General features: G+C 42.3%; 3 protein-coding genes and 1 non-coding gene across 8 annotated transcripts; 3 read left to right on the top strand and 1 right to left on the bottom strand.

Annotated features, from left to right (window-relative positions):
• Positions 1 to 10,733: 10,733 nt before the first annotated feature.
• Positions 10,734 to 25,526, top strand: ACTR10 (actin related protein 10). 2 transcript variants are annotated; one of them, XM_075427012.1, is made up of 13 exons: positions 10,734 to 10,882; positions 13,578 to 13,650; positions 14,200 to 14,282; positions 15,338 to 15,446; positions 17,094 to 17,201; positions 17,558 to 17,625; positions 19,349 to 19,428; positions 19,740 to 19,775; positions 21,283 to 21,362; positions 21,453 to 21,526; positions 21,986 to 22,067; positions 23,542 to 23,743; positions 25,032 to 25,526. In XM_075427012.1, the coding sequence occupies exons 1-13, from the start codon at positions 10,806 to 10,808 to the stop codon at positions 25,211 to 25,213; spliced, it is 1,254 nt and encodes a 417-aa protein (XP_075283127.1). In that variant the 5' UTR covers positions 10,734 to 10,805; the 3' UTR covers positions 25,214 to 25,526. The 2 variants fall into 2 exon arrangements, with proteins under 2 accessions (XP_075283127.1, XP_075283128.1); XM_075427013.1 differs by having other exon boundaries at positions 10,782 to 10,866.
• A 5,190-nt stretch (positions 25,527 to 30,716) lies between these two features.
• TRNAK-CUU (transfer RNA lysine (anticodon CUU)) lies at positions 30,717 to 30,789 on the bottom strand. The gene has a single exon. It is a non-coding gene; the product is annotated as a tRNA-Lys (tRNA).
• A 142-nt stretch (positions 30,790 to 30,931) lies between these two features.
• Positions 30,932 to 43,480, top strand: PSMA3 (proteasome 20S subunit alpha 3). The gene is made up of 11 exons (XM_075427005.1): positions 30,932 to 31,043; positions 32,298 to 32,380; positions 33,510 to 33,633; positions 34,452 to 34,553; positions 34,689 to 34,762; positions 35,345 to 35,417; positions 36,375 to 36,440; positions 40,033 to 40,079; positions 42,449 to 42,516; positions 42,661 to 42,725; positions 43,292 to 43,480. Exons 1-11 carry the CDS (start codon positions 31,023 to 31,025, stop codon positions 43,334 to 43,336), a joined length of 768 nt encoding a protein of 255 aa, XP_075283120.1. The 5' UTR covers positions 30,932 to 31,022; the 3' UTR covers positions 43,337 to 43,480.
• A 13,228-nt stretch (positions 43,481 to 56,708) lies between these two features.
• Positions 56,709 to 107,536, top strand: ARID4A (AT-rich interaction domain 4A). 4 transcript variants are annotated; one of them, XM_075427003.1, is made up of 25 exons: positions 56,709 to 56,798; positions 57,494 to 57,565; positions 58,836 to 58,946; positions 61,432 to 61,497; positions 62,445 to 62,535; positions 74,986 to 75,065; positions 75,173 to 75,267; positions 75,876 to 76,008; positions 77,931 to 78,010; positions 79,730 to 79,806; positions 81,642 to 81,808; positions 90,242 to 90,314; positions 92,831 to 92,925; positions 93,078 to 93,175; positions 94,674 to 94,902; positions 96,782 to 97,032; positions 98,873 to 99,070; positions 100,300 to 100,384; positions 100,570 to 100,702; positions 100,980 to 101,042; positions 102,128 to 103,258; positions 103,450 to 103,554; positions 104,745 to 104,960; positions 105,187 to 105,333; positions 105,827 to 107,536. In XM_075427003.1, exons 2-25 carry the CDS (start codon positions 57,560 to 57,562, stop codon positions 105,928 to 105,930), a joined length of 3,834 nt encoding a protein of 1,277 aa, XP_075283118.1. In that variant the 5' UTR covers positions 56,709 to 56,798; positions 57,494 to 57,559; the 3' UTR covers positions 105,931 to 107,536. The 4 variants fall into 4 exon arrangements, with proteins under 4 accessions (XP_075283118.1, XP_075283115.1, XP_075283119.1 ...); XM_075427000.1 differs by having other exon boundaries at positions 100,570 to 100,771; XM_075427004.1 differs by lacking the exon at positions 100,980 to 101,042.
• The last annotated feature ends 1,397 nt before the right edge of the window (positions 107,537 to 108,933 follow it).

Here is a 108,933-nt window from a genome sequence, read left to right as displayed (position 1 = left end):
TGGGCCGTGACTCGCTCAGAGCAGGTGCAAAGCGTTGGGCAGGGACAGGTGAGAAGAGGGCAAAAATAATGATCTTGCAAAGGAGGGAATGGCTGGGGTGGGGAGATTCGCAGGGGGATTGCTAGGAGGGAATAGGGGGAATGATATAGGAGAGGAGACTCAAATCTTGGCTGTGCTACGAATCTGCTCTACCACATGAAACCAGTCGGTGAATCCCTCTGCACTTCCAGCCATAATAACAACCAATAAAATGAGGCTCCTTTTTTTTCTTTTTCAGATAAAGCAAGATTTAACCTGCCGATCTGTCTCGAACACTCACCTCTTTACATAAACAACATAACTGATTGAAGAAAATGGATATGTTCCTTATCAAGAAATCATTCGTTATTTGTTTCTATTTGTTGTGCTACTGGAAATAACGTTGATATTAGTGGTTGGGTCTCTTTGCTAGACTCGCCCCAATGTTTTACCTGTCTAATTTTAGAGAAATACAGTGTTTTCTACTGGATTTCAATCAAACTGGAACCAGCCCAATTCATTTTGGTAGCATTCTGCATCCAATATTTAAACCTTTAAAAGACAGATTTATTGTAGGTCAGGGCAATTTCTTTCAGGGTAATATTGCATAAGTTGAAAATAACGTGTAAAAATGCCTGTATTAGCAATAAAAACAGTCATTGGCAAAAGACTTCAGAAAGAACTTCAGAGTTGTTGGGCTTGGTGGAGCAAACAGTCAGACACACTGATGGGAACAGTCCCTTCTGGCTTTGCATCTATGAATTGTAAAATCTGAGAAATTATTTGTGAATCAATATTTCTAGTGCTGCAGTACCTTTCTAAAAGAAAAGTCCGAATACGCGAACAGAAAGGATGTTTACTCTCTCCTGTAAGCAGACAGAGGGGAAAGAGGGAAGAGCTAAGAGCTGCAGTTTTGTGGCCGTTTTAAACACCATTAATTCCCCGATCAGGGACCCAAAGCTCTCCGCAGGTTCATCTTCTGTTCCGCTTGTTTCGCTTTGGCCGAGGGCTCTGGCTGAGGAGAGGGGATGGCTCAGCCGTGGAGGAGGTGCCACCGAAATGCGGTGAGACACGGTTAACCTCTGGAGTTAACGGGGTACCCAGCTTTCACAGCAAACCGAAATCAATGAGGGCTTGTTTTCCAGTGCAGGGCTGCACGCTGTGGCGGGTCAGGGATTGATTCCCAAGCCGCTCGGTCATCCGTGTGCGGGGAGAGGGGCAGGACAAGAGGCCCCCACGACCCCTGCCACCCCCGCCAGAAATCAGAGCCACCGGCAATGAGTCCGCCAGGCTCAAGCAGGGGCTTGGCTTCGGTGGCTACAAAATTCACTCCTAACAGTTGGCCTGGGATTCCAAATGAGGGATATTGTTTTCAACCCCTTTTCTTTAAAACTATCGGGAAAGTTATTTAAAATGTAAAGCATGTGTAACTGATGCTCTGCTGTTCTCGAAGATGTGCAGAGCACTTAATAGGGTGGAGAGGTTTTCCCTTCCCCTTTGTCATTGACTGACTCTGAACCCAGATCGGCACTGCATACTCTCAAGGTTAAATATTTCACTGATAATCACTGTAACCGAAATAGCCGGTTATCTATGGTTTTTTTCCCTGTCTGAAATTGCAAATTCCCCCTACACTGCAAGTTTCTCTGTCCCGCATAGCCTGCCAAAACCACGGGCTTCTGCGTTATCAACAAAAAAAATCTGCAGACTGAAAACTGATAGAAGGAGGTGTGATGAAAGAGGCAGAAATCAGAAATCACCAGGGAGTGCTGTTTTGTTTTTCATTTCTATGGTTTCTTTATTGAAAAATACTAATTTTTAACAGTTCAGTATGCTGCAGAGCAAATGCAGAACCAAGCAAAACGAGCGCCACTTCCACAGCAAGTTAAGAAACATCCATTGCTTTCCCTTCTTACCGGTGCTCTGGTTCAAGACATTTCAGTGCAGTCCTGCACTGCCCTCGTCCTTCAAAGACTTCCCACCCCCTCAGGTGAAATTCAGAGATTAACTTCAGATGTGAGCTGGTTTCTTCTTCCATGCGGGTAGCGTAGCTGATGAAAAGAGCGTGGGACTCGGGTCCCATTTCCACCTCTGATTTGTTAGATGACTTCCAAAATTGAACTTCACCGCTCTCTGCCTTCATTTCCCCTTCTGTAAAATGCAAATTGCAATACCTGATTTTTGTCGGAGTCCCTTACAAGAGCTGTGTATTATTATAACAGCCGACTCTGTTGTGTAAAGTAATAATGTGATATGCTGGATTTGTTTGAAAGGGGATATTCACAAACCAAAAAAGTACAAATAACGTGTCCTAATTAAGAGACTAGGTCTCTTAAAAATTTACATAAATACACATTTTGTATGCATAAAATGAAATACGAAATCCTTGTCCTAACATCAGAATACTGCATCTTACGATGCAACCCCTGGCACTGGTGACGGGATGATACCGGCTTTCCTAAGTATGTCAGGACATGCCGCAGAAGGTAAAGGCAATTTTAAAATAGTTAACATCAATTTTGCTGCTGAATGACTTTCCCGGACTGAATATCTGGGCCATCCAGCACATAAAGCAGTGCACAGCTCCATCTGTATTTTCACTTTACAATTCACCTTTACGTCAGCCGGTAGCACCTGTTTCCAGGGGGGGCTGCTCTTCCCATCAAGCAGCAGTCGTTGGAACGGAGCAGCCATCAGTCCGGCCCAGGGCAGGGGAGAACATTACGGAGGGGGAAGCATGGTTAAAACAACTCCACTTTGAAAAAGGTGTCAGGAAGTTTATGGCCAATGAATTATTTCCAACGTAATCGCGTTACAGATGAACAGATTTCTTTTTCCTCCAACTGCAAAGCCTGTAAATGCCATCTGCAATTAAAACTCAAGAGAATCATCTTGGATTCCTTTCTTCCGTGTTCCTCACCGCTGGCACCAACAGAAAAGCTGCGCGAGGCCAAGCGATGCCAGTGCAGCCCCGCTGCTGGCTGTGATTTATAGTAATTAGTCCTAAAAGGAGGCACAGGATCCAGCTTCTTCTTTCACAGCTCTTGTGCTTTTGCAGTGGTCACAGAGCAGGAAAGCTGTAAAAACTTATTTTTGTCGCTAAGTCAGCGGATGTGACTTGGAGAGCGCGCAGCGCCCAGATCTGCTGAGTAGGAAAGTGCCATTTTTACACAGTCACTTTTCAGAGTTGAACCAAGCTTTTGCTGACTCGTCCAAGGTCACGGGAATCGGTTGCAGTTGCTCTGGGAATACAGCCCAGGAGGACCAACGTTCATCTCCATAACCGAATCACGGTACAGCCCTCGCTCTTCTTCATATCCTTTAACAAAATCAATGCAGTTAATACCAAAGTACACTGCATATTACAGTTTTCCCAGAAATAAAGTGCTGAGGAAGCCATCCCCGTGCATATTGGAGTCTCAGCTGAAACGTGAACCATCTGTCAATTCCCTGCAGCGCTTGGATATTTTTTCCCCCCGTCCTACATACTCCACTACAAAATTAGGCTGGCAATAAAAAAAGCACTTGACACACCACCCCGAAGCAAGCTAACCCTAAGCACCGTTCTGACCTTAAACCCTCAGTTTCTCCATCACCTTAAATACAGTCATTCAGCTAATACCCAGCGGGACTTGGAAAACTTCAGCTTTCTTTTTCTTCTCAAAGCTCGAGGTTAACCCAAACCCCTGAAGGCACAGTTTTTAAAGAAGTGCAGTTTCGGTACTGCCACTCCATCCCTCGCAGCGCAGCCCCTCACTGCTAACGCAGAGGGGCTGAAAGACCCCAACCACAGGGACGAGGGGGGCTTTGCCGTGGGTCACACGCAGCATCAGGACACCTGGGTGGGAGGCAGCCTACGTTCCAGTGTGAAACAGCGATGCTCTGCACCCACACACCACCAGTGTTTTCATTATTCCCCTCGGGGTGGGGGTGGGGGGGATTTTTAGGGCAGTACAGACAACTTTTTGGAGGGTTATGAGGAGAGAAACACACCTTTTTCTGTCGGAAAGATTCAAATCAATGAAGCTGAAGTCCTACAGCAGGAACTAGGTCCAGCTGTTGACAGAACCCCAAGCAGCAGAAAGACCATGGGCTTTCCTCCTCTTTCTCCTGCTGGAGAGCTGATAAGTGGATCCTCTTGAATCTGCATGTGGGTAAATGGTGAGGAGACACTCTGTGAGCTCCAGAAGCTATGGCAGATCTCTGAGCAACTGCTTTTTTATTGTGTCTAAAGCTAAAGTATGCAACTGTTTGATTTTATAAGAAAAAGTGAGTACGTGCCTCAGTTAGCCGGTACGTAGGGATTAAGGAGGCTTAAAAGCGAGTACACAGACAAAGCCATCCAATGTAGGGACACAAAAGACTGTTTGTTTTATGACCAAGAAAAAGTAATAATGCTTGACTGTTGAAATATGCATCGGGCTCAGCTGAAATCCAGGTCTCTGCAGGGGTCCAGGTAGGCATTTCGGCGTTAAAGGGAGCAGAATATTAGCCAGGCGTGACGCCTCCTCGCCGTGCCCAGCCGGGCCTGCAGTGTTTATGCTGCAGTTCACACTCTTTTATGTTCTCAGTGTTCTCAAGTGCACTGCGGGGATTAATTCAACAGAGAGCTGCCGTATTTCAGGACTCGTACAGAAAAAGTTGTTTTCTTTATGAAAAATGTTCCCTTTTAGCCCTCTGGGATAGTTCTGCAGCTGCCAGCTCGAGGCACCAGCATCGCTTTCACCAGCGCTCCGTGCAGGGCAGCGCACGGTGCTGCTCTGTAACGCGTCTGCGTGAGATTCGAAAAGATTTTTTTGCTGCCAGTGGCTTGAATACCAACAGGGTCTTGGAAAAAAAATAATTAAAAAATTAAAAAAGGACTGCATTAGCCAAAGAAACTGTCCTACAAATTTGATACAAATCAGAGTTTTGACTGATTTCAATGGGCTACAGTTAATTTCTTGTATTTTTATATACTTATGCGACCTCTTCCTTGCTTGTCAGAGGATACCACCGCTCCCAAGAGTTGCAGGAACTTGCTGCATTCAGGGAATAATTTTTTTACAGAGTTAGGGAGATGCTGCTTTTCACTCCCCTCGACCTTCTGCTTAGTAGCTGGCTTAATTGTCCTTCCATCTCCTTAGACTGTGAATAATTATCTTCATTTACATTGTTATCTTGAATGTATTTATACTCCGATTCTTACGAGTTAGCATCACCATCTGCTTCTTCAACAGTTGCATATTTGGGAGAGCGCGAGTGATTTTTCACATTATGCAAGCAGCTTCCATGCTTAAACCAGCACGGCGTGGATGGATTTTGTTACGAAACCCTGGCACATTTCTAAGTCTCTGGCTGCTGTTATCAATAACTGCTAGGCTCTGGAAAGACCATCCATTAAATTAAGCCGCTTTTAAGCTGCAGCTTGCATTTCAGAACTCATGTTAACTGTGATTGATTAACGTAATTTAAGAAAAGATTTCCAATGGACTATAAAGACGGTGATGTGATTAGCAGTAAACTCTGATCTTTCCTAACCCAGCGATAATACGTTTAGGAGGAAGCGACCGGCTATGGATTTCAAGCAGGGCCCGTGATTTTTGTAAAACCTATCTAAGTCATTATTTTTACATAAAACATTGAATTTAAAACATAAGCGTAGTTTTGTAAACATGCAATTATGGCACAGTAAGATAGCGTAAACAGGTGAGATTTGGGGATGAAACAGGTGATGAAAACACCACGCTTAGACTTCATATTAATCATGTATTATCTTAAATTTACTCCAATTTTCACACTTCAAGTATTTCAAAAACATTAAGTACATTGTATTATGTCTTTATAAGAGCCCTGTCACAGAGATATTCAGGAGCATTTTACAGAATTTAAAAGAATGAGAATTCACATGCCAGCGAGAGCGTATTCTCACCAGGCGCAGTTCCCAGACGGCTTTCCTCCTGCTGCCCTTGGAAGAACCGGTGATGGCAGAGAGCACGGCAGGTAGCAACCTGGGGAATTCCGGGATCGTTTTCCTGACAGAAAGCCCAAACAGAGCAAAGCTTCTTTAATATAATTCCCTCAGCTCAGTCAGGCGTAATCCTAACCGAGCGTGTATTCTTGGTACGCTGAGGTACTGCTCAAACACGGCAGAGTTAAGGCTCTGTTGTGAGGATGACATTTAAACATATTTTTGGGCACCGTTGTTTTTATATGCTTTAAAGTTCAGCTGCATTTCCATATTCTGGAAGGGCATAAAATACTAACCATAAAAAAAATTTAAAACCTCATTAAAAACGTAAAACCACACAAAAACATAAGGAAATTTGAACTCTGTGTCAGAGTGTTTCATTGCTAGAGCCTTTTGTTTGTTGATTTTTTCACGTGTCGGCATCCTCCGCTGCCGCCTTGGCAAGGATTCCTCCTCCTCCAGAACCCACTGGCTGCGTGCCGGTCCCGTCACTGTTCCCGCATCTCACACCACCACTACAGTTTTGTTCTTGCACCTCAGTTTTCATCTCCAAAGAGAGGTAGCTGACAGGATGGGCAGCTGGCGACGGGTCATACGAACAGTGCGTGGGCTCGTATGGAGTCCTGGGATAGTATCTGCAGGAGAGATGGGAGGGCTCTATGAGGGATGGAAGCGCTTTGCGAGGAGCCTCCCCTGCGTTTGTCACTGCAGAGTTCCCCTTCTTCACACCCCTCTCACGTTCCCTCTGCACTACCAGGACTCACAGAACGGTAGGGGTTGGAAGGGACCTCTGGGGGTCACCCAGTCCAACCCCCTGCCGAAGCAGGGTCACCTACAGCAGGCTGCACAGGACCGCGTCCAGGCGGGTCTTGAATATCTCCAGAGAAGGAGACTCCACAGCCTCCCTGGGCAGCCTGTTTCAGTGCTCCATCACGCTCAGAGGGAAGAAGTTCTTCCTCATGTTCAGCTGGAACTTCCTCTGCTTCAGTTTGTGCCCATTGCCCCTTGTCCTGTCGCTGGGCACCACTGAAAAGAGCTTGGCCCCATCCTCCTGGCACCCACCCTGAAGATATTTGTAAGCATTTATAAGGTCCCCTGTCAGCCTTCTCTTCTTCAGGCTGAACAAGCCCAGCTCCCTCAGCCTCCCCTCGTAGGGCAGATGTTCCAGTCCCCTCACCATCCTTGTAGCCCTCCGCTGGACTCTCTCCAGTAGCTCTTCATCTTTCTTGAACTGGGGAGCCCAGAACTGGATGCAGGACTCCAGATGAGGCCTCACTAGGGCTAAGTAGAGCGGAAGGAGAACCTCCCTCGTCCTGCTGGCCACACTCTTCTTGATGCACCCCAGGATCCCATTGGCTTTCTTGGCAGCCAGGGCACACTGCTGGCCCATGGTTAACCTGTCGTCCACCAGGACACCCAGGTCCCTCTCCGCAGAGCTGCTCTCCAGCAGGTCCACCCCAAGCCTCTACTGGTGCATGGGGTTGTTCCTCCCCAGGTGCAGGACCCTGCACTTGCCCTTGTTGAACCTCATCAGATTCCTCTCTGCCCAACATTCCAGCCTGTCCAGGTCACGCTGAATGGCAGCACAGCCTTCCTTGCCTGCCCTCCAGATACACAGAGCCCTTGCAGGACACCCTGTCCGCTTCAGCTCCTCCAGTCTCCACTCCTGCCCCGCACACACGTGGACCTTCTCTTCTCAACTCTGTGCTCTTGACCCCACTCTGTGACCCAGGAGGCTTTAGGGAGCCCAGACAGGGGGAAGGTGACACGGCTGTGATGAGGGCAGCAGAGGAAGCGGTCACACAGAGCCGCCAGTCCAGTGACGGGCCAGTGCAGAGGTTTGCTCAGGCGGCAGAGCAGACGGCGGCACCGACAGCGTTTGGTCTCACATCACTCCCGCTCATCATCTGACTCTCCCACACACCTCCACCTTCGCAGGTCTTAAATAGAAAGCGTGGATGTGGGACAAACAGCACTGCTGCAGAGTACGTGAGAAGCGTAGCGTCTACGAACGGCTGCAGCGGGTCACAGCGCCAGGAGTCTGGGTTCAGCGGCGTGAGGACAGCCTGCCTGGGAATCCTCCTGCTTCCTTAGCGCCCTTGTCCTGCTGCGCGTATGCACTCGGGCTCTTCGGCTTCCCCGTCTGGCGGTGAGCAAACGTCCAGACCCAAGTCACCAGTTCAGAGCTTTTCCGATATTGATTTTGCTTCCCTGAAGAAGAAATGGGTCCTGCGCACGGAGCTGATAGAAATGCCCTGTGAGGGATCTTCTGGGGACATGTTCTATGATTCTACGATTCTACAATTCTATGATCAGGGCTGTAGTCACACTCCTCGGCATGCATACAAAGTGCCTGAAGAGCAGCTGATTTTACAGGTGTGGTTATCGTGGGGAGAGGAGAAGGGGAAGATTGGCAGGGGAAAGGAGGTGGTTGTTGGGGGTGGGATAAGCACTACCTCAGGAATCTCTTTCTCAAGTGACCCCAAATTTCCATTACACAAGCCAACATCTGTTATAAACCTCCTTTCCCCAGCTAGGGGATCAAGTCACAGGGAGACACATATCATCAACAATATTCATTACAACACCTTTTATTGATTAAGCTCTCACTATTAATGGAGTCCAGCTGTTATTATTAATAGCAGATAACTAATTACACACTTCTCTCATGCACACATGCTCTCTTACAGTCTCCCAGCTGGAGCAACAGTCAAAAAGCCAGCCCCAGCCGTTTACCCATACTGATGCGCCAACGGCTTCTAGGCGGGCACTCACAAAGTCCCTCAGAGCGCCTTGCTGCGTCAGGTGTACAGATTGTCCTCTCGTCTCCCTCACCATACAGCAGCCACCGCCTCTGCAGATGCAGCCGGAGTCAGACAACCCACTGCTGATGCTGGAGGCCTTGCACAGCTTCAGAAAACTCTCGGTGTTCTGAGTTTATTTCTGGCCAGTTCAGCAGGATTGCTAGCCCGTGGGGCGATTAATTGCCGGGCGACTTTCACATGCTGCCTTTCAGCATGTACTTTTCCTCTCTTCAGTCTGTTTTTGGGTAACTCTCTCCACCCACACCAGGAGGTACCTGCAGAACCCATTCCCACAAACTCACGCCAAGGGCTTTCATGACACGGCTGTTACAGACCAGAGATGTCAATAGATGGAAGCAAGGCTGTGCATTTCAGACACTTTCAATAACTTACTTGTAAACAAGCGGTGACTGAGCTCACCTGTAGCAGAGCTGGCATTTACCTGTAGTGCAGAGATGAAGATTATTCAGAAACTTAACGTTTTCCAACCTTGATGGGGTTAAAACTGCAGCACTGACTCAAAGTCTTTCATTGTAATATGCAGGCACATACACGCTTGCACACACAGTTTTTTCTTTGCTCCAAAACGGAGTTAAGATCTTGGTTTTCACAGAATCACAGAATGGTCAGGGTTGGGAGGGACCTCTGTGGGTCACCAAGCCCAACCCCCTGCCGAACCAGGGTCACCCACAGCAGCCTGCACAGGACCTTGTCCAGGCGGGTCTTGAATATCTCCAGAGAAGGAGACTCCACAGCCTCCCCAGGCAGCCTGTGCCAGGGCTCCGTCACCCTCAGAGGGAAGAAGTTCTTCCTCATCTTCAGACGGAACTTCCTGTGCCTCAGTTTGTGCCCATTGCCCCTTGTCCTGTCACTGGGTACCACTGAAAAGAGTCTGGCCCCATCCTCCTGACACCCACCCTGCAGATATTTATACGCATTTATAAGGTCCCCTTGCAGCCTTCTCTTCTTCAGGCTGAACAAGCCCAGCTCCCTCAGCTTCTCCTCATAGGAGAGATGCTCCAGTCCCCTCATCATCCTCATAGTCCTCCGCTGGACTCTCTCCAGTAGCTCCTCATCTTTCTTGAAGTGGGGAGCCCAGGGACACAGCACTGCAGATGAGGCCTCACCAGGGCAGAGTAGAGGGGAAGGAGAACCTCCCTCGACCTGCTGGCCACACTCCTCCTAATGCACCCCAGGATCCCATTGGCCTTCTTGGCAGCCAGGGCACACTGCTGGCTCATGGTCAACCTGTCGTCCACCAGGACACCCAGGTGCCTCTCCACAGAGCTGCTCTCCAGCAGGTCCACCCCAAGCCTGTACTGGTGCCTGGGGTTGTTCCTCCCCAGGTGCAGGACCCTGCATTTGCCTTTGTTGAACCTCATCAGGTTCCTCTCTGCCCAACTCTCCAGCCTGTCCAGGTCACGCTGAATGGCAGCACAGCCTTCTGGTGTATCTACCACACCTCCCAGTTTGGTGTCATCAGCAAACTTGCGGAGGGGACACTCTAACTCTTCATCCAGGTCATTTATTTATTATTCCTACCCTCACTGTCTCTGCAATCTTCATCACCGTTCTGTGGGGCCGTGAGAAGATCGGGATTTTTTTTTTTTTCCCCACCGAGACATTTTCTCTCAGTTCGAGAGGACAGATACCGTACCCGGAGGCACCCACGGAGCTGGCACCACCACCCACCCGCGCACCGCCGCCATTTCGCCCCTCCCAGGCTGCGTCTCGGGGGCCTCCCCCCGCCCTTCTCCCTCGCGGGGGCCCTGCTCGCCGCCGGTGCGGACCTAAGGGGAGGCCGCAGGGCACCGCGCTCAACCCCGCCGCCTCAGCGCTCCCGGTCCTTCTGGAAGCGCTGCGGAGCGGGCGGCGGGTGACGGCGGGGCGCGGGGAGGGCGGCGGGGCGGCGGGCGTGCGGACAGGCGCCGCGGACAGCCCGTCGCGCCGGGGAGGAGGAAGGCCCCGTTACGCCGCGCCGGGGAGGAGGAAGGCCCCCGTCGCGGCGCTGGCTGAGGTGAAGGGAGGCCGCGATGCCGCTGTACGAGGTTCTGGGTAGCGGCGGGGAGAAGACCGCCGTGGTGATAGACCTGGGTGAGGCCTTCACCAAGTGAGTGGCGCCGCGCTCCCCGCGTGTCTGTCGCGACAGGCCTCGCCGTGGAGCCAGCGGGGCGGCTGCGGGGCGGGCCTGCCCTGCCGTCAGGGTGGTTAGTTGCGCGGGGTTTTTTTCCCTCACCCCTTTTCTGCCGTGATTCGCGCGGTGCAAAGCCCCCCGTACCAGCCTTGTTCTTTAATCTCGTTGTTTAGCTAAGAAACCTCGGCCTAACTGGAAGCCGAAGGAGAAATCACAGAATCACAGAATGTTCGGGGTTGGCAGGGACCTCTGTGGGTCACCCAGTCCAACCCCGCTGCCAAAGCAGGGTCACCCAGAGCAGGCCGCACAGTACTGCGTCCAGGCGGGGCTGAAATATCTCCAGAGAAGGAGACTCCACAGCCTCCCTGGGCAGCCTGTGCCAGGGCTCTGTCACCCTCAAGAGTGAAGAAGTTCTTCCTCATGTTCAGCTGGAGCTTCCTCTGCTTCAGTTTGTGCCCATTGCCCCCTGTCCTGTCGCTGGGCACCACTGAAAAGAGTCTGGCCCCGTCCTCCTGACACCCACCCTTCAGATATTTGTAAGCATTTATAAGGTCCCCTCTCAGCCTTCTCTTCTTCAGGCTGAACAAGCCCAGCTCCCTCAGCCTCTCCTCGTAGGAGAGATGCTCCAGTCCCCTCATCATCTTCATAGCCCTCCGCTGGACTCTCTCCAGTAGCTCCTCATCTTTCTTGAAGTGGGGAGCCCAGAACTGGATGCAGTACTCTAAATGCTCAGTGTTTAGTGTTTATGTCATGGGCCAAAAACGTAGCCGTGCTGCTGCCCCCCATGTCACAATACCCCATTGTGTCAGAAACCCCCGACTCCCCTCCCTGTGTTTGTGTCCCAGGTATGTGCAGCCCTCGCAAGAAAGGGGCAATTTAGTTGTGCTTCAGCAATCCGGCCCCACACCCGGGGTTGCAGTACTCTGGCAGCACTCCCTGGGTTTCTGGGGCCTGTTTGGAGAGATGGCCTGCACACAGCAAAATACAAATATCTTGCAACAAAAGCATCTCTTCAGATACTTGTCACTCTTACTAGGCTGGGCCCATGGCTGTGGCCATGGGGGCATCCAAAGCCCTGAGGGTGTCTCTGCTTCTCAGACAAGGCAGGAGTCGCAGGAGAAGGGTTTCTTGCCCAAACTTGTTTTTGTATGAAGTTGTATGCATTTTTTTTCAAGTGACTGTGTAATTGCAGACTAGCAGGCAGGCTTCGTTACCTGGAAATCACTGCAGTGTTGTTATGGAGAGGATTTGACAAAAGCCTTCACAGATGGAAACAAGTGATTCCACCAGTGGCTTTTTGTGGATTCATGTTGTGTCCCTGATTGCAGGGTTTTCCCAAATTTGGGGAGGTTGTGAGGTTTTATCCTATGGTGCTATTTGTCTAAGGAAATGCTCCTATGGAAAAGCATTTCCCCTGAATAGCGTGGTTTTAGGTCTGTTTCCAACCTTCATGCTTGTAGAAGAAATGGCAACTTAATGATGTGAGAGATGTCTGTCCTTTCCCAAATCAGACTGAAATTAACCAAAAGTTCAGAAGCTGTCAGGAGGACAGGCAGGGACAACTGCGTGTACGCACTGGGACCACACAAGGCTTTGTTTGGGAGGCCAAAGGGAAAAATTTAATTCTGAATTATGTCTATTTTAAGATTTTTTTTCTGAAATTATTTGAAGAAACACGATGACAGTTGCCAAATAGCAAAATAAAGTATTAATTGACCTTTTGCATTAAAAGTGCTCGAAGCCCAGTGGCTTTATAGTTTTCTACTAGTGTTTTCTACCATAGTTTTCTCCTGATGTTTGTACTTAATGGGGGTGGCAGCGGTGAAAGAAATGTTGGGGACTGAGTTTCTTAAAATCATATCCTGAATTTCTTCTGTTTTTAATTTGCCTTCTTCAGTCTGTGGTTCTTGTGTCTTTTAAGGTGCAATCGCTCTGTGAAAACCAGATGGGTTTCCAAAGGTTTGTTTCGGGTTTTCTGGTATTCTTAGTAAGTTGCATCCAAGCTGGATGCAGAAACCCTCATGTTTTGTCAGAGGAGTCCTGGAGTTCTTCATCTTGAGGCAGTACTACCTTAAATCAGCCAGGATGCTGTGAAGGGAGTGCATTTCAAAGTACTAAACAAGCTGGAAAGAGGAAAAAAGTGTCAATGGAATGGTGCTGGTCAGCAGTGAAATAGGCCACAGGATTTGCATGATCGTGGTCATTAAGTGTCTTTTATTTCTTCTAAATAAATGTCACAGAAAATGAGGGTTTAAAGAGGACATGACAGTTTAATCTTGCCTGTATTTTCTGGGAGCTTCGGTAAAACTGTGGGCCTGTGTGGAGGACACAGGAGGGCATTTCTTTGGAGGTTTAGTAGGCAGTAGGGAAGGCTGCAGGTGGGTGACTGTAAACAGAGAACTTATCAGTGGAAAGCAGGAGGCACGTCACAGTCAAGGATTACCGTCCTGACAGAAATGAAGATAACTTGGTTTGTTTAATGCACCTGAGAGGGAGTCAATAAAAAGATAGAAAATCTTTCTCATTAAAAATCGCTAGGTAGAAAAGCTGTATACGAAACACCTCTTTGCAGTCGCAGAAATATGCCTAATTAATTACTCTTTGATGATTCCTAGGCCCGGTACATTAAATAGTGACTTCAAATAACAAGGTTTTCAACGTTTTCTTCTAGGTGTGGTTTTGCAGGAGAAACAGGACCAAGATGCATTATTCCTAGTGAAATAAAGAAACCCGATGTCGCAAAGGTAATCTAGTTTACCTGAACTGTTTTACCTTTACAATGATTGGTATCTTATGGTATAGAAAGAATTTGCAGATACTTTTTCTGCCCGTCATAAGTGATTTTCATTATCTTTTAACTCCTGCTATTAAAAGACTGTAACTAGATACAAGTAAGTGTTATACCAGTGCTGATGTTGTTTGTACTCCTCACCCATGCAGCTTGTGTTTGGAGTATTTATTGAGAAATTTCTTTGCCTAGCTATGGCGCTTTTTTTTTTGTTTGGTTTTTTTTTTCAGTAGGAAATGGCAGCTTTGGAAAACTAATGTTGATATAAGTTACCAGTACAAAAAATTAGCATAAATAAATTCTGAGGTTTAGTTATAGGTGGGTTTATGAGATGCATTGTTAAGGACATAGAGCAAATCAGGTAAGAGTGAGGATTTATTTATATATGTCAGATGATATATGTTCAAATACAATCTATTATTATATATGTATCTCATATATGCATTTCTTTATAAAGAATCACTGCCTAGTATTTAGGCTGACTGTGGATATTTTTACTTTGCAGCCTGTCAAAGTTGTTCAGTATAATATTAATACAGAAGAGCTTTATTCATATCTGAAGGAATTTATCCATATGCTGTATTTCAGGTAAGAGATACGCGGATGTTAGTTAGTCAAGCCTCCTGCAGCTCTTTCCTGAGTACATCGAGGTGTTGGAGGTGTGACTGGAGGCTGCTCGCTAGTCGAGTAAGAAAACGGAAACAAGATTTCGCAGGTGCCTGCCTGGCTGTGTTCTTGCAGGAGAAATTCAGTGGTGCTGAGATTCAGGGTATATTACACAGAGTCAGTGTCCTGCAGCATCAGTTGCTCTCTATAAGTAAAAGTATTTGATAAGTTGCTTGTTAACTGTGGCACTCAGAAAGGACTTGGTAGGGGAAAGTCATTGTACTGATTTTGGTAGGGCTGAAGCTCATCTTCTGTTGGTGCAGAGCTCTCTCCACATGACAGTGTTTTGCAAGGAGGAAGCTTAACCTGTGGAATATTTTTACCTCACTAATACATCTTTTTATTGTGCTTTTATTATAATGTAATATTAAATTGTTATTATATATTACTGTTTTATACCATTAGTGAATAATGAAGTTGGACTTAGTAATTTCTCTCTTTACTTCCAGTCCTTATTTTTAGACAGTAAAAATCGTCACTTGACACAGGGAAACAAGTACTTAGTTTCTGTGCCGCAGATCTTCTGCTGTGAGTTGTGGGGTTTTTTCCTGTCCTTGATCATCGATTTGTAATTGAAATCAGGACAATTCCAACCTCTTCCACTGAAATCGAAACATCTGTATCATCGTTATTACTCTTTCGCAGACACACTGTACAAGAGTGGACAAGCCATTAATGGCAATTATGCGTGCCTATTTTTGCACTTCATTATATTGATTTAGAAATGTATAACAGATATTCAGAACTGCAGCCTGATAGCAGATAGCTCGGTAACTTGTTTTCTGTAACTCAGTTTCCTAACTTTATTTTAGGAAAGTGGTGGGTTTTTTTAAATTAGGGAAAAAGATTTTGGGATCTGCTGTAAAAAGTGCTATCTATACGCAAATTTTTAGGAGAGTGGAATATGAAAATAAAATAGGTCTCATAAGACGTGCTTGAACTTACCAGTTTTGCTTTACACATCTTGCCTTTTTTAGACATCTGCTGGTGAATCCCAGAGACCGCCGTGTTGTGATCATAGAATCTGTCTTGTGCCCTTCACACTTCAGAGACACGCTCACGAGAGTCCTTTTCAAGCATTTTGAGGTACGTGTTTTACAGAACCACTGTGGGTGCTCAGCATAGCACTTGCTGGTAGAAATTGTACTTACAGTCACTACCAGATGTGGACAAAGGAATGAAAATAATGCCAAAAGAATGAGAGAGGCATAAAGAAGATGAAAAAAAACTGATGGTCACCTGGGGAAGTGGGGCTTGGAGGTTGGAGTAAAGGCCATTTCTGTTCCATTCTAACTCTATATGAGGCCGCAAAACAGGAGCTATTAACAAGAATCTGAAAGGTTTCTCTGGCTTCTACAAAAATACAGCTCACGTGGCACTGTTCCAGACAGATCCAATAATCCCCATTGAGCACTGCCTGAAGCCAGAATTTATATTTAAACACTTGTTAGTGCTCTGTCAGCAAATCTCCTGACTTCTACCAGAGTCGATATCTTTGCCTGGCACGTGATCTAACCTCCGGCTGTGCTCATTTAGATAAGAGCTTACCTGAAATGTATTATCTTCTCTGCTTAATCAGTCTTTCTGAAGAAGTCTGAACCTAATTCTTGCTTACTTCTAACAAAATGTTTTGGAAGGCGATTCCATACTTCTTCAATTCAAATAGAACAAAGGTTGGGGTTCTGCTATAAAAAGTGAAGAAACTAGTTTGTCTGCAGTACTTCTTCACTGTGCTTCCACAGCACAGTTTGCCAACTAATCTTAAACTTCTGCGTAAGTCCTTCCTACTATTGATAAAATTTTCTGATGAATGGAAATTGCTGAAAGCTTTGAGTGATTTGGGTTTGTTTTTTTTCCTAATCCCCTTACAGGAAAAACACATGTCTCAGATAAAGCACTCCCATGCAAAATTGATTGTCAAAAATGACTTGTGACTTGGAAAATTGTATTTTGATGGAGAGGCTTTGTAGCTTCTTAAGAAGCCAGCTAATTCTGCTGTGAGGTTAATTCTCTCTGGCTCGTGTTTCCATTTGGTACAAAGAATAAGAGTGGCATATTGATACAGGGTAATATTATAACTTGTGTCTCTGGGCTAAGTATCAGTTAATGTTGCCCTTAAATGCAGGATTGGATGAAATTGCTTGTTTAATTCACACTTCAAGGCCTTCCATTAAAGGAACTGTTGCTATCTAGGCAACTTGATTTATGACTTACTGGGAGGAAGAAGTCATTCTCGTGTAATTTTGACTTGAGTTTACACAATGCTTTGGGGAGGTGTTTTAACTGGCATCTGCTGTGAGGTTGTGTGCAACAGCGTGTTGTCATAAGGCACAGTTTTATGGGTTTTCTGGCACCTTTGTTCACATCTTGAAGTCTTTATACAACATTTTCAGTAGCTATGCTTTAATTTCTTTAATTTCTTTCCAGTGACAAAAAGAAACCTGATCTATGACTTTAGATGAGTTCTATAGTTAACACTGGCTTGTCTTACAAGCCCATTCCAAGATTCATTATTATTGAAGTCACTGGTATGTACCACGAATAAGGTGAACGCAGAACTGAGAATTCTGTTGTATTTTGTTCATTACTACACTACCTTAAAAATTAAGTTAAAAATGGATACCTCAAGATGGGTTTTGCTTTTAATATGTCATTCGGGGAGAGCGTCAGTGCTTTGGGTGGTTTGTTTCTTTTCGCCCCCTTCTGTCAATTGTCCATTTGGTTTCCCTGTAGGTACCTTCTGTTTTGTTTGCTCCGAGTCATCTAATGTCTCTGCTGACACTTGGGATCAATTCTGCCATGGTGCTAGACTGTGGATATGCAGAAAGCTTGGTGCTGCCTGTATCCTTTAACAATACAGAAACCAGCTTCTCAGCAACAAGGGTGTCGTGATGAGATGAGATTTTTATAGACTTCAAGCGTGCTAAAAAGTAATAGGAGCAGATGAGCCAGTCTGGCATTTGACTGTAAGATATCATCACTTGGGGAATCTCCTCACAGCTGACACGCTAAGTCTGCGTTCCCTTGGAACTTGGGAAGGGTGGTTCATAACTTCAGCCTTTATATACTAGAAATTAGTTTTGGAGAAAAGTTTGAACGTGTTTCCGATAGCTAATGCAAGCTAATGAAAGACCATTTAGTTCCAAAAAGACTGAAAATTCATAACAAAAAGAGCGAATTTCCTGATCTTCGTGTAGATATATGAGGGAATTCCAATTCTGAGCTGCTGGGGTTCCCTTCCTCTGGGAGGAAAGGCTATCCACAAGTAAGTCACAGTTACACGTTCCGGGTTACCAATGATTCATTTGTGAAAGTTCGTCTTTGACTTCGCATGGCTGAGTCGACACCTGCTGGTCAAGCTAAGGGCAAGAGGGAACTGCACAGGCAGTGGAAGCAGGGACAGGTATTTCGGGAAGAGTACAGGGATGCTGCCCGGTTGTGTAGGGATGAGGTCAGGAGGGCCAAGGCACAGCTGGAGCTGAACTTGGCAAGGGATGCTAGGAATAACAAGAAGGGCTTCGACAGGCATGTCAGCCAGAAAAGAAGAGTTAAAGAAAGTGTACCCCCCCAGTCAGTAAGAATACAACCTCGTATCAACAGGTGAGGAGAAGGCTGAGATACTCAGCAACTCTTGCCTCAGTCTTCACGGGCAGCCTCTCTCCTCACCCCTTCCCAGTTGATGGACTGCAAGATGGGGACCAGAGGGGCAAAGCCCTTCTAACTGTAATGGAGGACCAGGTTTGGGACCACCTGAGGAACCTGAATGTACAGAATTCTATGGGACCTGATGAGATGCGTCCCAGAGTCCTGAGGGAATTGGCTGATGTCATTGCCACGCCACTCTCCATGATATTTGAAAGGTCACGGCAGTCAGGCGAAGTCCCTGGGCACTGGAGGAAGGGAAATGCTGTGCCCATTTTTAAAAAGGGTGGGAAGGAGGACCCTGGGAACTACTGACCAGTCAGCCTCACCTCTGTGACTGGGAAGATCATGGCACAGATCCTCCTAGAAGCTCTGATAAGGCACATGGAGGCCAGGGAGGTGATTGGAGACAGCCAGCATGGCTTCACCAAGGGCAAGTCCTGCCTCACCAACCTAACGGCCTTCTGTGATGGCATGACTAGATCAGTGGACAAGGGAAGAGCTACAGATGTCATCTGTCTGCACTTCTGTAAAGCCTTCGACAGCGTCCCTCACAACATCCTTCTCTCTACATTGGAGAGAGAGGGATTTGATGGGTGGACTGTGTGGTGGATAAGGAATTGGTTGGAAGGTCACAGCCAGAGGGTAGTGGTCAACGGCTCGATGTCCAAATGGACGCCAGTTAGTGTCCCTCAGGGGTCTGTACTGTGATGGGTGCTGTTTAACATTTTCATCAATGACTTAGTGAGATCAAGTGCACCCTTTGCAAGTTTGCAGACGACACCAAGCTGAGTGGTGCAGTTGACACACCAGAAGGATGGGATGCTGTCCAGAGGGACCTGGACAAGCTTGAGAAGTGGGTCTATGTGAAACTCATGAGGTTCAGCAAGGTGAAGTGCAATGTCCTGCATCTGGGTCGGGGCAACCCCCGCTATCAGTACAGGCTGGGGGATGGAGGGTAGTCGAGGCCCCATTCCTGGAAGCATTCAAGGCCAAGTTGGACGGGGCTCTGAGCAACCTGGTCTGGTTGAAGATGTCCCTGCTCACTGCAGGGAGGTTGGGCTCCATGACCTGTAAGGGTGCCTTCCAACCCAAAGCATTCTATGATTCTATGAGCAGTGACAAGATATTCCTATTGAACATGACTCGTGCTGTGACAGCATCTGAATGCTGAAGTTACCGCTGTTTGGCTTTTGATGTAGTTACAGCTGTGGCAATCAGCTCTGCTTCAGTTTATATTTAGAAGAAAGTCAGTAAAGGGAACAAATGCTGTCCCTGAAGCGCAACATAGAGAATCAGCCTGAGTTAACAGCTGTCTTTGACTAACTTAATGTCTGATATTTTAGGGAGCTGGCGTATCAGTTGTTGGAGCAGTGCACAGTTGATACAGGATTAGCCAAAGGACAAAGCCTGCCGTCTGTGATGGGTAAGGTCTGTTCCATGCGGCGTATGTGCAGTGAACTCACACTGGGGAAAGTGAATAAAATGTGTTCAGTGTTCACCGCATCTTATGTCAGCTACTGGCATGATTTCTTTCTCAGTGTTAAACAGGAATATGATTTTTACGATAAGCCACTCATAACAACCTTTTTTTCCTGTTCTTAATATCCTTTCTTAGAAATCTTTAAAAGCTGTTGTCAAAATTTTAAAATACTAGATGTAGTTCAAACTTACTTTCATTCTTAAATTCTCTTTCTACTTAAGAAGCTTTTGTTCTGAGGTATTTTTTTATTTCAGGCTCAGTTCCGGAAGACGTGGTGGAGGATATAAAAGGTAAAATTTTCTGCTTCACAAAACTCTAGTTTATTAAATTGTGCAGTAGAGGAGAGTATGATAATAACAACTGTGCAATACTGTATGTTTAGGAATTTTTTTTATCTTCTCTGTTTATCATATTTCTTACCTACTGGAAGAACTTGCAGTGTTCATCCTCTTTGAAAGCAAAACTGAAACCATGTTGAGTTCCGCTGTCAGGTTTAGCCTTGGTGCTGTCAAGACGTAGCCCATAGAAACCTGTGGTCAGCCAGCGCGGTACAACTGTTCTGCCTGTTGTAGATGTCCTGCGGTCAGCAGGTCACGTTATCTGGGTATTACATTTCTCAACTACTGACATTGTGTTTGCGGTGTGTGAATAGGTACAGTGTGTGCAGCACATCTAATGTTCAAACCCTGTTATCATAGATGCGCTGTGGTAGCAAACGCAGCATGTAAGCGGTCTTAACATCATCACATAACAATTTTTTAAATTAATTTTGTTTATAAATGGACTAGGAAGGCTCAATTTGCCTTAAAGTCATTTTTGTGAAAAAAATGAAGTGTGTATAAAAGACATTTTGGTGTATTAATCAGGTAGGCAAGATGAGTCAAGGACTACATTTACACCAGAAAAAAATAGAGGTGGTCTTTCAGGAGAACTTGGATGAATTCCTGTGTAATATTTCATGTGCAATGGATATAAAAAATATATAATTGTAGAAAATAGCAGCTAGTATGTACCTCTTGGGCCAGATTAGGAAGAAATCCATCAGTCAAATGCAAAATAACTTAAATGCAGCTGCTGCTTTTTCAAATGGAAGTTGCTTTTCTAATTCCTGGACTTGAACACAATTTTCTGATCAGTTCTGGTTTTTATGGAGTCTTTTGGAACCAGGTAGAATGTGCTAGGGTTGAAATTATGATTGCCTGTGTACTGAAGGGTTGTTTCTTTGTGACAGCCATTTGTGAAGAAGATAACTCTTTTGTGCCAGCCAAATAAGTATATAACAACACTGACAGCTGGGATACAAATTAAATTGTGCTCTGTCAGTGTTGCCTGGAGAAACAAAAACCCTCTGGAATTCTTAGGGTGCTGAAGAGTAGCACTGGGGAAAATATGGCATGATTACAGCTTGTTTAGAAAATGAACAATGCCTCGTTTGAAGCCGTGGTGCAAGACCCGCAATGCTGTGTTTGACAGCGGAATACAACCGCTGGCACCTTGTGGTAACCGAAGGCATGATCAGCAACATCTTTGAATCTCAAGTAGCTTGTCTCAGAAAGACACCTTGCCTGTCCTAGCGTAGTTTCAGTGTCAGCTTCATTGAAAGTCATGATCTAGATAGCATCTGGACTTTGCTGAAGTGTAGACACCGTTTTTCTCTGCATTTGTTTGATAACACCTTGGACCAGTAAGGGCCCAAAGTGTGTGTTCTTCTCTAAATTAAGCAAAATTATTTTTTTTATTGGTGATGAAAGGATCCAGCAAAGTTTCTGTTCTGCCCCTTTCTTTTCTTTTATGAAGTCCGCACTTGTTTCGTGAGTGATCTCCAACGTGGACTGAAAATCCAAGCAGCCAAGTTCAACATTGATGGCAGTGCTGAGGTGGGTGGCGAGTGAAGCTTACCCTAGCCTTCTGATGTGGATGTAGCCTTTTTAGCCACTAAAATAATGTGCGTGTGTTTGTATTTCTAGCGTCCTTCACCACCTCCAGATGTGGACTATCCTTTAGATGGAGAAAAGATTCTCCATGTAGTTGGCCCCATCAGGTGAGAAATACCATAGCAGAGTATTTATCTTTAGGAGGACATATTTTTGATTCTAAAAGCACATAACTTTTCATAAAATTGAATTGTAATGAAACACTTGCATATGCTTTTAATGTCTCTTAAATTAAGGCTTTGCACTGGGCACAGTGCAAGCCCAGAATAAGAGGCATCAGCCGCTGTGGAGAGCTCACAGTCGAAGATGAGAGCGAACAGATTGGAGGGATGGGAGAAACAGAAAAGCAGTACTAGTGCATGGTGATGAAACGGGTTTAGCGAAGCGAACGGGCGTTGTCTCCTCCCCGTTGGCACGGCCTGGTGCACGGCTGTATGGCAGAAGAAGTCGCGATGACGTGTTGTCAGCAGGAAGTCTGTAGCTATTTCCAGCCCTGCTGTTCCGGAGTGTGAGCTCATAGAGCAGCGTTGCTGCTCATTAACACTCATGTCCTGTCGTTTCAACAGAGACTCCGTTGTGGAAATACTGTTTGAACAGGATAACGAAGAGACATCCGTTGCCACTTTGATCTTAGATTCACTCATTCAGGTATCTTTATATTACAAACCATTTATGGAATGCCTCCAGCCTTAGAGAACCTGCTGTTACGAATGACTCTTTCTAGAGTAACGCCCTTCTGACCACAGGTTGCGGCTGGTTCAGCACAGCGTGACTCCTAGGGTTCTGCCACGTGATGGATTACTGGGGGGTAGTAAGTCACCGTGTGTCATCTGTTCTGTGATGGTTTTCTTACTCAGTGGTCTACTGCAGCGCGTCTAGGACAGTTTTCTAAGAAATGCGGTGCTCGCCCCTCAGCTGAGGTAATGAACTAGCTCACGTTTATTTGGGAGTGAGGCTCTACGGATGTAATGGTGAAGGAGCAGCTAATACTTGCTGTTGTAGGAATTACACTGCTTACACTGAAACGACACAGGTGTTCTGTTTCTTCTTTTTTCAAGGTGTTTGGCTAAGAGATAAACTTTGAGTCCTGCAGGCTGCTGGTTTACCTAAGGTGGAATAAAATTAATTTGGACATCTCTATTACAGGCAGTATGTTAGGTATATTATGGAAAATTTTCTTGGTGTATACAAATGATTCGTTTCTTATTATATTTACGAAAGAGTGGATTAGAAAACCACTATAAATGGAAATTTGCATAAAGTGGTGGTATATGTACGTTAATTGAAGTTGACTTCCTGTAGTTATTGATGCCATTTCAATTGGTTTGCTGAGGCGCAATTTATTGGAGAGCCATAGGCTTGGACGACATGACAAATATTTCAATTAGAAATCCTTATGAAAACAACTTGTTTAACAAGATCTGTGCCTGGACCCCTCACTTCTGTACGTTGAGGCATTTACCTTGCATCGCTCTTTGGCCAAAGGAAAGACAAATGTTAAATTTACAAGTGTTAAATAGCATCCAGTTACTTCTGCTGAACAAGAGGACCACAGCAACCAGGAATTCTTTTCAAAGGGATAGCATGGATCTGTTTGTGAGGGGCAGAACTGACAAAGCTTGGTTTTCTCATGCCTGTGTGTCTTCTACATAGATTGTCCGATGCGCAAGGCAAGATCCAGCAGAAACCTTTTCTGCCGCTGAGACTTCTGTAGCACCTTTCTCCCACACGGAGCTAAAAAGAGTCAATCTCATACGTAACAGTTTTTGCTCTCAGAGAGCACTGGTGGAGGCTTGACCTCTCTCTGGCACATCTTCTCCTGGAACTCACGGCAATTACTGTCACCGATACCTCTGTCCGCTGTCATCTCGGCCTGTCTCAGCTGAAGAGCTGCACAGGGACTCACAACGTGCCCATAAAAGCCTCAACTGAGCAGTTCCTTAAGCCTGATTTTCTTGGGAAGTCTGGGGGGAAAATGGTGTTTGTTATGTTTCAGCTAAGTATGAGAAAACAGCAGCTGAAAGGCACGGAAAGACTGACTGAATTTCCAACAGACCTTTGAATGCTTGTTCATGCAACTTCAGTTAAAGTGTTTGGGTTTTTTTATTCCTGTTTGCATTAGTGTCCGATAGACACCAGGAAGCAGCTGGCAGAGAACTTGGTTGTTATTGGTGGCACCGCTATGTTGCCAGGATTCCTTCACAGGCTCATGGCTGAAATCAGATACCTGGTGGAGAAACCGAAATACAAAGAAGCGCTCGCCACTAAAACCTTCAGAATTCACACTCCCCCTGCCAAACCCAACTGCGTGGCCTGGCTGGGAGGTAAGCATGAGAACAGCTGCTAAGCGAAGGTACAAAGTGGAAAACCAGACCTTCCAGGTGGGATTTGTAATGAATAAATAGCAGGAGAACGTAGATGAACCATTGAAATCGAGCTGCACTGGAGCTCTGTGGAGTTGTTGTGCCCTCCTGGAAGGAATCTTGCAGAGTGAAGCTCGCTCGGGGACGTTTGGAGGGCAGAGGGGCACTGCGGGTTGTGGGAGCTGTGAACTGGTGCGATTTGCAGTTCCAGTGCAGGACGGAGCTACCGCCATATGGTGGCACCAGCAGAGCGAGCAGGCAGAGCAGAGACCTGCTGCAGGCAGGAGGATCTGCTCGTGGAAAGAACAAGATTAATTACCGGCTGAGGAGCAGTGAGCTGCGGAGAGGCCGGAGGCTGCTGACTCCCTGTGCTGTTCCCAGGTGCCAAGAACAAACACAGCAACTCTGCAGTGGGTTTTGGCTGTTGTATTGGCAGGTTAGGGAAAAAGGGAGGGCCCTCTGATGCTAGCAGCTGTTTCCAGGAAGGCTCTGTGGATGGTAAGAATTCATGCTTTTTTAAGCTGTTGGTGTATAAGTGGAGCCCGTCTGGTATGTGTGAGGAACTAATTTGAACTGTAAAGGTGCAAAACACGTGTAGATGTGGCACTGGGGGACATGGTTTAGCAGGCATGGTGGTGTCCGGGTGACGGTTGGACTTGGTGATCTTAGAGGTCTTTTCCAACCTGAACGATTCTAGGATTTTATTTCCGTAGGCTTTGAAATGTAAATGGTTGTCAAATTTTAGTTTTAAAACCTTTTGAGTCTACTTTCAGGGTTAGCAAACAACAATTTCTGTGCACCCAGTTCTCTGATAGTTTTCTTCACTGGCAATGCTACTCAGCTGCTGCAGCCTGAGTCTGCTCGCAGCTGGTGTAAGCTTCTCACGGGTGCTGTGTGACACCCTTCCTGGGGAGAAGGAGTCTCCTTAAACATGAGGTCGTTTGTCTGAAGTGCTTAAAATCAAAACTTCTAGGAAACTGTCATAAGGAGCAGGCCAGCTAGGGCAGTTTTGTTCTCTGCAGAGACTCGATGATTCTTCGCTTTCAGTTGCTTTCAAGGGGCATAAACGGAGGGAATATGGGACTAGCCGGGCTACTGAAGAGCCGGCTAGATCCTTTCATTCCTTTAATTTTTGAGACAAAGCTGAAAAAGAACAGTTGAGGTTCTAGATGGCGAGAAGTAGAAAAAGAAATTCAGTACATAAATTAATGCAATTTTTTTTTGTTTCCCCCCCCCCCCGATAACGTAGGAGCGATTTTCGGAGCACTTCAGGACATTCTCGGGAGCCGGTCTGTGTCCAAAGAATATTACAGCCAGACGGGCCGCATACCTGACTGGTGCTGTCTCAACAGTCCTCCCCTGGAGATGATGTTTGATGTCGGAAAAGCACCCCCGCCGCTGATGAAGAGGGCTTTTTCTACTGAGAAATAGGCACCTATATGCTACACAAGGATTCCGCTCATCTGTTTCAAGTAGATACATATGCATTGGCTTCTTTTTTTGTTATTTTATTAAGTAATTTGTGTGTAACACTATTAAACATGAACAATGTGGATGTTTTGGGGGAGTATGGTGGTAGGTACTAACGCTATTTAAAACCACGTCCAATTATCGTTTAAAAACTTACCTCTGACAACCGCTATGCTGTTTTGTCCTCTTCTGAAGAAATTCTGTACCGTCACGAGTTGTAGCCTACTGAATTGTTTGTTATTTATCTGTACAGTAAATGATGTTGTTGAGAGAATGTGTTTGAAGATATTTTCATTTTAAATATGCTTAGAAGAATGAAGGACAGTCTACTATGGGAGACATCTGTGGAAGTTTTTCTGCCGAATTCTGTATTAAAATATTCCAGCCTTGATTGACATGTGAGGAGATCGTTTGGGGCTGTTCCGCAGAGGTGCTGGAGCAGTATTTCCCCAGGACACAGACCTGTTTCGAGAATTTTATCAGAGAACTCTTCTGCCTATAATTCTTAAATAGCGCTGAGCTAATAACTCCCCCGGTATCTCTCCTCCGAGAAAGATTTCAACCATGTAAGAATTACGAACAGGGGCGCGGGGAGATCTTGAATCTCTTGTTGAAATGTCAAGTTCAGAAGTCATTTCTTTGCCCTCCTTCCCACCATCTGAACTGCATTGTCCTGCAGCAATATGTATTCAATGAAGACGCGATACAAAGTTCATTGCTTAGGGAAAAAAATGCAGATTTGGATATTAGTGCTATTTTTAGGAACTGTTGGCTACTTACCAACCTCTTAGCAATGCTGTAGCTTTTCATACTGAAGGAGAAGGAGCGCTCCCGTGGGAAAACACACACACACGCTTCCGTTCTGCTGCTGGTGCTGCTGGTGTGGGTTTGTCGTGATTCTCGCTGTCCTTCCGTGGCACTGCTGCCAAGTCGCTGCGCACGCAGAGCCGCGGCTCCCGGGGAGCGCCCCGGCAGTGCCGCTGCGTCCCGGCGGCATCGCGGCGTGGGCGAGGCGTTTCCCGGCGTCAGATGCCGCTGAGCTTGCCGCCAGCATGCCGAGCCGGACTCGCTGACGGAATGGCAACCCTGCTGGCACCTGCTGGCTGGGGAGGTTCAGGTCCTACTCGGAGGAGTTTGTTCAGCTCAAATTTAGGGATATACATAGGTATGACATTACTTGGGGGCAGGGGTGGTGGAGTCTTTTATTTCCACAACCGTGCCTTTTGTGGCTGTGCTGCCTGCTGGCTACCTGCTGTGGTTCCCGACGCGTGCGTCTTGAAGCGAAGCGTGTATTTAAAGAAACGTTCTTGTGGTGAAACAACACGGGGCGGCGTGCTCTGGCATTTGAGTAAGCTTCTACACGACTTTATCATTCTGTTTCGTATATGCTTTACTTCAACATACGGTGTTACCTGGCACATGGCAGGAGAGACTCCTTTATATCAATAATTTTCAAATTAAAAAAAACTACGAAAAACAGGAATCACTGCTTAAAGTGTTCAGAGTCTGTCACAGGTGAGATTTGCTGGTTGGTAACAGGGGGCTGATAGTCTCGACACGGATGACTTCTCGTCGGTGCTGTTGGCAGGTGTCTTTTTCAGTTGCCTTCTTCCTATGTCAGATGAGCTGCGTGGCTGTTACACAGAAGGTGTAGAAAAATAGAGAGGCGTAGCTGTGAGTGGTTGTTAATGGTGGTTTGATAGTCCTGGGATGAGGCTCGTCTTCTAGAGATCATTTCTTAGTCCTCAAAGCATGACGGCGCCTGGCCAGCACCTCTTTGCGCTGATGTGAGAGTCTCTAGTCCAAACACTTTCTGGGTTTCCGGGTTGAACGGGTTGTAGTTACCATCCACCACAGTTTCTCTGCAGCAGCCTGAGGATGAGAATGCCGTGCCGTGACATACAACCAGGTTCTTCAAAACTGCTGTGTGTTGTGTTTGGTCAGGCCTGGACTTGGAAAAATCACAGAATCATAGAACGGCCAGGGTTGGAAGGGACCTGGCCTTGAACACTGCCAGGGAGGGGGCAGCCACAGCTTCTCTGGGCAACCTGGGCCAGGGCCTCACCACCCTCATGGGGAAGATTTTCTCCCTTATATCTAATCTAAATCTGCCGTCTTTCAGTTTAGAGCCGTTCCCCCTTGTCCTATCACTACACACCCTGGTGAAGAGCCCCTCTCCATCCTTCCTGTCGGCCCCTCCAGGCACTGGCAGCTGCTCTAAGGTCACCCCGCAGCCTTCTCTTCTCCAGGCTGAACAGCCCCAGCTCCCTCAGCCTGTCCTCGTAGCAGAGGTGCTCCAGCCCTCGGATCATCTCCGTGGCCTCCTCTGGCCCCGCTCCAACACATCCATGTCCTTCCTATGTTGGGGGCTCCAGAGCTGGATGCAGGATTCCAGGTGGGGTCTGACGAGAGTAGAGCAAAGCGGCAGAATCCTCTCCCTCGCCCTGCTGGCCACGCTTCTCGATGCGGCCCAGGATACGGTTGGATTTCTGGGCTGCAAGCGCACGTTGCCAGCTCATGTTGAGCTTAAAAAATGGACAAAACGCTATAGCTAGATACGCGTAGTCCTGTTGTGTCTGGTATTTCGCATTCTTTTAGTTCTTTGGGTTCTTGCTCGCTTGCTTCTGCCAGCCTGCAGTCCTTGAATGGTTTGGTTTCCTTGGGGATGTTCATTCCCCAGCAGATTCCTCAAATACCAGCATTCCCCTTGTTTTCTTGAGCGTTTGGGACCCTCACTCTGACTGCGCTTGTTTCCCGTTACCAAACCCTTTGTATCTCCCCCGCAGCGAGGCCGAGGACTACGGGGTTGGGTGCACATCCGACACGCTGCTCCCCGCCCTGCCCCACCACAGCCCTGCTCCCAGGGTGAACCACCGGGCTGGAGGCTCCGGGATCGGCCGCTTCAGGCGAGAAACCCTGCGGGTGAGGTCTGCTGCTCCGTACGGGGCTGGGCAGCCGAGGAGCGGTGGAGTCTGGTACTCCGAGCGGGAGGTTGGCCCGTCTGGAGCAGTCCTGGGCAAGGGTCTGGGATATCGGTAGGTTTCCGAGTGACTTCAGACTGTGTAGGATTGCGACAGTGATGCTTAATAAAGCAAAATGGATAAAGGCGCAGTTTTTGGAGACCAAGCCCGCTACGTCCCAGAGAAGCTGTGGCTGCCCCCTCCCTGGCAGTGCTCAAGGCCAGGTTGGATGGAGCTCTGAGCACCCTGGTCTGGTGGAAGATGTCCCTGCTGATGGCAGGGGGGTTGGAACCAGATGAGCTTTGAGGTCCCTTCCAACCCAAACCATTCTATGATTCTGTGATCCCTCTTCTTAACTTAGAAATTGATTTTAACTTAGAAATTGTTCTGTGATGCGGTGACAAGCTTGCCGTGTAAACGCTGCTTCATTGCGAGGCGCGGAGCCGTCCTTAGGCGCGAGTAAAGAACGTTCAGACCCAAGCTCTGCTGCTCATTTGCATTGATAATTTGAATAATTGGGATGCAGCCCCGTGACCCAGCTTGTGTCTTGCCTTGGTGAGAACTGAGCCAGAGCCTACCGAGGCTTGCTCCTGAAAGGGGAGGTTGGCGTCGGCACGAGCCCCGTGGAGCCGGGGGGGATTACTCGCGCCCGTCCGCAGTTCTCGGCGGGACGGACGCTCAGGGGAGGCTGAACTGCGGAGCCCGTGTCCGTGGTGGTGCAGCGATGTCATTTTCCTGAACTGCAGCAGGCTGCAGCTGAGGGAACGGAGAATATTCCCGACCCTTCCGTTTTGGGGGTATTTCTGTGCTGCTGTGCTGCTGTGCTGTGGGCCTGTGCCCTGGGACAAGCCCGGCGTGTGCTGCCACCTCGCCTGCGTTCTGCCCGCTCTTCTCTGCTCCCGTGGGGTTTCTGCGTCACTGAACAGCGTCACCAGCTGCTGTTTCACCCTGCACGACCAGAAATGCTGAACGTTACCGGCAGGCTGAAGCGCAGAGTCCTGTGACCTGTTAAGGACAGAAACAGGATTCTTCTTCCATCAAAGCGGTGAGGAAAGGCTGTCACCTGCTTTTCGGAACAGCTAGCCCTGGAAAGCCCTTGGAGATCACACCTGAAATGTGTTATCGTGGAGAAAGGATTTTGACTTATTTTTTTTGAGCCTGAATGTAGTTCTTCGCTGCCTGGCATGGCAGGGATCCGTGGATCCTCGCCACAGACAAACCATTGAACTCCAGCGTTCAGCAATGGACACAAACCCCCGCAGTACCTGGAGGATTTCCCCCTGAAGCCCCCGGCTCCGGCCTGGGTGCCGTGCCTGGAGGTTGGTGTCAGCCAGGCAAACAGCTCCAGCCGAGCCAAGCCCCGCTGCCAGGAGGAATATTCTGGAATATTCACGAGCGTGGCCCGTTGCAGTCTGCCTGGTGTCCATGCTGCGTCCGTGGGAGCTGGTCGCAGGGGGAAGGGGCTTTAACTTGTTCCCTTCATTTCCCTTTTTGTAGAATCGTGGAATATCTTAAGTTGGAAGAGACCCACAAGGATCATAGGGTCCAACTCCCTGCTCCTCTCAGCACTACATAAATCTAAACCATATGACTAAGAGCATCATCCAGCCGCTCCTTGATCTGTGGTGGGCTCGGGGCCGTGACCCCTTCCCTGGGGAGCCCATTCCAGCGACCCGCCACCCTCTTAGGGAAGAACCTCTTCCTCCTGTCCCACCTGAACTTCCCCTGACGCAGCTTCATTCCCTTTCCTCGGGTGGTGTCGCTGGTCACCAGGGAGGAGATCAGCTCCTCCCCCTCCGCTGACCCCCGCGAGGGAGGTGTAGGCTGCCATGGGGTCACCCGTCAGCGATGAGGTCACCCGTCAGCGACGAGGTCACCCGTCAGCCTTGTCTCCTCCAAGCTGAACAAGCCAAGTGACCTCAGCCGCTCCTCTAAGCCTTGCCCTCAAGACCCTGCACCACCTTGGCCTTCCTGCCCTGCCCACCATGTACCGAGGTGCCCAAAGCTGGGACCAAAGCTGCACCCAGAGCTCGAGGCACGGTCACAGCAGCGCGGGGTGGGACAACCCCTGGCCCCAGCCGGGTGGCCATGCTGCGCTTGCTGCGCTGCCAGCCCACGGCTCGCGCTCAGCCGGCCATCAGCCCGAGCCCCCGCGTCTCGTCCCGCCGCCGTGCGTGTAACCAGGACTGCCCCGGTCCACGCAGAGCATCGTGCTCTCGTGAAATCCCGCACGGTTGGTGGCTGCCCGGCTCTCCAGCTCTCTCCGTCAGGCCTCGCCACCCACCGCTCATAATTTATCGATGCACGTTCCCTTCCTTGCAGCCAGATCATTGATAAAAACACTTCTCACAGCGATGCTGCACTTGTTGCCGGCTGTCCCGGGCGGAGCTGCCCCACGAGCAGCGGGTGAGCTCCGCTCGCAGCCGCGGGGGTTGCGGTTCCCCTCCTCGGAGCCCCCTCCTCCTCGGAGCCCCCAAAAGGGGTAAGGCACAAAAATACTCGTGCGCCCAACGTGGGGCTCGAACCCACGACCCTGGGATTAAGAGTCCCATGCTCTACCGACTGAGCTAGCCGGGCGGTGTACCTTTGTTTCCGCCGCAAACCCTTCAGCGTGTGATGCTCTGACGTCAGCGCCCCTCCCCTCGGCCCCGCCCCCGGGCAGCGCTGGGGGGAGCGCCGCGCCCTCGGCCGGCTCTGGTTGGCCCGGCGCGGCAGCCAATGGGAGCGCGTGTTGCTGGTCGGTGCGGAGCGTGAGCGAGGCCGGGGCAGGAGGGGGGCTCGGTGCGGCCGTGGCTGAGCGCGCCGCCGCCATGAGCTCCATCGGCACCGGGGTGAGTGCGGCCCGGCCGCCCGGCGAGCGCGGGCACCGGCGGGGCGAGGGCGGCCTGGCAGCTCCGCCGCCTCGCCGCGGGGCCGGGCCGGGCTGGAGCCGCTGCTGAGTCACTGCGGCCCGTTAGGCCGAGGGAGCCGAAGGGGGGGCCGGGGGCCTGGCGGGGGTCGGGGCGGAGGGGCCGCGGCAGAGGCCTCGCCGGGCTGGCGGGGCGCCGGGCGAGCCGCCCCGGTGGCCTGGGGGCGGCAGGGCCTGGCGGGGCTGCCGCGGGCCCCTTACGGCGGGAGTGAAGCCGGGCCCGCGCGTTCGGGTTTGGCGGGGGGAGCTCGGGGGGCTCCTGCGCTCTGCTGCCGTCCGTCCCCAGCCCGCGGCTCGGCGCTCTTGGGGCGCTCCAGCGGCGGGGAGCGAGCCTGCCGGCCTGCCTGGGGTCACGGAACAGTTTGGGTAAGGAGGGACCTTGTAGATCACCCAGTCCCACCCCCCTGCCATGGGCAGGGAACCCTTCCACCAGCCCAGGGTGCTCAAAGCCCCGTCCAACCTGGCCTTGAGCACTGCCAGGGAGGGGGCAGCCACAGCTTCTCTGGGCAACCTGGGCCAGGGCCTCACCACCCTCATGGGGAAGAATTTCTCCCTTATATCTAATCTAAATCTGCCCCCTCTCAGTTTGAAGCCATCCCCCCTTGTCCTATCACTCCACACCCTTGTCACAGCCCCTCTCCAGCTCTCTCGCAGCCCCTCCAGGCACTGGCAGCTGCTCCAAGGTCTCCCCACAGCCTTCTCTTCCCCAGGCTGAACAGCCTCAGCTCTCCCAGCCTGTCCTCCCAGCAGAGGGGTTCCAGCCCTTGGATCATTGCTGGGGCCTCCTGGCCCCACTCCAACAGCTTAATTCCAAATATATTCCTTTTATTAATTTTTTTTTTTCCAAAAATTATAAAACAAATTTGAAAGGCGCACAGAAAGTTCCCATAGGTTTTAAGTATTGCGTAACGCCCAGTGATTTCAAACCTGGGCGACATCTGGGTTGATGGGCGTTGGAGTGCGGGCGCATCCAGCAGTGACGTGGTGACTTCTTGTACCTGTGGTTGTGTGTCTGCTGCTGTCCGTGCCCCTCGTGTGTGGGCAGCCTGCTTCTGCCGCTTCACGCACATCGACGGCGTGCGGGTGGCACTCCTGCATTTTGAAATCAATAAGTCTTCTTCTGAAAACACTGGGATATAATAGGTTCTTTTCCTGAGTAGTGTGTTTTCTTCTTCAGTACGACCTGTCAGCTTCCACGTTTTCCCCAGATGGCAGAGTATTTCAAGTTGAATATGCTATGAAGGCTGTGGAGAACAGTAGGTAAGATATAAATGCCTGCATCTGTCTTGGTTGGTTGGCTTTTTTTAAATCAGTGTAATTGGACTAGACAAGCATGATGGCTTTGCAGGTAAAATGATGTTAAAATTAGTTCTGAGCAACTGTGTCCCTAGGTTCGTTTTAGGAGGCTTGAAGTTAAGCGTAAAAGTAGTATAATCACTTTTACTTGCTAGAAATCGCTTTTCATGCTTGCTGTGAATTACTTCTGCTTGCTAGAAACAGATGCATTGTGCAGAACGCAAAGGCAGGCAGTAAGCTTATGTGTGTTAAGGGCAATAAAAATTCTATGCTTAGGGGTGAAATCTGGTTGCAGGTCTCATTAACATGGGTCAGGTGCTTCGCTGTTGTGGTGGTAGAGCTGCTGTAGCAGTACCTGAAAGCCTGTTTTATGGGTGTGAATTGAGGCACTGAAAGACCGACGTGCTCAGGGCCTCGTAGATGTGTAACTCCATGTGTATTCCTTGGGAAGCCGAGGGCGTGCAAGTTCTGCGAAAGCTCCTCTCGAGTATCTCTCCTCCCATGGGTACGTGCAGAGGAACGCTGTAAAGCGAAAATCCCAGCCGCACTCTGGCGGCGGTGGCGAGGTGATTGATAAGCAGGGCACGGGCTGGATCCCCCAAGTCTCTGATGGAAGTCACAGGCTGCCGGATGAGGATCACTGAAAGTATTTTGCGTAGCAGTTCACACCATGGTTGGTGGTTTATGCCTGCTGATGCACGTTTTGAGGGTTAGAGTTGTCACGCGCCTTCTAGATCAGCAGTGGATTTACCCAAAGGAGAGGTTAAACGGTCTGTGGTTCTCACACCGGTGTCACTCAGCTCGGTGACGGGGCAGCGGCTGCGGGGTCGCGCCAAACCGTGCCACCACGGCATGTAGTCTGTGCCTCGGGGCTTCGGGCAGCCCTCTCCTCCGTTGCTTAAGGAAATGTTTGTAGGCTCAGCAAGCTTTGTGTTTTTTTTTCCCCCGCTGTTGTCTTCAATGCTAAAGTGGCGTTCTAACAAACCTGCTTCTGGGGAAATGTCGTTGTTGTTTCTCATATTTTATTAATTCTCTGTTATGTATTTTACACTACAGTTCTGTGTGAGAAACTTACATTTATCTCGTCTTTCAGTACAGCAATTGGGATAAGATGCAAAGATGGTGTTGTCTTTGGAGTAGAAAAACTAGTTCTGTCCAAGCTTTATGAAGAGGGTTCCAATAAACGTCTCTTCAATGTCGATCGACATGTCGGAATGGTAGGGTGCTACTGAATTTTACTTTCTCATAAATTGAAAGGGACAACCCTCAAAAGTAGGTATCTATGAATGGGAGAATCAATAATAAGTAGTTTAAGAAAGTAATGATAATGTTTCTGTGTACAGAGGCAGAAATGCCAGTGGGATTTTTTTACTGTTTTCTGTAATTTGTTCTTGACTGCACACACATATAGACATGAAATCCAAATTTAAAATAGATGTACATATTGTGAGGCTGTTTTAATTTTCTTTTTAAATGCTTGTCAGCATTCTGGTTGTTCAAACTTGAATGTAAATATAAACACAAGTGTAAAAGTGGTACCTCTTTATGCAGTTAACAAATAAGGTGTGTGAAGGGGAAAATGTGCTGCATACAGGAGTCTCTTCTCAGCAGTGTGGGAGTCAGCTGAATTATTTAAGACTGGTGTATGGATGACTGGCTAATCTGTGCTGCTGGTGTCGGGATGATAGTGGTTACGGTGTGACAGAAAAGCCTGAAACTGCCTGTTGAATATATATTGTATGAAATATTGTTCGGGTTAGTGTAGTCATGGCAAATCTTAAGACACTATTTAACGTGACTATAATTTTGGCTATTGATTTTCCTAGAGAAAAATTATATTCTGTATTTATATATAATCATATTGACGTGTTCTGTGCTTGCTAGCAAATGGATAGTTTGAATTCACTTGTGGTAGTACATAGAATTCAGTGAAGATCTTAAGGTTAAGTCATATAGTTAGACTGTGGTCCATTGATTTTATTAAGAAGTTATTGCAAGGTAGGTCTGGCCTAGCTGACGCCAGCTCTCATTTCAGGCAGTAGCGGGACTTCTGGCAGACGCTCGTTCTTTGGCAGACATAGCTAGAGAAGAGGCTTCGAACTTCAGATCTAACTATGGCTACGATATTCCACTCAAGGTAAGGAACTGGTGCAGGTCACTCAGGTTTTTTGTCTTTCTTAATCTTAGCACAGAGAATTAAATTTTATTACTTGAGGCTTATCTATTTCTATAAAGAAGGATTTCCAATGCTTTTTTTTCTTTTTCCGCTTAGCACCTTGCAGACAGAGTGGCTATGTACGTGCATGCCTACACACTCTACAGTGCTGTCAGACCATTCGGGTGCAGGTAAGATACTTTCAAATGTATCCATATTTGTAAGGATCTTTTGTTTCACAACTGTTGGAACTCTTTAGGTTGTCTAAGGTCTTTTTTTTTTTTTTTTAAATTTGGGATTAGTAACCTACAAGTTGCCTCTTAAACAGATTCCCCTCCCTTTTTGTGTGTGTAAAACATTAGGTGAAGAATTCACATTTGCATAAGAGTACGCCAAGCCTCCCCAGAGATTGCCGGTTTGTCCCTGAATTTTAAAGTTGATGCTATTAAATCTGTTGCAGAACTTTCCCCTGTAATCATCCCGCTTGCCCTGATACCTAAAGAGTAGGTTACAGCTACTGTGCAGCTCTAGTACAAAGGGACTAATAAACTGAGATCTGCTCTCTAGTTACAGATAAGTAAAATGTTTCTGCCAGCTTGCAGGTTCTTGGCTGTTGCAGTAACACAAAACTGTTCAGAGAAATTGCTTAATAGAATGTAGCAGGATAGTAGGAGGTTTGCTCCAAGAAGAATGAGGAAACCTGAGTTGGTGCAGTCTGTAATTCTGTGTGGGTTGGTAGAAGAAATGTTTCTAATTTCACATTTTCCCTCCAGTTTCATGTTGGGGTCCTATGATGATGATGATGGTGCACAACTGTACATGATTGATCCATCAGGAGTTTCATACGTGAGTGTGTCAAAAATATTTCCATCTTGGTGTAAGTTCCCTTTCAAAAGTTCCTAGTTAGGAAAATAATAAGCGTCATCCCAAAAGAGCTGTTAATTTTTTTTCTTTTTGCCTGGGAAGATCTCTGGTGAATTGCTGCTTAAAATAAACAGAGCAGGGTTTTGCTCCTTCGCGTGTCTGTGTTAAACACAGGTTGTGCATCTCAGAAGTACAGTCTCCATGAAGCTAGCTTTAAAGCTTGTCTCTCACAGATTTGGGAGTTCATTCTGCCTGGTTACATCCAACGAAAAGTCCCACGCACTGCCCAGAAAGGGCAAGTTTTGTAGTAACACCCCATTCACAGAATGCGTCCGGTAGGAGAGAGCTTCCGCTAAGAGGGGGCTGCTACTCTGACACTGGCTGCTAACAGCACGTCAAACCAAAGTAGATACTTCTGTTAATTGTTGTTAGTGCTACCTCTTCAGCCGTGTTGCACACAGTACGATACACACTCACTGTTCTGATTTTTTTTTTTCATTTCAATATATCCAATATATCCTGTTGAGGGAAATAAAGTGTTTAATTTTTATGTGCTTACGCTTTAATATATTTTCATGGTAGGTGGGTTTGGGTTTTTTTTTTATCTTGTAGAACTTCTCTAATTCTAGTTTGCTCTTCCATTTACTGTAATAACAATTAAAAGAATACTTATTGCAACAATTTGAGCAGGTATGTTTCTGCCCAGGAACTACTGAGTTCTTCTGTTTGCTACCCACAGTGGTAGTACTCAGTCTAGTAATTGGGTTCTATTCAATAATTTGGAATGCGCCCTGAGAGAGAACAATACCAAGGTGTACCGTATTTTAGCCTCACGCTGTGAGAGTAGGGTGGGGATTGTCATACGCTAAGTGACAGTAAGAACTGCAGAGGGCTTAGTATTTAATTAAATTTACATATATTTTGTTTCTTTTTTTTTAGGGTTATTGGGGGTGTGCCATTGGTAAAGCCAGGCAGGCTGCAAAAACAGAGATTGAAAAACTTCAGGTATGATGTTACAGTTTTGTTGTGCTGCTTCAAGACAAATACTCCTAGCTTGTTATGTTACCTTTCTGGATGCCTAAAATATGTAAAATACCAGAGAAGCAGATGGAATATTCCCCTGTATGTTCTAGGATAGTACTGCCTCTGTAAGAGCAGCACTCCTCATGTCTTGTCTTGCCCTGGGCAATGGGTAGTCCGTAGGGAACGCACATGTGTAACACCGGAAGCATAAACATACGCTCCCCTGCATGCCAGCGAGCAAAGTAACTGAGTGAATATAAAAGCGTAACTAAGTTCTTAGTTGTGAACAAAAACCTTAGGGCAGCATTGTACAGGGCAGTATACCTATTTTTTACCAAAGGTTTTAGATGATCCTTTTGTTTAAAAAGTTGAAAAAAGCTGGTCTTGTTAAGGACAGTGAGTGGAACTGCAGAAAGCTGGATGACCACTGGAATATTAAGACTCTGAAAATGTAATGGAGAAAAATAAAATCCTTGCCAGGTAAGATGGTGTTTCCCAGCTGGCTAGTGTTGAGGTAAAGAAGCGTTCAAGGAGCTTGTTGTTGCTGAACGTAATACACCTCCCGAAACATCTTTAGATGTCTGATGAAAAGGGCTTCAGTGCTGTGAACATCAGGAAGGGTACCACTGCACGGCGCACTGTCACTGTTACCAAAAAGAGCTGTTTCTGTTCAGCATTTCCTGCTTGCGCAGTGACATAACTTGTGAAGTCTTACAAGAAAGTTCTGTGAGTGCAAGAAGTTGTTTTCTAGCCTTCTGAACGAGCAGCTGGCTGTGCAAAACTAGTCTGTGGAGAGAAGACTACTGAAATGTACTAAAGTGTGCCTTAAGCTGATTTAGAGCTATGTTAGAATCCTAAGACTTCTGTCCTCCTCTTGTGTTTTAATATCTGACACCTTTGGAACTGGAGACAGTTAACATGGGACAAAATCCTGCTTCTGGTCTGTGTCACATAATTCTTACTTGGTACTCTGCTCGCATCTGATTTATGGCTTTGGTCTGCGGAAGTACATCACAGCTGTTCACAGGAAGGTTCAGAGTTCATACGGTTGTCGTGCTTTTAACAATAGTCTGGTTATGGTGCTGTAGCATCGTGACTGAAAAACTACAGGAAAAATTAAAATGTTCCTAGACTTCATTCATTCAGTCTTGAATCTGGTCAGATGCTTGAATACCAAATCAGAAGTAGGAGGTCTACAAGATCATTTGATCTTGATACTGGAATTCTGCTGTCTGAGAAATCGTAATTTCAATTTCCATACGTGCAAATTGGCAGACAGATAATCATATGTTGCGTAATATATAGTCTACTCCCAAAAAATCATTTTCTGTGCAGTGCTGGGATTTTCAAAAACATGTTTTATTGCCTGAGCTTTTGTGCAGCTAGTAAGTGTACGTATTGCTTGAACTTTACAGTAGAGCCTGTAAGATTTAGTACGTGGGAAGAGTGGTGTGCCATGTGGCCTAACTGCATTTATTTATTTATGTAATGGGCTTTTTGCAGAATGTCTTCAGTAATGTGTATGGTCTTGTCACAGCAATGTGAAGCAAGCTCAGTCTTGCGTGCCGATGCTTTTTGTTAACCAGAGACTGGGCAGGTTTCCAGGTCAGAGTTAATTTTGATAAGATAGATTTGTCAAAACTGAAACAGGGAAAAGACAGAGGTACACAAGCTCTTGTGGGGTGCCACTGCCTACAGTATCCTGTCAGCTGTGTTCCTGTGGGAGAGATGACTGCAGGTGGAAAGTGAGAGGCAAGCAGGTAGTGAAAACTTTAAGCCCGTGTTATAGGTACTGCAGAGCAGATACTGTGCCTGGCAGGGGACAGAGTGTGTGAAACCCTCGTGTGTAGCCGAGGGTGCAAGCAGAAGACCCTGCACTGATCACAGCAGTTGCATCTTACGCGAATGTCTGGTATCTTCAGCTGTGGGAAAAGTTGTAGTCGTGTGGAGAGTACTTGAATCTCTTGATCTGTTCTACAGTGCTTCTCATGCAGCTCCGATGCTACGTACAACTTTTTGATATATGGACATAATCGTAATTAACTCCGGTGAGAAACTGTTTCAGTGTTTACTCATTGTTTGCAGAATTAACATACTGGGGACAGGAAAAGGATAATGGCAAAAGATACATTTATGAGAGGAAAACTGAAGTAAATCTGCGTGACAGTAACAGACCTTTGGGTTTCCCTGTTTTGCTCCTAACTTTATATGCATAAATATGCATAGTAACATTTATGTGACACAAGTTGTATTTGTACACAGCAGCCGGTGCTGTCTGTGTCAGGGACTGAGTGTCACAGATGTAGGCGCTGGGGCAATGGGTCTCTGTCCGTTTAGGAAAATTCTTAGGATGGGACTGTGATGACATGCCTGCCTGACCAGGCGTGGGCATTTCTTCTCTGCCCTGTCGCTCCTTGGGGGTGCGCTTCACCTCAGAAAGTCCCGTGACACTCGACGTGAGCAAAGGACTTGTTGTCGTAATTCCTTCACCAGTGTCTCAAAAAAAGCTTCCATGCTACGGTTCTGAAAACGGTTTGAGAATCGGAGGAGATGGTAAATGATACACAATTAATGGTTTACACTCACTCAGCGTTAATAATGGGGGGAACAAAGAGAAATATTAACTTATTTTCAACTTGAAAATAATTTCACGCTAGGGAAAGCGTCAGTAAAATGTGCATGTATTAGGCTGTATTTTGTGACTGATGGCCCATTGGTGCCAGTGAATGACGATGGGAGCGTTTTTGTGAGTGCACTGTCAAAGGCTGATGTCTGTCTGGTTCATGCAAGTGAAACCTTGAGAAAGGGTACGAGGCTAATCTTGTTTCAACCCTGAATTAATGAAGTATAGTAGAATGTATTATTACTTCATAGTCCAGAAGAGTTGACTTGCAAAACATTTGACCTATAAAATGTAAGTTTATTATGTCATGGAAATTGGCATGAGACTTTGTTTTGATCAACTGTGAAACTGTCAGAAGACTGTGGTGCAACAGCGAGAAAATGTAAAATGAGATGCTGATACCTTGCTCAGGCACGCAGTCGGTTGTTAACATGGGAACAATATTCTCCTCTTAGGGCATTACTTAAAAGTCAAAATTGCTTGCATAAAATGTTGGCAAGACCGAAAGTATTACTAAACTAGCTAGGAAGAATATTAGATGTGAAAATATGGTGCCTCCCTCATATTGTACATGTGGTTATTTTATGTCAGTTGATCATAAAGCATCTAAGAACAAGTCAAGCTTTTATGATGCTAAGGTTTGTCTGTTCAGCGTCTAACCTTCCAGCTGTTTAGTGCTTTCAGCTGGGGAGCTTTCCACGGAACAGTTTCTTCATAGAATCTTTCAGCTGTAAAATTCTTCACTGGAAGAATGACTTGCATACAGCAGGCTGAAAGATGCATCATAGAGAATAAATTTGGTTCTAGTCTTAACCTTTTGTCACTTTTATCACTACTGAACAGTAAGCTCATTAGCCATGTGCACAGCCACTCATGTTCTGGCCTTGTGGAAATGGGTAACAGTGTCTTCTCTTAAGCTGTGTATTTTTTTTTTTTTTTTTCTGTCTACAGATGAAGGAAATGACCTGCCGTGATGTTGTTAAAGAGGTTGCGAAAATGTAAGTCTCCAACCTGTTTTTCCAACTCAACAAAAATCCGTACCGGTGAGCTTGCTATGGTTTCAAACTGAAGCTATTCCTTTTAAATTAGGTACCACGTTTCATTACTACTAGAAGAGTGCTCATGCTGACTCTAGTATCTTCTGCTGTTGATATTTTTTTCTCTTCTTGTGAGATTAGATATGCGACTTGGTACTGAAAAATGCCAAAGGATGTGAAAAATAGGCCTTTTGAGCTCATCTACAACTTTTTATAGGTGCAACTTGTAGCAGCAGTGGATTAAACTGTCTGAATATAGTCACTGGTTTTAAAAGATATAAACCAGGTGACAGATGGGAGAGAAACTCCTTGGTGTCCCGATTCTGAAGGATGAGCTTTATGCTTTGTTACACAGCTTAAACAATGAACTGATGCTTCAGACATTAAATAGCAGTCCAGAAATGAAGCGGAGGTCTTTGACCTAGCCTTCCTATTTGCTTAAAAAAAGACCCGAGTTCTTAGGAAAGAAGCAAATTATAACTCCTTGTTTAAAGATGTATATGGGATGTAGCTGGTCTCATTTAAATGATAAAGCTTGATACCACATGAAAAGACTGGAAATATTTAGTTTTCTATTTACGGATGCAATTTAGGACAACACAGCAGTAATATAATCACCTGTAGTCACTAATACTATCCCACAAACTTTGTGAGTTGTACTTGCAGGGAAAAAAGGTGCTATTCAGTAAATCATGTACTAATGTGTGGGGGAAAAGATACGAGGAAGAGAGAAGACTTTGTGCTACACGGAGCGTGAACTGGCTGGTAGTAAATGATCTTGAAAATACTTTGTGAATTAATATCTCCTCAAATAAATACAAGTATCCTTTCAGGTATCTACAGCATCTCATTTTAATGCTTTAGGGACCTGTTCTGTGCTTGTTGCAAGTTTAATAATCTGCAGCTGCAAAACTGTAATGTCCAGCATTTTATGGCTATTGCTTAGAAGGTTATAAAGAAGGAATAAATATGCTTCTGTCATTGGTGTTGCAGCATCTCAGCTTATTTGGAGTTTGTGACTGAGGCTGTCATGGCAGCAGCTAGAGGAAAGAACTTGTTCTTCAAACGTAGCAAGGACCTCAAAGCAGTTACAATGGCACAAAGAAGGCACGGATTTTCAAATAATGAAAAGACTTCAGTTCTTTAATTTTGCCTCAGCTCAAAACTTAACAGGCAGCTCTAGATCTTTTTTTCAGCTCAAGTTCAGCTCTTCAGTAGCATTTAGCAAGATAGTAAAGATTTCAGTCATTATTTAACCCTAAAATACTAGCCAGAGTCCACAGTAATGATTTCTTCAAGAGCTTGTAATGGTACTCTCTGTTGCAAAAGGCTTGTAACCAGATGAACACATAAGCAAGGCCTATAAATCATCTTAGGCAGTGATCAGTAAGTCCAGTCTAACAGTGAGAGAAAGGTGTCAGAACATAAGCATGCAGTGGTACTTCCCTGGACACTAACGTTAATTTTGTTCTTTGTATTTGTTTCACAATACTTTCATCAAACTTCAACTGGAAGTACTTACTGTGATGCTGAAGGTATCCTTCCTTCCTCCACTATCTCCAGGCTTTCTGTGTTGGCTAGAAATAGCTGGTATTTTTCATCTTTTGACTTACTAATGCTTTCTGAAACAAACTAAGGAGTACAGCCTTCTCAACAAGTGATGCCACAGGTTATTCTAAGGTTCTGCTATTGTTTTGAGCATATGTCTCAACTCAGGGTTGTTACAGTTTGTTTACACGTTCTGCCACTGAGGACTAAATACTATGATACAGTCAAATCTGTTGCTATTATAGTGTAACATTTTTGTCCCACAGACTGAAGAGTGATTTTACTAGTCTGGACAGTACTGTGTGTGCTGTAGTACCACTGGTAGTTTAAATTCTGATTACCATTGTGTTTGCCATAAGCATGGCAGTCTGTGGAGATCTATGTACAGGCTTCTAATTAGACACAGGATGCTGTGGTGTTGGGATGTAGTCTTAAGTGTCAACTGAAATAAGATTTACAGGAGAAATACAGGATACTCCCAACTGTACTACAGCTAATTTAGCAGAAGCTGACAGTGATGATGTAGCCTTGGTTCTGCAGTATTTGAATGTTAATGTTTGTTCTAATTAGGATAACTTGAACATCTCAATGTGCATCTTAACTGTAATCATTTAATGTACTGTTACATGAGCAATTAAGCCTGGAAAATTCTCTGATGTGGGCAGGGGAGAGCTTCTATTAACCATAAAAAGAGTACTTCAGAAGAAATCTGTGAAAGGAAGAAAGTGTATTTAGCCTGTTGATCAATCTGTTTTAATCTGTACTTTCTCTGTTCCTTCCAGAATCTACATAGTTCATGATGAAGTGAAGGATAAAGCTTTTGAGCTGGAACTCAGCTGGGTTGGAGAAAGTAATGCGTTTCTGTAATTTCTATAAATAGTATAGAAAATTTATAACTTTCTGTAACTAAAGTAAAACACTGCTTCTTAAATTCACTCTGTATGTTGAGGTCTTTGTGTGAACTCTACTTAAGGTGTACTCTTTTTATTGGCAGTAACCAAGGGAAAACATGAAATTGTTCCCAAAGACATCAGGGAAGAAGCAGAAAAATATGCCAAGGTAAGGTCTGGTTTTGGTGTCATCTCAGTGCTTCAGTGGACAAACAAGTCCAGAGTAGAAGGAACTAACTGAAGGTTAGGCTTCTGTGGTTGTAATGACTGGGAAATGTATCATTACAAACACACATCACTTCAGTGTTAGTTGATGTTATTCTGAAGGGAGAATAGTGAAGTCTGCAGTGTCATCCAGGGATAGTTCTTACTTTCACAACCAGTGTGACTCAGCAGGCTTGCACAGGTGGTGTGTTTCTCCTTCAAAGGTAAATGTATTAACTCTTCAACAATGGTGTAAGTGAGTGGGAGAGCTAGTAAGTCACATTGCCTAGAACAGTTTTTAAAGATAACCAGCTGGAGAAAGTGAGACTTCCAGCATTTAACAGCTTTGCTGCTGTTCTCAAAGTAATGATGGTGCTTGGTATTACCTCCTAAAGATACAAACTAGCCTGCTGAATACAAGGCTTTGGACAGATTGAGAGGATTGTGAAGCTACAGCAAAACTTGTTTTGCTTATTATAGACTGAATTATAAAACAACGGGCAACCTTCTTTAAACTTTTTTTTGAAACAGGAATCTTTGAAAGAGGAAGATGAATCAGACGATGACAATATGTAACACATTGTTACTTCAAGACAAGTTCCACTTTTCTTAACTTACAACAGGTTTGTTTATAATGTATTAAGCATGGGATGCTATTATGTACTTGCTGGAAGAAATCACGTGACCAACTTGCACTAATAAATTTTCCATTTTACTGTCTGCTAGCTTTTATTTCAAAAGAGTAGAGGCCAGCATCATGAAGAAGCAAGTGCAGTCTGTATCAAAACAGACATTAAGAAGGAAAGATTGTCAGGCTGGTGTTGCTTCCTCTTTCTACAGCACTGTTTGAGCCAGGTTAGGTACAGAAAAAACATCTGCTTAGAAATTTGAGAGGTCTCTTGTTTATACTGCATAGTTTAATATTAAACTAGTACTTAGTTATTTCTTGACTAACCAGTATCATGATTTGCAGTTCATTCATAGCCACAGTCTGTGGTTCTCTTGGCAGAAGAGATGAGAACATACCTAACTGAACCAGCTGGTTACAGGTTAAGGTGATGGGCACAGCTGACAACTCTGAACACCCTATATAACAAGCAAGAGTTCAGGAAAAGGAATTTTAATCTGAAGTATTAAGCCTAGGCTTATTTGAAGAGTAGGAGAAACTAAAAACTAATTCAGTTTAAAATAGTGCTTATGTTAAGTTTAAAGCTGTGAGATCTGTTAAGCAATATAACTGGAATTAATGCTTGAAGAGCTAAACTACTTTTAAACAGCTTCATTCAGCTGTAGTTTATTAAATCACTTATGAAGTAGCTTTATCAGTTGCTGACCTTCCCAGAATTTGAAAACAAGCTTTCCTGCTTCCCCCCCACCCCCCGCCAACTTCTGGGAAAAAAGACTCTATTCTAGTCTCTTTAAAGTCCTGAAAGACAAAGTAACAAACTATTCTGTTCACCACCTTAAAACTCCATTAGAATTGAAGTCTTGCTTGTACATGCAGTTAAAATTCTAATGGCCATCTTTCAGGTTGGTTTTTTCCTTTTGAAGAAATACCTGCCCTTCTACAGTCTCCTTTCTAATGAGATTAGAAAAGATACAGGTTCTAATTCCTTTTTGTGACAAGGGAAAGTCACTGTCTCAGGCTCAAGCCTCAGCTGGAGTCAAGCTACCTGAACTCTGCCTCTCCAGCTGGGCATAGCTTTGGAAGGCTGCTGAGCTCTTGATCTAGCCTGCCTAAGCTGACATTAATCATGACTGTGACAAACAGCCTCCTTCCTTCCTGAGGCCACAGTATGGCTGTCACACTGAGTCAGCCTTTAGTTCTGTGTTGCATTTCTCCAAACTGAATTTACTACTGAAGTTCACTGCTGATTCAGCTGTTTGATTCATTAGCTAGTGCCAGTCAGGAAGCTCTAATCAGCACTCTAAAGCACTGGCTGAGGGCTGATCTCCCACTCGCTGTATGTGACAGCAGAGTCTACTTGATTCCCTTTGCTTTGTCTTTATTCTATACCTAAAATGTCGCTGACGAACTGCTAAATGGAAATTAAAAGCCATCCTCCTGTATGGCTACATGCATCCATCCAGTCCTTTCAGTGACAGCCATTCAGAATTAGGGACAGAAAGTTTAACAACAATTATAAAAGTCAGGTTTCAGGGTTAGTGAGAAGAACAAGGTCAGTTGTGTATTGTTACAAGATAAAGCAGAAGGCAGATGTCCCACAATATGTGAAGAGATGTAGGTAGGAACAGAGCCACCTACGTGCTTACTCAAGTTTAGCTACTTATTAGAGAACATGGCAATCTAAAAAGCTCCTCTGAGGAACCACGCTTTCTGCTTGCTGCGGAAAGGTACATAGTGAAGCCCAATGAGAAGCAATTCAAGAGTCTGTAGAGAGTAGTACATGCAAAGTGCTGCACAGCAGTCATGCCTGTCATGGCAACGTTTAGTTAAACAATACCAAGGTGATTATTACTGTCAGGTTCTTTTCCAAATTAAATCACTAAGAATATAGGCTCAACCTGTTTATAAGAATTGATCTTTATATGTAGGAAGGAAAAAATCTACTATTTCCATTGACTGCAGACAGTAAGGAAGAAAAAAGTGAGCATTAGTAGGTGGGGAAAAATATTTACATTTATTCAGGACAGGGTGGTCAAGGAGGTAAAAAAAGCAGGAAAATACTGCTATTATAGTAGTAAAGTTTCCCTTAACTTCAGAAACAGAAAGCTAGCAGGCTTCTATATGATCTGAAATTAAGCATTGCTCACTTTTAACAAGGCAGCCCAGGGAAGATTTCTAGTCCAGAAGGACTCCGACTTCAGTAGAAAAACTACTGCAGACTCCCCATTATTGCAGCTTTAACCTAGCTGCAGATCCAGCTGGGATAACCAGAGACAACCATGTTGTATTTAACAACTAACTTATTAATTTGAAGCCAGTTACTTAAGAATGCTTAATTATACAGTTGTGTAGTAGCCATTATAATGTTTCACTAATTTAGTCCACATCTGTTAGGCTAACTGCCAACTTTAATGAATTTTGGTACTGAGAATTAGTATTTACTTGTTGCTGTGTCAAACAGTGGAAGTTGAGCAGGGGAAGAAGTCTTTGGCCAAAAAGAAGGAAGCAGCTACTCATGGCAACACTGACCACAAAGACTTAGAAACGCAGTGAGACACAGCATCATTAAACTTTGATTAAATGTTGGAGACCATGGGTTCTTTCTCTAAATATGTAGAGCTCTGAGGCAAATCGCTTGGTGAAAGCTAAGCTCCAGAAGGGCTCAAGCTGGATCTGAGATTATTATTTAAGTGAGGACTAGATCTCTTGCAGAAAGAGCAAAGAATATTAAATCTCAACAAAAAAAGCTTACTTTTAGCAGAGGCTCTGTTTTATGTACAGGACTAGGAAAAACAATTTAGCTGTATTGAAGATACTCCCTCACCCTCCAGTTTTAAACAACATATAGGAGGAAGAGCTGATGTAAGCCCAGAGGCCAACAACTGATCGGGTAGCTGAAACAAAGATTTGAAAGCTTCCACCAGTCCTGGGTGGAGTAATAAGATAAGTAAGAGCTACCACTGTCTGAAGAAACTACGTATGCTCAGAGTCAGAGCTGTAGAAGAGCTGTTTTTTGAGACAAACAATAGCATGTGCTCCTACTTAAATCTTACTACTTTTGAGTAAGCTCACTCTGAGAGCAGCGAGTCTCCTAACATGCCAAGGGAGCAGGGCAGCCCAGCTGGCTGACTCAATTCCAGGCTGCTTGTAGCACGCACAGGCCCAATAGGATAGAGCTGACCGCAGCGGTCTGTGACAGTGACCTCTGACAGCTCCCAGCCTTCAGCAGCGGAGGCAGTCTGCTTTCCTACGAAAGCAGGGCTTGGATCCTCTTCCCTAAAATTAAAAATTTTTTATAATTGCCTTGAAAATGATCAATTATAACTTCTATTTCACACCAAAATGTAAAAATGCATTGCAAGGCTAACAAATGGGCAGGATAAAAGTTTCTGAATCAGAGATTTGAGCAAGAGGTGATTCTTATCATTTTGATTATTTCTGCCCAAAGCACTGGGAAGTTTCAGTTCTGAAGATACCACAAAAGCATAACTAGCCCATACCAAGCAGCACTTCTCGCTTCAGACTCCACAAATAACCTACTTGGTCCAGACTCTGGCCATTTATGGGAATACATAGTAGAGCAGAAAGTCAAATACCCACTTAGAATGCATAACTAGGTCTTGCCATGCTCAAACACTTTAAGCTCAGAGTTTTAGCAGCATATGCTGTTGCTTAAGACCCAAAGCACAGACGTTAACAGAACACCAGAAAGTAAGACTGTATAGACCAACTCATCTCTTAGCTTAAGGTCATCCCTCCACCCAGGAGTATTTTAGAAATACATAGATCCCACGATGATGCAGAAGTAGGCTATACAGCAAGATATTTCCTGTCCCTTTAAGTCTCATACATCCACTGACTGTTACTCAGCACCTGATGAATCACTACTCTGATATTTAATAAGACTGGGTACATCACATTCCTTACTATAATTATGTAGTCAGCAAGTCCACATACAGAAGCCCTGTTAAAGAGAATTAAGAAGGAGATTTATGGTGAACTGCAAGTGACAAAAAAAAAAGCTTCAGCATCTAATTTACATCTCCATGACTGTACCAGAACAGATTTTAGAATATGCAACTGGACTTGCAGGGTTCAAAAATCAAATGTACGCTATCACATCAAGATAATAAATTCTCATTGTCTCTACTACTTTTACATGGCCATAAATTACTGGTTTGGATAATATCTTTATTACAACTGACTAGTACTGCTGATGAAATTATGGTAAGATTGAGCACTGTTAGAAGCTCACAGAAGTAACCCATATGTAAAATTTCCTGTGTGTCAGGATAACCGTAAGGGCCATCTCCAAAACAAATAGTACTAATCTTACACTCCCAGAAGCAACACATTTCAAACAGAATTTGTCTCATGCAGATCTGAAGTATGCCAGGCATTGGGACATTTGTTACTTCCTTCTCATCACCAAAAATAGCTTGATGGCCTGAGGTTAAAAGCCCCACGTGCTGAAAGGGTGACTTTCCATACGAACACAATACTGCTTGGGATGCTATCTGGGTGTATCCTCCAAGTCACCCTTGAGGAATGAGAACTGGAATCACTACACACGCTGTTTTGCAAGTCTCTTCCTTAAGATAAAACCGTAACCATAGAAGGGAACACAAAACAGTCAATTCAACAATGCATCTTAAGCATTTACCAGCTGGAAGATAATCATGACCTTAAAATAAAGCACACTTTCAAGATTCTGCAGAGAAAAATAGTGTTAGTTGTCATGACAATTTTGAGACTGCAATAGCACCAAAAATACAGTACAAAGACTGTTCTCATTTTCTTCCTTCAGTTGCGTATGCCTATAAGACAAGGACTAGCTTTTCCTCCACCCACCAGTTTTTCAAGTTACATGCGGCAAGGAAGTTACTTTTACTTAAAAACTGACAGCTATTTTGAGACACCAACTGCTTGTAACTTTCCATCACAGATCTTGCTGCCTATTAGGTCTAATTACACAGAGTTGCAGAAAACAGGCAGTAGAATAGGTAAGTGTGTAGCCCTACTGCTGCTCCAGTGAATACATTCTAGTATTTAAGAACATGGGATCTGCAACCAAGCTCAAACCAAGTCTCCTACTTCCTACTTGGACTCAGCAACCTCCGTACAGTACTCATCTTCAGTACATTGCTATTAAAGGACTCTGAAGTAGTTGTGTAAAAATGGTTCTTAGAAGTTGCTGTGCCAACCAAAAATGGACAACTAGAATAAAGCAGGCAGCACCATCACATAGTTTATAGTCCAAACAAGTGCATCTAATCCAACACAGGAAAAAGTGAAATCCCTTGAAGTCTCCCCTAAAGACAGTGTAGAACTACCCACTGAAAATACCATTTTAGGCAACATGCTAAGACAAGCCAAGAATTTAAAAAGAACATGGGGTGATTTATCGCTGCATGAAGTTAGATATCATTTGGTGTATGCATTGTCTGCATATCCAAAATAAACTCATTAACATTCCAATTTCAGCAGATTAATAGGAGGTTCAACTACAGTAAATTCACCCAGAAGCCCATACATTTTGAACACACACAAAACCCAAAATTCCATCCAAGTGACACCCAAGGTTTTGGAAGTAAATTCTATCTTGTTCGCAGGGCTTTTAGAAAAGCAGGAATCTGCTACTTTCATTATTTCAGGGAAGGACAGAGAGCTATTACAGCAGACTGCATTAACAGGTGTCACGAGCAGCACAGGAAGCACTAGATGACTTTAACAGAATGCTTATATAAAACTCAGTTTCAGCTCTTAATTCTAGGTGTTTCCACTGTCTACAAAGCACACCACTGGAGAGGTTACTTTTCCCAAATACTTTTCCTATATACATCAGCAATAGAAAAAATCCGAAATACTGTTTTAGGAGGCAGAATCACAGTGTAGTTTGATGTGTTTCTTGTCAGCTGGCTGAACAAGCAACTACTTCCCCCAGCCAAATGCTTGTTTCTATGCTCATAGCAGTTTGTCCCCCATTGTGCTGCTTGCATGGAGGAGATCATTCCCATGCTAATAAAAGATCTTTCACTGATCCAGAATAATTAAACTCTCCAAAAAGACACGTATTTTGTTCTTTCAGAGCTCTGGATGTCACACAAGACAGCTCATTTCAGTGGTTCTGTTTACAGCTGTACTGGTGTGACTAATGAGGTGACAGACTACACAGAAGCACTGCAGGAGAAAGCATATCCCTCCAGGTACAAACCTCCTGCAGACAGTACAGTCTTGGAATTAATTCACAGGTTAAGTGTGCATGACAGTGTTGATTGGTCACCTAACCCCCTGGCCACCTGGAAATTAGCTACCTGTAATAAAATCCTTCAAATAATATACACAAATAAAAAGTATCTTCTGAAAAAAGCAGCTAAGCAGGAAAAATTCAGGATTTGATCACTGGCCGAACTGTAGATTTTCACTAACAGCATCTACTTTATCTAATAAACCATATTTAATTCAAAACATTGAGGGCATTAATACTTTTAAAAAAGAATCAATACTGACCAACTGCAGTCTTGTTACCTGAGGGTGAAAAGTAAATTAACCCTAAATGTTTAAAGTAATTTGGACAAGCAAAAGCCTAGAAGACAGGCCACGTAACCACTGCCTTCACAAGCTTTTTTTTGCTGAGCAGCCATGCTTTGCAGTAGTTCTTGCTTCTTTGTGCTAGGCTGCATACTGTTAGTGGCATACACATTGCTTTCTGGAGATGAGTTACAAGGAATAACCGTGCATCCACAGTGCCAGTTCTGCTGGATCACGTTGCTCTGCAACACGCATCTCCAACAATCCATCATTTTCATCAGTGGCTCATCAGTGCTGACAAGCTGCAGTGGCACCTATGCTGGCAGGTGGTCCACATCCAAGGACTCGCCATCAGTACTGGAACCCTAATTTTTATCTCTACAAGTATGGAAGGATATATTTTTTAGTAAAAATCCAAGCCTCTTGCCACTGTCTGAAAAAGCCTGCGTACATGAGAACATAGCTCTAACAGTTTTATTTCCTTCTTGCACTTTCTAACATGGCTACTTCTGCAGCAAGAAGTTTTATCAGGAAGAAAAAAAAAAAAATCAAAAAGCCTTCCAAGATATAAACTAGCAACAGATAGCATAAGCAAGGAAGATGCTTCCTTCAGACTGGCCATGCCAGATCACTCAAAACTACTGCTGCAGAACAAGAAAACCCTGAATCTACTAACACAGGTATTGAGAAATTAATCCACCTCGAGTTAGTGCTCTTTGCCAAAGTGAAACAACAGCTTATTTCAGCTCTCCAACGTCACATCAATCGACATCTTCGACATGGACAGCATTCGACACCTATTCAGTACGCACATCCTCCCAGTCTGCCACCACAAGAGGCTGAAAGAGTGACCGCACTGTTGCTCCAAAGTAGGTATCGGAAGTTAAGCGTTTAAGGAGGAATTCCTTCTATTTCAGAAGTTTAACTTAGAAGATCGCAGAAGGTTCTTCAAATAAAACATGGACCCTCATTTAACTGTTAAAAACTTTAAAGACTTTTTCTCCTGTTAGTTTTCACAGCAATGAAATACGTAATTGCCACTCCCCAAAACACATGGGGTTTGCATTCAAGTTTCACCCTGTGTGTTTGATTTAGCTGGGAGGTTACTCAAGCAGTAGCACTTATACACAAGATTTGACCCTGTTAGGAAGAATACAGACTATTTAGAGATCCAGATGTAAGTTTAAATGTTTTCAATTTAAGTTTATTCACAAACACTAAAACCCTATTTGCTCTGTAGACTGGTGACTGACTATATTTACATAGAAAACCACTTGTCCAATCCTGTAGAAAAACCATCTCCTCTCACCTTGAAAGATCAAAACTTCCACAGATAAAATGTTTACATCGGTAATAACGTCTGCAGCTCAGAAGCCTGGAGAAAATCTGCACGCTGTAGAGATATTTTGGAAGCCAGTTAATGAGTACAGAGAGTTTTAAAAACTAGAGTTTACAATACTGGAATGTCTGATGCACTAACATAGCCCACACATTTATATGCATAGGACACATCTCTAGTACTAATTAGTGTCTTGTGCCTGTCGCAAAAGAAGTTATTTATACGTATGAAACAGAAGGTCTGATTACTCACGACAGGTAGATCTAATCCTTTGCCTTTACTGCTGGCATTCAGAGAAAAACTGTTCTTTTGACAAACGCATGGATGCTCTCCTTCAGCAGTGACGTGAAATAACACTGCCACCCAGAACAGTAACTAAATTCTCATTTGACTTCAAGCATCTACTCCAACTTTTGAAAGACATGCTGATCACCTGATTGCAGATGATATCAACCAAAGTCCTTTACAACATCTAAACTAAAGCTGCTGTACAAGTCGTCAGCTTCTCTGTAGTACTGTGCACTGTTGTTCTGCAAAACCGCACGCTGCCCCAGTGCAGCTATAATAGCCTCATTATTGTCACCAATGTGAACTTCTTGACCTTAGAAATAATACAGGAAATTAAGTGGATTTGTAATCAAACTCTGTATCTTGTATCTTGCATCCTGCTGCTAGGCAACAAAAGAGAAGTTATACATCTATGTTCATATAATTTAACAGCACACGACAAAGCATACAAAAACTGGCTTTAGAATCCAAACTTAAGTAAACCCTGGCAATGGGCACCGTTCTTCCACAATTACTAAATTAGCTAATGTTAACATTTGATACAAATACGTTAGCGATCATAATAGAAAATTACATGCCAGAAAGAATAAAAATAGTCTCATACAACACAGCTCTTATTCTGTCCAAACACAAGTTTACCAAATCAGTCTCAAAAAAAGGAACATTTTAAGTCTGGAATTAAGAGATTGCACGATGCACGCCAAGACACCCCCACACAGCTACCAGGCTAGGGTGAAAGCAGCAGTTACGTCAGCTGAGAACTCAACCTCTTCCCTTGGTGCTAGGCTGCAAATACCACAGATCAGGTAATGCATCACCGATCTCTGCACACGTTTTGTAACACACAGGACTGTGGTTAACAACTGCAGCCACAAAGCGTAACAAAGTCTGGACATAGTTTTTTCAGTAAAAATGGCACTACTTCTCCCAGGAGATCTCTGAATCCGCTAGCAAGAGCTACTCTACTTTGACAAGCTGAGCACATAACATCATTTTACTCGTGTTACTGGAAAAAGCAACTACAAAGCGAGTATTACTCTTAGCTGCAGAACTGACAGGAAACTCAATTACCAGATTTCTCTCACACACAAGTGTTGTAAATATTTTTAACGTTATTCATATCCAGAAGAGATACTGCACTGCTGCAAAACACACCCACACCAGATTCAAGACATCACTACTCAGCTTCAGTGGATATAACACACTAATTCAGGCTTCCTAACGTTTGCTAAACTTTGCATCTTCTCCAGCAGCAACGCTCACAATGAAATGATGAGAAACAGCATGCACAGTCATGTCTGAATAACTAAATATCCATTTTCCTGAATATGGGGACAGGAACATGGCAGAGCTGGGCAAACTGTAGGTAAGTGTTTAGCATTACCAGGTGGCTTTGTTTGGGGTCTTTTTTTTTTTTCTCTCTCTCACACACAATAATAAATATTAAGGAACTTCTTGCTGATAGTTGACAGTAAAACACATTTTTCTCCATGACTAGGAAAGGTTTGACCTTTCATTTTCATAAACCAGCTATTACTGACTGAACTTCTCTGTTGCCAACTTCATGTTTAGTGGGTTATTTTCTTTATACCTGCACACTAAGTACTTCACAACTTCACACACTCTTGTCTGAGCAGCTCACGATCCCTCAGGTAACAAAGCTCTATGGGAAGCATACATCTGACCTTCATATGTACAGAAATACAGCAGTTCCACACAGACAGAGGTTCTGGACCGCAAGGCAGATGCTTGCTCAACCACCACTGGAAAAATGCTGCCTGCTTACTTACAGAATAGAAACACCAAGGGGAATAGCATTTAAAAAAAGGAGAACTAAACACTTAAATAAAAGCAGCTACAAGTCTCCTGAACATCTGCAGTCTGACAAAGTAGCATAGTATTTCATTACACACAAAGCAGCTCAGTGTTGGAAAAAGAATCAGTATTTCTAATATTTCTAAAATAGTTTGGCTATAATGGTGTGTGCATTCCAAGTTCTTTTATCTGCCTGTAAACGCAGTACGTCAAAGCGATATGTGAATACAGAACAGAATTACATCATCTTATTTGTCCCAGAAATCTCTCTTCTGAAGGAAGCCAAATGATAGAACTGCTGAACGTATCTGGTTGCTACTTATCCTGCTATTCTTATAAAGAATGCTGTAAGAGTGCCACGTATATGGAAGACTTTGGGCAAAATTTCTGTACACTGTGTGACTAATAGACAGAAGACATTTTAAAATACATTTTTACTTGCAGACATCACCTAAGCTCTAGAATTACACATGATCAAAGACTAGTGTCATGCTTGCAGCACCTTGATGCTTTTAAGTTTTCAAATGAAGAAGCCTTGCACCAGTTTGCACAAGCTAAGACCAAAATGCATATCCCCAGGTGAATCTCCTGTACTGCATCTATGAGACCTTTAGTACTAACAAAGTACACATAATACAAGTACTGCTCCTTTGAACAGTGATGTTACAATGTTTTTTACTTTATAGCATGTATATTTACAGAGAGATTAGATACTAAATGGACTTACTAGGATTGTCTCATGTAGAGCTTCCAAAGTGTTGACTTTGTAAAGGTAACAGAGTGGTTCACAGCACAGAATTCCGCTGCTCATCGCCTCCACTCATTTCAACCATTTCCCTATAAGGGATCACGCTGAGGGACGGGGCACAGCTGCGAGGACCCCATACAGCCAAGCTGCATTGAAGTCTCAGGGCTAGTTAACACCAACGTGCATTTAGAATGTAAAATTTCAGTATCATAGCCTAACTCAGAGTCCTGAAGTTCATATTCCAATGAAAAGTTACTTTAAACCAAAATTAGACCCTTCCACCCGCTTGCCAAAAGCACAGCTTTTTCATTCCATTACACCAGACATCATCCCGAAGCTGCATGAGAATGTTTACGCTCTTTGTTAGCTGCCGAGCTAGACATTCTTAGGTTGCTTTAAATACCATAAAAGAACAAGTCACCTCTCCCGCTAACTGACTGTATACAAGAGTCCTGTTGCTCACGATAGCTAGATGGGTGATGTGCCACGAACTTCCTAAGCACGCCGGCTGTAACAGATACATCCAGGTGGACAGGATTTTTTCCGCTAGAAATCAGAAACAAGACTGATTAGTTTTTTTACAAACTTATTTATTGAATGGTACTATACTTAGTACAGAGATACAAGCCATGCCTCAAAAAAAGCTCACAATCTAAGTCATGATTTGGCCAATACATTCCACAGAGAGACGGGAAGTTCACATTCCAAGCGAATTTTTGAAGTTTTGTTAACATTTGGGTTAGATCTAACATATTCTAAACAGTAATCTGCTCTTTCGTTTATCCACTGCACAAAGTGGAACTATAGCACCGAACTGAAGTTCCTCAGCACTAAAAGAAACACCTCGAACCTTTACATATTTCGTATAAATCTTCTAGCATCTTTATATTTACAACCCAGATCCAAACACCCGAACTCTAAAGCGACTCTTCCCCACGTTAGACACCTCACACAGCTAACTCTACACGTGCCTCGTGTGCATGAGGCCTTACGACACCTTCAGAGCTATCTATATCGTCCACCACCGCTCGTAAAACTCCTCAGAGAACTGTCCTTTTGCCTGCTGCTTGCCAAAGCACCAGATTTAATTAAAAAAAATACAAAACTAAAAGAGCAGAACTTACATGGAAACTACAGCTAAACTAACCACCCATTTCTGACAAATTAGCACAACGGATCGCTGAACTGTGCTGACGGGTCCCTCCGCGGCTGCGTCGGATAAAGCTCGGGTACGTCTCGCAGCCGAGGGCGAGCTCATTACCTTGTGGAAAAATAGCGGATCCGCGCTGCATTTAACCACGGAGCAAATCCTACGCAGGAAGCCAAAATGTGAAACTCACGTTAAAAAAAAAAAAGTGTATATCTATATATATAGTTTATTGCAGGCTTCAGTTAGTAGCTGCCGTCCAGCAGCGCCCACGCACAGGGTCGCCGCGGACACCCTGTCTGGTCAGGCTGCAACCCCCAACCCCCCCCCCCGCCGCCCCTCCCCGATTGGGAGCCGACCGCAGCGGGAGGCCCGGCGGCCGCGCCACAACAGCTGGCACCACGAGCAGCGGCGACCAGGCGGCGAGAGCCGGTCCCGTCCCCCTCCCCGGGGACGGGTAACGGCGGGGGACGCGCGGCCGCCCGCCCCGGCGTGAGGGGAGCGCGGCACGGGCGGCGCCTGCAGCCCCTACCTGCAGCCCCGGCGGCGTCTCAGCCCTCCGCGCCAGCGGGCTCCGCGGGGAGAGCAGCGGGGCGCGGCGGGTCCGTGCCTCACCGGGCCCCTCACCGGCGGCTCCTCCGCGCCCTCCCGCCGGGCGCCGCCAGAGGCGGCGCCGCCGCCCCGCCATGGCCGCCGCTTCACTTCCGGGTCCGGCCGGGCCCGGCTCCTGCGCCATCGCCGCTGAGCGGGAGCGACGCGGCCGCCTCCCCCAGCCAGGGCGGGGCACGGGAGGAGGCTCCGCGCCGAGCCCGCTGCCCGCAGCTCTCCCCCACCCCCCGGCGGGAGAGGCGCTGGCCACTCCCGTTCCCTTCCTCCCGCGGCCTAAAATGGGAAAGAGCCGCACACAAAATGGCGCCGGGAAGCTGACCGCGGCGCATGCGCGCTGCCGACTCCCGGCCGCCGCCGCCGCAGGACGCCGTCTCCTCCCCTCTCCCTCCCTCTCGTCCCCGCCCCACCGCGTCTCCAACAGATGGCCCGCGCCAATCAAATCGCGCCGTTCTTCTTCCTGTCCCCCCGATCGTGGCCAATCACCGCGCTCATACCTACATCCGGATCCGGCTCCTACCAATCAGCCGCGGGGGTACGCTGACTTCACTTCAACCTCCACCAATCGACCGCAGCGCCAATCAAAAGTCTCCGTGGCGCTACCTGCGTCGACATCTGGCCAATGCCCTCTGCCCGTCGCCCCTGTGACCAATGGCGGCCCTTGTCCGCGGCGCCCAATCCGGACGGGGCAGGGCCCCCGGGGCGTCAGGAGGGGGCCAATGGGAGCTGGGGCAGGACCGATTCTGCTCAACAGCTTGTTATTGGGCTCGGCGCTGCTGGGGCGCTGCGAGCCCGGGCGGGAGGGGGCGGAGCGGGGCCGCGCTCAGCCGCCGCTCGCGGGGCTGTCGTCGTCTGGGAGGGGGCCGCGGCGCCGGGCAGCGCGGCAGGGCCGGGCAGGGCAGCGCGGGGGCTGCCCGCTTCGCTCCGAGTTTCCAGGTAGGAAGGCGACGAGGGCGGCTCGGTAGCCGCCAACTCTGCCGCCGTCCCGGGGGAGGGAGCGCAGAGCGGCGGCGGCAGCTCCCCCTTCCCCCCCCCCTCCTCCCCGCCTGCCCGCAGCAGCGCGCCCTTCCAGCCCGTGAGGGAGCGGGGACGGGGACTCCCTTCCCCGCCGAACTCCCCCCGGGTCCCCCTCCCCGCGGCTGCCCCGTCCCTTGGCGGCGGGGACCGCCCGCCCGCTCCGGCCCTCCCTCCGCCCTCAGCCCCCTCAGCCGCGCGGCGCCCCCCCTCCGCTCCGACGGCCCCCTCCCCCCCTGCCCCGGGCCGGGAGCGAGAAGTCCGCCCGGCCGGCGGCTGAGGGGGCCGGCGAGGAGGGGCTCGGCGGAGGCGCGTCCGTCCGCGGGCCGCGGAAAGTTGCGAGGGGCGGGGAAGGCGGCGGCAGCGGCGGCGGCGGCTGGCTCCCCCCTCCCGCTTCCACCCCCTCCGTCCCTCCCGGCGCGGAGCTGCCTGTGCGGGGCGGCGGGGTTTCGGCGCGCACCCCCGGGCCCTCGGCCCCGAGGCGAGCAGGGAGCAATGGCGACGTGACACACCGAGGGGCCGGCGGGCGGGAAGCGGCGGGGCCGGGGCCGGGGCGGGCGGCGGGGCCCCCGCGGAGGAGACCCACGCTCACCCCGCCCCCGCTTCTCGTTCCGCAGTGCTTTCCCGTGTGCTCGCCGGGAGGAGAAGCCTCGGAGCTGGAAGCCCTCACGTAACCTCCGAAGATGAAGGTAGGCTGGGCCGGGGAGCGGCTCCCCCGCCCTCCCCGGGGCGAGTTCGTTTTCCGCCGCCGGTCTCGGGCCCGGTCCGGCTCCCCGGGGCGGGCGGGCCCGGCTCTCTCCGCCCGGCAGCGGGAGCCTGGAAATCCGGGGCGCCTTGGAGTTGTCGTCGTCCTTCGGGCCACTGTCGCCCAGCGCTTCCTGCATCGGCAGCTGCTCACGCAAGTTTGCAAAACCGCGGCTTTTGTCCCGCCTGAGCCGCTGCCGGGGTTTTTTTTCCAGTACAAAGGCTCAGCAAATTGCAGTAGAATTCATGAAAGGGAGGAAAAAAAACTTTTTTTTTTTCTTTTGCCTTCAGAGTTGAAGAAATAATGACAATTTACAAAAAAACAACCACCAAACCCGGTAAAACCCAGTTATTTTAATACTCCGTGCTGGTTTCCTGACTTGATAGACATTTTCAGCCTGGTATTTTTGTCCTTGTCTGTCAGTCGCGACAAGCACGGTAAAGTGAAATGTGGAGTGTTCAGCGCGGTAATTTTGTCCTTGCTTATCAGTCGCTACATGCACGGTAAAGCCAAATGTGGAGTAATAAAGTACAGGCTAAGGAAAACATGATGAGAAATATTTCGCTCTCTGAAAATGCATCAGCAGTTAAGCTTTGATAAGGGCATTTTAGGAGAGAAAAATCCTAGTTAACAGCTGTTTGAATGATTACAGCAGATTTCTCTAGAGGTCCCCTTTCAGTCAGAAGGAAAAAAAATCCTATAGATAGAGTGTTATAGACTTAATTGTAAGTATTGGGATGATAGCAGTCTCAGATGTTTAAAATAATGTGTCCTTGGTTTGCTTATAACTGAAAAAAAGTACAGCTGCCTTTCATACTGCCTTTTTGACAGTTGAAATACTTTCCTTTTGTATGCTGTATAGAAATGACTTGAATTAGTAGCCACTCCTGTATGTTATTCCCCCTTTTATAAGGAGGTGTTCCAAATATCAGTTCAATACCCTGAAAGATATTTCTGGGAGAGTAATGAGGCTGACAAAATTGGGGGGGGATCAATGTCACTGGTAAAACAAAACTTCCTGTAACTTGTTGTTTGGCTGCTTTTTTTTTTTTTCCTTTTAAAGAACAGTCTGCAATTCCGAGTACAGACATCGTTTATCACTTAAAAGTTAACAGGTCTAAAAGTTTAGGTGTGAAATTAAATATGTAATGATGTAGCAGTAAAAAATAAACAAGAAGAACTAAACTTTGCTCTTATGTTTTGTTTCTTAATAGGCAGCAGATGAGCCTGCCTACCTGACAGTGGGAACCGATGTCAGTGCCAAGTACCGCGGTGCCTTCTGTGAGGCAAAGATTAAGACAGTGAAAAGGCTTGTGAAAGTCAAGGTAGTATGCTGTGGTTGTTGCTGGTTTTATTAAAGCATTGTGTTGAAAGGGCTTTCAGAGAAGATCCTTGTCCTGAAGGTTAGATGTTCGTTGTCCCACAACAAAATGGGCTTTTTTACATTTTGGTGTTGGGTTTGGGGTGGTTTTTGTTTGTTTTTTTCTTCTTTTTGTGGAGGAGTGGAAGTTTTCTTATTTTTTCAGGAGGATGCTGGAAGAAGAATGAGCTTTCAGATTACCTGTTCTTGCTACTTCTTTCCTGATCATGGTTGTCTTCTCCTTGTGAATGCATCAGTTTTACAACAGTCAGTTTCGATGTCACAAGTAGAGGATTATGGCTTTACATGACTAATAAGGAATAAGAGCAAACTCTTCAGAAGCAAAAGTTCCATTTCATTCCAGCTGACATTCTCAGTTTTATAGCTCAGAACTTAAGAGGCAATGCCAAAATAAATCAACATATGAGCAAAGAAGATGGCAATAATTAGTTTCTTAGACTGGATTTCAGAAATCTCCAGGACGACATTTGTTAAGTTTTGAGCACCTTGCTGCTGCGTGTAGAACAGCGTGCTTTGGCAGTAGCCGAGTTTCTACGCGTGCATAGTCCTGGAACGTAATATTAATTCACATTCACAGGTCTTATGCCAAAACAACCAAAAAAGAAAGTCTTTATTTCAGTGTTGCAGTACTGTCGTTAATGCTAGTATGGGATAACAAGAAGAAAACATAGTGAAATAAAAGTTAAGAACTCAAAGTAAATACAGAGATTGTTCCTCTGCTTTGTCTTGTCAAAACCTTCCTACTTCCTACTTTCTTGTCTGCTGTCCAGGATATGTAAATAAGGCATTAGTGACCCCAACCCCCCTAACAGATAGAGATGGGAGCTTCTTTTTGTAACTACGCATCTAAGTTTTTGTATGCTTAATGCTGAGATCAAGTAGAACGAGCTGGCAGCCTCTTCAGTTACATATATAGATCATATCACTTTATCAGAGTGCTTTTCATGATCAGAAAAAAAAATCCAGATCGTGGAGTCTTTTCCCCTGTTCTTAATGAGTAGTTTTAGAAATTTGTGATGTTCATTGAAATCTGTGTTACCGAGAAGCTCTGTAGCATGCTGCCCTTCCTGGTCTGCCATCCTCGGTGCTGTATCTGCATCTTTGGTCTGATGGAGTATTTAGGCTGTTAATAGGTGTGAGTTTCTTCTTCTCTTTAGAATCTTATGCTTTATTACTGCAGGATAAGATTTGGAGGTATCTGAGGCTACTTTGACTTGGTGGAAATTCCTGTCACAGTATCTCAATTATACTATCACAATTGAAGTTTTAACAAGCTAAGCCTGATATTGTAATTAAGAGCATGTAGGCACACCCCTGCATGCTTGCCAAGAGTGCAGAGAGTCCAAAAAGTCCAGTAATCTTTTCCTGAGTAGCAGGACAACCTGTATTTATCTTGATGTCGATACAAAATTTTAAATAAAAGTTGCATGAACTGCGTTATTAACCTGAATGTGTGTTAATACCAGTGTTATGTTAGCATGCAACTGGTGTTGCATTTATAAATGCAGCCACAGTGTAGGTAATGGCTGGGGGATGATTGAGGGAGCTGGAAAACTGGATGTCTTTGTAGGTAGAAAGGAAGCTCCTGGAACTTTTGATTCCTGAAAAGAAATAGGAATTTTGTTTTTTTATTTTTTTTTTAATTTTTTTTAGTTTAAACACCATAGGTGGTTTGTTTTTTGTTTTTTTTAAGAAATGGCAGTGAAATAGTTAATAGTGTTGACCTCTAAATACTCATCTTTTATTTTTCTAAACCAAGTCTCTGCAAACTCAGGGATTCAAATTGCGTGGGCTTACGTTCACTCTGTCTTGTCAGTGTTGCCTTCTCAAACATAGAATTGTAAAGGGAGGAGCATAGTTTGCTTACACGGTAACAGATCCTCATTTTCATCACACTTGCAGTGATTCACACCTTTACCGTAAAAACTTTCTCTTGCTCGAGGTAGCAGAAATGGTGGTATTGCGGTCGGTTTGGTGATTTTTTGATACATATTTAATAAAGAGAGATTTTTGGTTTGATTGTAGTTTAGTATTCAATGTTTTGTTAACAAAGTGCTACAGTTAAGTATAGAGACAGAAAAAGCCTGCTTAATCTTTGGATCTGGAAGCTCAGGTCCAGGTGTGTCCTGGATTGCACCAATATCCAAACTCACGTTAAAGCGTATTTTCTTTGCCGTGGAATGGCTGATGTTTGATTTGCCCTGTTCTTTAATTAGGACATTTCGGGTTAAATACTGAAGGTGATACTTGGGGCTTCCTGTGAGTGAAATCATCCACGTCCAGTGTTTTGTATTCAGTAGTGTTGGAGTCCATTTGACTGATGAAGATCTTATTTTCCAAAGTGTAATTATTATAAATACAGTTTCGTATGCTTTTTGTATGCTATTAAAAATAAGTTATATATGTAAATGTTTATGAATATCTTTCAGGTGATCCTGAAGGGGGATAACTCGGCTCAGTTAGTGCAGGATGACCAAGTGAAAGGACCTCTAAGAGTATGTGTATTGCATGCTTTTTTTTTTTTTTGTACACACATAATTGATTTGCAAAATTGTAAATTTTGATGCTGTTTATGTGAGTACCTGTTCTACAGAATGTAAATCAACAGGAGGGGAGACTTACTGCTTTAGATCAGATTAATTCTGAGTAATTAGTCTTAACTCTTGTAGTTTTTGGAGGCTGTTTATGCTTCTCCATGTGATATACTTCATACACAAACAGTTTTGCATGCACAGTGATTTTTTTATCTTCTTAGAAGTAATGAAACTTTGAAACTTCTTATGAGTAATGGAAAACTTGATTGCGAAGCTAAGTTCAAGCCTGTTAGACAACAGTAAATACAGTTGCTCTGACCGCATTTTGAAATAGTTGATGTATTTTATATAAAAATATGTGTGGTTTTGTATTTCTGTATGTAACAGTTGTCTGCTAAAATACATTGCTGCATTGTAAAATACTGAATACGAATGGAGGTCTTTAGAGATGATCATCTTTTTTGTATTTGTCTTTTCTCTGTGGCTACTGCGAGAACACCAATGCGTATTTCAGGCCGCTACTGAAATTCTGATTTAGCTGACAATATAACAGTGTTTAAAGTATAAGAGATAGTAGTCATTGCATGCACATCAGTAATAAAGTAATAATTACTTTGAATATTTATTTCCAATTAACTTTCTGTTATTTCTTGCAATGATGCAAGTCATGCTGAAGCTACAAGTTCTGAGTTTCTTGCTGTTTTACTGTCTACTTGCAGTTCGGCCTTCATGCTTAAGGACCTTTGTTCTTACCAGCTAAGTAACTAAATTTTACAAAGTAACATTTAGCTAAAATGAGCCTTTAAAAAAAGAATTGTGGCTTGCTGGAAGAATGAATGTGGACATGTGTTTTTCTGCTTTACATGGGTCTGGGATTGCATGTGACCTCGAGGTACTCCTTTTTGCAGGTTGGTGCGATGGTTGAAACCAAAATGCCCGATGGATCCTTTCAAGAAGCTGTTATCAGCAAGTTGACAGACGCTAGCTGGTATACTGTAGGTGAGTAGCCACATGCTTGCACTTATGGTCTCTCATGCTTGAACAGTGTATTTCTAATTGAAGGTAATAACATAAGTAATTATATCCTGTATTGTAAGTTCTGAGATACTGGAGGGGACTTTAAGTCTTCGCGGTATGTTTCCTTTTCAGGATAAGAATTATTTGACGTTCAGGCAGGCTGTTGCAAAGGTAATTGCAAGGCTGAACAATCAAATTTTGTTTGGTACAACTTATGTATACTGTTGGCAGTTTCACTCACTGGAATTCAGAATGAATTTGGCAGATTTTAAGACCTAAAACTTGTACTTCTAACTGAAAACTTGTGGCATGCAATGAATGACTGAACTGCAAACCTTCTTTCACTAAACGCTGTCTTGTACACAAGAAAAACATTGGTAGTAGCACTGTGCGTTCTGAAGTCATTCCTCTGTTTTGTGTAGAGTTGAGGGTCGCGTTTCTATGTAACAATAGAAGAAAGGATTTATTTTTAAAATAAAAAGAATCGATACATCGCATCTTAGAAAGAAAAGAGGGGTGTTCATTTATAACATGAATAAGTGTTTTCTTTAAAATAACTTTCAAATAATGATTATGTCTAAAGTGAAATAGAAAACTACTTTGCTTGTCATGTTGGAGGCTCACGCTCTTTTCAGTTGTTGAAATGCAAACCTCAGAATGCAGCGTCAGCGAAATTTCAGTGTTGAACAAGAATTCATTGCAAGATAGATGTCTTTATTTTGAATAATTGGAATTGCTTGTTCTGATCTCTAGATTTTTCTGAAACAGCTTTAACAGTAGAATGACAAAACCCAGGAACATGCAAGTAATTCTAGATAAGCTAATAAAAACCCACAGTATTTGAATCAAAGAGCTTTGCAAGCACCTTTCTTTTTTTGCACAACTTTTTTACAGCAATGGAGTATTACATTCACTAATAGTAGCATGGAGGGAACGTGCTCCTCTTAATTGTCCTGTACGTGCTACTTTTCTGCGTTGCTTTTGAGATTGATGCTCGCGAATTTTAACTGTTAGTTTCTTACTAGCTGCCTTGTGTGGTGAACATATTCAACTTTACTTCATATTCTTCCATCCTCTTTGGAGGAGTCCTGTATCACACGAGGTGTCAATTGTTTTGGTTTATTAACCCCTTCTTTCAAGATATAGAAAGATGATGTTCAGAGTAATCCAGCTTTTCCATTGTAATAGGTGAGGTTATATAGTCTTTGGTGGGATCAGGATAAGGCCCTCACTGCAATTAATTGGGAAGGTTTTATCACTTTATGACGATTGTTACTGCATGCTTTAGTTGTAAGCCAGTTGACAAAGTTCACTGCTCTTTGCATTTTTCTTCAAGATTATAACATTGCTGTAAAATTGTAGATTTAGGTGTAAAACTGTAGTGAATGTCAGGCCAGAAAGGAAAGGCTGGATTATTTTGGAGTGCAGAATGTTTGAAGTCTACTGGTGTGGTACTGTGAAGTGACATACTTAGCGAAGAACACTGGACCTTCAGCTTTGCGTTATATTGACTTAGGCGTTCACCATTCTGGTACAGATAAGAAACATAGTCTTGCACTAAGAAGTTCGTGGTTTATGAACTGGTGTTTCCATTTTGAAACTCTTACTTATTTTAGCTTTAAAGTAGCATTTTTAGCTAATTCTGTTTGAATGTGCACCAGAAGACTTACATCAGTAAACCAACCCTACATATTCCTGCTTGAGTGATTAAAAAAGGCTTTGAGATATTAATTGATATGAAGAGAAAAATTTGTTTGCTTTGCATTTGACGGGTGAACTTTAAATCCCCTGTTTTGGGGGTGAGTTTTGTCCGTTTTCTTACCTTTTTTTCTTTTTTTTCTTTTGAGCAATACGCTTCTGCCAAACATCTTCACTTGATGAGCAGATAATATGAACTGTGCATACATGCTCTGCCGTGTATTAGTGGATTGTTGTTTAGATTTAACAAGTTGTTGAACTCTGCACAGTAACGTAATGGATAAATCATGCATGCCATGATTTTTACTTTGTACATTTATTAAAGTGCATTTCCTCAGAAACTTGAACTAATGGATTAGTTTATTATTGTATTTTTCTTTCCCGAATAAATATTTCTGGATAGGCAGAATAGAGAGCATAAACTTGGATGTTTTCCATATGCAAATGTATTAAGACTGCTAGGATTTTGTGATAATTTGGAGCGTGGGGGATTTAAGTAGTCGTATGGCAAGTTAACATGCAGTACTGTAATGTGGCAGATAGAGTACGTATACCTGTGACTATGGCAGTACAATTGTAACACGCTGGAATTGTATTTAGATCTTATGGACGTTTTTGTGAGTTCTATGTCGTGGCATGCTTATTGGTGTTGAAAGCACTGGTAACATTGACCAAAGTAATCAGATCATGAAGTATGTGTCTTTGAAAAAATGGTTATTTTGCTTTTAAAATTGGGGAAATGCGCCAGGTTGGGTACAGAAACACGGAGGTGTGAAAAATAAGCCTTATCTTTGGCCTGCTGCTTCCATTGTATCTTTGTAGAAAGTTTTGGGTAGATATTAGGTGCATGTTCATATTGCTGTGAAGCAGAGTTGAACTGGTTCCTTTTTAAGAGAGGGTGGGCCCTGCTACTTGACAGTCTTACTGACTGGTTCCATCAAAGGTAGAGAGCTGGGAGGGAAGTGGGGTAAAGAGCCTTCAAGTTTCTACAGTGTCTGCCTGAATGTGATCAGGCTTGAGATGGAAAGCACGAGGGGAGGCTTGTGTTTCAGTAGTACGTGCTTTTCCTCTATGATTTATTTTCTGTTTTATGTAGCATCTGTTTCTCAGTGATCTAAAAGTAGACTGATATGGATAGGGAAACCAGTAATACATGCCAACAAACATTTTTGAAGTATTCAGTCAAGTATCTAAAAAATGCACCAAAACAAACTGCATGCATGTCTAGTGAGAAGTAAAGAAGTTCACCTTTGCAATTCAGGTTCTCTATTTCAGATAGTTATCTAAAGAAGAAAAAAAGGCAGTTGAAACAACTTTGCTTTGTTCAGTAAGGTGAACCAGTAGAAATTCTGTGCTGAATTTGCTGTAGCAGGCTACTTTGCCGCCAACATAATGGAAGAGCCACAAAGATGATCAGTTAATCTACTTTAGCAGTATCTCCTGTCTGTTACTGGTGTTCATGTACCCAAAATAAAAAATAATTCATTGTAGCTGCCATGGAGTCACTTTTTCACCTATTTTTACATAATAATGATGTTAGTGTAGCCATTTAGTCATACTGAAATTTTCAGCTGTGATTTGGAAATACTTTTGAAATCGCCTTTGAAATTCAGCTTTTCAGTATAAGTAGGGGAAGAAACAAAAACTCTTTGGAGTGAAAGTTTAACAATGTCTGTAAAATGCCATTGCACGGGTTAGCCCTCTCATCTGCCTAATTGCATGTAAGGTGAGATGACCGTGATAGCTGTTTAAGTTCTTTGGCTAATAAATGGCTCAGCTGAATGTTTTATTCTTTAAAATGAACTTGTTTAAAATTAATTTATAAATTTTGAAGTGCTGCATTGATGCTTTTGAAGTGCTGAATGTATTGCTAGGTGATAATTGCATATCACCAGAATGGTCTATGAGATCCACTTGCAGCTGAGCCTTGTCTGAATTATGGCTTGCTTAGCGTACCATCTGCCTTATTCTCTGTAAACTTGTAAAATGCTTCAGGTCGATACTGAAATAATGTCTGAGGTGACTAAAAATCCAAAACAAAACCCAGGCCACACCTTACAAAGTGCATAGTTGTATTCTCCTTCTTTCAAATTCTCTGGAATCTTACAAATATTAACAGAATTTTAGAAAACAGAAATCCTTATGTATATGTTCTTTAAGGAAACACTTTTTTATCACTTCTGTGCAGAACTAGAAGCAATGTAATGTCTATATAAAAGTGAGAAACAGTATTTCAGTTGAGCAAGCATCCAAACAGTTGATGTTAGAATGGCCATTTTTATTTCTCCATCAAAATGAAAGCGTCATCTCTCTCTTGACAAAACTCAGGTCAATAATCTGTATGTGCTTAGATCTCTTGTTAAATGTATGCAATTTAATCGTATGTACAACTTTAAACAAAAGAGAAAAATACGTTGAGCCTTGTGCCTTGTATTTTGCTAGATAAAATAATGGAAAAGTTTTCCTAGAGAGAAAGAGAAAACAGGTATTAACTTCCAGTAATTTTTCCTCTGAAATGAGTAGGAAATAGGAAGAAAAAACCCAAAACAGTGAGAGGCATATGCAGTTTCTAGCAGACCTTGCTGTCAACAGTAGGGCATTATATACTCGAAAAGAGTGAAAGGGAGTATAAATTTTTATTTTTTGAGGATTATGGCTTTGAGGCTTCATCTAGTCCTTTCACATAAGAGAAGACAGTCTTTTTTCTCCTTTTAAAAGTTACCATGAAATGGCAGAATATTCTAACATAAATAGTAAAGAATTTTTTTTCTTTTCTCCTCGTTCTTTTCAACCCTGCATGAGTCTGCAAAGCCAGTAGAGTTTTTCCTTTACGGCTCTAGTACCGTGTTGTACATCAACATGGCCCAATTTTGGCTCTGCTGTGAGCCAGACACCACTTCTGAGACACCTCTGTGAGCCCCATACCTCTGCACCAGCCTCATGTGATGGTAGTTCCTTCTCCCGAGTAGTCACGGTGGCAGTTTGCAGGGAATGCTGCATGAGTATGTGCTGGGAGGAGCTGGATGTTGAATGCTTGGTCTTGTGCAAGTGAAGTTTTGGGCAGTCCGCTGGAGTTGTTCTGGAAAAGAAGTGTAGTCTCAGCCACCAGCTGCATCGCTCTGCCGTACCGCATTTAGGAGGGCAAGGGACAGAAACAAAAGGTATTAAGTATCGGGTTGTAGTCCTTGTTCCTGTTGCGTGGGGTTTGACAATTCCTGTTCATAATTGTGAGAATGTTGAGCAGAAGATGAACTAACAGAGATGTCTTAGGACTTTGAGGGGCAGGGTTGGTAACAGGAGCTATTTTTAATCACACTTTCCTATTTTAAAAAAAGTTTTCTGATGCTCTTTGGAGATATCTGTGCTAACAGGAAAAATTGACTTGGTCCTGGCTCTGCCACAATTTTAAGCTTCTAACGTGTCTTACGCCTGCATGAAGGGCGACAAAAGCTATCAGGGCCATCACAGTGAGCTGATTTCGTCCATGCCGGAGGCTTGTCAGTTTGTCTTTTTAGAACTTGAACAGCACACATTTTGTAGTGTGTGCAAGGCGCTAGTCACGTTTGTGTGGCTGGTTTGACCAGTTCTTCCCAGCATCCGGTTGAGTTCCACATCCCAGAAGCATCACTTCATCTTCTGGCTGTGCATGTGTCATCTGAGAAGCCAAAACCACAAGTGTGGCAGACAGACTGTCCAGTTGCCCCTCTTCACTGGTGCTCTGTACCACCCTGACTCACCAGAAGTTTGTTCTTTCATCTTCAAAATGTTGCTTGGGTGGGTTTTTAGGAAACCCTGTATTTGCTTGGAGCCCTTACATGGGATGTGTTGTTGTTTAAGTGCACCTCTGGTACACAGCAACTGTGCAGTAGCCGAGTTGGTTGCTTTCTGGAGAATCTAGAAAAAAAGAATAGCACCACATTTTGTACTTCTGTGTGTTTAGGCAATGTGCAGATACAGGAGCAGATGCGATAGTGAAAACGTGTATTAGCTGGACCTTGTTACAACTCTGCTGGGTAGAGCCTGTGGTTATAAACCCACTCTTGCTACAATGTGGACTGAGTGCTAAAAAAATAAAAAATTGAGTACAAGCAATATTGTAGGGAAAGCAAGGAGGCAGATTTTTTTCCTTTAATCTCTTTATATGCAACAATACTAAGATTACTGTAACATCTCAGAAAAAGCAGTTTCAGACACTGTTTTCTTGTTAGTAAAGTGATAGTCCTCTATGAGTACACTCAAAGGTTGCAATTAAGTATTTTTAGGGATATCATAGAACAGAATCATAAATAGATTTGGGTTGGAAAGGACCTTTAAAGGTCATCTAGCCCAATCCGCCCCCCTTAATCACTTCAAGGACAAACTAAAACTTTCTTTGACCACGTAACAGTTTTTAGATGTGTAAGAAATTGTCTGCTCATCCTACAGCGGATTTTGTTGTGGACATGTGCACCTGCAAGTGACAGCATGGCTGCACAGCTCGGAGCAAGCCAGCAGCTTTGCAGAAAAACAAAATACAGAATCGTTGAATGGTTTGGGTTGGACGGGACCTTACAGATCACACAGTCCCACCCCCTTGCCATGGGCAGGGACCCCTTCCACCAGAGCAGGGTGCTCAAAGCCCCGTCCAACCCGACCTTGAACCCTGTCAGGGAGGGAGCAGCCACAGCTTCTCTGGGCAGCCTGGGCCAGGGCCTTTCCTGTCCAGGTCTGTGCTGTGCTGGCGGCTCCAGAGCTGGACACAGGACTCATAGGGGGTCTCACCAGAGCGGAGCAGAGGGGCAGAATCGCTGTATTTCATATACATTTTTGTAGAGGAACTTCTGAAGCTCATTTTGAAATGATTTTTTTAACAAAAGAGAGAGTTCTGTGGTCGCTCCAGTAGCACAGTGCACTGTAGTATCTTGCTCTTAAGCCCTCTTACAGTGATGAATCAGTAGTTAGTACAGTCCTTGTCTTCAAGGTTGTTCAACAAGTACTGCGTGACTCTTGGTACTTTCTGTATTGTTTCCACAGCTGAAAAACAAAAATCTGCAAAACTTGCCCACGTTGATTGAGGCATTCGTAGATAGCATCTCTGATAGCTCACAGATTACTACTTTGTCAGGCGGATAGTGAAAATAATCAAGTGTGCATAGTGACACTGGAGCAGTTTTTACTTGTTGGTATGTACTTTCATTGTCTCAGTGGATTCAAAAGTTTCCGAATGGGGTGAGGAATGAGAAAAAAGGTTTACTTGCTGTGCAGTGTAGAACCGCTCCTCCTTTGGGCAGCAACAGTAACATAACTTTTTGAAGTTAGCAAGCAGATGGAGCCTTGGGGGTTGTTTTTCCTATTCACTTGCCTGTTACAGGACAGCCTTGTTCTGGTAACACTGATTGCTCTGTGTGTAAGTAATATCGTAACTATTACGAGGAGGTTATCGCTGGTGTCCTGCTATGTTCTCCTTTTCTTCTTTTTTTTTATTTTTTTTTTTAAATCTAAAGGATATCTATCAACAAAATGTAGTTAAACTGATCTGCAATATTTTGTGGCAAGTTTCTTCACAGTTCCTAAAAATTATCATGTTCAATCGGCTTGTTAATATTTCTTATGTAAGTAAATCAGAACTGATGTTGAAACAGCGTTTTTGTGAGGACAGAGTTAGTATTGTTTTCGTTAGCGGCATATACAGGCCTGGTACAGACAGGGAATGGAAGATACCTGCACATCAATAGCAAGTTGAAAGTGGCACTGTTTAATGCATTTTTGAAGTATTAACCTTTGATTGAAGGAATTTTTTTCTAACCTTTGGGAAGAAGTGCATTGATTTCCACTGGGAAGCTTTGTTTTTCTTTCTCTGTCATAGCTTTGGCTTGCCTAGGCTTCCACAAACATAAAAAAAATCAATTCTGTTTCTTTCCTGTTATTATCAACAAGATTCGGATGCAACAAAATTCTGAAAACTTCCATTTTGTTTCCACTGTTTAAATAGGCTGTGTGTGGAGCGTACTGAAGTCCATTCTTGGGACTAGAACAAGCTTTATAACAGAGACTTTCTCCAGGTTGTGCTGTAATCTTTTTTCCCCTTCTGTCACTGTTCGTCATTTTCCCCTTCTGTCGTGTTTGTCAGTAAGCAGTGTATTTGGAAGAAAGGCCTCTGGCCAGCAGAAACGTTGCTTTTCTTTCTGTCATTCCTACTTTGTTGTATTGTCTTTTAAATAGTAGTATATAGGTTCCTGGCTAATATGTATCAGTCTTTTTCCAGAAGTATTTACTGAAGTAGTCAGCTGGTACATGGTGGTTCCCCAACAAGTACATGCCCACTACAAGATTAGGCAATGGTAGTACCTCAAAGGGCTTCTGCTTTTTCGTGTTTGTTTCTTTGGAAGGACAGGATTGTCAGTTCCTCTTCTAAGATAAATGTTCTGGCACTGTAAATGCATCGTTTGATGACTATCTGACGTGTATGGGGAGGTAGCTCCCTCTCTTCCATCCCCATTTCCTTCCCTCTTTAACACAACTGATACTGTTCAGTAAATTCTTTCTTGTGGAATACAGCCTCTAGAATTTCTGCGTTTGGAGTTGTAACAATAACCTATTTAAGGAATGATAAAGTAATTAATGCAATTTATTCAACATTACCAGTTTTTAATTTGTCTGTTAGTAATAGGCAATTTAACTAGAGTTAAACAGTCATACTTCTGGATGAGGTTAAAAAGAGGAATAAATTTGCATCTTAGAGGGTATTAAGCTCTTCTGACAGGACTGCTGTCATAGTATCAAAGTATTGCATAGCCAAAAACCGTGAAATCTGCCCTACTGCTTATGTTTATGAAATCTTTAATATATGATACTGTACATTGAAAAGACATTCTAGGACTAGCATCAAAAAGCCACACATAGGATGGCAGTAACATGAGCAGGGAGGGTTAGAAATACATGATCTGTAAGGTCCCATCCAACCCAAACCATTCAACGATTCTATATTTTGTTGTTCTGCAAAGCTGCTGGCTTGCTCCGAGCTGTGCAGCCGTGCTGTCACCTGCAGGTGCTGTTGCAAACTTCCACAACATAAACCGCTGTAGAATGAACAGACAATTTCTTACACATCTAAAAATTCTTACGTGGTCAAAGAAAGTTTTAGTTTATCCCTGAAGCAAGTAAATGAGTTTGCAAGACCAAAAGTATTAGTGCTCTCTGTTTCTGCTCCTCATGGTCCTGCCTCTGTCCCTACTGGTCCCCATCAAGATAGAAAATGTAACTGTCACTTTTCTGTTTATCATTTAAAAAAGGCAAAATCTTTGTAAGTAATGATAATTCTATGGTATTTTCTTCTGTGTAACAACACTTAGTTTTTGTTATTGAGAATTCTGTTGTGATTGTCTAAAAGCAGTTTCTGTAGACGATGATTATCAGAGCAGCATGTAGACGATGATCATCAGAGCAGCTGATGTCTCTAGGCATAACCACCCACAGGCTTGAAAAACATTTTCTAGTTTTGTCATTTGTGCGTGTGTCTATGTATTTACATATACTTGTGTGAGACTCTCGGGGGTTGGATATGTTCACTCTATCCATTCTTTTCACCTGAATGAGGGGTGACAGGGCAGGAAACATGAGTCGTGGAAGATAATTACCAAGGTAAAATGGAACACACTGGACGTGATTACTTTGAAAGAATGGCACACTCTTACACTCTGCCGTGCATTTCCTTTGCCCCAGGGGGGACACTTTCATATGGCTCCTGAACAGAGGTATTGTCCTACAGTTTTATTTCATGCTTAGGCCAATTCCTTGGCCTGCTGCAGTTAACAAAGGAGGTCTGAGAATTTGTGCTTCTCCACCTTCATTTCCTGAAGTCGTGTGATAACTACCTCTCATATGAAAGAAAGTACTCTACAGTTTTGGAAAGAGTGGCTTTCCTTTTAGGGGCAGGAGAGGGGTTTTGGAAGGGGCTTTGAGGTTTTTTAGTTTTCCTTTTTGTAGTCCACCTGTTTCAGTTTCGGAGAATGTAGAGTTGCCTAGCACTTTTTCCCTGTACGGCAAGGGACAAGCAGCTTCTGTAGAACAGGCCACCTGTGTAGCTTCAACTAGAGAAAATGGAGAGAAATGGCAGGAGAAGACTTGTGGGAAGAGGGCTGCTTTTGAGGCGTTGGGTAGATTTGTCTTCATTCAGGTGTGAAACTGGGACTAGGACTGAAAGCATGACTGCCAAGCTCTGAAAGCATACTCATGCTTTCATTGTCTCTGGATCTGAGGGGCGATTAGGAAAACTTAATTATTCAGCATTAATTATTTTTTCTTCCATGTTGTTTTGTCCATGGAAGTGACATACAGATTTATGAAGCTGAGACTTCTGCAATTGCAATTACATTTTGCAATGTATAATTGCCTCATATTGGTCAGGAATATCTAATTATGTGACTTTCAAAGTTCTAAGTTAACTTGCATATTTGTTGTAATTGAGGAAAGCAGAATATCTCACACAGTTCTTACTTGTCATAATTTCCTTATGTGTCCTGATTTAAGTAGAGTTTAGTGTAATTTACTACTATGTTTTGCTTAACACTCAATATTTGTAAGATGAAAAAGGTATGTTGTCTGGTTTATGAATGGTTTGTTTGATTTCTTCCTCTACTATACTAGTTTTAATTAAATAGGTAAAGCTTCCAAAATTGGAGATAAACTAGACTGATTTCTTTTTTTTCGAATTTACTGTGAAGTATCGGATTTTGTTTGCTTTTTTCAGTAAGGTTACCTGTTGCCAATCACCAGCCATTTGTCCTCTAAAACAATTATTTCTGAAAAATCAGTCCTTTGACTTTAGTTCTGAATGCGTTTGGCAGAGGATAATGGTGGTCAACTACTTCCAAGTCTCTTCAGAGCAATGAGAAATGGCACACGTTGTAGGGTCTACAGAACATTTAAAAAACAAAAAAACCCCTAACCAGCCAAATCACCATAAAACTTAAAAATATGCTAATGAAATATTGTTATCAAAGCATATGGAGGGAGTGTCACTGTTAAGTGACAACTTTGGAGTGAGTAACGAAAATTAAACTTCAGACGGGTGGCATGGATTTTTTTTTTCCCTATTAATGTAAACCTGTGTCAACGCTGAACTTCTGAATTATTTTGAGTGCTCTGCACGTAGCTGATCAGCGGGTACCGATGCTGAATTAGTAACCTGGAGAGGAAGAGCTTGCACTTTGTTTTCCGTGTCAGTGCGAAGTGTCACAGTGGTGGTTTCCTCAAGCTGTAAGCTAAACCAGGAGATTTTGAGAGCAACGTACTGATGATGGGGTTGACAGGTCTTACTGGTATTTAGATTTTAAAAGTTTTTACAATATTATTAACTAGTATAGCTCATTAGGCATATGGGTGTCTGCTGTTCTTAAAATACTAGGGTTTTGGAAGTGGAACAGTTAGTTGCTTTGTGTGTACAAGTGTTGTAACGTAAGCTATTGAGATAATTCAGTAATGGAGCATGCCACAGCAGTATCCTTACTCTGAAGATGGGGGAACCTTAAAGCTTATTTTATCAAGCTTAATTAAATTTGTGTTCATACCTTTTTATATAGTTGTTATTGCAGTCTGTGGTTTTAATCTAAGATAATGAGAATGTGGCTGTTCTGTTTAGTTATTTGGCAAATAAGTGCTTTGCTTGCTGCAGCTGATCTGTGTTTTTGCTAACAATACACATATTTGATATTCATGCTAGCTGAAGAGATTTTTATTTTTTTTTAATAGAGGTATACCAAAATTGTCATACCAACATGCGCAACACTCTTGAAACTTCTTTTTTTTTTTTTTTTTTTTTTTAAGTTTGCTGCTGGGCAGAGTATGTTTTAAATGGTTTGAGTACAGTGTTCTGCACTTTGACCCATACAAATAAACTTTTACCTTACTGGAATGCCAGACTGCAGCCACCTGGTCTCTGCTGTTTGAAAAGGGCTGTTCACATGGCTCAGACAGTGGGAGCTGAACTGGTGGAGGGGGAGCTAGTGACATTTCTTTCATTCTCTTTAAGGAAGTTTTCATGGAAGGGTTTTATTTAAACTGACTAAAGAGTGGATCTTTCTCAGGTGAAGCTTGCAATAGCCTTATAGCATTCTAGTCTTCAGCTGTGTGTTGATAGCAATTGATGGACCTTCCCTGTGGCTTTTAGGTGAGTTTTACCGGAACAGGATGTCTACTAAGTATTCTTTGTAGGTTGGTCAGATTTACAGTTGCAAGTTTCCAGTACTCCCAGTCTGTTGGTAGCACAGTATTGATAGTGTAGCAAAAAATTATCACAGTTGCTCTTCTTTCCATTCATCTGTCTTTTTGTGGGGTTGTTTGTAGCAAGAGGGAGGGTTAAAAGGTAGCAGAAGTTAAGGAATAAATTGATAGGGTTAAAAAAAACAACCCTCAAACCAAAAGCAAATAAAACCCTAAGGTTATTAGATAATAGTAAGTGCTATGCAGCCAGTAGCTAAGGTTTGAAATGTGCAGTGTGTTGATAAGTAGGACGTCTAAATTAGACTGTGACTCTTGCATCCAAAAGCCTTAATTTACATTCTGAATCTGTGTGTGAAATGTTATCTCAGCCTAGACTGGATCTTGAATACCACCCTCCATTTTGTTTGTGGAGGCCTTGGAAGTTGTGTTTTAGAGAATATTCTGTATTGTGAGATAAATAGTAGACTTGTATTGTCAGCTTGGGAAAGAGATCTGATCATCTTGTGCCAATGTGTTTTCTTGGCTTTTTGCTAGTTTTTGATGACGGTGATGAAAGGACCTTGAGAAGAACTTCGTTGTGCTTGAAGGGAGAAAGGCACTTCGCAGAAAGTGAGGTGAGACAATGATGAACATGCAAGAAAAACTAAGTAGTTATATTTATTTTTTTTTTAATAATAAGAAGAAATTGCAAGCTAATTTTGTTTCCTCTTTTACTGTGTAGACACTTGATCAACTGCCACTAACCAATCCAGAGCACTTTGGAACTCCAGTTATTGGGAAGAAATCTAATAGAGGAAGAAGATCTTCACTTCCTGTGTGAGTTTTGATAGTGCTCTGTTGATTTCCTTTAATGTCCTTTGCTAAAACTGAAGTACTACCTTTGAAGCTGCAATGGTCTGAATGCTCTGTCACACGAGCTGTGTACACAGCTTAGAGACTTAAGTAATTCAGTTCATGTAGACGTGTTCATATGTTAGCAGTATTATGAAATTAATGGGTGTTTTGCTTGTAGTAGCGTTAAGAATGTTTATGCTTCTTTAATATTATGTGTCAGGAAATGTAGGATCTTTAATCTTCTTTATACTGCACAAAGTAGGAAAAAACGTGCTCTGAATTTCTGGGGTAGAGACCATTTCTCTCTGTTTCATATCTGTGCACAATCAAATCCTGATTCATGCCTCCATTTCCAACATGATGCTGTTGTGTAAAATACTACTACTTGAAAGAAATTCTACAAAATTCGTCCTACTAAGTAAGTGCACTTAATATTTAAGTGTATGTCAAGCAATTTCAGCTGTTAAAACTCTAATTTTATTTTTCAAGCTTTGCAGAACAGGCAGAAAGATCAGGTTGTAAGCTGTATTTGCTTTCAAATATTAACTTCAGGTGAAAACTTTAAAATACTCTATGTTTTAATAATTTAGCACTGAAGATGAGAAGGAAGAAGAAAGTAGTGAAGAGGAGGATGAAGATAAAAGGCGTCTCAATGATGAATTGCTTGGCAAAGTTGTGAGTGTGACTTGTAATTCTGAGAAGGCAGACTGGTATCCAGCTTTGGTAAGTCTCTGAAGACATTGGCATCTCTAGTGCCACACTACTAATATCTTTTTAGACAAGGATGTCATCTGACTTGTTACGTTGGTTGTACGGCGGTTTTCCTGGATAGGATGGTGTGCAAACTTCGCAGTTTTTACAGCAAAGTTGTGAATGTAGTCAGGCTAAGCTCTGCTGCCCAAATTTGCTAAAAATACAAATATTCTACAGTGTCTGTGAAGAGTAGGAGAGCAAATACCAATGTTTATGTGTAACTTACAGTTTTATGGCTCTTGAGTCTTTCAAAGCTGCACATAGAATGACTGGTGTGTAGCAGTATTTGTTTTCTAAAAATACGATATGTTAGGACTTGCACTCGCAGGCCATTCAAGCACAACTAGACGTATGAATTTCAATTGCAGTGGAATTTTTATATTTTTGTATTTAATGATTGCCTTTTTCCTTACGTTTACAATTTTATGAAATACTACTTTCTTTCATTCTTGTATGTACATAAATGGCCAGTTAGTTTAGCAGTAGAGATCGGTTGTTATTTTTATTTGACTGTCAGTAGAGGTCACCGCTGTTAATTTGCCATTGCTGATAATAAATATATGTTAAATAAATTCAAGTACAAGTGGACTTGTACTGTAAAGGTAAACCTTTGCAAATTCTTTATACACACAGAAAAGTTCAGGGATGCGTATTAAAAATTGCTTTCTTTAGTAAACTTTTTGGTATTGTCAGACAAGCTGAATATGCATCTTCTGTCATCCATCAGAGACATGTTTGTTTTAAAAAAAATTTATTTGGAGCATGTTTGGTTCAATATTTTTTGCAGATTTTATTTACTTAATTGTATATTCTGTAGTCCTTTATTTTGAGTCTTCAGGGTGCGCTGGAATGAGCTCAGCTGTTACAATCTTCTAACTTAGTTTAACATTTTATTTGCCTGTGTGAATCTGGGATCAAAAGGTGATTAACTGCACAGGCCACTTGTCTTCCTTTCCTTGAAAGAAAGTGATGGTGTAATGTAGGGTGAATAGTTGTCACTGACTGACCCAGCTGTATGTATCTCAGTTTAAAATGTGAAATGCGGTGGTGTTGCACGTGTTCTGATTGTTGTATAACCCTTTACTAATGATAGATTTTTAACTTAACATGGTTCTAACTAGGGAATTTGTTGGCTGGAGGCGATGAACCTGTTCTGTTCTCTGCTACCTGAGAAACAGGAATGTCTTATCTTGATTTTTGGGGTGAAACTTCTGACTCATCTGAATGGGGTGCGACAGCTTCCACTGAGTCCTGGTAGATCCAGCAGTTCGTCTGCATTTAGCATTTTCTGTCGCTATATAGTCTAGAGCAAAATGTAAACTCGTTCTGTTTGTGGTAATACAAATACTGCAAATGCATTTTTATCACCTTTTAGACTGTGAGATGATGCTGCTGTGGAGGGATGTGCTGTAATCCACACTGGCTTATGTTATCCACACCTCAAAAAAAAACCCCAAAACTCGATACCCAAAAAACCTACTTACCTCTCAGTTTGAATGCCAAAGATCAGAAGCTGGTATAAAATAAGTGGGTCTGTGACTTTTTAAATAGATGCTTTAGACAGATTTTGTAGAACAAGAGAAAGAAAAGCAGAATAATAAACAAGATCGCATGATGTCACCCCAGCAGATTAGTTTTGAGTTTACAAATTAAATTGCAAACATTTCTGGATTGTACATAACAAGTAAAGTTAATAGTTTGAGAGAAACTGCTTCTTGAAATTTGTCATTGTTGGCCTTCGTGCTATAAATTGGAGTAGGTTTCTTTTCTCAGAACTGGAAATTATAATAGGAGAAACAGGAAAACAGCAGTTTTCCTGCTGTCTCTCTTTCCTTTCAAGAACAGCTTTTTTTGTTGTTTGTTTAAAACAAGTGTTTTATTTAAAATTGCAGGTTGTGTCTCCCAGCTGTAATGATGACGTCACAGTGAAAAAGGACCAGTGTTTAGTTCGATCCTTTGCAGATTCCAAATTGTAAGTAATAGCATTTTCATTAGATCTATATGGCAGAAAAATGCGAAACTAATTCCATGTTGCTTGAGGACATTATTTCTTCCAAAAGGAAGGGGTACAATTTGGTGTCGTGTTGGCTGTACACATTTGACATTCATAGTCTGTTTCCAGCTGACTTCTGTGCTTACTTGTCCACCTTTACATTGTGTGTACTGGTAAGAGTTCATTGGATTAGTAAAGTTTCTGGTGTTTCTTCATTTAAAAAAAAAAGCAACCGCTTCTGAAAGAACCAAGTGTTAACACTTTAGATGATTCCTGTTCTTTGAAGTGTGAGTTTTGGTTCTATTTATTTCTCTTATTGTCTTAATTATTACATCTTTATGGGTGTCTGTTGTACTAGTGTGGATATCTGATTGACTCATTACCTCCAGTGCCCGGATGTCTGTGGCTGTTTAAATAGCAAAGTATGAAAGTGTTTAATCTAGTTTTTTTTAATTAAAAAGTGAATGTAAAGTAACTGTTTAATTAACATTGTTACAGACTCTAAACCAAGATCCCTGTGAAAAGAAAGAAAGGTCCTGTTAGTCCATCCCTCCCAAAAAGGGAGAGAGAGACAGAGAGACAGAGATGTGTGTCTTACTTAAGGAATAATATATTCAGATGAATGCAAACACTGTTTTTTAAAGCTATTTCTCTTCATTCATACTTCTAATGCATCTGTCTCAACATATTGTCACTAAAAACTTCCTGCTGAAGGCCAGCTGTCATGCCTCCTTCCCTCTTTCAAAGGGAACAATTTGTGATTTTTTTAATAGCTGTGATTTTGATCAAGATGTAAGTACTTGATTACAGAAACGTATTTCAAGTAACTGAAGACTTAATGCATTTTGGCCTCTTAAAGTAGACATGTATCATCAGCCTTCTAGACAAGGCTGGTTCTTTATATACTTAGGGTAGAATGTTATTGGAAAAGCATGCAGACTTGCTTTGTTTTACTTTTTTTTCCCCTGTAGTCTTATGGCTTTAATTTCAGAAAGTGGCGGCCTCCCATTCCTGAGGTTTTACTCCATTTTTTCTGAAATAATGAAAGAAGAAAAAAAATCTTGCAATAATAACACACTTGTAAGGCTTTCCTTTCAGGTTGGTTAGCATTTCTAGTGTAGTAATTCAGTAACTGAATATTCAGTATAACTTTAGAACAGAGCAACTTCCATATATTTTGCTGTGAGAACACTTTTGTACTTTAAAAATAAAAATCGACTATTAATCAATGCAGATATGTGAATTTGGCTTCGTTGTTGCGCTGTGCTCCTAGAAATGCTTTTTGAAAATAGAAGGCTTGTTTCTTTCATCTTAGCTAGATTGTTATTTTGGGTGGCAACTGTTGAATGACGTGAATATTTTCAATTTAGAAAATGTTTTTTGTTTGTGTAGAGTATTTTACCTTTGCAAATTTGTGCAGGTGAAACATTTAAAATAAAGAAGCTTTACAAACTTTTCTTAATTATTTAATTACAAGGGTTCTTTCAGTGTCTGAAGTTCAAAGAGAGATTGGAAACTTGCTCTGGTTTTGAATCTTGTTTTAGTACCTACAATAACAAATGCCTTAATGAATTTAGTTAAAAAAGACCTTGAAGATGAATGATAAATCTTGAAAAATTTAGCAATGGCTTTTTTTCTAAGTCAAATGCTTGTTTTACTGTGATTTAAGAATAATATCAAAACCTTATTCTTTTTCAGTTACTCAGTAGCAAGAAAAGACATTAAAGAACTAGATGTTCAAAACTTACCAAAATCTGAGTCCTCTCCTAAAAAAGGTAAAGTAGAATAAATTCTAAGTGTTTAAAGAAAGTAGTCTCATGCAATAGTACTTCTAACTTTTGCAAATAAGTGGTGACCGCTTGATTTCTGATAACTGCTATTGGATATTTTGCAAGTAATTGAAAATATGATAAATTAGAGAAACTTTGGATATAACTGCCTTGTTATTGAAATACCACCTAGTAGAAGTCTTGTTTATTTGATTTTTATTTCCTTCTTATGGTCCACTCCAAATTCATGTGAAGTAAATAGAATATTTTCAAAGTAAAGTATTTGAAATGTCATTGAATAATGGAATATATAGTCACCTCTCCTAAAACCAAAGTTTTGTGCTATTGCTCAAAACTCTTTTGTCTTTACATTGAAAATACTCAGACAACAAGGTGTAAACTTTACTAGAAGAGCCTGCCTGTGATTAATGTTTGATTTTAAAAGTAGAATTACAGAACTTGATGGATGGATGATGTGATTACAATAATCCATGTTGTTAATGAGCTCGTAAAAGGCCAGATTTTCACTTTAATGTAAATAAATCTTAGACTTTTAGTATTGTTTCTCCAAATCAGACCTCAAAACACAGAATTTCTTAAGGAGAAATATTTAGAACATATGTGTTAAAACACAAGCTAACAACAACCACCCCCTCCACTAAACAGCAACAACAGTTCGTCTGGTTTGAGTAAAGATGTGGAACTACTCCTTAGCAAGTGAAGATTTAACATGATACTCACAAACAAGAGAGCTTGAGGTGGTTTTGATTGATTCGTGTAGTTCTTAATGATTTCTCAGATACTTTCTTCTTAATTATTTCACAGTGCAAGAACTTTAGACCAGCCAAAAAAATGATCAGGTGTCAGGTTTGAGATAAATTGAAGAAAGGGAATTTTTTTTTTTGTGCGGAACGTAATTGGGTGGTGACATTTATTGCCATTAGAGAATATTGTGGAACCAATGGTACTAATGGTTTCAGAAAGAGTTTGTTCAAGTTTCTGGAGGTTACTCTATTAGCAGCTATTAAAAACGGGTGCCTTTTCTTCTCCAGCACAATTGTGAATGGTTCAATGGAATATGTCCCTATTTTGGGTATTCTTCTGATGCCTTGTTATTAAAGTCTCTTATTGTGGCTGTGGGGCATTCTTTGGGGTTATCTGGATTTGTTTTGCTTTGTTGTTTTTCCCCCTTAGAGCACCTTTCCAAGGAAAAGAATGTGAGGTATTCCCGTTGTACAAGTGTGACTTCTCCCCATCCCGTCACTCCCTTATTCGTTACTGTATTTTTCCTCTGTTCTGAACATCTAACATCTCTTCAGGCAGGACTCTTAAACAAAACGTGTGCTCCTTTTTTTTTTTTTTTTTACAATCTAAACTTTAAGACATGAAGATATCTTGAAAAGAACTTGATCTAACTGCGATGGGTTTATTTTTTTAAATAGCTTTATTAGAGTATGTGTTTCTCATACAGAAACAACAGTTCACAGTTGCATGGAGTATATGTGGATAAGTACAGGTGCCAGTCTTTGGTGCTGTTCGCATATGTAGGTGTAAATGTTCATGGGCACCTGTGCCTAGAAAACAACGGAATGCTGTCTGGGACAGATGTTCTCAACTTGGAGCTCCATGAGTTGCCAGTACTTGATTTTTAAAATCTGATAGTCTGGAAATGTGAAGTGTGTAAACTGGGTGTTTAAAGCTGAAGGATCTATTTTATTACTTCATTCCATTTTGGCTTTCAGTTGGCAGTATAATTTACGAGAATGTGAAAAAGAAATCAGAAATTCTGTGTGATTCTGAGCGCTGCAGATGGGGTAAAACCAGGCCCTTTTCTTCTGTAGGGCTACAGGAGGCGAGCACGTTTCTCAGCATGAAGGGTGTTCCTCGGAACTGGAAAATGGACATCAGTGAAATCCTGGAGTCCTCGAGCAGCGATGAGGAAGGTGGAGCTGCTGCAGAAATTGATGAAGAGGAAGAAAAGAGAGAAGAGAAAACCGAAGAAGTAGTGGTAAGTCTGAGCAATTTCAGTCATTCTTCAGAGATAACGGAGTAACTTGCGTGCCTGAGGATTGCCTCCACTTCCCAACATTTGACTCTGACTTGGCTTACTCGCTTCGACGTCTTTTCAGCCCTGTTCGTCTTCCCTTTGCTGCCAGTGGTCTCTCCTGGGGTTTGTGAGCAGTGGCGGATTGCCTCTCGCTGTCCGGCGCAGAAACTGGAGGCAAATCTCAGACTAAGAATTCAAGGCAGGGGAGAGTGACAGAAAGAATCTGGGTTAAAAGGAGAGACGTAAAAAAGTTGATGCTGAGCCTGATAGTAGTAATCCAACTTTATTTAAAAGTAACTGTATTTTTCTTTTGTACGTCATGTGCAGCTTATATGAAAAGTAGCTTGTTTTCACGTCAGTTTGATTTGAAACAAAAAAAAGACAAACTAGACTTTTAAAGCAAAAGTATTAGTCTGACTGAAAGCAAGAGCTAACGCAGGGTGCCTGTTGAAGCTGTTTGGTGCCCAAGACGGGATCGAAGAGCAGTCCGTGAGGTGCCGTGGGAAGCGCTGGGGTTTTCTGAGCGCCGGCATGGCAGGCTGGGAACGCGACGCCATGGATGGACTTTCTGTTCGATACTGACGGTTGTCTGTTTTTCTGCATTGGAATATTTTGAGAGGCTCCTTTTCCACAGAGTTACCCAGTTCCTTCGTGTCATCAACAACGTATTTAGAGAATTGCCTTTTACTCCTGCTAACCTGGATGTTATATTTAGAAGTAGGCGGGGGGGGGGTGGTGTTTGGTTGTGGGGTTTGGCTGTTTGTTTTCTCGCCGTGCGATTTTCACAACGCGCCTGGGAAACATTCCTTTCTTTATATAGAAAACGACCATCCCCGAGCGGAGCTGGGCTGGGGAGGAGGGCAGGTCGAGCGCCGTTTCCCTCCCGCTTCCCCCGCGGCGTGCGGTTTGTCGGGCCCAGCGCGGAATGGCCGTTTCTCCTCGGAGGCGGCCGGCGGCGTTGCCACGGCAACCGGCTGTTGGCCGGCGCTGCGCATGCGCGGGGCCGCGGAGAGGCGGGCTCCGGCGCGGGGGCTTGGCCGGCGGCCAGGGGGAGGCTCGCCAGATGCCGTGCAATGGGCCGGCCCTTCCCTTCGCCTTTCATGTAACGCCTGCTGGTGTGTGGTGGTGTCTGGGGTTGCTTTTTAATTCTATTTATTTTTATTTTTTTTTTAACGTGGAGGAGAATGTAAGTAATGCCGTGTAACTGCGGATGCCGTGCAGGGAGAGAGAAAGCCAGCAGATATTTGGAAGTCAGGCTGAAATATGTCCAGGCAGCGGGCAGATTAGATAGGAAGGAAGTAAAACCATTTTACATTTGAAAGAATGCGGCTCCTAGGTAAGGATTGTGTGTTTTAATCTGTAGTGCGAACATGGGCGTAAAGAATGCGGGGTTTGACCTGGGTCTCTGATCTGGGAACTGTCTGGCGGAGCGTGCAGCCAGGGTAGAGCTTTCCAGGTAAAAAAAAAAAAAAAGACAATAAGAATCTATTTTTAGGTGTTAATTTTGTGGCTTGATAACAGCATTCTGGAAAACGTAGTAGATGTCTGTAGGAGAGTAATGGTATGATTAGATAAACGTAAGGATAAATGTGTGCAGAATGTAAAATCCTTTGGGTTTTTTCCTCTGTTTGCAGTGAAAAGGTCTGAATAGGCCACATTTTGCAGGGTGTGAACTGTTGCAGTCTGTATTGGTCTGTTTGTATTAGCCTTGGTTAAAACTGCGGACGATCAGTCACAAAAAATCAAGGATTGCTATACTAGTGTTCTAGTATCCATTTTTAATATCATTTTTCATGGCTATTGCATAAAAGTGCTGTGTGTTTCAAACAAAGAAGGGGGAGGGGGGAGCTTAGTGGCTAAAAAAAAAAAGAAAGGCATTCCTCTAAAAGAAATAGAGGTTATTTTTAAAGAATAATCTAAATGTAGAGTAGTGAAGCAAAGGATTCCAGACAGGTAGATGTGCTGGTAGGAGAAGCTGTAGAATCAATTATTTCCAGCTGACAAGTAGGCATGTAAAAATAAGGTGAGCATCTTCATGCTGAAGCTATGTAGCAGAGGATAGATATTAATCTTTTTAGATTATGTCAGAGCAGAACTGTCATTCCACCCCATTCAATCAAATTCCTGATTCAACTGTTACAGTACTTATTTTAATTGTGGGCCATGCTAGATACTGTGATTAGACAGCATTTAAGGAATTTATCATAATTTCTCTTTTCTTTTTCCTTAGAAAGGCAGTAAGACTGGTTGCAGAGAGAATCTACAAGTGAATGATATTTTTTTGCCTGTATTTGACTGCAGATGTTGAACTACTCAAATTTTGGATTTACATTTTGTAGAGTTTCTCCTTTGTTGATCAAGGTCAAAAATAGTTTCTGTCCATCCTCTGCCAGAATATTCTCAGTGAACCTTTTGTTTTAGAACTGCAAATTGTTGTTTTCCTGGAGATGGGAGGGAGAATTTTTTGAGTTATCTTTTTTTTTTTTCTTTTCTCCCACCCCCATCTTCTGAAATGCACAGCAGCTTTGCTGTCAAGGCCTGGCCAGCTGCTGACCAGCCATGATAGGCCTTCATTAAGTTAATCAAACGGACACAGACCTCCTTAATATATAATGAGAGGATAAAGTCAGTCAGGAGAGCCTGATTCTGCGAATGCAAAGGATCCTGTTTTTCTGAAGTAGGATCTTGTGCAATGATAATGGAGCAGAGAGATCTACTGTAGCTGGTGATAACAGATCCTACCATTTTTCCAGTAGCTGGGTTGAGATCTGTAACTTTGTTTTGACAGAGACTGTCTGTGTAATTGTGCTGCCTTTCATGACGTCTTAAAGAGTACGGTAGAACTGGTACAATGAGGTTTCCAGGCTTTACATGGTGGTTCTTTGATGGCCTTTGTAAGCTGAGGAGGGAGAGTGTGGTGGCGGTGAGATGCTGATCCTCCTCATCGGTGGTAACTGACTTGTGTGGTCCAGAGCTGACTACAAAGGAAGACAATGTGGAAAATGTTGACTTTAACAGGGATCGCCTTACATTGAGTTGCTCAGCATGTTCAAACTGTTGGATTTTTGGAAATAATTGCAATATATGGTGCAGTTCAGGATTGCTTTTCATTCACAATGTGAGGTTTGACTAACAGAACAGATGTTGCTTGTGTCAAGAGAAGTGAAAAAATCCAGAGGTACTACAGAAAAAATTCCTTTATCAAATGAAAATTTAAAGAATCATGCAATTGGTTTAAAATCAGATAAAAATCTGGATATTGCTTTTGGTTCTTATCTAATTTTCAACATGTCAGAATATGAGAATTAACTGTGTTTTGAGGGTACATTTGGCAGTCAAAGAATTCACTGCAGCTTACAGGAAAGAGCAAATCTGAACTCTAGTGTGTGCACAGAGAAATAGAAGGTTTTGTAACGTTACCTGATCTTTATTAAAAAACAGATTATGTATACTACTGTGTTTGCTTGTATTTAAGTTGTTCTGTCAGGGAAGAAATCATACCTGTTTGTTTCTCAGGATTAAATAGTCAAATACTTCCCATTTTACAAGGGAGGGAACGTGTAGGCAACATTTGGTTTTGCCTCTCAGCCTCCCTGTAGGCCATTCTCATTCCAACAGAATCAAGATTTTAACATGCAGTTATTTGAAATATATTTTCAGTATGCGTTCTTAATAGATCCATTCACATAAGATCAGAGAAAAAGTAAGGAATTTGTTCTTTAGGGTTTTAATTTTGCAGGTTTCAAAATTGTATCTTTTCATAACATCAAGAGCTGGAAAAAAATTATTTCTATCTTACCCGTAGCATTGGTTATAACACCATCTTTGAGAGACTCTTCCAACTTACCTTTGTCACTTTAATAGCAGTTCCTTATTCTTTCACTTTCCCCATGCCTCAATCAAACATGCAAAAAATGGTCAGAAAAAGCTTGCTGGCCTCCATGCCTCTCATTGGAGAAGGGATTGTAGCACTTCCAGGTGTACGCTTGGAGGGATTTTTTCTTAGTCTTCATTTTGACAGTCACCTGAAGGATGTATCTGTCAGATGTTTAATAGTGTGCATTTATTTAAAGTTTTTAGGGTTCTTGCATGACAATAGCTTCAGGAAGCATCAGTCATAGTTGCTTTACATTGTTGAACAGGGAAAATGCCAGAAGCATTTTCCAATGTGGCTGTTCTGCACGTAAGCAAGGATTTCAGTTCTCATGACAAGTCACTGCCAAATATTTCATTAGCGCTAAGTTCATAAAGGAAAGATGAGTATGTGAAATCCACAGTATGTTTCAGGAGGCTTGAGATTCCTACAGATGATCAGCAATCATCTATTAAAATACTTACATTTTGCTTCAAAGTAGCTCTTCTTTCCCAGGTAGTCTTTTCTCTAAGTGACTGTGGGAGACCGCAGAAAATATCGGAATCATCCATTTCTGTTGCAACCTATGTGTATTTTAAGATAACATTGAAAAAGCTGACTCAAAATTAAATACAGGAATACAGTAATTTCGAAGTTAATGAAGCATGATATCCAGAAACAAGTGGTTTATTTACATATGTAAAAAACCCCACACACCTAAGCAGCTGTGATGTGTAATATGCAGAATAGCCTTTCAAAAAAAAAATAGCTAAACTTTGATTAGCTGATCATCCTTCTCATGCATGCATTCATTTGTAGGAGTTTCAGCTACTGTGAAGCGCAGCCTGCATCACGCCGTGCACAAATGCTCTTTACAAAGACTTTTCTTGCTCACGGTTTTATGCTAACAGGTGTTCTCAGAATATTCCTCAAAGAGGAGCGAAGAAGTTGCAAACTGAGGCACAGCTCTGGAGCGAGTCGTTGTTGAGGGCGGTTGAATTCCTGGTTCTTGTTGGTAGAAATGAACATTTTAAGACCACTCTCATCTCCACATGGCATAAAGCTGTTAACTTGTTGCAATCAGTATACTTCTTTTCATTTCCTTAATTAGTGTTCAAACTTGACGTCAGAAGGCAAACATGCAAGCGATAAAAACACATTTAAGTACTCTGAAGCAACAAAATTATGCTAACTCTTAATTCTGACAGCTTGTCTTGATCGTGTGCTCTTCTGAACTCCATATCCAGTACTTGTCGTTTTTCTCAGCTTGCATTTATTTCACAGCAGAGTTTATGGTATTGTCAGTCTATTAATAACATAGAAGAAAGATCTGTCACTGGTACCTCTGCCCGTATTGATTGAGTGATGGTGTACGTGCTTGAAAGTAAAGATTCATTCTTTGTTTTGTAGAAGAACCTATTTCACCCTTTGTGCTCCCACTCAGCTCTACAGGTTAGCATCCACAGAAGCTCTAACATTTTCTGTAGAGTAAATGATGAGTCAGGATAACTGAGCTATATTCTTGTCTAAAGTCATGCCAAAGACAGAGGCAAAGCTCAGGGTGAATGAAATGGCTTGAAACCAAATGAAGCAAAGCCAGTTACAAGTTTCCTACGAGTTTCTTTGTGTTTCATGTTGTGCTTACTTGCTGGTTGTTATTCTCAAAATGATTTTACAAAACACTCCAATGCTGTTAGTATTACTTGGAAGGTGGTAAGAAATTGAGTTGGGAAAGGAGTATGTCCCTTGTACAGCGATCCTGTGTTCATTTTTTATTTCATTGTTTTACCGTTTACAATATTCTCTAACTGATATGACCTGCTAGTCAGAAAGGAGGGAAGAAAATCTCAAACCCATAAAATTTCTATTGTTTAGTTATAAGCACAGAAGGGCATCTTGGAGATTCTTTTTTTTAATGAAATTCAGCCTCTGACCCTGAGACAAAAAAGATTTTCTCATGTTGCAGTTAGTTATGGGAATTGGATGAACAACAGAAAGGTCTCAGTTTTGAACTCCTGCCACTTAAGAATTTCATATTGTTTTGCCTGTCACTTGGACTTACCTTTGGCTACAGTGTCCCTTTTTTTGCAACATCTATGTGGAAAAAAATGATATGAAGAGACAGAAGTCTTTTTAGAAATCTGATTTTGAACAATTGTCACTGTAAACTTACTTATGCCCAGTCTGAAATGGGTGTAAGTGTCTGGATAGCAGAAGTGAGTTTTGGAGGGTAGCAGCGTCCCTGGTGCCTGCTCGAAAAGAGGTGCTGGGAATTTTAGCTCTCCAGTCACTCACTGATGGTGATCGCAGGCGGTGGCACCAACATTTCTCAGCTGTTTTCTTGGCTTCGGGTGCAGATTTAAGGTGATTGATACAGGAGCTTAGATGATGGTTGATGTGTTCAAAGTAAAACGCAACTCTAGCTCAGAACAGTAGACGCTCCTGGGAATTTATTATGTCCAGTTAGAAATAGAAATCTTGATTAAAAATAACCTCTTGTAGAAATCCATGTATCTTAATGTTGCGATAAGCATATCCGTGAAGGATTGCTCTTTCTCATTTTGGCCAGTAGCAAAACAAGACTTTGAAATAGCTGAGACATGATTTATTTTTTGGTGACAGTTATTAAGGTCTTACACAAGTCACCTCTCGGAGGGATTTGGTGTCTGCTCTGGTATTGGCACTGGGCACCGTTCAAGCGCTCTCTGAGGGGTGGCAACCGAGCTCGTCCACCACCAACAGAGAGCAGCAGGTACAGGGTCCAGGATGCCTCTCACAAGTGGGTTGATGTTGCAGTCAGGTTCTCTGCCCCCGTCCTGTAAGTATGTAAAAGCTTTTTCATCTTTCCTTTTTTTGCATTTCTTCAGCTGAAAATACTTGGTATCAGTGAAATGGTTAATGCTCTGTCTGGAAGAGTGCTATTTCTAACCTACATTTCTGCTGTTCTGACCTACAGTTCTGGTTTGGCATTATGCCCACATAAAAGAAATGGTTTGAATTCAACTATTCAGAAGTATTTCTGAACGTTTGCTGTTATTTAGATATATTTAGTTTGCATGGTTTGAGTCGTATTGCCTTTAATCAGTAAACAGTACAGTAGATGGTAGAAATTTCTCGATCTTGAAATGGTTTGCAATCTAAACAGAAAAAAACGGTGGTTTCTATAGCAATAATTCATTTCTTAACCTGGAAGAACATAAAAATTCTATAGATAACTGTTTCTCTTTATATAACCCCTGTAATATGCAGTATGAGCAAACGGTAACTGATGCTGTATGATGTTGTGATTATTCATTTAATTTCCTCTAATTATTTCGCAAGAAAAAATAGGAAAATGAGAAACAGATATTGTCTCTGCATGATTGTAGGTGATCCCTGTTGGGCTTTGAAGCTCAGAATTCACTGAAGCAGGCAGGGCTGAAGTTCATTCTGATGCTGGGCAGATTCTGGTTAACAAGAACTAGCATATACATTTACATTTCACTGCCTGTCTTCCTGCCTTGAAGCTTAAAGTTTACAGAATGCAGAGACGACTGAAATTGAAATTGCTATTCTGGTTTCCTTCTGGAACTGCTTGTGGCTTTTATGTTATTTTTAATAATGTGATGATAAGATTTTTTGACACGTACTGTATGTCTTTCCTTCAAGACAGCTGTGGTCTTCCTTGTGCAAACTGCCTAACCAGCAATCCCTATGATTGCCAGGCTGGCAGGAAGAAAGTGGCATGCGTAAAGCATTGCAGGGAAAAGAATTTTTTTTTTTTTTTTTCCCCTAGTCTCTGTTAGTATCTCAGAATTTCATGAAGTATATGTAGATACATAGAAATTATTTTCCTCCCTCCAATAAGTGTACTTTATTTTCATGGTTTCCCTTTATTTCACACTGTGGACTGCTTACCATAAATTTCATAAGTGTTTATCTCTTTGAGGATTTAAGTTGTAAAGATGAAACTAAGGAATTTATAATAAAAGATGATGGAAATATGTGTTCAGGGAATTATGGAGGTGACTGTAAAAGTGTTTACAAATATGAGCTGAAATCGAGCATTGGAGCTTAATCACAAACTGAATACTCTCTGGAGCATCAAAACCAGGAATGGTTGGAGAAAGAATTGTTCTGCAACCTTAGCTATAGTTGGGGTAAGGAAGAGGAGTTAAACAAAAAAAAAACCCCAAACAAACAAAGAAGCCAAACCAAAAAACCCAGAGTTCTTGTGAACTGCTTCAGTCTTGTAGATAACATAATTCTGCATGTTAATGTTAAGATGTGAAGTATATTAATTTTTTCATTTTGAGGGTCACACTTAGATTCTGTCTGTGATGGACTGAGACTTTCCCTGACCAGCATTTTCTTTTTCTCTTGCTGAGGTGCGCACTTCAGTCTCCTGAGTAATTTTTGTTTTCTGCGTATTTCACTGTTATATGGCTGCAGGGCCGAATGGGAAGTGGTTTGGGCTTAGTTCTTGCTGTTAGGCTTTTGTACAAATAAATTGTTACTTTGCATATTTGGTGTTTTCATGATGACTGTGTTTGTTTTCACAGCCTGAGGAAGAGCTTGATCCTGAAGAGAGGGACAACTTCCTCCAACAGCTTTACAAGTTTATGGAAGACAGAGGTAACAATTTTTTTGTTTATTTATATTTATTTAATAGCTAGCCCACTTTTTAAATGCCTTTTTAAAATTGCCTTTAAATGTAATGGATGTTATTATGAGAATATTCTTAGGTCAGTGAAAAAGGATAACAGATAGTGTGGTGCAAGTTAAAAAAACTACCCATTTTCGCATGTGGCAGGTCTGTTTCCAGTACTTTGAAGCACAGTGCACAAAGGAAACTGAAGTCCTCCCTGAGGTCTTTTGGTTTTGTTTTGCTTTCACAAAAACTTTTTTTATGTTAACAGTCACTGTTAAATGAGCTCTTGGTTGATTTCTTGTTGTGACAGCCATGGCTGGGCACTCTGCTGCTGTTGATCTCAGGCTGGAACTTGAGGAGGCTGTTCATGGATAGTGAAATTCAAGCAACAGAGAATGGGAGATTTGCCATCTTCAAGTCTCCTTGCAGAACTGTCTTAATCATGCACAGATGTAGCAGTGATACTCACCTGAAGAGACAACTTAAAAGATTCTATTTTTTCCTGTGGCTAGAACAAGAAAATAGCATATTTTAAATGTCTTTCGTGACAGAATTAGGTGAGACTGTAATAAATTGGAATAGTCAGAGTCCTGCCATGAGACATATATTGGAAGTGCATGTGCTGTGTATAGAAAGCAGGGTCTACCTGCTGACTTGGGAGAACTGTTGTTGCATAAGCCATTCATGTTCGCAGTTGTGATGAGACTGACACTAAAAGGGAAGCTTTTCTGTTCCTTGGCTGCACGCTGCCCCCCCCCCCCCCCCCTTTTTTTTTTTCAGAGTGTATTGAAGCCTAGAAAGTGTTTTATCTTTTAGAGTACATTTGGTTTATTCATTTTATTCATGAACTCGCTGTTTCATTTTGAATACTGTAAGTGTTAATCCTGCAATAACATTGGTGGAGTTGGAATACAAGCGCAACTACTGCCTTTTTACCTTTTTTTTTCCACTTTCTTTTTCCTTGACAAAAGTTACCTGAGTGATATTTCCGTAGCAGCATATAGTACAGCAAATGTTGATGTACCTGAATTTGAAGTAATCAGAGCTAAGAGTAAAATGTAAAGTGCATGTGTCTGAATATTTCCCACTTTGATTTTTTTCTTGGGTTTTAAAATTTGGGGTGGAAATCAAGTTACCTTTGTAGAAGACTCTCTGTATCCCTGTTCATGAGGTGTGTTCTAGACCACAGAATCGCAAAAGAACAGTTCCAAGCCTGTTCAATACTGCCAGCTTATCATGGGTTTAGAAATTGATCATGTATTGTAGCAAAGTATACTGGAGTTCATCTAATATAATTTTGAGGCCTCCTCTGTATAACCAGTGTTTCTGGAGAATAACCTGCCTTGGGGGAATAAGAGACTGTGTCGGCGAACAAAAACGTCCTTATGCTGCTGGACTAACCCACAATTGTCTTTCTTTTCTGGTAGCAGGACTCTTCCCCCTGTTCTGTTTTCCCCTCCTTTCTCAGGTGCTCTTAGACTACAAACCAGCTAGGGATCATGTCAGGGACTCGTAGAAGCAAAAGAAGAAACCATTTATGCACTAAATTTGAAGACTCAGTCTAGAAACTATTCTTTAAGCTAGTATGTCAACTGAGCAATGTACAGGACTGGGTCTTTCCCCCTGCCTGTCTACTTTTTTTTTTTTTTCTCTGTCGTTATAGCAAGATTTCTGTTCCCACCAGATTTGTTCTATGTTCTGTTCTCTCAGTGTGAATGTTTTGATTCATGTAATCGTGACAGTATTCCCAAAGTCCCGTAAAATTATTTTAATGATTCCAAAGATAATTGCATGAAGATGAATGAAGATGAGAAGCAGCAGGGAAGAGGTTCGATATTCTTCCTTGCTGGGAGGAATACTGTCTATGTACGCAGCCACTTGCCCAAAGTCACTTTTGGTTTCTCCTTTTGCAGTTAATTATTGTTCTTTATATCATTACCACTTATCGAATTTGAGTTCTTTCTTTTTCCCGGAACTGTCCCAAATATTCATGTCCTGTTAGGGCTTTGTGCTTTTCCACATTCTGACAATTTGCCTGTGTATCGTTTTCTAATCCAACATTTCTGCTTTTTCCCCATTCCTTTCAGACCACAGTGTTTTGAGTTAATCTCTTCTCACATTGCTGCATTCCAGCATCCATCAGGCGTTCTCTAGAGCTTGCTGCAATTCTGGCTGCTCCCCGCTCGAGAGAGGAGCAGTGGGATGCAGCCAATTGGGTGGGGGTTCTTGCACAAATCTGAAAAGGAGGTCGAGAAATCATAGTTATCAAGCAGCTGGTGCCAGGATGCTAATAAACCACCCAGAAATAAGTGATGCATTCAAAAGAGGGTGAAGCCTTAATTGGTGGTTGGAAACTACTGACTTGTGACATGTCCTAGAGCTATTAAACACAGATTTTAAAATGTAGAAAGCCATTAGTAACCCAATGTGCTAAAGGAATAGAAGAAGCGATTTGCTGTTCTTTGTGATAACTTCTTCTTTCTGGTTTTGTTTTATTTAGGTACTCCTATCAATAAACCACCTGTTCTGGGCTACAAGGACCTTAATCTCTTCAAACTTTTTAGATTGGTGTATCAGCAGGGTGGGTGTGACAATGTAAGTGTTGGATGTTTCCTGAACTAAGTCTATCTATTCATTCTTAAAGGCTTGGGGGCTGTGTTAGATGTCATGCCTTAATGTTCTTGGCTAACAAAACCTGAAAATGTCATTTTTTTCTTTTTTGTTTGTGTTCCCCCACCCCCCTAAAGATTGAGAGTGGTGCTGTATGGAAGCAAATTTATATGGACCTTGGCATTCCTATTTTGAACTCGGCTGCTTCCTACAATGTGAAAACTGCTTATAGAAAGTAAGTTCTTATATTGTCTAATGGTGAAAACTTTTTTCCTGGGGTGTTTCTTTTTTTATTTTTAATAGCATGTGCAATATTAAAGCAATTTTTGATAGTTTAGTGAAACAGTAGTTGATGTTCTTCAGTTAATGAACAGTTCTGAACGTTTTCTAGTGCTGACGACTGAAACGGTGGAGGAAAAGAAGGAGTGATCAGGGCTGCCTAAGTTCCTGTTGCTTTAATACATTAGAATTCCGCTCATTTTCTTATCAAGAGGCATTCACTTTCAGCATGTGATTATGCTATTTCAGGGTACAACAATAAAATTTATAAAAAAAGCTTTGGTAAATTCAGCTTTGCAATTTATGGTGATCAACAAGAACAGACTCTGTCCTCAGTCTGTAGATGGTGCATGTAGTGTGGAGAATTTTACACCAGTTTCTTTAACTTCCTGAAAAACATTGATAGAGATAGGCATGTTTCAGATTGTATATTTAAATATCATCTTTGTGGAATCTGTAGAATAATGGCTTTAGGGCATAGCTATGTACATTGGTATGGTGGATGTGACAGTACGAAGTATTAAAATCACCGCTTGTAATGAAAAAATAGATCTTTTTATTCTGACCCCTGGTTTTCAGTTGCTTTTTAACTTTTGGAATGGAAACCTTTTAGGAATGGCACTTTTCAAGCTCATTTTCTAAATAAAGACTGTTTCTATTATTTATCCTCCTGGAAGTTTGACAAGAAACAATTGGGCTTTTTGAGTAAAAGGGAAGAATGAGGTTCTCTTGACTCGAACCTAAGGAAATTTGGCTGATTGAATAGGGATGACTAATGACTCAGCTCATGTTAATGTTGATGAAGATGAAAATATTCAGACTACCTTCAATGGGATTTGAACTGGGCACATATTTAAGGTCTGTATTTTACAGAAAAGAGTATATATTGTAACAAGTAATTGGTAAGTGTGTACTAGGTTGCTGTTACAGTGGAAATAATTACGTTGTATGGACACATGCTAGTATGTTGTAACTTGCATATTTATTCTTTGAGGAATAAGCTAGTCCATATTTCTCTCACCTGTAGCTGGATTGGAGCGTGCACACAGGCAGTTACCAGAAAACAAGCTGATGCATGGCAATTTGTTACCATGTGGTAACTTGCTTGTATTGCCCATATTCTAATACGAGGCTGATTTTAGCTGTCATTGTGCATTTGCAAAACAGCGTACATGTTGTTAGGCTTTACTGTCACGCATTCTTAACTGGATGGGGATGAAGTTAAATTTGTGGGAAGCACCTGTGTGTATTCTTTTTCACCATTTGACTTGTGTGCATAATTGTTTCATTTTGAAATCTTCTCTGGCTTTTCTGTTTGTTTTGTTTATTTTGGTTTGTTTTGTTTTCCTTAAGTTACTCTTGCTTTTCCGTGAGCAGGAAAAATAGATTTTATGCACTTCAATAAATAGCAAATAAAACATGAAATGTATATGAAACTCTATGTGTATCTATAGGTATCTTTATGGTTTTGAAGAGTACTGCCGTTCTGCAAACATTCAGTTTAGGACCATCCATCACAATGAACCGAAAGTGGTAGAAGACACACAGAAACACGTGGAACCAATGGAGGAAAGCGTAAAAGAGGAACAAAAAATGCCTCCAACGGAAGTTAAAAAAGAATCAGAAGAAAATTATTCCAGCAGCGAAAGTGAAAAAGAAGAAGTAGAACTAAGATCCCCGAGGGTAAGTGCTTTGAACTGATTTCTGTTTAGTACTTAACAAAACCCCTTTGTATAGCGAACAGTTTACATAATGAGTTTTCCCTTGTGGAGTGATTGCACGTTTGAACTGGCATACTTGTACAAGCATAGGACAGGGTTCTGTGAACGCAGAGTTGGTGTTAACTGTTAATTACGTTCTACCTGTGAACAGAATCAGTTTTGAGTGTTGCTTCATATTCTAAACCATCCATGGGATTTGCTCAGGCCGTGTTGGATATCAGACTTGTTTTGATTCAGGGATGGCTTGAGAGTTACTGAGAGCTGTGTGTCGTCAGAACAGTGATACTCAGCAGGGAAGTCTCAGTTGTGGGTGAGAATTTCCATAGGCACATGGAATCTGGAGCTTTCTGGCAAGAAGCAGAAATATCAAGGGACTGCTACAACTTTAAGAATGAAAGGAAGACTCGCTTCTCTGAGTTTGTTTTTATCACAATATCTCTTAACAAAAGAAGTACTGCAATTTTACAGTATGTAGACAAAAAGCAGAGGGAGAAACACTTGAGTTTTGTCTTCCTTTGCCTTTGAAGGCTGTAGAGGTGAGGGCTGTATTAGTAGTTACATAGGTAAGACAGCAGCTAGTGCAGACTGAACCTGATGGAGAATACGAGAATACTTTTAAGGTATTTGAATATGACTCTGTAGCACTCCTGTCAATTCTGTTAAAAGGACATTTTGTGTTCCTTAATAGAGCATGATTACTGACGGCCAAGGAATTGTTACTTTTTAAATTGTTCAAATTTTAAGGATTCTGTTCAACTAAAATGTAATTCTATTGAAGTACTTCTTGTAAACCAGCTTTTCAAGCAAGTATATGACGTTTTAAGTTAACAGATGAAAAGACATAGTGTAAACACAGGTTGAGATTTGTATTATATATTGTATTTCTATCTAACTACAAGTGGTTTTTCCAAGCTGTATCAGTCTTAATGAACTTCCTGGCATGTCATTAGCTTTATTGTTAGTTTGTTCATTTATTTTTTGGTCTTGCAGAAAACTGGTGAAAGGATAAAGAAATGGAAGATTTTTTTAATCTTTTTTTCATCATTGGCTGTCTGTCTTAATTGTTAATAATTAAATATTACTTGGTTATGTATTTTATTACTTTGTTAATCCAGTCACCAGCTATCTATTTATGAATGATTATTTTTAAAAAGTATTTACTATTTTACTGCTATGAATTTTAATTATCATAGTGCCTTCATTACCATCATCTTTGGCCTCCAGATAATTAATCTTGCATTCATAATATTTTTTAAATGTTCTGATTACAAAGCAATGATCCTATCAAAAGACTTTTAATAGTAATATGCTAAACCTATACTGGATCCCCAAGAACCAGTTAGAGATAGTCCCAGACAGCGATTTTCTGGCTACTCAAAGGACCTTTTAAAACTTAGAGTTTTTCTAAAGCTGACAAATTTCTGTTTTGTCAAATCAACAGATGGCTATCAGGATTGAAGATGCATAAAGAAAGATGCCTTCTCTCAGTAGTCCTATACAAGCACTTTGATTAATGCTATTACTGTAGTTGAGTGAGGCATTTTGGCACTTTCTGTCAGGGCAACAGACCTTATAGGTCTAAATGAATGTCCTAAAATCCTCCAGAAGTTAATCTGTCCTTTTTATTCCAAACCAAGCAGAATGGCTTTATTTTGTTTTTCTTCCTCAGTAACAAGGCTTTAAGCTATTCTTTTAAGATTTTGGAATATTTTGGGTTTTGATGTTTTGTCCAGCCTTTATTCTGTACAGGAACAGTACGTTTCACTTTTTGCTGAGATTTGGAGTGGCTATACGGAGAAGAATTGACAGGAATCCTTAAACTGATCTGATTTCTGTTCTAGGGACGAAGAAGACTTGTCCGTGATGCAACCCCTGCTAAAAAAGATAGTGAAGAGGATAAAACACCAGACAAATTAAAAGACAGTAACAAAGAAAACAAAGATATAGAGGAAACACCTGAGAATGCAGAAAAGAAAGAAAATGAAACTCCATTAGGGAGAAAAAGTACACCAAAGCAAAAAGAGAAAAAAATTAAAAAACAGGAGGATTCTGATAAAGAGTCAGACGAAGAAGAGGAGAGGCAAAGGGAGAGGTAAACGTGAACTCATATCACCTTCTTACAAGTATGTCTCTGTCATGATTGAGCCGTACTCCAAGAAGGAGTATACACAGAGTTGGAGATCTTACCAACTAAAATGTGGAAATCAGGAGCCTACTTCATTCAGCCAGAGAAGGAAAGGCAAAATTTTATTTCAGGCTTGTAGAGTCTGCTGTACTTTATGGAAGCATCTCTTTCTGGTAGACACCGGACAGTATTTTTCAGTTCGATTTTCTTGAAGGTCTTGCCAAGGTTGTGTTGGTGTTTTATCACACTGGTACGTACAGACACCAAGTAAACCAGGCTGTAAGTACACCGGGTGCTGTGTGGATGGTGAGCGACTGTTTGGGCAGACTGTTCTGGGCAGTTGAAATGTAAGTGGAAAAAAGAGCCCCTCTTCTCCCAGGCTTTTGTTCGAGTGTTTAGTGATGGCTGGTGAACCTACAGCTTGTTTGTTTTTATTGTTACTTGATGCATGGTAGGCAGGCAGGAAGGGGATCAGCTAATGAAGCAAAGGGGAAGGAGAGAGGGAGTCTGAATGAAACCTTAGAGGTAGGTTGAAGAGGAGGGGATGGAGAGACATGGAAGGGCAAAGGGAAAATAGCATCCACAGACTTAAGCTTGACAAGTTGAATTGGATTCATAGTCCTGGTTATAAATGAGTTGTGACCAGGTGATTAATTTATTACCAGGGTAGCTCTTCTTAGCTAACTTTGGCTGCGGTAAAGGGCAGTGTCTTACCTGTTTAAGCTGGCTTTGCTACCTGGTTTTTCATGTCCATTAAGTGATGTGGACACAAGTTCATGCTGAATAAAGCCTGATAGGATTGTTGCGTATTTTACTCTGAAGAGCTATGAGGAGTGGGAAAAGCACACAGTTACTGTAAAGAAAGTGTCACTATGCAGTCCAAAAAAATAATCTTGGAATGCAGAAATGCCTCAAATGAAGGTACAGTGTGGATGTGCAGCAGGTCGCAGAGGTATGTCAGATGACCAAGGCGTCAAAGAGTTTTCTTCAAGCGGTGCAGGTGGTGTTTGTCCTCTTTCCTTTAATTGTTTGCCACAACAAGATAGTTTGTCTTTCACTGAAGGCTAGCACATATATTTCGTCAAAAGTATCACATTATGCTAAATTCGTCCTCAAATAGGGAGACAAATATAGGTAAAAACAGGCTAGATTGTATTTCTTGAAAATATGTTTAGGTAGAATGTTGAAATATTAGATACAGCTGTAATAAGAGGTAGATACAGCTAATAAGAGCTGTGTAGGCACTTTTAATCTTGGTTAAACACTGTTGTAATCAGCTTTTTTTCCAGTGGAATGGTGTTTGTACCCATGAGAGAATCACTATGATGGTGATTCAAACTTATGTGCACCATTAGTAAACTGTAGCCTATTAAGCAAACTGTAGAAGGAAGAATTCTAAGTAATGTGTCAAAATCAAGTCTGTTTTAAAAACTAAAATTAGTTCTTCTTGCCTTATTTAGGAGCCAAACACTGAGTTAACTTCCTCCTCTTTTTGTATTACCAAAATATTAATTTAAAAAAAAAAATCTTTAAGTTTTGAGGTAGTTGTACACCTAATAAATTGCACTTAAATTGTGATATAATTTTTCTGGATATTTTTGGCACTTAACCCTTTTCTCTCTAAATCCTGTTCTTCTTTTAAAAATTTGTGTCCAAGCTAGCTTCAGGAGGGAAGTGCAGGATGCAGAAAATGGAAAAAAAAATTTCTTGCAGCCTTTTTCTTTTGTAGTAGCTTGGCTACACCAGTTAAATGTTAAAACATTGATTGTCACTAATTAGTGGGCATCTTAAATACACTTTACTGCAGGGAGGAAATTGAGAACAAAGGAGAATCAGAAGGTGAAGAGGATGAGGAGGATGCAGAACCCTGCCTGACTGGAACCAAAGTGAAAGTAAAATATGGACGTGGAAAGACTCAAAAAATTTATGAAGCCAGTATTAAAAGCACAGAAATTGATGATGGAGAAGTTTTATATTTAGTTCACTACTACGGTTGGAATGTAAGGTGAGGATAACAAATTGCCTTTCATTTCTTTGTTTGGTAAGAGGATTATTTGCAAAAGAATATTTGTTTTTAAGAAAAAAGAGGAAGATGATCAGTGACTTGGCTCTGAATTGAATTATCAACATAACTGGATCAGATTCTATTACACTTTTCCATGTTAGTAATTTGGTTCATTGTATGACTCTTATTGTATTTAAATCTCAGAATATACTTACTTGTATGTTTCCAAGTTTCCATCCGGCTTAAAGTGAGTAATCCTCACTCCTCATAGGAGTATCCCTGTAATTTATTGTGTCAGCTAGTGTGAACACTAGCAGCCTTTTTTATTTATTTAAGGGAGCCATTGATAATGGTGAAGACATCTACAATTAAGTGTATCAAGCACTGAAATTTCGGCAACAAAATTTATTTTTGTATTGAATGTTACCTGTGATTGTAAAGGAAGGTGGTTACATGTAGAGAGGGTGGGAGAGGGCTAAGCAACGAAGAACTACAGAAAAAAATTCATCAAATGCTTCTCTTGGTAGCCGTGCTTTATATTCAATACTGCTGTAGAAATGGCTTTTTTGTTGTTGTTGTTCTTAAGAGCATTGTGATTATGTAGACAAAAATATCATGAAATTGATAATTTTAAAAATAGAAGACTTCTGGTATTTAACTTGAGATATTCCAAATCCATACATTTCTAAGTAAACTAAGCAAATTTCTTTGTGTGGCAGCATAAAGTTTGGGGGAGGGGGGGGAGTCCCCCAAATACTTGCATATTTCCCTTTACCTTATTAATAACTTGGGAGATTTTGAGGAGCACTGATAGTGTATTTGTGCTTTTCAGAATCTCATCCAGTTTCTTGCTACAATTTAAAAACTTTACCTAGTTAAAAAAAAAGGTATATTTTACTGTTGAGTCATGGTGTGGTGAAAACTGTTGTTTGTGTACGATGTGAAACAATTGACAAACTTTATAGCTGACTCAGTCCCCTCAGTTCCAGTGCTTCACGAGCAAGAGACAGGGAAGTTTGCATCTCCATTCCCCCGTTCTATAAATTTTTTTTATGGGCTAGAAATGTAATTGATCTTTCTATTGCTGGATACTGCATGTGTTTGTAATATATGCTCTGCTTTCTTACCTCTCCTTAATAAATATTTTCTGTAACTCAGTCTTTTAATCCTCATACTGCAAACAACTTGTTTACATGCCGTAATAATGTTATGCTGTTGTTTACTTTTAGATATGATGAATGGGTGAAAGCTGATCGGATTATCTGGCCTGTGGACAAAGGAGGACCAAAGAGAAAACAGAAGAAAAAAACAAAAGTAATGGTTATTTCAACAAGTTTCTTGTAGTAAAATACTTAATGACTATGACTTATTTAAAAGGAAAAAAAAAAGTTACTCAGTTAATGGTCTAGTTATTTTAATAGAAGTGTAAAGCATAAGGAGAAAAGGTTTGATGATCCACAGTGAAACAAGTTAATAAAAATTAATTGTTTTTCCCTCAGAATAAAGAAGACAGTGAAAAGGATGAGAAGAAGGATGAGGAGAAACAAAAATCAAAGCGTGGGCGACCCCCTCTGAAATCTACTCTTCCATCAAACACATCTTGCAGTTTATCCAAAACGCCTCATAGCGAAGGTAAATCAGGAGCCAGAAGTGCACGGAACAACTTGTCAGATTCCTCACCCTTACCAAATGGAACAGAAGGTACATCTGATGCACTCGTGTTCTGGCATGGAAGTGCATGTGAACACTGACGTAATGCGGTGTGTTAATACGACAACTTCAGCGAACACGGTGCTGTCAGCAGCTTTAAAGTCCTGCTTATGCAGTCAGCGAACAAACAATGTGACAGAACAATTTTTTGGTGCAGATTTCACTCTATAAAAATTAATACTTTTGATTTTGGTTTTAGCAACACCTCGCAGGCAGACGAGACGTAGCTCAGGAATGTTTGATTCTGATAGAGGATCAAACGGTGAGTGATCTCAGTCCTGTGTATGCTTCTGAGGTTTTTTCTGTACCTTTTTGAAAAGAAGTTTGATTTTTATTTTTTACTTTTTTTTTTTGTTGTTGTTTTATTTTGTTTGTTTGCTTTTTCTGCCTGTGAATTTTATTGAGGAAGTAGTTGAGCTGACACTGCTGAGGAGCACAGTTTGCTCACAGAAGAGCCATGGCATGGAAGTGACTGTGCAAGTCATTCCATATTCTGTAGCCAGAACCTTTCAGTCCTAATCTTGAACAGACCAAATCTAGTGGTATAATGATAGTTTTTAATGCAGTAATTAAGTCTTCAACCTCACCACTACATCATCCAGCAGAGTTGTTAATTATATACAAACGGCAGCAATATTTTTGGTATTTCTAAGCCTCTGTGAACAAGAACTGAAGTGAAATCACTGTCTCTCTTTAGTACAGGTCCCTGAATAATCTTCTGGTAATGTAATAATGTTTGCTCTGTATATGGTGTGTGATTCGTACAGTAGTTTAGCAATGAAATGTCCATATTGTGGTGTGGAAGGGTTTGGATTTTTATTTTGTTTTTTGTTATGTTTGGGGGTGCATGGAGGGGAGGAATCTTGGTTTTTGTTTTTGTAATGTCAGGTGGGGGAGGCAGTATCCACGGGCAGATACCAGATCATGGGAATCTGTAAGACTATTTTTGCTACTATAAACTGTAATTTGTTGATATTGGCTTACTTGAGAAATAGTCGTAGTAGAATCATGGAGTATCTCAAGTTGGAAGGGACCCATAAGGATCATCAAGTCCAACTCCCTGCTCCTCGCAGGACTACATAAACTAAATAATAGGACTAAGAGCGTCATCCAGATGCTCCTTGAACACTGATAGTACTATTACTATTGTAGTTTCATAGAAATCTTGAGTAAAAATAAGGACTGTAGTAATAATGCAGGATTTTTTAAGTTTGAAATTGTTTATTGTAAACTGATATTAATACCATAGATCCCTGAAAAAAACCTTTTTGTGTGGTTGAAAAAGAAATTGTGTTGTAATTGATGACCTAGGGTGCTTGTATCCTTCTTTTTTAAATTTTTTTGCAGACTCTGGCTCATCTGACAGTGAAGCAGATGAGTCATCTGAAAAGAATTTGAATGAAGAATTTTCTCCAGAAACTTCAGAACTGGAAAAAAGCGAAAAACTACATGATGAGAAGCTAGACGAAGAAAACCCAAAGATTCCTCACGCGTTGAAAGAAAATGACAGGACTCAAGTACAGCCCCTGGAAACACTGAAATTGGAAGTTGAAGAAAGCGAACAAATTGTTCAGATTTTTGGAAATAAAACGGAACAAATAGAAGAAATCAAAAGAGAGGCTGAAAAATCACCTAAAGGAAAAGGGAGAAGGAGCAAGACAAAAGATCCCTCTTTAGAGAACGCAAAGATTTCACCAGGAAGCCAAGAAGAGGTGACAAATGAATCTCTTACAGAACCTGAAAGATTAGACGTGTCTTCCTTGGACTGTAAAGAAATTTCCAGCACTACTGAAAGTGAAATGGAACCATGTACAAAAGATAAGAAGCTTTTGAAAAGGAAAACTTTAGAACAAGCATCGCCTGAGAAGAGAAATCGACGCGAGAGTGAGATGGAAGTGCCAAATATTGTATCTGAAGAGAGGACCAATGAATGTACTGGAGCAGAGGAATGTAGAGGGCTGAATGCTGAAGAGTCTCTCAGAACTGAAAATGAGGAAATGCCATCCCTGGTGGCGGAATCGGTTCACCATGGTCAAGAGCTGAGGAATGAGAGCGTCGAACGTCCACCTGAAGAAAATGAGAATGTTCCCTTAAAAGATGAGGACGATGCAATGCCTCAGATTGGTCCTGAAACTTTGCTCTGCCATGAAGTAGACTTGGATGACTTAGATGAAAAAGAGAAGAGCAGTAGTGAAGATCCAGTATCAGAAAAGCCAGACCCTAACGTGTCGAATTCAAATCCATCTGCCTTACCCCCTGCCGTCCAGTCGAGCTTTTCAGTGGCCTCGCCTCTCGCTCTGAGTCAGGACGAGTCGCGCAGTGTCAAGAGCGAGAGCGACATGACGATTGAAGTCGACAGCGTGGCAGAAGAGTCGCAAGAAGGCCTCTGCGAAAGCGAGTCTGCGAATGGGTTTGAAGCCAGTACCACGTCAAGCAGTTGTAGCATAGCCGTGCAAGAGAGAGAGCCTGGAGAGAAAGGTGAGCGTGTCCTGTGAGAAGGCGCTTGCTGCTGTAATGATTTCTGGAGTCGCCTGAAGTCTGGTGTCACTTTGCTGAAATTTGCTGGTTTGTTTTGTCTTCTGCTTTTAAATTTCTTTGCTGCTTATAAAAAGAGCTTGGGCAGTAGCAGAGATATTTGAGGTGTCTTGACTTCTTTTCTTCTCATTTAGGTCAGAAAAGACCCAGTGATAGCAACAGTGGAACACTGGCAAAAAAACAAAAGCGTACTCCAAAGCGAACAAGTGCTGCAGCCAAAAATGAAAAGAATGGAACAGGTACATTCCTGGAGGGGGAGAGGGGGAAGGTTATCCTGTCCTATAAACACGTCTGAGGGCCCGCTGTTCTCGCTGTTACCCGTTGTTTCTGTTGGATGGGCCTTCCTTGTCAGGGTTTTTCATTATAATTCATCACGATTATTGGCTGTTAAAGAGAGAGCACTTACCAGCTGCGTGCTAGCAGCATTACGGGGAAATCTCTTGGCTATTTTTAATTACTTTGTTAGGAAGAACTTTTAATAGCTGTGTATATTAGCAGTTACAAAATATTTACCATTATGCTGATTTCTATGTATGTGGGTTGGTTATGAGTTTGGGAGAGGGGAATTTGTTCTGAATAGAAACATCTCCTTTAAAGGGTTACAATAGGTGTTTCTCGTGGAGAAAAAGTGCATTTATGAATTACAGAAAAAATGTTTGATGCTAAGGAATAAATAACTTCTCAGCAAAAGGAATCTTGTGTGTTTGTATCTCAAGTACACGACTATTTTTTAACTTGCTGTAGAAATCTGGATTTTTGTGTTTCTGTAGCACATTTTTGTGATCGTTGTATTGAATGAGTCAATATATTTAGGCCCCATGGCAGCATTGTTATAATTTTTAAACATCAAACTAAAATATTCATTATCTGACATACAATATTCAGACATATTTAACAACACTGGATTATTGCGGGAATCTAAAATATTTGCATACATCAGCCTAAACTTTTCTGTTAGATGTTAAAGCTTTTATGCTTTTAATGATGTTTCAGAACTGTTCCTTTAGATGTGTAAAGCAATTAGGTAAATATACACAATCATGCTACCTACCCGTATTAATGTGGTTTTAATCTTTAAAAAAGAGATTCTTGTGTCTGCTTTGTATTAGAACCCCAAAATGTGTGACTTAAGATAGTTTATCAGTGTTCTAATCTTCTTATTGTAAAAAAACAAAAAAATTGACTATTGTTTTTTAACTAAAGGCCTAGTCAGCCCTTGACTTCTGCATTAACAATCGGGGCACTTGAGAGTTCAGTGCATGCTGTGTCTGATAAAGTTACATATAGAATCTGATACGGGTTTTTGTGTGCATTTTGGGATCTGCTGAGCAAGAAACAGCAGCTTTTTCTTAAACCTTTTTCTGACTATAACCGATTTAAAAATGTTAAGGTTTTGTTTTGAAGTCCAAATACATTTCTCTTACTGCAGGACAAAGTAGTGACAGTGAAGACCTCCCTGTCCTGGACAGTTCAAGTAAATGTACTCCTGTAAAACACATAAACGCATCCAAACCACAGAAGATTTCTCGATCACCTGCAAGAGTAATTTCACCTCACATCAAAGAGGGAGAGAAGGATAAACACAGAGAGAAACACCACCACCAGAATGCGTCGCCTAGAGTATACAAATGGAGTTTTCAGCTCAGTAAGAATTCTTTAAGTGACTTGATTAGAGGGAATTTACACGAAAGATTGTTCTGAAAGAAAAATGTGCAAATTTGGGGGTTCTAGATGAGATATAGGCCTTTTATGGTGTGGTTATAGAAGTGTGTTGTCTTTCATGGTGCATCTTGTATACTCTTAAGAATTGCATTAATTTGTTTAAAATCACCTTGATGAGGCTATTTTTTTCTTTTCTTCCCACTTTTAAGATGAACTAGACAATATGAACAGCACTGAAAGGATCTCCTTCTTACAAGAAAAACTACAGGAAATACGAAAATACTACATGTCCTTGAAGTCAGAAGTAGCAACCATAGACAGGAGAAGAAAACGATTAAAAAAGAAGGACAGAGAAGGTAACTTTCAGATTCACTTTATGCTTCCCATGAGAAGTTAATTTTCCTGAAAATACGTAACTGAAAGCAACTTGAGCTTAATTGACAGTACTTTTGGAAAAAAAAGTGTTATTATCTGTTCATATGTATACATATTTAGAAAGAATATTTGTGACTTTTCAGAACTGGAACATAACAAAAACATTCACTGACTATATTATAACCGTGTATTAGAAACTTGGACTTCCTAGCGCAAGCTGGCTCTGAGTTTTCATTCAGCATAATGACTCATCTGGTTTATCTTTTCAATTGGTGTGTGAAGCAGAAAGGGTAAGATTACTCATCCGGTTTATGTGAACATAGCAGTGAAAGGAATTGACAGAAAAATCCATGTCAGTTTTCTGTGACCGTGCCACTACTTTGAGGTCTTTTGAACAACCTAATAACCAAGGAGACCTTCATTCTGACATGTGCTTTGATAATCTGATGCTGATCTGTTGTTCTGTATGTTCAGTGTCACATACAGGAGCTTCCATGTCATCTGCTTCATCAGACACTGGAATGAGTCCGTCATCATCTTCTCCTCCACAAAACGTGCTTGCTGTAGAATGCAGGTGATACACATTTCTCTGCCTTGCCAGCAACGTGCTGCCATGGACATAAACCCTGAAATTCAACCACAGAAAGCACTCAACTGGTTTGACATTGCCAATTATATTCTATACACACTTCCACTGCTGGACTGTACCTGTTCTCCCCTCCTACCCTCTTCTTTTGTTTAATTTACTGTTGAGAGAAATTAAGCTCGTTGGTAACTGAAGGTTTGTAGGCACAATGTGACATGCTTGTCATTGTTTTGTTTTGTTTTTATTAATGCAGAGAAAGGGCACTTATCAAATTTAAACAGTTATGTCCAATGAAGCATTCAGGTGTTCTAGGGAGATCTTGGAAAAGCAAGTGCACCAAGCAGACGTCAGAGTATTATCAAAAAAAATTGAGTAACTGCTGCACTTTCACCGAGCTGTATGTTAACTCTTGGTGAGTAGTTCCTCTTCGTGGAAGCACTTGCTATACAGAACTGCCAAAGTACGTGTTCAGCAATGTGCCCAGTTTTAAAGGTGTAAATGGGACAAAATAAATTGTGAAAGGAAGTGTAGTTGACTGAAAACTACAGTTGTAATAAGTCTTCCACTTTTTATAGGATTTTTGAGCACACAGTTATGCAAATATTTTAATGTTTATTAATGTTTACAGTGGAATTGTGAATAGGTTTTCAGTGGACTATCTTATCCCTTGACAAAAATATTTTGTCTTTTTTCTATGTAATTTCAGAGTTTTTATTTTGTTACAAAAAGACGAAAAATGAAATATATAACAACAATGAAGTTATTTAACAAGATTTCTAAAGCTGAAATTTTTGTGTAAAATAAGGTATCTTGCAACTTGTTAAATATATTTATTCAGACATTGGATGTTGTATTTTTATGTATTTTTTAAAATATTAATAAAATTGGAAAAAAAAATTCTAGGTTAGTTCACTCTTTCGATAAAACATACTTACCAGTTATGGCTCTTACGGAGGTTTTGTCCAGTAGCCATGCCTGTATTTCAAATGGGTCTGTCTGCGTACCCTCCACACCATGGATCTGTCAGCGGGCATCTGGATGAAACTATGACTTTATTTGGAAACTTTGGCAGTCCTAGTATTTACATTGTTTTGAGGAACAAAATTTATTGGGTTGCCCTTAAGATACTTTGTCACAAGTTCTTATGTTTGCTATACTGCCGAATGAATTTATATCTCCCAAAGTTGAGATGCAACAATAAAGTAAAGCAACTGTGTATGCTTTGTCTGTGGATTGTCCCACAGGCAGATACAGTTTGTAAATAACTCTTCCAAAACCATGTATTTAAAACAGTTTGCATATACATTATGTATAAAAGTGATTTTTTTATCAATTTTTTTATTCATGTTTGTACATTAAAAGGGGTTCTTAACCCCCTTTTCTGTGTTTAATATGCTGTAGAGTAATAACATAGATGCTCTAGACTGTATATCAGAATATTCTGGTTCACACGGCAGAAAGTCAGAACGAAACACTAGTGATGGCGTAGCATTACTAAAGTTGATGTTTCTTGAAATTTCATTTTACAACATTTGTCAACTTGTGATTCCAATTCCTTCCATTCTCGCAGAAAATTAAAGAAAAAGTACTCTTGTAAATGCACTTTTTCTGTCTTTTCTTAAGCAAAGCAGAACTATTTCAATGTAAGATAAATATGGAGCTCACTAGACAGCATTCATAAAGGCTATGTTTTAAACATAGGCTTTATATTCTATTTTTATTTAAGTGATTGTTCTTGTACATGTCTGGACTTTACCTAAATAGGAAAATTAATCTCCATAAATTGTTGTAAAGACTTTTTTCAGAGCTAACTTTTACTGTTAATCTTACAATAGCTATGAATAAAAAGCAATACTCATTTAAAAGGAAATAACATGGGTCACATTTTCTCAGGTTATCTTCCACGTTTAATATTTGCAGAAGTGAATTTTAAATTTGGTGAAATAATAAGATTAATTATATCTTATGCAGATATCTAACCTCTGTCCACAAACTGTGTGAGATTTTAGACAGGCATATACACACACTCAACATGCGCAGATGGTGGATGAGCTCATAACCGGCTGTACTGCAGGACAGACGTTCGCAGTGGGTACACCGACTGCTTCTCCTGATCTCGTAAGAATGTTTAGAATATTGCAGGGGAGACTGAAGGTATGGTTCCATGAAACTTGGTTGTTCCTTGACGTAGAGAACTCGCTTCCTTACTTCCTCTTTCCACCTGCTTACCTTGCACTAGTCCTCGTCAGACAGGCGCGCACCCACCCACACCCCTCCAGTGACAACCAACATCGCTGTTCTGGCAGAAAACTAAACCTGCAAGAAAAAGTGGCTGACTTTCTGCCAAGCCAGTGGCAAAGCCCCTAGCATGTTACTGATTTCCTAGTTTTATCTTTCTGGCAAGAAGCGTATCAGTTAGCCAGATTATTCAGTAGATGTTTAAATTAGTGTCTTATGACATTTAAAAATTCCATAGGGTAAAGATGATTAACTACATAGTATTGGCCTGTCCTGTAAAGGTGAACTCAAGAAATGCTAATAGATCTTTTATTTCTAACTTTACTATAATCCCCTTACTTCTGCTTTGTTGACATAAAATAAATTCCCAGGTGTCTTTCAATGCCTTGAATAAAAGTTTATGCTGTTGAGGATGCAATAATTACGATTATACTGAATTGGGATTTTTCCTTTTTTTAATAAAAGATTAGGTATCAAGTTTACAAGAGCAATCAAAAATAAAGCACCCTCTTGACAGGCTTCAGGCTGTCCTTCTGCATCCTAATCTTTTAAAGGTTTTCTCAAAATGATAGATGTTATTTCAAGCTTAGTTAGGAGGTAAAAAAAAAATAATTATGGGCTCAAACACTGTTAGAACGGTTAAAAAGAACTGGGCTGTAAGAGAACTCAGACTCTCCCCCCACCTCCTGCAATTGATACAAAGAACTGTCAGATTTCTGTCGGACTTAGTATTTTCGTATTAGCATGTATCTGAAAG

The sequence above is a fragment of the Opisthocomus hoazin genome, chromosome 7, assembly GCF_030867145.1.
Source record: "Opisthocomus hoazin isolate bOpiHoa1 chromosome 7, bOpiHoa1.hap1, whole genome shotgun sequence".
Lineage (NCBI taxonomy): Eukaryota > Metazoa > Chordata > Aves > Opisthocomiformes > Opisthocomidae > Opisthocomus > Opisthocomus hoazin.
Note: the sequence above shows the minus strand (reverse complement) of the source record. Positions and strands in the feature narration are given on the sequence as shown.

Coding starts and splice junctions, on each gene's coding strand:
- ACTR10 (XM_075427012.1), top strand. CDS start 10,806: ATGCCGCTGTACGAGGTTCTGGGTAGCGGCGGGGAGAAGACCGCCGTG. Junction 17,202..17,557: donor CAGAAAGCTTGGTGCTGCCT/GTATCCTTTAAC, acceptor ATCTTCGTGTAG/ATATATGAGGGAATTCCAAT. Junction 21,363..21,452: donor ACATTGATGGCAGTGCTGAG/GTGGGTGGCGAG, acceptor TTGTATTTCTAG/CGTCCTTCACCACCTCCAGA.
- PSMA3 (XM_075427005.1), top strand. CDS start 31,023: ATGAGCTCCATCGGCACCGGG. Junction 31,044..32,297: donor TGAGCTCCATCGGCACCGGG/GTGAGTGCGGCC, acceptor TTTCTTCTTCAG/TACGACCTGTCAGCTTCCAC. Junction 32,381..33,509: donor AAGGCTGTGGAGAACAGTAG/GTAAGATATAAA, acceptor CTCGTCTTTCAG/TACAGCAATTGGGATAAGAT.
- ARID4A (XM_075427000.1), top strand. Junction 100,772..100,979: donor CTTACCAAATGGAACAGAAG/GTACATCTGATG, acceptor TTTTGGTTTTAG/CAACACCTCGCAGGCAGACG. Junction 104,961..105,186: donor CAAATGGAGTTTTCAGCTCA/GTAAGAATTCTT, acceptor CCCACTTTTAAG/ATGAACTAGACAATATGAAC.